Raw genomic sequence first — 144,179 nt, 5'->3', positions numbered from 1 at the left:
GCGTGGGGGAGGGGCACGCTGCAAAGTTAACCTCAGCAAAGTCGCACACATCAACTTTTGGACCAGAATTCAAAGGCCTACATTCTTATCCGTCTCGATTGCTTCACAACTTCATAGAGGTCAGTTACCTTCTGTCCGAACTGTCCTGTCCTGATTTCCAAAAAAGGATACAAAGAAAACGAAGGCCATTCTTTAATCTGGGACAAGAGTCTACAGAGAAATTTGATTCTGATATGTGTTTAGAAGAGCAAGTTCTTCATTTAAAAAAACGTATAGCAAAAATAACCCCCCCAAAAAAGGTATTTAAAAAATAGATGTATCACAATAGCCAAAATGTAGAAACCACACAAATGTTCACCAACCCATGAGGGGATAAACCAAATGTGGGGTATACCTATCACGGGACATTATTCTGTGCAAAAAGGAATGAAGCTCTGATCCATCCTACAACACAGATAGACCTTGAAAATACTGTGCTGAGTGAAAGACACCACACACAGAGGCCCATATTGTATGAATCCACTCATATGAAATTTCCAGAACAAGCAAATTAATTGAGACAAAATAAATTAGTGAGTGACAGGTGTGAGTGACTGCTGATGGGCACCATGTTTCATTCTGGAAAATGTTCTGGAACCGGGGAAGGGTGGTGTTTGCATTGCATTGAGAATGTACTAAAATCCACTAAATTGCATACTTTACAGTTGTTTAAAAAGTGACTTTTATATTTTGTGAATTTTACTTCAATTGAAAAAGAATGTTTTGGTGGCCCTCACTTGGGGAAGCCTGATGAAGTGAGCTCTCTCAAGTGACGGGGAAAGGGAATCGCCTTATATTCAGGATCTACTCACTCACCAACAACAAAGGCAAACAAGCAATAAACACATCAGTACACAGGTGTGTGTGGACGGTAAGTTAAATAGCTCGTGCCCCTGGGAGCTGGGCTGCACAGTTCTGAAGCAGGATCAATGAATGCATGTCATCAAACACAATCATTTCCTGGTCAGGAATATTAGCCAGGCATATTGTCCCGACATTACCATTTTTTATCTCTCCATGTAGCTTCTCACTGTGACTCAGTGAGACTTGAGTGTAATCATGGCCAGCACCAACATTCGGCACAGGTAACCACCTACCCACCAGGACTCTAAACCTCCCTCCACAAGATTATACCACTAGCACCAATGGGTTCCCCAGCTGGAGTTGATACCTAGATGGTCCTGAGGAAGAGAAAGAGCATGAGGTGTCACCTGCTAAGTCAGCATGACACGTAGCAAAGTGAGCAGCTCATTGAACAAGTTACCAGCAGTTGAGTTACCTAAGTCAGGTGTGCTTCCTTCCAAGGCCCAGGCCAAGCTGGGGAGCCCAGAGGCCTTATACAACCAGAAGACCACAAAGAAAGGCACAGCCATCTGTAAGGAAGGTGGAAATGGGCTGGGAGGTATTTCCAACAGGAGACGGCGGAGCTCCGAAGACCCACTCCATTGGCAGCATCCTCTGCACGCCCGCCTGCAGCTCTCTCCCCAGCAGCACACACAATCCTCCTCTGCCCTGTGCTAAGTCTGGCCCTGCCTACACACCAGTGTGGCCCCTTCTATTCTGATGCTGCCAGGAAGGGCAGACTTCAGGCTTCCAGAACGCTCCAGCTAGCTGCTTGCCAACCCCACAATCAAATTCACAGGGTCAGGGTAACTGCAGTGATGTGCAGTATGTCCCTCTTTGCAAAGGAGGACAGACAAGTCCAGGTAGTCAGACTCTGGACGCCATTTCTCCTGCTCATTGTTGTACTTTGACTGTGTGTGGATATGTCTTTGGCTTTCGGCAGAGAGGGTAATTTCTTCCTTGGTTTGAAGCAGGATGCAAAAATCACCATAGCCAACTCGCAACTATCCAACCATGAAGAAAAAAAATTCCATGTCAAGATAGTTTCAGATGTTCAAATGGGTTTTGGGTTAAATATTAAAACATAGCAGAAGGCTTTCCTTAAGGTGAAAAAAAAAAAACTACTAATAATATGTAAAGATCTAAATAACATAAACCTCTTCTTAACTTCTCGGGGGTGTGCCCCTGTGCTTCCCTGGAAACACGCACACAGGGGCCATGGAAGGGCGCATACTGCGCCTGGGCTACACAAAAGTGGTTTATTAATGCCTGGCCTTGGGTACTGGAGAAGACACAGTAAGGGGTCATTTGCATTACACACACCCCTGCTGTTTACACCAAATCAAAATCCCTCCTCTATGTCTTGTTACTTCCTCCTTAGGAACCTAAACTATTTTTAAGACTAAGATTAGGGCCGGCCCGTGGCTCACTCGGTAGAGTGCGGTGCTGATAGCGCCAAGGCCCCGGGTTCGGATCCCATATACGGATGGCCGGTTCGCTCACTGGCTGAGCGTGGTGCTGACAACACCAAGTCAAGGGTTAAGATCCCCTTACCGGTCATCTTTGAAAAAAAAAAAAAAAAAAGACTAAGATTAAACGTTCCATTCTTAACTGATGGAGGCAATGGTCAGTGCCCAGGAAGTTTGGTTACTTCCCACCAGGGCTTTCCCTGGGATTAGAGGGGAGGATAGAAAGCAGGCAGAGATGCCACCAATCCCAGGTGGCTCCTGGTCCGCAGGAATGTGGTCTAGGAGGGCTTTGGGGTGGGAGTGGGGTCCTGGCAAGACTTCTTTATACGTCTGGAAGACACACTCAGTGTGTGTGCATGGGTGTATTGTGCACATGCATGCACATTTATATGTGTGTGTGTGTGTGAGTGTGTGTATATACATATATATATATATATATATATATATATGTATATAAACACATGTAAAGGTGAATCTTCATGTAACATAGAGTGCCCTGTTTTTGTTTACTAGGACTGTGAGAACAAAGCACCACACCATACACTAGGTGGCTTGAACAACAGAAATCTATTGTTCCTAGGTTCTGGAGCCTAGAAGTCCAAGATCAAGGTGTTGGCAGGGTTGGTTCCTCCTGATGGCTGTAGTAGAAAATCTGCTCCAGGCCTCTCTCCTAGCTTCTGGTGGTTTGCTGGTGATCTTCAGTGTTCCTTGGCATGTGGAAATGAGACTTTTATATGTTCCTTCTAGTTCACATGGCATTCTCCCTGTGTGCATGGACCTTTGTCCAAATTTCCCATTTACAGGGACACAAGCCATATTGGAGTAGGGTCCACCCTACTCCATTACAACCTCATCTTAATAAATAAATCTGCAATAATCCTATTTCCAAATAACGCCACATTCTGAGATACTGGGTTTAGGACTTCAACATACGAATTTGGGGGAACACAATTCAATCTATAACACCTCTCCACTACAAAATGCATGCAAATGCATACCCATAACCAGACATATACCTTCTACATCCTGACTTCTTTTTTTCCAGAAGACAACCTTGACTGATGCAAGCCTCAGATCAAATTCCGTGCCTTTTGCATCACTGAGTCAATGTAGCACACAACGCTATTTACTATTTTGGTCCTGATATTACTATAAACAGAAGTCTCCTGAAGATTTCCTAAACAGCAGACCTAACCCTCCTTCAAAATGGAAGCATTTGAAAGGTGAATTTTTCCGTGATTTACAATGTGCTTTCAAAACCTCTCAGATGAGTAGCTTGTGAACAGGAGAGATTTGTCACTGTCACTACTGCTACTGAAAACAAGTCCGCGCCTCACATCGGAGAATCCAGCTGCAGAGACTAGAGTCAGACAAAATGGGACCATGAAGACCACTGGGAAAGTGGATCCCCCCAGAGCTGGGGTCACATGTCTTCTTTCCGCATGAACACTCATGGCCTTTCCAGGCAATTGCTCCCTGCTGCACAGCGGGCCCCAAGTTCCCTCCTCAGCCTCCTTTTGTCACAGAGAGCACAATGCATGCACATGAGCTCAATGTGAGGGGTGTACCGTCTTATTTTGTTCAAAAGGACCATCGGGAGACTAGGTTAGGAAAATTGGCAGAGCTGGATAAAACATGAAGTTAGATGTTTGCTGGTTTTCTCACACACAAAGAGTAAAATAACATCTTTCTTCTATTAATCTCTTCTTGTCTGACTCCAAAGATCAATAATAGCTGAACTATTGATAACTGAACTACAGGTAAATACTGAACAGCTGAACTGTAAGGTAAATATTTTTTATTATGGTTGTTCAAAAGCCATCAAATGGCCTTTATCTCAAGTTTGATAGCCTGATGGTGGCCCCTCTCCCTTCTTCACCCAAGAGTAGCTTTTTAAGAAGTGCCAGCAAAGATGAAGGGCTCATCCCATCTGTCTGGTCATTCCAGTGCCCCTTCCATCCCTGTCAATCATGTCCCCTGGGCAGCCTGTCTAGTTTTGCTGCACTTTCTGTTACTCAAAGTCAGGCATCCCCCAGCCCAGTGATGACAGCTGCTGCCCTGCCAGATGGAGGAAGCACTTAGCCCCAACCTCCTGCAACATTCAGTGAGAATTCAGCCCTAGAGAATTCAGGCTGAGTGTCTGAATGACAAATTGCCTTGAAGACAAAGACACTTGGAATCCTACTGAGGTTACTTTATGTTCTGAAGTCCAAGGAAGGACTTTCATGCAAGGCTGAAAGACGCCTCAACCCAAGGAAAAATTATTCTGTTCAATGTAAGACTTACGTGAGAGAGAGCCTTTTATTCTCAACTGCAAACACAAGGTTGGCTGGACACTAATAATGTCATTACCCATGTGCTGGAGTTCATATATGTTCACACAGTCATAAGGTAAAAGCACGTCAACTGATGTCAGCCATCCTCATGGACAATGCGCTACATCAGGGATCAGCAAACTACGGCCAGTGAACCCAAACTTTCCCACCTCCTGCTTTCGTAAATGAGGTTTTATTGGAACACAGCCACACTTATTCATTTACATCTTGTTTATATAAGGCTGCTTTTTCATGACAATGGCAGTGTTGAGTGATGGTGACAGACACTGTATGGCCCACAAAGCCCAAATGATGTACTGCCCGGCCCTTTACAAAATGAGTTCCCCAGCCCCTGTGACGGAGCGAAGACGGAAGAAGACCTTGTCCTTTCTTGCCTAAAATTCAGTGGGATGAGCTGCCGACGCTAGTTCTAAGAACCTGAGTAAATTCCCTAAATCATTTGAGCTTAACTTTTACAATTCCAAACCAGGTGTAGTAATACTTACTTCTCTGGGTTTTTAATGAAAATGACATGCAATCATCAGCACAGAGTGTGTGACCCAGACAGGGCATCTGAGAATGATCAGCTTTCCTCTCTATCCAGGGGCCTTTTCTCTCTTCTAAGAATTCCTTAAGTTCATGGGTAAGTGCTCACATGCTAATAATTCTTCCGTAGACGGCTATTTTCCCAATAGTGGTTTTAATGTATCAAAATTATAGTTAAACATCATGGCATAAATAGCAAATTGTGCTTTTCATCCCCCTGTGATTAAGTATTTAGGGCTAAGAGCTAAAATTCTAAATGCCATTTAATGTTACATCCTCAACCCACAGTGACACCACTGATTCAGAGCCACTCTGGTCTGCTCCACCAATCCCTGATCTTTCCCACGGTCTGAAGCAGGGGGAGCTGCAGTTCACAGTTTGGTCTGTCTGTGCTCCTGATGAGGCCCAAGGACCTTCCACAGTCCCCTCTCCCCCAGGCCTGCTCTGCAGTGGCCCTGCAGCTCCAGAGATCCAGCAAGCAGTTCTCCAAACTCTCGCACACAGCCCACAGACTACTTTGGAACTTCATAATAAAGTCTCCTCCAGGGATGCCTGGGGTTTAAGTCCCAAGCTGTAATTGGTCCTCCATTTTCTTATGTGTAAATGAAAGGGATTGTGCTAGAACCTAAGTTTTCTCTCCACTGAAAGTGTTCTTGATTTCATAAGTGCATAAATTTCTTCTATATTGCTTCAGAAATCATCATATTGTACCGTATACTTGCACATTATCCATAGAGTACCTTTGACCATTTTAAACTAATATTGGGTACTGGGATTTTGGAAAACCATTCTAGTGGTCAGTATTGGCTATTAGAACATTGCTTCTAGTAAAAAACATGTTCTGCTTATAGAACTTTTCCCCAGAACATGATCTGTATTAAATGTGAGTATGTCTACAAAGGCTTGGGATTAACTTAATGTGTATGTATATACATATATTAACTCAATGCATATGTGTGTGTATATTTATATAGGGTAGGCAATCTGGTTTACTTAAAGTCTTCTGATTTAATACTTTTTTATTAATATCATTTTTAATTGACAAATTACAATTGTATACATTTATGGGGTACGGTATGATTTTTGAAAATGTTTATAATATGGAATGATTAAATCAAGATAATTAACACACCCATCACCTCACTTATCATTTTTTCATGGTGACATTTGAAATTTTCTCTCTCAGCTATTGTGAAATATACAACATATTATTATTGACCATAATCACTCTTCTTTGCAGTAGATCTCAAAAACTGATTCCTCCTGTCTAACTGAAACTTTATACCCTTTGACCAACATCCCCCCTTCTGTGAGATAAACTTTTTTAGTTTCCACATGTAAGTGAGATCGTGCAGTATTCGTCTTTCTGTGCCGGGCTTATTTCACTCAACATAATGTTCTCCAGCTTCATCCGTGTTGTTGCAAATGACAGAACCTCCTTTCTAAAGGCTGAATGGTATCCCATTGTGTATATTAACTGTATTTTCTGTATTCATTCATCTGTCGGTGGATATTTAGGTTGACTCCCTATCTTGGTTATTGTGAACAGTGCTGCAATGAACACAGGAGTGCAGGTGTCTCTTCAACACGTCGATTTCCATTCCTTTGGATATACACCCGGAAGTGGGATTGCTGGATCACGTGGTTGTCCTAATGTAGTCTTCTGAAGAAGCTGTACACTGCTTTCCATGTCTGTGCTAACGTACATTCCCACCAGCAGTGTGCAAGGGTTTCCTTCTCTCCATGTCCTCACCAGCATTTACCTTTCTTCTTTTTGATAAGAGCCATTCTAACAAGAGTGAGGTGATATCTCAATATGATTTTTATTTGCATTTTTCTAATGATTAGTGATGTTGAGTGTTTTTCATGAACTAGTAGACCATTTGTATGTCTTTTTTGAGAAATGTCTGTTCAGTTCCTTTGCCCACATCTTAATCAGGTTATTTGTTTTCTTGCTATTGAATTGAGTTCCTTACATATTTTTGATATTAACCCCTTATCAGACGTATGGTTTGCAAATAATTTTCCCCACACTGTGCATTTTCTCTTTACCATTCTGTTGCCTTTGCTGTGCATAAGCTTTCTAGTTTGATGTAGCCCAATTAATTGATTTTTGCTTTTGTTTCCTGTGCTTTCGAAGACGGATCCAAGAAATCATTGCCCAGACCAGTGTTGTGGAGCTTTCCCCCCATGTTTTCTTCTAGTGGTTTTACAGTTTCAGGTCTACTGATCAAATGTTAATCACATCCAGAAACAGCTTCACAACCACTTCTAGATTCGCATTTGACCAAAACTGGGACCATGCCCTAGCCAAGTGTACACGTAAAATTACCCATCACATATACATACATATATAGAGGTTAAATTTATTCGGGCAGTTTGGACACATCCACCTTTAGACAAAAAGAAACCCAAAAACAAACAAACAAACAAAATATTTTTTAAAAAATCTATAAAATGTGCTACTCGCCTACCTCAGGTGATATATTTAGATATTCTCAGCTAAAATCCTATTACATAAAATCAAAGTAGATGGTGCTGGACATTCTTCATACATGGGGACGAATTCCTCTCTGTACCTAAGTTGTCTTTTTTGGAAACCAGGGAGATTCTCTTTGCACAATATATTTTAACGAAGCAGTGTAGTGCAAGGCTCAGAAGCACAGGTCTTGGAGTTAGCTAAACCTGAGTTCACACCTGGGGCTCCCTGTGTGAGCTTGGACAATCGGATTAATCTTCTTGGGCCTGTTTCCTAACCTGTAAAGTGAGCACAGAAACATGAAATTGCTAAATGAGTGAGGAAGAGTAATTGGGACCTATAAGGAAAGCACTTAATGGCAGTGTCAGGCACATGGTAATGTCCCAACAGGTGGTAGCTATCAACGTGAACTGCAAGGTTTCAAATCATCTGCTATGTATGCTGTGATGATGGTAGACTCAGATGACGGTTATGATGGTATATAAGCCATAACAAATCATCTTCAGGGAGCAACGTGGTGGGGTCAGGGCGGGGGGGTGGAGATGCCAGAACTGCAGAGTTTCTAAGGCAGGTGGGGGGCAGGGAGGAGCAGCCAGGTGGCACATCTCGGTGTCTAAGGAGGTGGCAGTCTCCATACTGACCTCAAAGGCAGTTGATAACAGAAAATGCAATCAAGTTGGCAGGGCATCCAGGTGCCATGATCATTTTGGAGTAAAACTATGACAGTACTGATGAGAGAGCTGTCCCTTTCACAATGGTCACAGCCACAGAGAAGGGTGTTGCTGAGGAAGACAGTCTTAGGACCTTAGCCACATGGGTGGGTTCAATTACTGTCCCATGCATTGAGTGCAAAATTCTCATGAAATAAATTTATCTAATATATGGCTAAGATATTCCTATATACAAACAAAAATTGACAGAATTTGTCAGCGTGAGAACCACACTAAAAGTATTGCTAAAGGGAATTAGTCAAGGGGAAGAAAAATGACTCCAGATAAAAACAAGAAAGAGTGAAAACTTTAAATGTATGAATAAATCTAAACAGAATTGTCTATATAAAATAATAATAATAATAAATAAAAATAAATAACACATAAGGTGGAAAAAGGCTAAATGGAGTTAGGGCATCCTAAATTTTTTACATTGAGTAGAAAGAAGTAAAAATACTTATTATGTTAGACTTTGTAAGTCAAGGACCCCATTACATTCTCTAGCATAATCACTGGTTTAAAAAGAATGTCTAACTATCAAGCTAACGGTGGGGGGAGGGGTGGACTGAATGTTTGAGTCCCACCAGAATTCATATGTTGAAGCCCTAACCCACAACGAGGTGGTATTAGGATGCCTTTGGGAGGTGATGAGGTCATGAGGAGAAGACTTCATGTTGGCATCAGTGCCCCTATAAGAAGATACATGAGAGCTCTCTCTCTCCCTCTCTCCCTCCCTCCCCCCCCACACGCACACACACACGCACACACACGCACACACACACGCACACACACACACACACGCACACGCACACACACACACACACGCACGCACACACACACACTCTGTCATGTGAGGACACAGCAAGCAAGCAGCCATCTGTAAAACAAGAGGAGAGCCCTCACCTGCCCATGTTGAGCTCAGACTTCCAGCCTCCAGAACTGTGAGAATTAAATGTTTTGCTCAAGCCACTCCACTTATGGTATTCTTGTAACGGCAGCTTGGACAGACTAAGGAATGAAATAATGTAAAAATACTTAACCAATCCAATTTTTAAAAATAAAAAAAAAAGGAAATTTTAAGGAGAAAAAGAAAAAGACCATCTCTTCCAAATATCAAGACTTATTATAACATAATCAAGATAGCCCAGTACTGATATAAACAAATTTGTAAAAAATGGAATAACCTCTTTGGAAGACTGTTCAGCGTTAGCAACTACATATGGTCATTTGCTGTATAACAAGGTGGCACTGAAGAGCAAGGGGAGAGGATGGTTTTTAATAAATTGAAACCTATATGCACGTAAATGAATCTTAACCCCTACTTCACACGGGACAATAAAATCAGTGCCAGGTGAATTACAGATCTAATTGAAATTCAAAATGGTAAGACTTCTAGAAAATAACATAGAAGATTATCTTCATGGCCTTGAAGTAGAAAAAGATATAAATAAAAAGAGCAACAAATAGAATTCTGCTATATTCAGGCAGGTATGCCCATCAAAAAAGACACAAAGGAGTACAAAGGCAAGCCAGAGTGACAAAAGACACTTACATCATGTATCACCTCCAAGGCCTAGCATCCAGAACCCTAGAAATCAGTGAGAAAGAGAGATAGCTCTATAGAAAAACTGGCAAGAGACACTGTGGGAAACCAGAATATGGTACCCCCAAGTATGAAGACTTATTGAGCTGAATGCAGTTAAGAAGAAGCAATTACAGAAAACCACTCTGTCCTTCCTCTACTAGCCTAAAAATAGGACACAGATTTACAAAGAAAAAAAATATCCCCCACCCCTTCTACTAGGGAGAGCAAAGGTTAACCACTGAAGACAACTGCAGGCCTCATCTGACTGCAATGGCAACAGAGGATATGTATTAAAAAGCTTCCTACCCTCTAGAGACTCAAAGTTGTTTTCCTTTGTCTTGTCACTTCTCTAAAAATTTACTGTTCTTTGTTGAAGATGCTACATAAGTAGGAATTCAAAGCCACCTCCTTGAGAACTGTTATTCCCTGCTGTCTCCTACATGTACATGAAATACACTTTTGTTTGTTTTCCTCTTGTAATTGTCTTTTGTTACAGGGGTTCATCCTAACTAAGAACCTGTAGAGATTATTTGTTCCCTACAGCTTGAATAAGAATTTCACAAAAGAGCACATCTAAGTGGTTAATAGACACATGAAAACGTGTTTAATCTTATTAGCCATCGAGGGAAATATATATTAATATCACAATAGAATACCGTGGCACACCTTCCAAAATGCATAAATTGAAATACTGACAGTAACAACCCTTAGCACAACTGCTTTGGACATTGTTTGGCATTACCTACTGAATTTGAATAAATGCCTATCATATGACCCAACAATTATACTCTTTGGTCCATATCCAGAGGAAGTGCATACACGAATCGCCAAGAGACATGCATGAGAATGTGTGTGGCAGTATTATTCGTAATATTCCCCAAACCAGAAACAGCTGTAATATTCATCAATAGTGGAACGTATAAGTAAATGGTAGAAATCTAGTACCATTAAATATCATGGAGCAACGAAAATGAACAAACCCCAGTTACAAACTGCAACGTCGCCGAATCTCACAATACAAGTGAATTTTAAAAAGACAGTAATAAGGAAATTCTAGTATACAATCCCACTTATGTAAATTCAAAAACAGGCAAAGCCGATCTAGGATGTTAGAAGTCACACGGTGATGACAGGGGGCATGATGAGCAAGACTTGTGGGTCCTGACAATGTGGTATACCTTGATCTAGGTATTGGTATCACAGGGATATTCAAGTGGTAACAATTCATTGGCTGTACATTTACGATTTGTACATTTTATGTACATGTGTTATATTTCACCAAAATAAAAGGAGGAAAAAAATACTTTCAAATTCAGATGTCAACCTTGAAAGCATAAGAACTTTAAAATTTGATAGGTGAAGTTGGAAATAAGTTCCTTGAGAACCTCTAACTTATCCTTTGGGCCAGATTTTGACATCTGTGGTTCAAAATAGATTCTGTTTATGATATCTGTGCTTGGTGCTATAAACGACATAAAAGTTTATGGAATAAATAAATGGAACTTTGAGCATAAAAAGGAATATTGCTATTCTCTGGAAGTAGAAAGGAAGAACCACTCTGAATAAAGAGACCCTTCTTAAAATTATTCAACAACAGCCTGACACACATTGATCATAGACCAGGTATGGTTTTTGGCCCAGAAATCAGCACCTGGCAAGAGAATCTCAGTTCAAAACACTGAACTCTCTCTTAACCTTCAATATGGGTCTTACACACACACACACAAACACACACACACACACACACACACACACACACATACACACACACACACAAAGGGAGCTTCCATGAAGTAGACAAAAAAATATGGAATTTGAAATCAAAAGACCTACAGTTTAAAGCCAGCACAATCATTAACTATGTTGTTTTACCAGGCATTTTAATCTGGAAGATAAAATACAAGCTATTTTATTATTCTTAAAAGCAAAAAATATTACAATTACAGGGCTTTATTCATATACATTTTAAATGAAATGTAGATGGTTGGCATGGTCAGAACTCTCATTGGGGATGGGAGTGAACGAACCACAGAAAAACAAGCATGTGATGAGGACTCTGGAGGCTCAAATTCTCCCTAATAAGTTATCCCAGATTAGGCATTTCTTAGATCTTGGGTGACTGAGGGTGTCTTCAGAGAGATAACATAAGGAAACCCAGGGTGTCTTACAGCTCTGGGCTTCTGAGAATAAGTAGGTAAGTCTGGTTCTGCTGAGGTAGTCTGGACAATTACCCTGCTTGTGGCTCTTTCTCCCTGGTCTGTCAGAAGAAGCTCTACCCAGTTCAGAAAACAGTGAAATTGTGATCAGCAAAAATATATCTGCATCAGTCCACATCTTCACCAGTAACTCTGAGAGAGCCCATCCTACTTTGGATGGGATAAGGCAGTGTAAGACTTCCATGAAGGCTGGGAATCACTCACCCCTAAATACTTTTGTCTTCAGTCTCAACCTCTGCACCTCATGGGGTCATATGACAGGCATGGTGTTCTGACTTCACCAGCACACATGTGGGGACAGGACCATGGAAAGGACCTTCTGAGAGGCGACATGATAGTTTTTCTAAAAGAATTGTCCCAGAAAAGAAGAGTAAGACTCCACTAAGGAGAGTTTCCAAACCTGTCAAATCAAGCTCATAATGGTAACTACATTCCAGGACTTGAGGCTTAAATTAGATTAAATTAGAGGTAAGCACCTGAAGCAGAGTAAGCTCTATAAATGGTAGTCATGACCATCATTATCATCACCATCACTGTCATCACCATCATCACCATCATCACTGCCATCAACATCATTATCTTCATCACCATCACCATCACCACCATTGCCATCATCACCATCATCACTGTCTTCATCATCATCACTGTCACCATCATCACTGCCATCAACATCATTATCTTCATCACCACCATTGCCATCATCACCATCATCACTGTCTTCATCATCACTGTCACCATCATCACTGCCATCAACATCATTATCTTCATCATCATCACCATCACTACCATCATCACCATTGTCACCATCATCATCATTGTCTTCATCATCATCACTGTCACCATCATCACCATCATCACTGCCATCGACATCATTATCTTCATCACCATCACCACCACCCTTATCATTGTTTTCATCATTATCACCATCACTGTTTGCATCTCCATCACCATCGTTATCACCTCCTCATCATCATTATCACCACCATCACTGTCACTATTGTCATCACCTTCAACACCATCATCACCACCACCACCATCATCAACATTATTCTGGAACTGGTAGATAGCTTCTACCTTCTTTTTCTTTTTTTCCTTTTTAACTCCCACACTCTCAGCGTTCCACCTGATACCTCCAGAACTAAATGTCCCTTACCATGCCTGTCACTGAGGCACTGGTAAAGTGGCATGTTCTCCCTCTCTGACCATATAAAATTGTCATGGATGCATGTCTATAGCCAACTGTGTGCTGCATAAGCCAGACACACCATGAACAAGCCTGGACACATGGCTGTAAGCACAATGGACACAGAGCAGGAGGGCCCCTAGTCCTAGGAGGAGATCTGACCAGATGGCTGAGAACAAAGATGTTAAGAAACTGATTGCCTGTGATCTTGAAAGCGCAACCTGCTCGCAACCCACAGGGAGCTTTTTCAAGACTCTTTTGCCTTGATGTTTCGAATGAAGCTCATTGTGATGCATGCCTGTTCCGCTTATTGATAGTGATGAGTGAGACGAAACCCAGGTGAGTTATTTGGCAGCAGGGAATGCTGCTGCTTTTAATCAAAGCAAATAAAAAGACAATCTCTTTATTGAAAAGATGTATCCTCAAGGCCTTTTACAGACTGCAGATGTAGGCACCTTAATCTTACATTCCTTTGAAAACAGAACACTCTTGAAAAGCAACCTATGTGCTCCTAATTTCACAATAAAATACTTGAATAGTCTGTCTTTCTGAATCAGTGAAGAGAAGAAAGGCAAGGACTAGGCATGCTGTGACACAGGAAGCGCCACAGTGACACAAGTCCCTGGAAGGTGATGTTGGGGGAGCGCTGAATCCAAGGCCACCAGGTTCCGAGGCTGCCAAGCAACAAATGTGGTTTTACAATATAAAATTGAGAAGTCAAGACAGTTACTAAAACGCAAAGACACAAAAGGTTGGAGAGAATAGGAAAACCCAATGTGTCTGAGGAGTTACAGCTGAGGTTCACCTTCTGTCAGAGAAGGCTTCAGACCCACACTGAAAGGCTCGGTCACACACACGTCGCATGTCCTGCACGACAACAGTGGATGTTAGAGGCAAGTGCATAGTGATGCTTAGGAAACAGTAAGGACCACGCCAACCTCTGTGACAGCTTTCAGGGAGCAACCTGAAAAGACAGGTGCCCACAGAGAAGCTCCGTTCCAGGCTGCTGCAGTCCGGAGCCAGCATGCTCTTCACACCAAGCAGGGGAGGGAGATTATGTGTTTGGTGATATTACTCAGGACAAATGCTCAATTATTAAAATATTCAGGTTTCATGACTTTACAGACTGTAGATAATATATAGAAAACACATATTGTCACTGGTTTTCTCACATGACAACGTGATTTCTGCAGCTGGAAAAAAAATAACCATATTTGCAAGTTACTGATTGCTCACATGTAACTCTATTTTTCCGAAACTGTTTTTTGTGAGTGCAGACATAACTTCGCCATCTCTTTAGTTGTTTTACAATTCTCAAATGACTCTTACTAATAATACCATTAATACCTAAGGCATTCTTAATTGCAAAATGAATAAATGGGTCCAGCATGATGAGCACAGTGGAGAGGCAGCAGGACTTAAAAGGTCTCTCCTGGGTTGAAGAGGTCTTCCCCAAATTCTTGTCCACTCTGAACCTCAGAGTGCAACTTTATTTGAAATTAGGGTTTTTGCAGATGTAAGTAGTTAAGATGAGGTCATACTGGATCAGACTGGGTTCTAATCCAACGACTGCTGTCCAACTAAAAAGAGAAAACAGAAATGCAGAAACACACAGAGAAAAACTCTGTGTGAGGACAGAGACAGGGACTGGAGTGATGTGTCTGCAAGCCGAGGAGCAACAGGAGCCACCAGCAGCCACCAGAAGCCGGAAGAGGCAAAGAGGGTGTATTAGTCCATTTTGTTTTGCTGTAACAGAAATACCTGAGACTGGGTAATTCATAAGGAAAAGAGGTGTATTTTGCTCGTGATTCTGGGACAGCTGCATCTGACACGGGCCTCAGGATCGTGATCTCACTCATTACTCCCCCTTCCCCCAGGGAGAGCATTAATCCATTCATGGGGAATCCGCCCCCATGACTCAATCAGTTTCCAACACTGCCACATTGGGGATCAAATTTCCACATGAGTTTTTGTGGGGACAACACACCCAAACTCCATCAGAGGGGTTCTCTCCCAGAGCCTTCAGAGGAAGCTAGGGTCTATTGACACATTGACAGAACCATGAGAGAATACATTTCTGTGGTTTTAAACCATCAAGTCTGTGGTACTTTGTTACAGCAGTCCTAGGAAACTGATACAACATCCCTTACTCATCTCGACTCCAGGAATTTGTAAAGTCTGAGCATCATGTGCCCTTTGAAGTCTGTGATGGAAGAGACTACTGGAGTAGATTAGACAACGTGTCGTTTGAGCGAGTCCACTGGAGCTCCGAGCTCCAACAGATGCTGTTTCCTTCCACCGTGTGCCACCAGGAGTCTGCCAACACTTCCTATGGATGCCTCCTTTTATTCTTGACAAGGCTTATGAAAAACTGTTTCTTTTTACTCCTCCAACCCTGCATTTAACAGGCCTGTGGCTTTCATTGACAGGAAATGGTTTCTAGCTGAGATGGTAGCCTATACGCCGCCCCATGTTTCAGGCCGCCCTGAATCTGCTCCTGCTTCTGTACTTATCCCTTCTGTCCCCAGAATCCCTGGCCCTTCCCACTCAGCTTCAGAAGTGCCAAAGTTTCTCCACTGTGAGCAAGGCTTCCCTGTCCCCCCACCGCCTCCCGCCCCTCATGCCTTTTCTTTGCCACTTCACTGCCAAGTGCATTTGTTTCCTGCGTTGGCTGGAACAAAGCACCACCAACTGGGGGCCTTAAAACGACAGAGATTTATTCTCTGCAGTTCTGGAGGCCAGAAGTCTAACATCGAGGTGTCAGCAGGGTCCCGAGAGGCTCTGGAGGAGAATCTTTGCCTCTTCCTAATTTTCCGTGGTTCCCAGCAGACCTTGGCATTCCCAGTCTTTGCCTCAGTCACTACATGGCGTTCTCTCTGTGCGTCCCATGCTGTCTTGTCTTCCCCTCCTTAAAAGGACATCAGTCATTAGATTAAGGCCCACCCTGATCCAGCATGACTTCTTTTTAACTTGATCACATCTGCAAAGGTCCTATTGTTAAACAAAGTCACACTCACAGGTGCTGGGGGTTAGGACCTTGACATATCATTCTGGGGGACCCAGTTCAATCGACAGCACCAAGCCTGTTGAGCAGTGGGCTGCCATGATGAGCAGGCCTTCCCTCTCTCCCCCTCCTGCTTGGGTTAAAGTCCTGCCTGATGAGTATCACCCCTGTTTCTGAACCTTGACTCCCCTTCCCACATTCTGGCCTCGACTGAGGACCCCAGGCCTCCCCTCTCCTGTCCCTTGTCTGTTCTCTGAAGTGCAGCCAGAGGGAGCTCTTGCAACAGAGTTCTGCCCACGTCCTCTCTGCTCAGGAGCCTTCACTGGCTCCTGAGCCTGTTCCCCCAACGCAGGCCCTTCCCACCTGCTCTCTCTCCTCATCTGGAGCAACTCCCAGAAGTCACACTAGTGATCTGGGACAGCGTGCAGGTGGTGGCCCAGAACAGCATGTTTCCTTGGTACATTTTTTTTTTTTTTACTCTTTTCTTTAGGGCAAGCGAGAGGCTAGAATTCTCTCTGCCGTCTTTCCATCTGCCACCCTTTAAGACTAAGTGCCAGGCTGACGCCTCTCATTGCTCCTACCCTGAGTCAGACCAGGCTGGTGGCTGCCTCTGGCCGCCCAGCACCCAGCACACCCTTCATCTGTGAGAGACGCAGTCAGGTCTGAATGTCTGTCTTCTGTCTGCTCCCCTCATCTATCGGCACCTCCAGAACTTCTGCACCTTGGCGCTCCCAGGTGTGCTGGCACAGAACCTCGCACTAATGGGCTCGGAGCACACAGGTGTGTCGAAATATGCTGTTACAGGGCCAGTGACAAAACACCTTCACAAGGGTGTCAATGTTTCCACCTTCAGAGGCTGAGAGTATCACAGAAAAGAAATCAACTAGTTCTGGTGGTGTCTTTTTTCTTTTTCTTTTTTTTTTTTTTTCCCAAAATGAGAATTTTTATTATCAGTTACTTCAGAGCAGTCAGGAAACCGCAGCCAGTCCTGGCCACACACTTACTTTTAGCCCCTCCTCCCCTCAGAAGACAAAGATGCCCACCTCCACGTGGGGTCCACTGTTCTCAGGAGGTCGGAGTTCACCAGAGCCCTCAGGCTTAAGGGAGAAGCAGTGGACGCAGGAGGAAGAGACCACACTACAGGCTAAACGGTCCCTGTCTTTAGCCTTCTGGGGAGGAGTGATTGCATATTCCCATAAAAGAGTCATCTAAAACACTGACCATAACCAGGACCCCCTCAATGAGTGCTGCTCCAGGGCGGGCCATGTCCTGCCCTGCCCTCTGGCTCCCCTGGCCCATGCCAGCCACAGACTGCACCTTGAGTATGTCTCATGGGAAGAGGCCCCTGCCCCTCAGAGCAATTCTGGAAGGCTTCCTCCACCAGCCAAGCCTCCCACCATCCTCTCCCCTTCAACCTCCTGAAAAATGGGTCTCCGGGCTCAGACAGAAGGCCACACACAAGGTTGCCCTCCAGGCGGCTGCAGGGCTCCAGCCCAAATTTTGCAAAGTGTTTGGAGGATCGTGCAACATGAGAAAAGGTCAAGGGATGATCTCTTTGCTTCTGCATGAATTAGGATGGCTGCTCACCTCTCTCTTTTCTCTTTTCCCCTGTGTCTATGCTTCTAAAGCATTTCCAGTGTGCAAAGAATTCCCTAAAGAAGCAGGACCCGACTGCCAAAGAGAAGCAGAGCTAGGCAGTGGTGAAAGGTGGTAAAGACAGATCTTGTTCAGTACTACTGCAACTGGGGAAAGGAGACATCAGTATAGAACTGACCTCAACTCCAAATATAGCAAGGTGGTGGGGATTTATAGCCAAAGAGCAGAGTGAGGGCATCAGTGGATGGAAATTACTAAAAGAGACATTGGGGTAGGGGTTTCCTTGCTGAGCCAACTTAACTGGATTCTTGCTGAAGGCAGACCAGGGTGATCAGGAATCAGGAGGTGGGTGGGGGGTGACTTAGCAGGATTTTTTAAGACTGGGTAGGCAGCCAGAGGACAGGGCCCAAGGACAAGGAAGAGCTTACTGAAAAGAAGGCTTGGAGGAGCCTGTCTAATGTTTGGTCAAGAAGAGAATTTTTGTCACCATGTAATATAAAAACTAAACATAGCTACCAATTATGAAGTGTTCATGACCACAGGGTGATGTCGTAATGGCCTGAGGTTGTTGAACCCTCACAACAGCCTGGAGGCGGGTCTGTCATCACCTTACAGAGGAGGAAACTGTATCTGAGAAAGGTGATGTGACCCCTCAGACACACTATGAGGTGGTCAATGGCAGAGCTGAGGTTTGTAGCCTGTGGTGTCTGATCCTGCAAAGTTCACCGAACACCTTCCATACCTGCATCATCCAGTAATGGCCAGTTTGGGATGTTCTGTGTCCACGTCTTTTCCAGCAGCCACGGTCCCCAGCTATCAAGAGACTCCTGTTTCAGCTGTAAACTCGTTCCTGTCCCTATGCATGGAGCGCATACCACCCAGCTCTCCCTGAGGTGGATGAGGCTGCAGCAGGAGCCGCTGCTGGTGAATGGGCTGGATCCAGCCCGAGCGGAGCTGCAGATGGAGGCTCAGGACTACAGCTGGGAGCTCCTGGCTCACTGGGCTTTCAGCTAATTGCTGACCCTGCTTCCAGTTCCAGTGTGATCTCAGCACTCCGGGCCGCCAAATACCTGCTAGTTCCGGTGGGGGTGGAGGTGGCGCTGGAGCTATCATCAGTGACCTCAGGAGTAGCAAACCACAAATGCTCACCTTGCATGTTCCTTGCCTGCTTTCTAGAAAGGTCAGGAGGAACACTCTATGGACACAGCCAAGGCAATGCGTCAACTGGACAACCAAGGGCAGGGGCTGCTCAGGCAATGAAGAGAAGCTTTCTGGATACTCATGGCCCTGGGCGAGTCACCATGATACCTTTCTGGGCCTCAGTTTCCTTGTATGTAAAATGAAGAGATTGGATTATGTTGAACTCAGGAAACTTGTGGCTCTGTTAGATTTTTAAATATAAAATTTCCATCCAGACCAAACAGGCTTTGCTTCTGACAGGGACAGAGACAACCCTTGTGCAGAGGTGATTGGGTCAGCTGCAGTCCCCGGCAGAGCATGGGGAGGGACCACCGGGCCTTCATCTTGACAGGAGCATCGATTCTCCCATGGAGGACACAGGCCGGTGCCCACAGCTTTACAGCAGGTGGCTCTGTTTCCCCTGACCACTCTAGCATTTCCAGAGGTAAGTCCCCGATGTTCCACTCCAGGTCGCCGCCTGAAGTGATGAGCACTCAAGTGCTGGGAATCAGGGACCCGGGTTCAATGGCCTGAGGGGAACATGTTTCGTTTCTCAGTTTGTGAATTTGACTATTAGAGTCCCAGCTCAGCCACTGAGTGGCTGCGTGCCAACATGCCCCGACCTCTGGGAGAGCCATTTCTGTCACGATGAAAGGCAGGACGCTGGTGCTTTCTGCACCTCTTCTTAGGGTCAGCAGGGGTTGAGCTCTAAGAATCGAGCACTCTGACCCACTTCTCTCACCTCCTGTGAAAATGCTGCAGAAGTAAGTGAGGGCCGAGTGGACAAAAATTCGTGGGGGCCTTCTAATTCCCAGCACTTTACAACCCCTCTTTATTCACTGAACAAGTACTCCCTGAGCACCTACTGTGTGCCAGACACTGGATTACTACTGCAGAGCCAGACCGGGGCCAACCCAATGTGACACCCACCCTGATGGACTTTCTATTCTAGTGGGAGAGAGAAGATAACAAACAGCACAAATAAAGACACGCATTGTGTACTGTACACTGCAAGTCAGACCCAGATGGAGAAGCAGAGGTCAGAGAAGAATCACAGGGGAGGGAGGGCTCAGGGAGATGGCAGGAGGGGACCTGAGTAGCAGGACATGTTGCCACTTGGGGAGGGCTCCCTGGGCAGACAGGACTGCATAGCAAAGAGGCACAAGCAGAGCCAGCAGGTTCTGGGACCAGCAGGGAGGCCCACACGGCTGGAGCAGAGTCAGGCAGGGGGAAGTCAAGGAGGGCGCGGGCGGATCCCGTAAGGCACTGAGGATCAATGGAAGAACGTTTGCTTCCATTCTAAATAAAACAAGAAACAAGGAACAATTTTGCATCACAGGAAGGGCATGATCTGTCTTGTGCTGAACAGACTCCCTCTGGCTACCGGGCTGGAAGTAGGTAGGAAGCCAGGGCGTGGAGGGGACCTGGCAGGCGGCCGCTGCACAAGCCCGTGAGAGACAGATGCTGGCTCCAGCAGGGAGCTGTGGGGGGTCCCGGGGGGAGTAGCTGGACTCGGGGCACATGCTAAGGGCCCAACTGTCGGCATTTGCAGAGGAACCAGGATGTGGAAGGTGAGAGAAGGCAGGGAGCAGTCACCCTATGGTGTTGAACCCAGGCAGCTGGAAGGATGGAGCTTCCATTTATTGCGACAAGAGCAGGAACAGGTTGCAAGGGCTGATCAGGAGTTTATTCTGGAAATACTATATTTCAGATGCCGGGAACTGGAGCCCGTTCTGAAACTGAATTTATAGTATTGCACAGAGACCCCAACATTGGTTATCAGTTCAGAGTCTATGCCCCAGGAGGTGGCTGACAAGAGTGGAGTCCTTGAGTCCCAGATAGGTCATTCCACATTAGTGTCTCATGAGTGGACGACTGGCTTTGAGGGGTACAGTTTGAGCAGCGGAAGAAATATAGCACTCCAGAATAATTCTGAATCCTCTGGTGTTCTCTACTGCAGCAGTCCAACTTTTATGTCTGTGGGCAGGCAATAACACTCAAAGTTGAAACTGTGGGACAGCCAGGCTGAAGAGACAGTATAGGAGTGCACGTAGAAAAAGACAGTGGACATGACTCCGCAGCGGGAGCAACCTGTGTGCATCAGCACAAGTCGTGCAGTTTTTGTAAATGGAAAAGAAATGACTAATCAGTTGCCTGCCATTAGTGCTGGATGCACTGTTACATTTGACATTGAAGCTGTTGAAGGTGGAAACTTCAAGCTTCAAGTAACTATTAGCTCAAATAACGGAGAAGTGGTGTTTGATGGGTTCTTGATGAATCTTGTGTTTCTCTTTACTTTGGATGTTCACTGTTCTATCCTGGATGGAAAGTGTTAGTATTTTAGATTTTTGGATGCTTGGGCTTGGTTTGCAGGATTTAACATAGCAATCCTCAGCCCAGCTTAGGTGTAATTGATACAAACAAACAAACAAACAAACAAACAAACAAATAAATATAAATAAATAAATAAATAAATAAATAAATAAATAAATAAATAAATAAATAAAATAAAAATGATTGAATTCATCTCTCAGTTCGGCCACTGGAAATGGAAAGTTTACTGGATTCATTTTGTAATCTTTTAGCAATAAGAGACTCTGATGTTTGTGGACAAAACCATGAGTCAGCCAATTTTATTTTTAGCATACTGTTAACTGAAATAGCACAAAGCCATGCAAAATTTTTAAATAAAACAATAGGAAAAGACCTGATAGAAGCCAGAGTTCTGTAATGTACATTCACTCATGTGCTCTCCACAAGTGTGGTGAATATGATCTCCACATTCAGGTATTTGTAAGCAGTGTTGACTTTTATCCCATGTTCAATAATCCTTAAGTCCCGAAGGCATTACAATTTTTTCATTTTTCAAAATGCCTGAGCAAATGTCTGTAATAGGCAAGTATTATCTTTTGTTCTTTCCTCACAATTTGATTCTAGATAGGCTAGAGGATTTTTACAGGGTAAAACTATTTCACATGGATGTGATGTGCACATGTGCATAGCCAGCCTCAGTGTTAAGTATATTACTGTATGGAGGGTATGAACTACAGTCCAGTTCGTCAGTTTGATAAATGGTCTTTTTGTGTACCAAAAAAATATAGGGTAAATACTTGACCTATTTTTTTGAAAACTTAAATTTGTGTAAAATATTTGTTTGAAGGACTTAATTATGTAAAAATAATGGTCTTAACTTGCTATACCAGCCTACAGATTATTTTTAATGTGAATTTTTTTTTCACTTTTACCAATACTAGGAAAGTAGAAAAACAAATTTGATATTTTTGTAAGATGATTTATTTGGGGATTCAAGTTCCCCATTAGATAATCATGACCTTTTCCCCTTACTTATATACAAGTAAGTGGCCTTTCAGTTGTTTAGTGATCGTTAAGAAAATATTCTAGACTGTAGACACCTGGGCCAGCTGTCTGAAATAAAATAAAAATACTAAAAGTTAAATAAATAAATTAATTAATTTCAGAGGCCTGCTAGACTTAGGACTGAAGACACCATACAAGAAGTTAGACACGGAAGTCTGCAGTTCAGGATAATGGCCATGGCTAGATATATACATTGGGAACCGACAGCAAACACGTGATTTTTAAAACCAAGAGATTTAAGTATAGTTAGAGAAGGAAAGAAGTCGAGGATAGAAGCTGAGGCATACCAAGGTTCAGAGACTAGGGAGAAGAAAGGAGTCCTGCAAAGGAGACTGATGGAAAGTCCAGGATGCAGGAGAAGAGGCAGCCGTGTGTTCTAGAAGCCGAGGGAAGGAGCGTCAGCTGTGGCCAGTGCTGTGGGAGGTAAGAGGCACGCTCTGAATCGACCCTTGGATATGGCCTTGGGGACCTCACCTGTGACCGTGACCAGAGACCAGTGCAGCAATAGGGACAAAAACCTGACTTGGGTCAAGAGAAAAACTAGGGCAGGAGGGAAAAGTAGAATAAAGGGAAAGTTATATTTTAACAGTGAAATAAATAATAGCACGTTCATTTGCTGGTGGAAATGACCCAATAGGGAGAAAGAAATTGATAAAGAAGGAGAGGGGGAGAATTACCCGAGCGATGTCCTTGAGAAGCCGAGGGGGAACGGGATCTATGCAAACGTCCATCCTGAGTAACAGGAGAGGGGACAGAGTGAATGGCACAGCTGGCAGCAGGTGGGCGGGTGAGGCGGGGGCGTTTGTGGAGATTCTTTTCGGACCACTCCTATTTTCTCCATGAAGCTAAAAAAGCAAAGACATCAGCTGACATAGGAATGGAGAAAGAGGGGATGCAGATTTCAAGAGAGAGGAGGAGGCGCGAGTGCGGTATGATGGCCAGGCAGCTTCCAGAGCCCACCTGAGGTCAGCGGTCGTAGACTTAACAAGCGAAAAGTCAGTGCAATTGTATGTTTTTGGCCAACCTCACTCTGCTGCACAGGGAAAGGGGTAGGATGGTCAAAGACCTGGGGCCTTGCCAAGCAACCGAGATGCAGAAAGAGAGGAGTAAGAGAGTTTAATTTATTGATTGTGAAATATTATTCTTTCTTTAAGATAAAATGAGTTAAGTGAATTTTCCAAGGTCACTGAGCTAGTGAGACACTGCCTTGGAATTTAAATCCAGGTCCAGCTGCCTTGAAAGCCATTGGTCTTTCCACTGCCCTATTCTCTCAGTATCTGATAGAGGATTGCATTTTGTATATAGCCATCATGTGGTGTATCTGCTTTACAGTCTCTATGCCATTATATCATTCCACTTTGAATTGCATTATTTTTATAATTCAGTATTAGCTTTCTCTTTTTCCAGAGTGTTTTACAGTTGTTGTATTTTTTAAATTATTGTATGGCCTACGTACAAAAAAAAAAAAAAAAAAAAAATTAGAGTTCAGAGGTGTACAGCTTGATGAATGCCACAAAGTGATAATTGTCAATGAGCTTTTTGTATCTGGGAATTGATTTCTTTTACTGGTTTTGTAAAATTCTCTTTTTCAAGATTGTCACTGAGTCACTCTCTGATTATTCACCCTTGGGGGCACCAATTCTGTGAATGTTAGACCATTCATTTTTGCCAATATGCTGCTTTATTCTTCGCCATACTTTTCATCATGTATTCTTCCTGTGATTCATTCTGGCTATTTTCTTTCACCTGTTCTCTAGATCTCTAGTGAAATTCTCCAACTTGACTTTTAATTCTTAAACATATCATTCTGTTATTTTAAAGTCTGTGTCTGATAATTTTGATATCTGAAGTTTTTTGCACTTCTGATCCTGTTGTCTGGTTTTTCTCTTTGTTTTCTGTCTATTCTTATCCATTTTTATCTCTGTCGTTTTCAACTGTATTTAAGACATTACAATGAAAAATTAGAGCTCATCTGAGGTATGGGTTCATACTGTCAATCTTCAGAAACGTCTTACTTCTGCTTCAGACAGGCAGTCAGGGTAGGGATGGATAACCTTGATCCAAAAGAGGACTGAGCTGATTCACGGCTGGGCTTCAGTCTTCGTGGGGATTGATGTATTTCTGGTTCACCCTTACTCTTAGATGTTACCCTATAATGTCCCCAACTAAAAGCCTAGGGCACTTTCCAGGACCTCTCCTTCACGGTCACATTGAGGTGTAGAAAACTGTTACCCCAAAATATGGTGCTTTCATATGTTGGAATAAAGAAGCAACCTCAAGGTCTCTCTGACTCCCCCGCCACCATGTCTCTCAAGTCTCTGTCACTCTCCAAAGCACAGAATGAAGCTGTTCCCTCATCTGCCTGAAGTCTGGACTCGCCAAAGAAGAGGACCATGATGGCTGGTCCTTTCTCTGAGTTTTCCTTAACTTAACTCATATCACAGGAAAGAAGACTGGAGTCTGCCAACACACCTGAACTAACTTTTGTCACAGACCGTTATCTTCTATTTTGGTCCCGTTCAGTATTTTAAAGAGATCATTTACCAGTTATTGTCTGCTTTGTGGACCAAGTAGACTTTGTCCCAGGTAATTGTATGGTCTCCAGGCCCATGGCAACCCCCTACATCCCCATCTCCTCTTTCCCTATAAAGGTGGGTATATAAGCCCTGTACCCCAATGGAAAATTGGGACATTATTCTCTTGTAATTCCTCCATGCTTTCTAATTCTCCCAGCATGCTAAATAATAAAATTTGTTATGCCCTTTCATATTGATTTAAATTTGTCAGTGATTCTTGCTAATGAAACTTCAGGGATGAGGAGGAAGTTTTCCTTGGCTTTGACAGTGGACTCCTGTGTCTGATTTTTGTCATCCTAGGCCTAAGAAACTGCTGAGGACTCTGTTCAGATTCTCAGACTTTTGGCTACTACAAATGCATTGGGGAAAAAGTGGCACCTAATGTCCCAGTTTCCTCAATGTGATCCCCTTTTTTCACAATCTTGGGCCTTGAGTCCTTGTTGTCTTGGTCCTGTGCAATAGCTTTAAACAGGTGTGGGGTTTTTTTTCAGGGTTTTTTGTTTGTTTTGTTTTGTTTTGCTTTTTGCTTTATATCACATCCAGTTTTCCTAATTGTTGTTGGTAGAAATGTTTGTCTGTAATATCTAGTCTTCCAGTAACCAAATTAGAAGTCTCTTCTTAATTACTTAAACCAATTGTATGTAGATTCTTTTATATGCTTTCATAGTCTATTAGCATGTGGCCAACACGTTGAAAGACCAGTGGCTTGGTGCAGTGTATTACTTTACTGTTTCAGGAATGTTGATCTTTCTAATATCCTTCACAAAGTTGTCGTTTTTGTTTTTGGTTTTTGCTGCCTCTTTTAAGTCAAAGAATGCCTAAAGAGTTAATTTTTTTCTTTTCAATTAAACTAGGGAATCTTTCTCAGGATTCATCACATCATGTTCTTAGAAAATTTCCACCTCTCATTAAAGCATGCCAGGTCCCTTGATTGTAAGTTTCCAAGTAGTGGTTGGAGCAGAATCACTGGTTTCAAGATGTACAGACTAACCTCGAACTTAATAAATGTGTTTTCAGGGAAATTTTTAAAAAGGAACTTTAATTAAGAAAGAAAAACGGCAGATCACAGATTTGTAATCAAGAAACTCAACCATACAGAGCCTTATTTATTATCCATTTCCCTTGAAATCCAGCTTGGAGAATGAGAGTGTATGATGAGGTTGAGTTGAAGCCTTGCTTGGAATCAACCTGTGCACACCCCTGACCCTAGGCACATCCACTCTCTGAACGTCATCAGTCAGCCTGAGTGTGAGGGTTGAAGGTCGGGGAGGGTAGAAAGGAGAAGAAGTGGGAGCTCACTCTAAAAAGTGGAGAACTGGGTTGGGTTAAATGCCTCCATATGAACAAAGAGACATGCTCACAAACTGTATGGGCAAGGACAGAAAAATGCTGGTGACCTCTCTGCATAATGATTATTTTAGCTCAATCACCTTGAACATCTCTTGTGTCATATAAGAAATCATAGTCCCTAAAACTAAGTTATCTCAATTAATCACTTGGCACTTGTGTTGAGGAAGCTTCTGAGGCTGAATCAAGGTCGACAAGAAAAGACACTGCGAGGGGTGGTAGCAACTACATGCTTGGGGTGGGTGAAGCAGAAGCACAGGGGTTGTGGATTTGTCACTTCTCTCATTAGAATACATGTGTAATTGTAATTATTCCACAAATTTCTGTGGCATGTCAAAACACATCATTACTCTTTAACTTTTTCCTAAGGCAATCTCACGATGTGCATAAACAGGTATTAAGAATTCCATTTTACAGTTAAGAAAATGTCAACAAAGAATGTAGCAAGATTTGACCACATTGTCCACAGCTCCTTACTGACTAGTGTTCCCACTCTTACCCAACTTTCCCACGGTTGTAAGAAAGACAAGTAGGTGCTTTATATAAAAGAAAAATGAACTTGGCAAAGACATTTATAGCATTGCTCTTGAAAAACATAATGAATGTTCAATATAGTAAATGACTGTGTCCACTCATGTTAAAAAAGTAAGACAAGTAATTTGGACTATTTTATAAAATGTAAGTAAAGGCTAAATTGTGAATGATCATGAATACAGACTTACTTAATGTTAGAAATGGAATAGCACAAGTAGTTAACGTTGCAAACATCTAAAGAAGTAAAAGATGCCTTCATGATTGCAAACTTTAGCTGCTGATCACTGTGCCTATTGAAAAACAAGGCAGGAAAAAAGCAGTTCAATTCAGTTAAACAAATATTTACCTAGGCCATAGGCTCAATGCTTAGAATATAATCTATGCATAGATATACTAGCATATAATGGGTTAGATAAGTGCACAAAAAACTATAATCTAAGGTAGGTAATCATGCTGTTGGAGAGACACAAAAAAATATCACGAGAGATAATTGAATCAGGAGAGTTGGAAATAACCATGCAGAATGCCAAAAGTAAGACGATATCTTTCAGTTACAACCCTAAATGTAAGTGGATTGAACTCCGCACTCAAAAGAGACAGAATGACAGATTGGGTTAAAAAGCTGGACTCAACTACATGCTATCTTCAAGAGGCTCACCTCATCTATAAAGATACACACAAACTAACAGTGAAGGGATGGAAAAAGATAGACCAAATGAATAGAAACCAAAAACAAGCAGGAGTAGCTCTTCCTATATCAGATAAAATAGACTTTAAAGCAAAAATTATGAAAAGAGACAAAGAAGACCACTATATAATGATAAAGGGATCTATCCAGCAAGAAGACATAACAATCTTATTTATGTGCACCAGGCAGCAGAACATCCAGATAAATAAAGCTAACACTATTAGGTCTAAAGAAACAGATAGATCTCAATACAATAATAGTAGAGGACCTGAATACCCCTTTCTCAGCACTGGACAGATCATCTAGGCAACAAATCAACAGATAAACGCAGGATTTAAATTACACTTTAGACCGATTGGACCTGGCAGATATCTACAGAACATTTCATCCAACAACTACAGAAAACACATTCTTCTCATCAGCACATGGAACATTCTCCAAGATAAACCACATGTTAAGTCACAAATCAGGTCTCAACAAATTAATAATAATAATAATAATAATAATAATAATAATTTCAAGTATCTTTTCAGAACACAGATTAAAACTAGAAATCAATAACAAGCAAAACTCTGGAAACTATACAAATACACAGAAATTAAACAACATTCTCCTGAAGAACTTATGCATCCAAGAAGAAACAAAATAGGAATGAAAAGATTTCTTGAAACTAATGAAAATAAAGACACATCATACCAAAACCTGTGGGATACCACAAAAGAAGTACTAAGAGCAAAGGTTATTGCAATAAATGTTTACATCAAAAGAATAGAAAGATTTCAAATAAACAACCTAATGATGCACCTCTAAGAACTGGAAAAACAAGAATAATGCAATCCCAAAATTAGTACATGGAAAGAAATGATTAAGATCAGACCAGAACTAAATGAAATAGAGACCCCGAAAATGATACAAAAGACCAATGAAACAAAAAGTTCGTTTGTTGAGAAGATAAACAAAATAGACAAGCCATTAGCTAGGATAACGAAAAACAGAGAGAAGACTGAAATAACCAAAATCAGAAATGAAAAATGAGACCTTACAACCAATACCACATAAATACAAAGAATCATTAGAGACTGTTATAAACAACCATATGTCAATAAATTTGAAAACCTGTAGGAAATGGATAAATTTTTGAACATATACGAACTACCAAGTTTGAACCAAGAAGAAATAGAAAACCTGTGTAGACCAATAACAAGCAACGAGACTGAAGCAGTAATCAGCAATCTCCCAACAAAGAAAAGCCCAGGACTGGATAACTTTACTGCTGAATTCCACCATACCTTTAAAGAAGAATAATACCAATTCTCCTCAAACTATTCCAAAAATATTGAAACAGAGGCCATTCTCTCAAACTCCTTCTATAAGGCCAGCATCACCCTGATACCAAAACCAGACATAGATACAACAAAAAAGAAAATTACAGGCCACTGTGATGAATACAGATGCAAAAATCCTCAACAAAATATTAGCAATCAGAATACAGCAACACATCAAAAAAATTATACACCATGAACAAGTGGGATTTATCCCAGGAATGCAAGGATGATACAACATATGCAAGTCAATAAATGTAATACAAACACATCAACAAAAAACATGATTATTTCAGCAGATGCAGAAAAAGCATTTGACAAAATTCAATATCCCTTCATGATAAAGACTTTCAGTAAATTAGGTATAGAAGGAAATTATCAACACAATAAAAGCCATATACAACAAACCAATCACCAATATCATCCTGAATGGGGAAAAGCTGAAAGCTTTTCATTTAAGAACAGAAACAAGGCGAGGATGCCCACTGTCACCATTATTTAACATAGCATTGGAGATATTATCCAGAGCAATCAGTCAAGAGAAAGAAATAAAGTATATACAGATTGGAAAAGGCAAACTCAAACTGTCTCTGTTTGCAGATGACATGATCCTATATTGAGAAAAACCTAAAGACTCTACAAAAACTCTTAGAGCAGATAAATGATTTCAATAAAGTTGCAGGACACAAAATCAACACACAAAAATCAGCAGCATTTTAATACTCCAATAACAAACTAGCAGAAAAAGAAACCAAGAAAGCAAGCCCATTTACAATAGTCACCAAAAAAATAAAATACCTGGGAATCAATTTAACCAAGGAGGTGAAAGATGTCTACGATGAGAACTACAAATCACTGCTGAAAGAAATTAAAGAGGACACAAAAAGATGGAAAGACATTCCATACTCTTGGATTGGAAGAATTAACATTGTGAAAATGTCCATACTACCCAAAGTGATCTACAGAGTCAATGCAATCCCCTTCAAAATACCAATGACTTTCTTCACAGAAATAGAAAAAAACAATTCTAACATTCATATACAACAACAAAAGATCCAAAATAGCCAAAGCAATCCTGAGCAAAAAACAAAATAAAGTTGGAGGCATTACACTACCTGATTTCAAATTATACTACCAAGCTTTAGTAACTAAAACAACATGGTACTGGCATAAAAATAGACACTCAGACCAATGGAACAGAATAGAGAACCCAGAAATTAACCAACATACTTACAGACAACTGATCTTTAACAAAAGCAACAGAAACATACATGGGGAAAAGACTGTCTCTTCAATAAATGGTGCTGTGAAACTTGGACATCTGTATGCATAAGAATTAAAATAGATCTGTACCTCACACCACACACCAAAATCAACTCAAAATGGATTAAGGATTTACGTATAAGTACCTGAAACTATAAAGTTATTAAAAGAAAACATAAGGGAAATACTTCAGGAGGTAGGACTGGACAAAGACTTTATGAATAAGACCCCAAAAGCACAGGCAACAAAAGAAAAAATAAACAAATGGGATTATGTAAAATTAAAAAGCTTCTGCACAGCAAAAGAAACAATTAACAGAGTGAAAGAAAACCTGCAGAATGGAAGAAAATATTCACAAACTATATATCTGACAAGAAATTAATATCCAGAATATATAAGGAACTCAAATGACTTAACAGTAACAAAACAAATAACCCAATTAAAAAATGGACAAAGGTGCTGAATAGGCATTTCTCAAAGGAAGGTATACAAATGTCCAACAGACACATGAAAAATGCTCAACATCACTCAGCATCAGGGAAATGCAAAGCAAAACCACACTGAGCTATCATCTCATGCAAGTTAGACTGGCCATTATCTGAAAAACAGAATAACAAATCCTGGCAAGGATGCAGAGAAAGGAGAGCCCTCCTACACTGTTGGTGGGACTGTAAATTGCTGCAGCCACTATGGAAAACAGTATGGAGTTTCCTCAAGCAACTACAGACAGACTATCTAGCAATATCACTGCTGGGTATTCACCCCAAGGAATGGTAATCATCCTGCAGAAGGGACACCTGCACTCCCATGTTTATCACAGCTCTATCTACAACAGCTAAGAGTTGTAACCAGCCTAAACGTCCATTGATGGATGACTGGATAAGGAAAATGTGGTATATGTACACAGTGGAATATTAGTCAGCCAGAAAAAGGAATGAAATTCTGCCACTCACATCAACATGGATGAACTTAGAGAAAATTATGTTAAGTGAAACAAGCGAGGTACAGAAAGAGAAATTCTGCAAGTCCTCACTCATAAGTAGGTGCTGAAAAAAAAAACCCACAAATATATAAAGAAAGAAAGATAGATACAGTGATCACCATAATCCCTTGAACTTTCAAAAGGAGAGAACAGAACTGAGGCCACCAGAGGTGGCAAAAGGGGAGAGGGAGAGGATGTTAAGCAGAAATTGGTAAAGGGCAACAAAAAAATGTTTACATTGTGTAATGATAAAATAATAATAAAAAAGGAATAATGACTGAATGAGCATGAATTTCATTTTTAAATATTTAAAATTTACTCACAAATTCAAGAAATTAAGGGACACAGAAAGAGAGAAGTATGTATTTCCATTTCTTGTCTTGATTTTGGTCCTGTGTAGTAGTTTTTCTCCCCTGGAATCCTCAGATAGGTATAAATAAGCCATGTCTGTAATGTCTTTGCATCCATTTCCTGGAACATTTATAACATTGTACATACCAAGCATTTGATAGTAAATTAATTCATCTCAGGACTCACGGCATGGACTTTAATTCCTGGTTCTAAATCCTGAAGATAAAGAGAAAATGGTTTCCGTAAATGAATCATAGAAACCAGGACTGTGTTGGAATTCCTTCCGCCTTTAAATAGAAGAGTTTTCAGACTGTCTGAGATGGACTATTGCCTATCTTTTTAAATAAAATTATTTATTTATTTTAATTGACACATTTATGGGCACAATTTAGTTTTTTGATACATATGTTGTATGAGGGTAGTTAAAAATTTCATGGTAAAATGGAATTCAAAGATAAAACAAATATTTCCATGAAGATTTTGAAGACCCCTGTGTAGTGATGGGGTCAGGGTAATTAGTGTATCTATCACCTTATGTATTTATCATTTTTGTGGTGAGAATATTCAAAGGCGTTTTTCTAGCCATAATGTAATATATAAAACTTAACTGCTAACTACAGTCATCCTACTGAAATTGAGATTCGAGAGCCCCTCTGCATCAAGTGTTGTGGCATTAAAAAGCCCCTTTGGGTTGTGAATTCTTCTCTAAAGGCTAAACACTTGGGCACCAGGCAGACGAAAAGAGACTTTAGTTGCTTTGTTGATTTTAAAGTTTGCTGATCCGTGGGCATTCCTAGAAGTGATGTTCTCCCATCCACTTATGCCTTGGTGTTTAGGTTTTGTAGGCAAAAGCAAAATTGAATGTTATCCCTTTCCCACTGTGGTTCTTCAAATAAAAAGATAACAACTTGTTTTAACATTCCTTCGTTCAAGAGATTGGGTCGGTGTCCCCTCCCCTTACATTGGAGCAGGCTAGTGACTGCTTCAGTCCAGCATATGGTGAAGGTGAAACTCTGTGATTTGGATCGAGGTCATAAACAGCCACGCACCTCCCACACAGCCTCTTGGAACAATCCCTTTTGAAATGCTGCTTCTCAGATCTCAGTGCCATGCAGTGAGAAAGCCAAGTCTCATGGAGAGGCTCTGTAGATGTCCTCAACCATCTCAGCAGAGCACAGCCTTCAAGCCATCCCAGCTCTGCACCAGACGTCTGAATGAAGAAGCTTCCAGATGGTCCCATGGCCCAGCCTCAGGTCACCCCAGCCATTTGAGTCTTTCTATATAAGACCCAAGACTTCCCTTCTGTGTTCTGTATGATATGTGGGTCCACAGATTATGTGGTATAGTAAAATGACTACTGTTTTACATCACTAAGGTTGGGGTCGTCTGTTATGCAGCACTTGATGGCCGCAGCACTCAGTGTTACTTTTGGCCACATCACTCAAACTTGTCCAGAGTCCCACCTCTAAGTCTGTTCCTATCCTGACCACGGTCAGTCCCTATGCAATGTTCCCATGTTAGTACTCACTCAATTTTACACTAATATTTTGGTATATTTACTTCCATTTTTAAAACCATTTTGCTAATATAGGACATTTTACTATTATGGGACTTTTAGATTCTGTTTGGGGCACTTATGTACAATGCTATCACAAATATCTTTGTCTGTAACTTTATGTTCGAGTTTGGGATTAGTTTTATAGGATCAATTTTCAGAAGTTCGATTATTGGGTTAAAGAGGGATTAATGTCTTAAGGCTCTCTCTTTTTTTTACATTTTGAAACAAATGAAAACTCAAGTGGTTATGCAGAATGAGAGAACTGAAGTACCTCAAGTTCTGTTTTCTGTCTTTATTATCAGTGTGCTATCATTGTTTACTTTGAATCTGCACTTTATTTTTTAAAATTAATTAAATTATCATTATTATTATTTACATTCTAAGATGTTGCAGAACAATTGGGGGGAGGGAACAGGGGAAGGGAAAGGGGAATAGAGTGGGGAGAAGTGGGGGCGTGGTCAAGGCCCATGGCACTCCCCTCCCTCTGGCACAGGAGCCCAGGGTGCTTCTGGCAGTGGCTCGATTGTGGCCTGGCTGGATGTGGACTTCAGGGGGACATGGCTGAGGCCCTTGGCCACCCCCAACCCAGGAGCCCAGGGTGCTTCTGGTGGCCGCTAGTGGTCGCTGGGCCGGATGTGGATGTTGGGGGGGCGTGGCTGAGGCCCAACCCCCCCGCCACCCGGGCTTAAGAGCCCAAGGGGCTTACAGGCCTTCTAGGTTTTATAGTTGTTCTTTGGTGGTATCAGATCTTTACTGGTTAATATCAGAACTTTGTCTCTGACCTGTGGCATTTTTATTTTTTCTTTCATTTCTGTGTTGGATTATTTGCTATTCACACCACTTAAACTCTGCACTGGAACTAATTTGTTGTTCTTTGCTTACTTCTAAAATGGGGGAACTTCCTGTAGGGACTAGCACATGGGACCTGTGGTTGAGCTAAATTGCTGCTTTGCTGCTGACTCCCTGGGGAATGCTTTTTGTGCGGCTCAGGTTTTAATGGTTGACTCTGTAGGTACTTTCAGGTCTCACACCTGGGTTGTGTGGAAACTCTGGTCTAGACTTGAGTCTTTCAGCAAACTGCTCCCCCTGTAGTTCTATATTCCTGACCAGTCTCCACTGAGTGGGCCTGTGCTGACTGGAGGGCAGATCAGCTGTCCTTGCTGTGACTCAATATTCCCCTGGTGGGCCGACTGTCTTTCGGCCACCCCCCACTGTCCAAACACTTCCCATGGGATGCACCATGTGCTGGTCCCTTGTGGTGACTCACCAGCCTCTGAGTGGCTCCTTGTTTCAGTTGTCTGTGGTCCTTCACTCCTGTGTGAGTCCATGGGAAACCTGTCAGTGGTCTTGCTGGCCTGGGGGTCACCAAGGACCTCTTCTCCCCTGCAGCGTACAACCAAATTCATACAAAGGGCACAGTTGCGGCTTTTGCCAGCTCCTGCTCCATGTGCTCACCAAGGCCAGGCTTGAAGCGGCTGGGGCTTGAAATGGTGGGAGAGGTCCTTTCTCTCTCATTGTGGCTTCTCCCACCTTCATGAACTCCGTAGGTCTCTCCTCCTCTTCCCCTGAGCTCTAGCAGCCCCAGACTGGCAGTTTGTTGCTTTTTAATAGTTGTGAATTGGTTGGTTGTGGAAGAGGGTGATGTTGGGCACCGTCTATTCTGCCATCTTGACTGAAAATCTGACTTAAGGCTCTTGAGGCTTATTGCCTAATTATTTTTAAGGAGTTATAACACTTCAGAGTGATTCCAATAATACATGAGCATGCCTGTATCACTGTACCCTCTCCGGCTAAATTAAATTTTATAATTAAGAAAAATATTAATTCAAAGCATAAAATTCATAGTTTGGTTTAACCCACAAACACACATAGATGTGAAAGGACAACAAAAGCCGCTAGACTAATGGGCACACTGTAGTATGAGATGCAAAAAGAGATGAATTACGGTTTCAAAGAAGAGAGAAATCCAGACAAATGATTGTTGGGCCTGGGGGAAAGTGAAAGAGTGAGATGGAGCATGAGAGATGGGGCAGGTAGTGAAAGGGGAACTTAGAGACCATGGCGAGGCCAAGATGCGTAAAGACGAAGAGAGACAAAACAGAGGACCGACTCCAAGCCATAGCGTGCCCCACGTTGTTGAGCAGGACTCTGAGGCTGAGGCAAAGCTCCTTGGGGGTTGGGTGTGGGAGATCGTCAGACGAGGCTCAAAGGGGATGGGGTTTTCGGGATAGCTGTTTGGAAATTAGACCACAGTACTGGAAAGACCAGACAAGGGTCATTAAAAGAACAAGAAAAACAACCATGACCATTATGATACAATTTCCACCTTATTCACCAACCATGGTTCTCTCAGAGGGCGGCTAGAAATTACAACACAAGCTGTAGATAAATAGAATTAGAAAAAAAAAATTACAAAAGAAAACATTTGGAGTGAGAGCGAATTTGGGTAAACAGGTTCAAATATCCTCACCATTGTTTTTCAAAATAACTAAAACTTCAGCTTCTTTTAGGGAAATGTAGCTCCTAGATGTAAGACATTTTGGGGGGAATATTTAAAACAGCATTTTAAAGAGTGTTTTTCTTGAGATTCCCACTGTTTAATGGCCAGCATGCTGCAATGTCCTATTTTTTTCCCAGATACCAAAGGCTTGCGATAAAAACATCTGGTTTATGTGGGCTTTGGTATTGGCAGTAGCACATTATGTAAATAAATATCTGCTTAAAAATGCATCCCACGCTTGAAACCGATATCATTAACTACCCAGTTTTGCCGAGAACAATATGGGATAAACCACCAATTAAGTCTTCTAAATAGAGGACATGAGAACAACAGATAAAATAATTGGTTTCGTTCAGTCTCTCCTCTGTGCTGGTATCAAGGACCTACATAATTCGGGGCTCTTGAAGGTACTGGACTTAGAGAAAGAAATATATTCTCCCCCCATCACACACATTCAAGTTCTTGGCACATATGTCTCACATGTACAAACTAATAAATTTTTTTTTTTCTGCTTAGGCAGGAAATAGACAAATAAAATATTCTAGCTTTTTGAATAACCAGTATTGATGCATTACGTGTGGATTGTTCCTTACCCAAGATCACTTATGTTTGTATACTGACCTAAGATGTGCGTGATGATTTCCTAGGTATTATCCTATCTCATTAGCACAATAATTCTGACGAAAAGCTATTAACATCTTCACTTTTCAAAACTCTGGCCCTGGCTAAATCCAACCGCTTGCCTACACGAGCATAGCTCAGTGCCAACAGGAGAAGTGATGACGCTATTTCAGTTGGTGTTTGTCAACACACGGGGATGGGAAGTGCGATTAGGTATGGAAGGGGGCAGTGTGAGCAAAGGACAGAGCAGCAAACCAGGGTTCCCTTCCAGGGCCCCCACTTGCAGCTGGGCTTCTTTGCCCTGGGCTCTGATTTCTGGGAGTGCAAGATGGTTTAACTACTCATCTCTAAATCACAGGTTCCTGAGGACAACTGAACTAAACATACAGAAGCTAACAGGCTGATAGAGTTTGGATGTGTTGTCCCCCAAAACTCACGTGGAGATCTGATCCCCAGCTTGGCAATGTTGGGAGTGGTTTGGGTCATGGGGGCAGATCCTTCATGAATGGATTAATGCTGGGGGATGTGGGATAGTGTGTGAGTTCTCACTCAATTAGTTCCCATGAGAGCTGGTTATTTAGAAGTCCCTGGCCCCTCCCCTCTCTCTTGCCTCCTCTCACCATGTGATCTGCTTGTACCCACCGGCTGCCTGCCACTTTTCTCCATGAGTAGAAGCCGCCTGAGGCCAGTGCCAGATGCAGCTGTCCCACAATCCTGAGCCAAATAAACCTCTGTTTTTTTTTTTTTTTATAAATTATCCAGTTTCAGGTATTCTATTATAGCAACACAAAACGGACTAATACACGTGCATTGGGCATTTACTGCACTCCTGATAATTGTGCTGAACTCTATTACATTCACCATCTCCACTTCTCAAACAACCTGTGAAGGCAGCTCTGTTGTCTTCCATCGTTTCACAGATGAGCAAGTCAGGTGGAGAGACGTGAAGAGAGCTGTCCGAGGTCAACTGCAGGTGAGGTCGGGGCTGCGCACCTCTCACACTCAGAAATCTAGTCCCAGGGCAGCCCTCGCTTACCTATGGCTTTGCACAGTCTGTACAGTAACGGGAACGGGGCTGGCACAAAAGAAGTGGTTAATAGATGATGGCTTCCCTTCCTCCATCTGTGTTTACAGTTATGATAGAACATTGGCTTTCTTTATTTTAACATAATTTTGGAACATGTGATAATCCCCAACTGCATGTTTCTGGCTATGGAGCAAACCATTCCCATGACATTTCCCATAAGAACTCTACCATGTTTGGAACTGAGGCTCAGAAACAACCAAATGAATAGGCTATAGAAAATGGGCTATGAAACTGTTCCATAAGATCCTTAAAAATGCATGTGTATCCACCCTGATAAATATTTATTCTTGGAAGCTGGTGGGGTTTCTGAAACTACTTGTGACATATTGATTTTATTATAGTACTGAAAAGTTTACTCAATTTTATTCTATTTGGTTCTTTTTGACTTAGCAATGTTCAAGCAACTTTCTGATCTCAGGAAAGCAGATAAAATGAACTCATCGTTAACTGCAGTAACTGAGTCACACTTTAGTTCCACATTCTTTCTCCATGTTATTCTCCCATAGCACAAGGGCCATGCATGTGTGGCCCCCCCCCCCAAACCCTCTCCTTCCAACCCTAGAGAAAATTATTATTGCTCACAGAAAATTAGCCATGGTGCACTATCTTCAGATAATCTGAATTGTTATTGGAGAAACTGGCATTAATGCTTTACATGGTTTGTGGACAGCCCACCAGCAGACAGCAGAGGCCAATGAAGGAAGCCCCTGCAGACTTTCGTGCAGAGGTGCAGGGCCAGGCAGGCACGGGGCCATGGTGGAGCAGGAGGCGACCTCCTGGGGAAGGCTGAGAGGAAAGCTGAGAAGAGGGTGGCCCTTAGGCTGTGCTGGGAAAGTTTAGTGCTTGTCCAAGAGAGTGAGGGGAAGGGAATCCTGACAATGGCATATCATGGGCAAAGTCCTGGAGAAGTTCACAATGCAGGCTGGGGGTGGGGCAGGAGAACATGAGGCTGGTCTGACAAGCAAATTATGGTGGCCTCCCCCATGGACCCTGCAGGACAGTCAGCCCAGAATCACAGGTTAAAACCAGGCTGGCAGTTTGTTTTGTAGGGAAGGTGAAATAAACACACCAGGAGAGGAGATTGGTCCAAGGCTAAACAGAGACTGGAGGCTTCCTGTGTTCCAGCACTGAGGGTGACGGGGGTCAGGAGGTGACCGGGTCCTCCTGGCCACCCAGGCCCCTCACTCTTCTGTGCCTTTGAAAAGGAAGAGGAGGGAAGAGGCGGGGACGGGAGCCAGGCTTGCACGTGCATGATGCAGGAAGGTGCTTCACCTCGGTCCCCAGCAGGGTCGTGGAAAGTCCCCAAGAGGAGTCCCAGAACCGCTGTCCTGGCCCGTCTTCCTCCTCAAGCCCCACCGATGCTGTCTGCGATGCCGAGAACAGCAGGCTGCCACTGGGACCCAGTGGGGGCTCTACTCGGCCAAGGCTGTCCCCGTGGGAGGGAGGACGGCGGGCCTGGGAAGAAGCCAGCTGTGACCTCTAGCGGGGCCTCCACGTGGGCACAGAGACCAGGGCCAAATCTCCCGGGGCAGCTGCAGCCGAGGAAGTTATCGAAAACAGCTGTGAGACCTGGCCTTCACCCACCTGCCGAGTTCCCACAAGGGTCGTCAACGACAAAGTTGCCCCAAGGAGAAAGAGGCACGCTGTGATTAGAAAGCCCACGAACCCCGAGGTACGGGGATTGCAGCTCAAAAATTTTCAGCCAACTACTGTTTTTCATCGAGGAGATAATGAACAGGTACATCATGAAGAATTATGTGATAAGCAATACAACACCCCCTTTTAGGGAATCTGGGTTCAGAAATATGAATGCTCCTGTGCCCAAATATGCCACCTGGAAAACACACTCAATGACTTCAGGAATGTTTCCTTCCAAATAAATGACCTTTCACACTGGGCCACCTGCTTCCTCTGAATCAGGATGCTGTGCTGGTGTGAGGGAAACGTAGCCAGTGTGTATTTGTCCTGGTGCTTCAGAGACAGATCAACAGGATATCTACTAGTCAGAGACAGGTGGGTCCGTGACTCTGGAGAACTGACTGATACAATATAGACGACAGGTGGGTGGGTGGATGTCTAGATGGAGGGATGAATAGACAGATAGATTCACCCAGCTGCCTGCCCCTTTCAAAAGCAAACCACTCGAAAGTCAAATTGTTGGTGAGAATGGAAGTCAGCTTTTATGCAGGCATACCTGTGAACCTGAGGAGAGATGTTAGACTAACCCACGTCTCTGGTAAACCTGATGAATGGTCAGGCTGAAGCCATTTCAAAGTTTCAAATTTACTGAAGGTTTTTTTAAAAGAGGGGGTTGAGGGAATGCAACGTAGGAAATGAAAAGCAAGAGGGAGGGGGAGGTGAGCTGTCGGGGCTCCGTGCAAGGAGCCAGGTACAAGTTCTCCTCAAGTCTCCTTTGGTTTCTGCTCCTGTCTTGCTATTTCCTCAGGGTCTGGATAGTACACGTCTTGTGGTGAGTTTGCAGCTTCAGGCCAGCTGTAAAACAACTTTACATTTATGTAAATAATGTCGTCTTGCTGTATAACCAAGGTTCAAAATATCAGATAACCATGGGAAAAGAGGAAACTCAGATAAATGCATGCCAAGAAAATAAAAATACTATGTCCTTTTAAAATCTTTTTGAGCCCAAGCAGTTTTAGGTCCCAGTATAGTTTCAGTCCTGCTCACTACAACAGATAGATGGGGGGAGAGAGAGAAAGAGAGAGAGAGAGAGAGAGAGAGGAGAGAGAAATTTTAAGGGATTGTCTTACACGATTGTGGAGGCTGGCAAGTCTGAAATCTGTAGAGCAAACCAGCAGAGCCTGGAAATTCAGGGAAGAGTTGATGATGTCAACTTGAGTCCAAATTCTACAGGGCAGCAGGCTGGAAATTCAGGCAGGGTTTCTGTGTTGCAGTCTTGAGGAAGAATTTCTTTGAGAAATTTCAGTCTTTGCTCTTAAGACCTTCAACTGATTGGATGCCACCCTTATCACCTTTAAAGTGAACTGATTATAAATGTTAATCACATCTAGAAAATACCTCAACAGCAATACGTAGACTGGCATCTGACTGAACAACTGGACACCAACGCCTAGGTAAGTTGACATTAATTAACCATCCCAGCTGCTACATATTTCCTTCTTTCTAGAACTTCCACAGGGTGAGCACGGTTTCCTTTCCCCAGAGAGCAGTGGGGCTGCTGGGTCCACGAACCAGAAGAGCTTCCAATGGTGGGAAATCACAGACGGAGAAGGGTCTGAGGGAGGGACAGACAGGGCTAGCTGTTCCAGTGGGGCTCTCAAATACAGCTCTTTTCCCCTAGAAATGTCCTTGTTAAGGCAACTTCAAGGATGACTGTAGTGTCAGGTCTGCTCTCTGCCTCGGGGTTGACAAAATTATGTACTTTCACACGGGAAAACTTTATTTTTCATGTAATTTACACATATTTAAGTGCTCAGATCTCAAGTGCGCTATTCCATGAGGCTCTAGCAGGGCCTGTGAAGACACGGAGCATTTCATCACCACTGAAAGCTGCCCAATATCTCTCCCCTCTCAGTCTTTCCCACTCCAAAGCCAGCCCTGATCTGATTCCCATCAACATCGGTCTCGTCTGTTCTACAAGTTTATATCTATTGGATTATATAGTATGTACTTTTTTGTGTTTGGCTCATTCCTCTCAGCCTTTTATTTCCGAGACATTCATATTGTGCAGCAGCAGTTCATTCTTTTCCATTGCTGAGTCATGCTCAAGTCTAACTTACCATTTTTCAGTCTATGAGCATACACTTTGTATCCTAAGAAATCTTTGCTTGCCCCAAGATCACAGATAGTCTTCTATGTTTTCTTCTAGAAGCTTGATGATTGTTTCAGCCGTTATCTTTATGTCCATGATCCCTCTCAAATTGATTTCCGATGGACTTGTGGAGTGTATTAGCGATCAAGGTTCTATTTTTTTTTAATGGATCTCACACAGAGCACATTTTAAAATCTGAATTACTAGGTATTAATTAATACAGGCAGCAATATACACTTTCCTCAATTTGGCTATTAGCACAGATTTTGAAAACTGGCTTTAGTACACCTGGGAGTGTTAGAGGAGCTCATGAAAGCTAACTGCTCTTCCTGCTTTTTCCGCTCTTCTGCAAGGGACCTCTCTAACTTACTGACTACATTCGTCATTGTCAGCCTCCTTGCTGTCAAGACTGCACTTTCTGTCCCTTGTATATGTGGTACAGCACATACACAGACATTCTCCAGATGGCATTGTCTCCCTTGATGTTTCCTCTTTCTATTTTTCTTAAGTTATACACAATTTACCCTTCACGGATATATATGCATAGTTTAAAGAGTAAACATACACCCACTCTCTCTCACTGTCATACATACACACGTTTATAAGGTCTTTTGTATTTATACAAATATGTACCTTTTTTGGTGCATTTCATTGCTTCCTACAAATTCAGGGTTGCATCTGGTATAATTCGTCTTCAGTCTGAGGAAATTCTTTTAGTATTTCTCGAAGAGAAAATCTGAGGAAGAGAAATTCTCTTGGCTTTTATCTTTTAAAAATGTATTTATTTTCCCTTCATTTTAAAAATTATTCTTGAGATAACAGTAGGTTCACATGCACTTAGAAAAAGTGCAGAGATGCCATATATTTTTTACTCAGTTTCCTCCAATGGTAACATCTTGCAATACTACAATATCATAACCAGGATATCGATATTGATACAGTCAAGATATAGAACAGTTCCATCAAGACAAGGAACTCTCATGCTGCCCTTTTATAGTTACACCTATCTCCTCCCTATAGCCATCCATGACCCCTGCTAAACACTTATCTGACTTTTCTTTCTATAAGTTTGTCATTTCAATAATAAAATTATACAGTATGTAACATTTCAAGATTGGCTTATTTTCATTTTTAGAGGCTATTTTTGCAGGATATGGAATTCTAGGTTGACAGTTATGTATAAGACTTTTAGCTTTGGTTTTTTTAGCAGTTAACTATGATGTGTCTAGGTGCTTGCATTTTTCCTGTTTTTTTCCGAGTGTTGTGAATACATGAGTTGACGTCTTTTGTCAATTTTAGACCATCATCACCAAATATCTCATTAAATAATTATTCTTTCTCAATCTCTCTTCTCCTTTCTGGACACCAATTATATATATTTTGGATCACTTGATATTGTCCTACAAGTGAAGACACTATCATCAATATTCTTTTTGTTTTATTTTGTTGTTTATTATTATTATTTTTTTTTGCTATTTTTTCTCTTGTATTTTAGTTTGGATACTTTCTATTAACATGTCCTCAAGTTCACTGATTATTTCCTCTGCTGTGTCACTTTATTATTAAACCAAATAGAATATTTATTTCTGATATTTCATTTCTCATTTCAATTTTTTTATACTTTTCATATCTCTGTTGAAATTTAACATCTCTTCATACATACTATACAGTTTTATCAATAGATTATTTAGCATATTTATAGTTATTTGAAATCCCCTGTCAAAGAATTTCAACATCTGGGGCAGGTGTGGGTCTAATTCTATTAACTATTTCTTTGCTTTATCACGAAACATCATGAGCTTTTTGGCAAGTTTAGTTTGCTTCAATTCACTATAGCTTCTAATATTTTGAAAGTGGGCTCAGGATTTTTTCATTCTGCGTGACTGGAGTCTGAGCGCTAGCAAGATTCCCAAAATTTCTTTATGTTACCCAAATTGCCAGTTTCCCAAACCATGAGAAATCTCACTGATTCACAACACAGTAATAGCTTTGTCCATTGTTGGAGAGACCTCCTTGCTTTGGATGCCTACAGAGATCTCGCTCTGTCTGGAATACCTTGGAAGGGTTTCTTTCCCTTCTCCTGCCCCACCTGCAGCTATTCAGTTCAAAGGGCAAGTATTTCAGGAAGAGGAGGATTCTTTCAGATTTCTTCCTTATGCCCAGCCTTGGGCAGCTGAAAATCCAGAGTGCCTCACACTGATTTATCTCAGTTCTCATGCTCTGCTTCTCTCCTTTAGTAGATGGTTGCATTGGACTTGGAGGAGGTGCCTTGAACTTCAGGGGGATCTTTTGGGTCTGTGTCATGCCCTCCAGACTTTGGCATACTGATCCCAAGTATGTGATGAGGGTCTGTGAAAAAGACTTGCTTCATTATTGGGGTTCTTCAGAATTCTGATCCATCAGCCATATGTGACATTATACGTTTGTTAAAATTTATGCTAATTTCTCCTTATCTCCATCTATGGCAGACTCCTTTTTCGCTTGCATTTAAACAAAGAATGAGAGTATCTATGGGTCTCTCCTCTCCTTGGAAAAACCTGCCGTTTTCTAGAGTTTAGCTCTTTTTTTTTTTTTTTTTTTTTTTTTAATCCATCTTCAGTTTTCTGATTACTTTAAAAAGACTATGGTTTTGTGGCTTATACATCTTGTTTGGATTATTAAGTTGAGAGCAACAGTGTCTTGTCATTTTCAACATTCTAAACAGAAGAAACATCTTTCATGCCTCTTACCTTCTATTTTCTATCATTTTGACGCTCTGAGTTGTTTTCTGGGTTTTTCAGAGCAATCTTAAGTAAATTTTCTCATCATCTGTAACTAATCTGCTTTTATCCTATTTCTTGGTTTTGTACTTTGAAATATACTTGTGTGTATCTTCGTTTTCATAAGTTCTACTTTGTTCTTGTTCAAATATGTCTTGTAATTTTTAGTAGTCTCTTATTCTTTTATCATACCTTTATATTCCTCTCTTTAAACAAATTAAATACACATATTTTATATATTCTGAACCTGATAAATAAGACATATAAATTCTGTAAATCTAATTCCAAGCGTAGTTTGTTGTTTCTGGAAATTTGCACTCATGGTGTTTTGTTTCACGTCTGTTTAGAAACTTTGTATGAGTATGAATTCATGATCTTTGGAACTTTGCAGACTTTTTTTAAGGACTGGATTTAAATGCTTTCCTCTGATGGGGATTTGCATTTACCTTTCCAGGCACTTGCTGGTACTACTAAACTGAGACCACTGTAACCTAATTTGGGGGGACTGAATCCCACAAGCAGTGTATGGTTCTGCCCCAAATTCAGGACAGCAGGCCTTTGGGTGGGACTTTGTATAGGAGATATCATTGTGGTTTTTTTCCCTCCTCCACCCATAGCTAGGATGGAAGTAGGTTAGTACTTCTTCTTCTGTGGAGTTTTTTTTTCGCTTGCCCCATAGTTTCCTATGTGAGTCCTGGGTTTATAGGATGCATTGTTGCTGCTGTGACACCCCCTTTCTCTGGCCCCAGACCTTTCTCTTTGCTCTTTCATATGGATGTCACCCTCCATCTGTGTGACACCCAAGACTGGTTTACTCCCTGCCCCCATTCCCCATCCATGGCAATAGCTTTAATGCTCCTTTCCCTTGTGGATTTAAGCCGTCTTATCCTTTCTCACGTTCAAGAGATTTCCTGGTTTTCTGCCAGTTAATCTGTGCATTAAAAATACTTTTAAAATATTTACTCAGCATTTTTAGTTGTGCTATTAACCTACAATTCTTCAGGAATTCCCTCTTTTACTTCTACTGGGCTCTACTGACAATGAGAGGGTGTGTTTGTGGTTTCCATATTTTAAAAGCACGCCTCAGGATTTGGGTAAGGGGGAGATGTTTGTCCTTCTTGGATAAGGTAGCCACACAGTCATCTTGATGTCCACCTTGCAGAGCTTTGGAAGGGGAAAGCCTGCTCCTTCCCTAGACCACTGGTCTACTGGAACTTTAAAGATCTTGTGTCAAAGTGATTTTTATATTAGCCTTTAGTTTGGTAACTGTTAATGCTGAAGTGAATGTAGATATGACTAAATTTAAAAGTAAGTGTATCACTCCTGCAAACTTCCTTTTACCCAAATTAAATTTCAAACAAGCCCTTATGATGTAAAAAAATGCTAAATAATTATTTCTAATTTTAAATGAATCACTCGGCAGGAATATATATTTTTACATGTTAACTAGATATTGTGTTAATTGTTCTTTGAGATTTTTGTGAGTAAATGTTTTGGTTGAATAGATCTGTGAAAGATTAACAATTTGGGAAGGACATGCATGATCAGATCTGGAATTAAGCAGAAAAGCTGTGAGATGTACTCTGATGTAAAATCTATTTAATAAAGTGGAAGTAATCTTGAAATTCTTAATATGCTTTCTGCTAGGAAAAAGAAAAACCCTCACATGTGGATACGTACACTGGGGTTGGTGAGAAGGTGGCATGGGCCTTAAAAAAAGGCAGGTTCTAGAGTGAAGTCAGAGACAGAGCTTGCATCCTCTCTGCCCTCACGGGTTCTCCCACCCCCAGAGCTCTTGCACCTTAGCTTGAGCACAGAGAAAACCCGCTGCAGCAGGGCTGCACAGAGGAGGTGCTTGGCTCCCAGTCTGCAGGCAGTCGGGGGCTGACACTCTTGCCTTCCCCGGGTGAACCGGCCTGGTGTGCTTAGTTCCTTGTCCAGCTCTCCTGGCTGGGGCAAACCAGCACCTTTCTTCTTCCAAGAGATGATGAAGTTGCTATCAACCATTTCTGATCTTCCTGTCCCCTTTCACCGTATCTATGCTCAGTCCAACACGGTGAAAATATAGGCTCTGGGATGCAGGAAACACAGTTTATCCTTGGCCATTGGATACTTGATGAGAATGTTAGAATCAGCAGGCAGGTTTAGATAATTCTACTCTATGCTTTTTACAAGTCCATATTTCCATTGATGTTAAGGTCCTTAGCCTGCCTGTGCCTCAGCATTAGAAGCAGGTATAGTGATGATAATACCTGATTTTCAAGCATATTATAAGACAGAGCTATAATATTCCTTGGTTAAAAAACCAAAAACCAAAAAACAAAAAACAACAACAACAACAACAAAAAACTAGCTTGTCCTGTAAAACTCTCTGTCAAGCAAAAACTTTTACAGGTAAATTAATTAAAATTAGTGGCATATAATTACTTCAAGAAATAAAGAGGTCAAGAGAGTTTGCATCCCCAGACTGGTCAACTGCAAAAAAAAAGCTAAAGAATATTATGATATCTCTATATGAATTGAACATTTAATGCAAATCCCTTCCCATCCCATTCCCTCAAAAAACAGAAACAACAAAAGATAAAGGCAAAAGAAAGCAATCAAAATCATGATGAAAGATTTCTAATTATCTAAACTAACAAACGACCAGGACCCTGCCAGAATAATGGTATGCAACATGGACTTTGTTGCATGTGTCTCCAAAGCTGAAATGTCTGGTAAAGTCAAATTCTTATCATCTGAATGAGTATTTCTCAGGGGCACTGACTGTATCATCTACAGAAAGTTTTAAGCCCTACCAAATTGTTTCGAGTAACTCTTACAATAGTTTATACTATACTTGTCTTGTTTCATCATTGCTACACCAAGACAAAAGACAAGTCCCAGGGATGCAAGGAGCCACGAGAAGCCACGAAAGGATACAGACATCCCCCACTCAACCTCAGTCTGACAGACATGCAAGTATTTCTAGTCCTAGACCTGTTTCAACCGCAACAATTCTGGGTAAATCGCATTGTGATTATTTTTAAAAGGAAGTGTCCAGTTCCTCAATGCTCTCTCTAAACTTCTATACTGGAAGTCCTTTCCCAAGCATTTTGGAAGTATTGCCACCACCAGCTGATGCAGCCTTTGCTTTTGTGGAAATTTCCCCCTTTAAAACATATACCGGAAATACATTTTTAAAAAGAAGGATATTGGGTTGATCTGAAGTACATCTTTTGTTTCTTTTCTTTCCTAAATCTGTTTGTGTCCTGGGCAGGAGGGCCTCAGTGTGGGAAGACTGTTCTGGGAGACTGAGCTCATGAGCAAAGTGCAGAGTGCCTCTTGCTGGTAAGGAGAGGTGCTGCAGGCCTCCTGCTAGGAGCTAAGCTAGGGATCTAAGTTGACATATTTTCCATTAAAAATACTTGTACAGGATTAATAATAATAATAATAAATATCAGTTTGGAGAGCAGGCACAATGCTTTTTGTTTTTTGGTTTTTTAAATTTTAAGATTTCTGTCTCCCTAGCTCCTTTCTCTCCATTCACTTGGCCACATTGTGGAATTGGAGTGAAAAGAAATGCCAGGTAAAGGACAAGATATAAATAAAAAATACCATTCAAAATAACACTGCTTTCTCTTAACTGCACTGAAAGATGCGGATGTGCAGCTACAGAATGCCAGAAAAAGGAAAGTAAGCTTACAGTTTCTGTAATTGTGTCCATGTTACTTTAGTTTTTCCAATGCAGATGTTCCTATTTAGAAATTAAAGTTATGCACTAAAAAATTGCATCAAAATCCAGAAAATTAACTTCCTCATCACTAAACCAATAGGCTTTATGAAAAGAAAGATGCATTTAAAATATTCTGGATGACTGTCAATGTGATAGGGGTTGAATTTCAGTCTCTTCAAAAATACAAAATAGAAAAAGTCAGGAATGAGTGCTTTAAAAATTCTATTTTCTGCTCTACTGCAGATTTAACAGATTTTCAATATGCAAATAAAGGATGGCCCTCAGTTATAGAAATTCAGAATTGAAGTTGTTTGGACACCTTGCTTAGACCATAAGTCACAATTTCCTTCTTTGATGAAGTGTAGTAGTCACGGTACTAATGGCATTCTGAAAAACTACCTGCAAGAGAGGCTCATCATGTTTTATAAAGCACTTTTTTGCACTTTAAGGTAGGGACAAGGGTCTTGCTTGGTTTTCTCAAGACGTTTCTCCCTCGGCGAACGTGCAAATCCCAGGCGAGAGTGGCAGGATTCTAGCGTATCGGCAGCTGCAATAATGGAACCCAAATCTGCTTTTACAGATGTTTTCACACTAACGAGACTGGGTTACGTTAACACCTACAATTGGCAGGTTCCACCTTGCACACTCTTTCCTCTTCTCTGAATATCCCAGGGGTGATGTGAAAGCAGAAGCTTGAGAGAGACTAGCAAACAGCCTCTGAATTAGTGGCAGGAGCTTCCCAAAGTGCTTGGGGAGGCTCCGGATCCCCTGCTTAGCAGGCTCAGGGCATGTGAGCCTTCCCCGCGGACCATCCTTATGCCTGGCTCAGGCGAGGCACCGACATAGAGTTCTGTTCCTGTAGGCTAAATACTTTTCTGTAAAGCACTCTATCATCTTTTTCCAGAAACATTTTTTCCCCGAAGTGGAAGTAATGGTCTAAACAGCACAGGAACACAGGCCAGGAGGGACCTTCCTCCCCATAGCAGCACACTGGCACTTAGGCAAACCTTCCAGTGAAGGAAGAGTGCAGAGTGCTGGTCTCTGGAGATCGGATCTGGGTTGTCCAAACATTTGCAAACATGACTGTTGTTTTCTATTCAAATAAAGCAAGCCCTTGATATCCACTAATGGTCACAGTCAGGTTTTCCCCACTGCATGTGGGAGCAGGTCCCTGGGTCAAGGGACATGTCGGGAGAGGTGCCCTGGGAAGGAAGGGCAGAGTGCCCGGCACACGTGCTTTTGACCTCTTACTGTCAAGACGTCACCAACCTCCGGTTCCCACCCATTTGTCGAGATGACCAAGAGGGCCTTAAATACAGCGTGGAGAAAGGCAGGGTGCAGAGTCAGGCTGCCTCAGAATGCGAGGTCACCTCATCACAGATGCGTTGCCTCTCAGCTCCAACCCCTCACACATTTCTGAGTGTTTTCTTCTTACAGAACTGTTACAAAGTGTAAATAAGATTATTAACTCAAAAATCAAAATGGTTACTTCATCTGAGGTTTTGCTGCACTTTTATCAAGGTTGGTTTTAAGAACCTAACTGGTATTGGCTTAGACTTCATGGAATTGTGAACGAGCACCGCCCAGAGCGTGGAGATCAAGTATAGGAGATGTCTTGGGGTAACGGCTGGGTGAGAGAACGGGCCTTGGATGTGACAACGTGCTGGCAGCTGGTCCCACCCCATAGAGCAGGCTAGTGCTCAGGAGCTCAGACTCCTGTCTCCTGTGAGGCCATCGCCCTGCTCCCTACTGGAAGGTCCCGAGGCCAGAGCAAAGCGACAGTGGCTAGTCTTACCTTCCCAGCACCTGCAGCTTTGGAGAACAGCTAACTTCCCCAAGGAAGCCCTGCAGACTTGCTTTCAGCCCCCCGCAGGGGAGCCCACGCTCTCCACCTGAGGGACAACTCACACATGGCTCTGCACGGGCAGCGGCCCAAGTGAGGCATGTCAGCATGTTTTCATCATCCTTTCCCATGACTGGGAGGAAGCAGCAAGTGGCGCAATGACACCCGTGCCCCTCAGGCCTCCCTAGGCCCTGGGACCTCAGGGACAGTCCCAGATCTGCCAGTGCTACCTTGGAACAGCAGGGCGACATTCCAGCGCACGCAGGCTTCAGTGTTTAATTTGCTACATGCTATAATAATGCAAAATTAACAAAAGATGAAAGAATACAAGTTAACATACAAAAGCAACACCCAAGAGGAGCAGTTTCTGAAGGTGTGGTGGGTCAGATGGTGCACTGCCAGCCCCTCAATGTCCCTTTAGAGTTTTGTCAGCTGTATACTCACGATTCAGGGTGAGGTTATCTCAGAGCACCAATTAATGACTATTACAAAGAAAATATTCTTAAAGATTATGAAAATAAAAACAAAACCCGTTAGTGACTGGATTCTGTTCAAGGTGTGGCAGAAAGTTAACATGCTTATTATCTTCTCTTCCACTGAAGTAGATCAAGAGGGGTAACAGGAAAGCCATCTAGAGACCAGAGATGTGAGCTTCCGAAAACAGGAAGCAGCAGGGGGCACAGGCCCGCAGGGCAGGTGCGGGCAGGACCGGCAGCAGACCAGGTGGCAGCAGCTGTGGGCACTGAAAGGGCAGTGGCTCCCTGACTGCTGGAGTACCATGTCACTGGGAGGCACACCCCAGAGTGTCAGAGTCAGCAGCTGTCTGGGGTGAGGCCCCAGAATCTGCATTTGCAAGCCATGCACGTGGAGAACCACAGCCGCAGGGGGGCCTCCCCTCTCGTCTCCCCAGCTGCACAGAGGCCCCAGGGGAGGGCTGGGCTCCTGGTGTAAACACTGGCACCAGGGATGGGCACACCTTGTCTGGGCTTCTTGGGAGGCAGGGACGGCCTGAGCCAGCCTGCCCAAGGGCCTACCATCTTCACAAAAATCACAAAGTCCTTCGCAAAAGCAGGTGAATGGTTTCATCTCATAAAACTGGATTGTACCACTTCTCCCTGGCTCTTCACTCACAGTCCACCTTTGCCTGCACAACTAGAGCTCAGGTCACTATGCTACACAACCTGACTGCAGGACATGAGGGACGCTCTTTAATTTATAAAATACCCCAGTGCATTAAGATGAAAAATCATGCTATGAAAATTCTCTTGGCAGGGCGGAAGGAACTTCTGGTTTGTTTCAGTCGTGCCCACTGAATTTATTTGAGAAAGTGGCAGAAGACAGAAGAAAGCAAGAGAGAGAATTGTCGTGAGTTAACAAGTCTGGCTTACCCAACCCTCTCCTCTAAGTTTCTAGACCATCCCCCATTGAAACCTTTGCTGTATCTTGAGTCTGGGGAGGCAGGTTTTTCAAATTCATGTTTCTGAGCTCTGTACACACTACGAGTTCCTCATGGTATGGATCCACACAGGAGAACATGTCAGGGATGTGATGTGAAAGGAGTGAGTATACTCGGCATGGACCGGACCATTTAATTAGCCACTTTCAGTGCCTGCTGGTCAGTCAGGGGAGAGTAACAGAACCTGCCCACCCACTGTCACTACCAATTACCCTCCAGCCCTTGTGCTTTAGGATCATGAAAAAACCAACAGAAATGAATTTGACCAAACAGGTAAAGCATTTGTTGCTGCTTTTTTCTTTTTTGAAATATGCTCTCAATAAACATTAATTTTACATGTTATCCTTTCCGTGTATAGTAGAACCAATACCCAGAGTGTGAGTGGAGATGCTCCTCTGACAGAAAGGCTCTCGGAGTGTGAGCTCCTGCACCCAGGCGACAGCTCCTGCACCCAGGCGACAGCTCCAGCTGAGTGTCCTTTCTGCTTGGGATGGTTTTTTTCGGGCGAGCCTACAGCGCCCTCTAACGGCCACAGAGCAATTTTCTTCACTCCCGAGCACACACTTGTTTCAGGTTCTTTTAACATTAAATTTACTGAGTTTCACTTCCTGCCACATCCTATCCTAGAAAACGAATTAAACAGTGTAACCACGTCCTCCCTGAGTGGACAATTACAGTCTCAAGTGTGTAATCAGCCCATCATAAACAGTCTGATACAGTGCACAGAACGGAAGTCAGGACCCCACAGACGTGGTCCTGCACAAAGGCTCGGAGGCACGGGCACGCACAGGTGGAGGCACAAGCACAGGCGGAGGAACAGGCACAGGCACGGGCGGAGGCACAAGTGCAGGCGGAGGCACAAGTGCAGGCGGAGGCACAGGACAGGCGGAGGTGGAGGCACAGGGCAGGCGGCGGTGGAGGCACAGGTGGAGGCAGACACAGGTGGAGGTGCAGGGGCAGGCCAGGAGGAGGCCCAAGCAGGCACGGGCGGAGGCACAAGCTCAGGCATGGGGTAGGGACAGGCGGAGGCAGACACAGGGGGATGCAGGCGGAGGCACAGGCGCAGGCAGAGGTGGAGGTACAGAAGCAGGCACAGAGGCAGGCATGCACAGGCGGAGGCACAGAGGCAGGCGCAGGGGCACAGGGGCAGGCGGGGGCACAGGGGTAGGGACAGGCAGAGGCAGACACAGGTGGAGGCGGAGGCACAGGGACAGGCCCAGGCACACTGGCAGGGTCCTCCCTGCTCGTCCTGCTCATGCCTTCCTCCGCCGCTGCACCGCAGCTGGCAGCCCCGGATCCCTGACCCTGCCACTGTACCTGGCCTGTCCAGCTCTGCACTGAAAGGCTTAGAAAGCTGCAGGGGACACAGCTGAAGCCAAGCACCATGTGGCTACGCAGACCCTGCCTCTAGCCTAAAGCCCCACCCAGCTCCGGTCAAGTGCTTGTTCATTCTTTTGTTCAAATGACAAAACCCTACAACAGTGTTCTACTTGGGAGCCAGAAATCAGTAACAGTTTCAGCGGTTTCAACCTCCGAGGTGATGGCACCACGGGCAACTTCAGGCCTATTTATTTATTCACTATCAGTTCATAGCATGGAGCGGATGCTGATGACTCGAAGCGCCGTGGTGATCATAAGTATCGCAACTGAGAGGTGGCACTGGTGCTGATACCTAGCAGAAAATGTCAGCGTGCCCGTTGTCCACTAAAAACACACACAGCCGATGAGACTGAAAGAACATCCGAACCACCTGACATACCCACCCACAAGGCAAAATTTCCTCAGACTGTGTCGGCGACTGCTCTCTGCTCTTGGTCCTTCCCATCCGCCACTAGCACCACTGCAAGCCCAACATCATGTGGAAGGTGTCCACCAAGGTCACCATCACCTACTGACACCCCCCCGACCTGGCAGCTGCACAGGTAGCCAAGTGCCTGGCAGGGAACAAATGCCAAGGTCACTACCACCCACCACTGCCCCACCTGGTTTCTTCATCCAACCTCTCCCAATACCACTTCCACTACAGGAAGTACTGAGGAAGTGATTTTTCTGTCGAGGTGTACACATGAAAACACACACACACACACACACACACACACACACCTTTAAATAATCTCCACGTACTACCAACTGCCAGACCTCTGCCCCATCCCTTCTACAGAATGTTGCCCCCCCCACACACCTTTAAATAATCTCCACGTACTACCAACTGCCAAACCTCTGTCCCATCCCTTCTACAGAATGTTGCCACACACACACACACACACACACACACACACACACACACACACACACCTACCTTTAAATAATCTCCACGTACTACCAACTGCCAATCCTCTGTCCCATCCCTTCTACAGAATGTTGCCACACACACACACACACACACACACACACACACACACACACACACACACACACACACACACACACACACACACACACACACACACACACACACACACACACACACACCTACCTTTAAATAATCTCCACGTACTACCAACTGCCAAACCTCTGCCCCTTCCCTTCTACAGAATGTTGCCTGTAATGGCTCCCTGCTACCTCCACTCGGATGTCTCTTGGTCCCATGTCCCAAATCGGAAGCTTGGGATTTGTGATTCCTGCCACCAAACCTGTGCACCTGTCTCCAACCCAAGGTCTCCCAACTCAGTAACCCAGGAATCTTCCTTAATTCCTCCCTGTCCCTCATGCCCACTTCACAGATGCAGTATTGATTCTACCTCCAAGATAAATTCTGACTGCACCTACGCTTTATCACCTGCACTGCCCCCACCAGAACCTCCCACCTCCACCTGCTGCAATGGTCTCCTCACAGCTCTGCTTCACCACTTGCTCTTGTCTCACCCCTTTACCTCAGAACAGTCCCAGTGAACTGTGGGCTCATGTGACACCTCAGCTCACATCTTCCCAGGAGCCTCAAGGTCCCCTCCCTGTGACTGTGCCCTCAGCTGTCCAGGTCCTGAGTGGCTGGCAGGTTCCTGTCTAGCCGAGCTCCCAGATCCTCCCCCCAGGCTCTGGCTGCAGCAGTCCCCTTCAGGGCATGTAACAGTCTGTCCCAGGCAGGGCCGCTCCTCCTCCCTGCTCTCACAAGGCTGGCTCCCTCATTCCAGGTCGCTGTCATGTTACCTCCTCAGAGACCCACCTTGACCAACACAGACAGAGGAGGAGACTCCCCTGCTGTTCTCTACTGCAAACCTCCACGTTCTCCTCGTTGCACTTACCCATATTTACAACTGTTGTACTTACTGAGCGATGACTTGAGGATTTTTCACCCCCCTCAGATCGCCACAACTGACAGCTCTTTGAGAACTTGACTCCTTGCCTTGCTGACAGCTCCTCCCAGAGAGGCACCTGGAGAGAACATGCCCATGGGTGCCGGCAGCAAGAATGACTGTACCAACAGAAAGCTTCCAAAAGGGCAACAGAGTTACTCACGAACGTCGCTGCGTTATAGTCACTGAAAAAAACACGAGGAAGGAGTGACAAAATTGCATCAAATGTAAATGTTAAAGGACTGAAATTGGAATTAAACAAAAAGTCCAAAAGTGAGAACTTACTGGTACTTAATTTACCTGGTATCCAGAATCAGCAAGGAGCATCTCAGTGAATACTCCAAACTGGTTAAATACAGGCAATGCAGTATGTTTCTGCCACCAAAAAGGTGAGTCTCCCCACAAATAACCACTCTCTTCCCTCTTTGGTTAGAGCAGTGTATGTTCCTCCCCTTTGGCAGAGCAGAAGGGACGCCAAGTGTCACTCTTTGCTAGTCAGAACAATAATGTACATGGCTTACTTTTATTTTTTATTATAAAAACACATACAAGAGTTTTAAGAAATGATGAATATAAGACAAATCAGACCACAGTGAGTTATTAAACCCATTTTCTATATACAAATACTAAAATTCCGAAGTGGAACATCATCAAATGTGAGACACATCATAGCACTGTCCATATGCACACCGCACACAGCTCTGCCGCGGCGTCCCCAAATCGCCCCCCCCCCCCCCGCCATCTGCTGACAGACAACTCTTCAGCTCTCTCTTCCTGACATATAGTTAAATATCTTTGAGGAATTTTAGAGATATGAAGACAATGAATTATAGTGAGTTTCCGCTAAGGGCTCTCTGTGTTTTGCTCTGATCAATTACGTACTACATCTTGAGAAAAACTTTCGTAGCCCATTTCTCGCTACGACAGCGGAAGACTGTTCTAGTTCTTCTTTTAGCCAATTTAGTCACTCATTTGAACACCAAGTCCAAAAATAGCTCAGGAATCAAATTACATCTTTATATTGTTAAGTTCATTATAAAATACCACTTAACATTAAAAAGCCACTAAAAGGACACTTTCTGCAGCAAAAAAAGGGCTAAGTTCAAGTTTTTGTTGTTTGACCAAGACACAATAATACAATCCATACGTCACATAATCACAACAGCCTTAAGTGAAATGTACGTGATTAGGGAAAAACAACTATGCAACTGCTTGTTTCTCCTGTCTCCTTGCCAGACAATGAGGAGAGACTCTTGTCATTTCATCTGCTCCATGTCTTTCTCTTTTAAACCTTGGACTGTCTTCTGAAAGCTGATTAATCTCTCTTTATTCAGAGTGTGTCAAGGCACTTCTCCAGCCACAGCAGTCGTCCTGTGTCAGCCAGGCCCCTCCGCACTCAGGGCACCGACTTCGTCCAGGCAGCTGGCGACTGCAGATGGGATGCTGTTGGAGGCCTCTCTCCGCCATGCTTCCAGGATCTTGGATATTTCCATTGGATTGCTGGGACTCAAGTCACAAAGAGCGTACACAGCTGCCAACTGTATACCCCATGGTATATCTGAAAAGAATTTTCAAATCAGTCATAATATAAGAAAATATTTGATATTCAAAATGTAATGTTATCTACTGAAATACTATTCAAATAAAGAATACTTTCTGCCAGCAACAGAAATGAAATACAAAAGCCTAACAGCGGTTGTCTGGAGTTTCCTGGTGTTGGCCTGTGTCCTGAGGCTGGCTGGTGTGGTAGAATAGACAGGGCCTCACAGCTCCCAGTCAACCATGAATGACACTGAGCTTTCCAAAGCAGTTCTACAAGGATCACATTCCAGTATTTAAATTTTAATAAAACATGGATCCCAAAACATTTGTCAAATACATAACTATTAAATACCCATCAAAAGTATTTATAAATGGACTTTGGAAATGGAAAACATAATGAAATGAGATAAAATGAAAACCATCCTTGTACCACACTCTCAAATACTAGTATATGATTCTAGATTATAGCTGTTATAAATTATAGTATATTATTACAGTTTTCTTTTACCACAAGTTTAGGAGTTATGTAACTAAAATTTAATTTATTTAAATAATTTAGGAATTATTTAGTTAGAACTTTTTATTCACTGTATATCTCAGTTTTCTGTTACTGACGCACTGCCCAACAGAGCACCTGGTACTATTTAAAATAAACACATGGCACACAAACTCACACACTGAAATGTCAATGGTGAAAATGTAGGCAGAACTGCCACTTCTAAAATTCTGCGCACCCCCCGGCCCCCTAATCTACAAGCACAGAGAGCAGCAGAGAGCAAGGCACATAGTAAGGCTATGACTTAAGAAAAGAAACATGTTTAACAGTAAGAGAATCTCAAGGATTAAAAAAAATTAATGAGTAAGAACATGTGGCACTGTTTAAAGAGCTGGGGTTCTGAAGTCCAACAGGCCTGGATGAACGGAGAGTGACAGCGCTTCCTGGCCCTACCTGAAGCAAACTCTTCTCTCCGGGCTTCACTTTCCTCAGGTATAAGATAAGATTGACACCATCTGCCTAGCCGTGGGCAGTGCTGAGCCCAGGTCTGAACTACGCAGCCCCACATCAGCTCCTCCTCCTTCCTCACAGTTATGCCCACTCCAGCAACAAGACAAGTCTGCCTCTATTGGCAAGACGACCCCAGCAACAAGACAAGTCTGCATCCACTGGCAAGACGACCCATTAGCCACTATTCTGGCTGCTATCTTCTATGTCAATATAGAGTCCAGACTGCAAAAGAGCACATTTTCACACAGGAGAAACGTGCATCACCTCCCGGCTATATCCTAAAGGCAAAGGACAGACTTCAGAGAAAGTACTTCAAATTATTCTCATTAAGCTCAACCTATCAAGTCACCCACTGAAAGCTGAAGACAACAAAGAGTCTACATGTTAAGATTATCTTGGGTTTCACACAGTATTTAAGATATCACTTTGTGCATTTCTGATGGGCAGTTGTTGAACTACGTTATTCCTTGACTGCACAATATTCAAAATAGAAACCAGACTCATCACTTAACTTCAGGTTAAACTTTTCCCACAAAAGAATAAGATAAAATTACATGCTATGCAATATGTAAATGATAGTAGAAATTCCCACCACGAAGACTTGCTCACAAGGTTTCCAGCTTTCCAAATTCTATCCTGAGGCCGAAGATTCACCTCACAGTGCCCCACTGCTCTCCACTTGTGATCTCACTTGCTCATTGTGATCCAGCTCCACCCAGGAGGCCTCACGGATAGCTGAGATTAAGTCACTTGTGGGATATCACATGGCACAGACAATTTCTTAAGACAGAAAATTAGCACCAGGGAGAGAAGAGAGTTCCTCTTCCTTAGAGAAGCACTGCCCAACAGGGAAAACTAGCATCATTTAAGCAAATACACCACCACAAAACCCACAGACACATTCAAACATTAATGCCGAGAATGTTTTGCTCATGTTCCCTCATCTACAAGGCAACAAGAGAAGCACAGGGCACAGTGCACAGCAAGGACTCGAGAAATGCAAGTGATTTAAAAGTAATGTTAATAAACAAGAGTTTTACCTTCATCCTGAGCATGTTGTATAAACATACCAATAACCGAACTAATATTTTTCACAGCAGATGGAAATCCTTCCTTCAAACCCAATTGGCCTAAACGACCTAGTAGAAACAGAAACAAAATAAAATGTAAACCGTCTTTGTTTAAATGTTGATTAATGTTTCATAAGAATTTAAAATTTATATTTTCTTTAATATATCATTAAGTTAAATAGGTTAAACAGTAAAGCATCAAGACTTAATAAAGCACCACTTGTCTTACAGAAGGTGGTCAAACTGCCTCGTCATCTACTGTTTCAGTCACACATACAGATGATATGCAGTGTGCCGCTTTCCAAGTAAGTTACAACACAGCAAAATTTAGAAGAAAGAATGATTTCAGCAGGGAAAACGTGAAATGGCTAACTTCTACTAGGTCACCAGATAAATATAAGACTGTGGTTCCATTAAAATACCATTTTTGGTTTAATGCTTTGACAACTGCTGTTATAACATGAGCAGCATTTCTCAAGTGTGGTCTGCAGATACCCTGGAGTCCTCAAAGTCAGAACTCCCTTGTAACAGCGCTAAAGAGTGATGTGCTGTCTTCCCAGGGCTAAGATGTGGCTGAGGTCATGAAAGCTGCAGCAGACTGCTGGACCTGGACCATGATCCCAGGCAGCAGCAGCTCACTGCATGGGAGGCATTCTGCATTGCCAGGTGCATGTAGCCACAAAGCCAATCTCACTTAAGAGTGTCCTTGATGAAGCAATCACAGTTCTCGTTAAATCTGGACCCAAGCACACAGCCCTGTTACACTCTGTAGACAGCATAGGAAGTGTACCCGAAGGCCCCTCTGCGCAGCCAAGTACACTGACTGTCATGGAGGAAAGCGCACGTGCTACTGTGTGAGCTGTGAGGGACCGGGCGCCATTCCCACAGTACACCACTTCTGACTGAAAGGATGGCTGACAAGCTATGGCTATTTGAATCACAGCAGACATTTTCTCAAAAATGAAAAGTGAGCCTGTAACGTCAAGAAAATTTATCATTGAGGTTAGTGATAAAATTTGAGCTTTTAAGCAAACAGAGTTTCGAAACAACTTCCATCAGCCATACTGAGCTTGACAGCTTTCCATGATAAGCTTGGTGATATTAAGTATGTTTTTTTTTGGTATTGACATTTGTAAAATCTGTGTGAATCAATTATTTTCCAAGTGAACAAGGCAGGTCACAAGACCATAAATGAGCAAAAGGATCCCTTCAACATGCAAGATGGATTTTTAGGGTAACAGAGTATGAAAGGCTCACTATTAAGGTTTCATACTGCAACTAACCTTTAAGAAATTACCACTTGTTAAGTTTTACTGTAGTATCAAAGAAAAATATTTACAGTTATTTGAAAACGCTACTAAAATATTCTTCCCTTTATCAACTACCTATCTGTATAAAACTGGATCGATTCTTTCCATGAACTTTTTGAAGTACCCTAGCATATTCAATGAAACAACATATTGCAAGAGACTGAGTACAGGGCAGATAATAAGAAACCAGCTGCCTTCTATCAAACCAGACAGTAAAGAGATTTGTAACAAGGCCATGCCATTCCCATTTTTTGTTTGCTTTGGAAATACTTATTTTTCATTAAAAATGCCATCTATGTTAATGGGTTTATCACTGTTAATTTTAAATGGATAACTAAATATTAAACATTTTCTCAGTTTTAATTTCTAATATAATAAAATATTAATAGATATAACCTGGAATAAGTTCTTTTGGGAGTTCTCAATAATGATTCAATATATAGGGGTCCTGAGACCAAAAGGTTTTAGAACCACTGATCTACATCATAGGGCTACCAGATTCCACTAAAGGCTAAAGCAAACACAATGACATCATGCATCTGGATCCTTTCTTTATTCCAACGGCTCCCCCCAGATGTGACTTTATTCCAAAGTGCAATCATGTTCCCTTGATCAAAGCAAGGCCCTCACCTTCTTTTTTTGAGAGGGGGGGGGGGGTTATGGCTTTATTTTTTAAAATTTGTTAAATTGACACATTGCAATTGTACATATTTATGCGGTAAATCTGATGTTTTCAATTACAGTTAAGAGGAATAAGTTCTGTTCTATTGTACAGTAGGGTTAACAGCCAAGTTTTGTATATTACATAACAGACTTGTGAATGTTTTTGTCACAAAGAAATGATGAACGCATGAGGTGATGGATACATTAACTGCCCTCATCTTCTTCTGACTCTTCTCTTATGTAACAGTGTTATATTGTAAGCTCATTGTTCTGTGTTCATGTTATCCCTCTATACGCACTACAAGCATCCCACAGTTCTATATGTAAATCTAGTACATGAACCTCATCTCTATTTTGAATGTAGAAACTGAGGCAGAGAGCACTTAAGTAACTTCTATTACTTTGTATCCCCCAAAGAACTAGTTTAGTGCTACGTACATGCACTCTGAATGTTGTGATATACAGTAGTCCCCCTCTTATCTGCAGTTTTGCTATCTAAGGTTTCGGTTACAAGCAGTCAGATGCACTCCAAAAATATACGAAATATTCCAGAAATAAACACTTCATAAGTTTTAACTGCATTCTGAGCAGCGTGATGAAATCTCATGTCGCCCTGCTCCATGTCGCCCGGGGTGTAAACCATCCCTTTGCCCAGTGGATTCATGCTGTCTATACTACCTGCCCCTTAGTCACTTAGTAACCCCCTCAGTTCTCAGATGGACTGTCTTTGTATTGCAGCACTTGTGTTCAGGTCACCCTTATTTTACTTAATAATGTCCCCAAAGCACAAGAGAAGTGATGCTGGCAATTCATATATGCCAAAGAGAAGCCATAAAGTGCTTCCTTTAAGAGAAAAGGTGAAAGTTCTAGACTTTTTAAGGATAGAAAAAAATAACTATATGCTGAGGTTACTAAGATCTATAGTAAGAAGGAATCTTCTATCCATGAAATTGTGAAGAAAAAAAAAATTTATGCAAGTTTTGCTGTCGCACCTCATACTGCAAAAGTTACATCCACAGTGCATGATTAGTGCTTAGTTAAGATTAAAAAGGCATTAAATTTGTGGGTGGAAGACATGAACAGAAACATTTCTGATTCGCATGATAAAAGTCAATACTATCTGAGATTTCAGGTATCACTGGGGCTCTTGGAACATATTCCCCATGGAGAAGGGGGACTACTAGACTACTATAGCAGATGTTCAGTAAATAATTACTGATCAAAGAATATCAGGATAATTCCTAATTTAGGATGACATTGTAACTATCTGGATAATTGCTAGGCAGCCTTTTGATGAGGATGAAAAACAATTTAATTCAGAGATGAGAAATTTCAGGTTACTGATCACTTTTAAATATCTCCTCGCAATTAGACTGCTAACTGCATGCCACCAGATCTGTTCTCTGACACAATATACCAGGTGCATTAAACGCGTAACTAATAGCAGAGTGACCTGTGCCTAATGCAGCCACATGATCCTTTGGCCATGTGATGTCCATGTGTTCTCAGATAATACAAGGGGTCTTCAAAAAGTTCATGGAAAATTTTGTATTATCTTTTAATTCTACTTTTCCACAATCTTTTAGGAGTACCCTTGTCTATGACAAAGTTATAATGGCTCCCTTTCTTTCTACTAAAAGTGCTTAACAAAATTGGGTTTTATAAGTTATTTAAGTTAATAAAGCTTTTGGGTAAAATAAGAGTAAATCATGAGTCTGAGATAAATGGCTTGGGGAAAAAGATTCAAATATATGATGACTTGACAAAGATGGACAAATTGGATAAACGGATGAGAAGAAAAGTCCCCCACAGGATGTGGGAGCTCAGGGCCATTCAGCCACATCAGGACACGTGGAGCTAATCTCAGTATCAAAGACAACGCACTCCACAGCACTGTCAGGGTGGCAGGTGCAGAGCTGATGGCCCGCTGGGAAGGTATGTCTACAGGGCGGAACAGAAGACCAATGATAAAGACACCAGGACTGTCACTCAAGATGCTAAGAAAAAGGTGAGTTGAGACAGTTCCAAAGAAAATTGTTGAAAAACTTGGCAAGGGAGTGGACAGAAATAAACAAATGGCTTCTTCAGTCTGACCTGCAGAAACCTGACCTGTGAGGCAGTGTTTTCCCAGCTTCTAGGTTCTAGTTAAGACTAGGTGGGCCATATTAGTCAGGACTTAGTAAGCTCTTTAAGGGCAGAAACATGAAATTATATATTTATTCTCTGCTGAATCCAGTGGTAGGCAAATTTCTGTCCTAGCTCTGCTATCTTCCCACTGAGTGACCTCAGACTTAACCTTTCTAGGCCTCAAATGTGCCAAGGAATGAGGGTGCTGAGATAAGTTTCCATTGCACCTCCATGTTTCTATAATCTAGAGCAATTCAAGCATTCCATAAAACAGACCAATCTTTAATACATTATTGTTAAGACAGGTTAGAGTAAACCACATTTAATAATCATATGTGACCATATGCTAAACAGCAATGTTCATACCTCAATCCAACGATAGATACCACTAAATCACTTTGACAGAAATTTTGCTTTATTTCACATGAAGTAAAAATATCATTAATTAGGAATTTGCAGATTTGGAATTAAGAATAAAGATGATTCCATAAATGACTAGTATGTGATTTCAGTTATTATTATTAAACCATGGCCTACCAACTTAATTATTCAAATTCTTTAGCAAGAGCAGCTTCAGAAATGGCAGGATAGTACAGTAGCACAATTTCTTCTTAAAAAAATTAAAACTCCCAATCCGGGTATGTGTGTGGGGCACATGTACACCCGACCTAAGGCCACTTCTCAGAACCACACCAGGTCTCACTTGCTCTCTCCCGTTGCCTCTCAGCCTTCCCACCCACATTATCACCCTTATCACCCAGCAACTGCTGTGCTATGTCGGGACTCAGCAGGTGACATCACAGCATCAGAAGGATAAGCGAGCACAGCTGTGCCCCCGCTCTCCAGCACTGGTGGACCAGGAGCCCTCTGGACACCTGTCTTTCTCATGACGCTAGCTCCAAAGCAGACCTAAGGAGGATTTACTCTTCCTGACTGTGCTCCTATGTTCAACATTATGCTTTCTAATGACCTGTCCCTTTACACTACACTTATATATTTATATATTATCATTCTATTACATGGTATTGTCAATTATATATTATTGTTAATTATACCTTACTCTCTATAACGTAATATATAATTGTATTATATATCTTTCAATTGTGTAAATATACATACATCACTCTAAATAATATATTAAATGTCAAAAATTATTTTATCTTTCAACAGCCAGAATTTTGAAGATTTCAAGAATGAACTAACCTCAATTTGAGAAAAATTACAAGTCAAGCTTTCTCCCTAATTATACATTCTTATTTTTAGATAAACTATTAACATATTCTTCTTAATTCACATTTGGGTTATTTTTTAAGCTACATATTGGAAAGTACTTATATAATCTCGTATAGTTTTGTTTGAAGAGTTTCGTGACATGTAAACCAAAGTGAAAACAGTCATGCACCACATAACAATGTTTCAGTCAATAACAAATGGCATATGCGAAGGTGGTCCCATGAGATTACCAAACAATTCCCATCGCTTAGTAATGCTGTACCTGTCATCACGTCATAGTGCAATGCACTAATCACGTAGGAGCAACAGGCTATACCACACAGGGTAGGTATGTAGTAGGCTATCCCATCTAGGTTTGTGTCAGTACACTCTATGTCGTTCACCTATTGACGAAATCACCTAACAACCACTTCGTTTTAAGTGACGCACAGCTACATATACTGTCTTATTTATGGCAATGGTTACTGTTTGCAGACCTGCTTTATCATCAGCATGCCTGCAGGGTTTTACAGACACAACTCTAAACTAAGATTATATGAACCTCGGAGGATGAAGCCTGACAATCTGTATTTTTTAAAAAAGCTTCTCAGGCCATTTGGAAGCACAGGCAAATTTGGTAACACCCGGTGATAAAAGCCCACTGGAAGAGGCACTGGGCAAGTCACTAAGAGGAAGCATATGTACAGAGACCCCTCTGTAAGTGCATAGAGGCTGCTCCCGCCGTGCTGTAAGGACATCAGCCTCCAGCAACATGACCTTCACTCATCGCCTCTTATCACAATAAATAAACACAGAAACATAACTACTGCAACAAAAACAGGAAAAATCACGTTTTAAAGCACGACTCTAAAAATGATCACATTCTTTTGAAAATTCCTGATACTTCCTCTAGGTCAACATATAAATATTTATAGACTTACAACACCTCTCCTATTTTTTAAATTCTCAAAAAGATTTCACAGTTTAGAATGAGTTACTCCAAAGTATGAACATTTTCTCCTGAATTCATAAGAGCAGCTGCTATTGAAATCAGAATCTCCAGACATACAGACATCACCTGACTGCTGGAAATGCTATCATCGGCCCTTCTGTGTTTCTTACTGTTTCCAGAAATTGCTCCTGAGAATATCTTGATGGGAGAAATTCAGCAAAACAGCTTTGAGACTGTGCCCCACTGAGCACAGTTTCATTTCCACTTCTGGGCCTCTGTTATCTTTCTATGTGTCTCTTCTAAATTGCTATATGATCATTTGGTTCTCACACTCTCGTTTGGTAACTTAACTCCAAGTGTACTTTAGGTTATTTCCAGTAAAATTAGGTATCTACCATGTAACCAGGTTTTTGTCCTGAACCATTTTGTGTATATATATATAATACATAGTTTACATATTTACTTAGCATAATGTCACTACACTTGCATGTAAAGTACACACAGAGGAGGAATGGCTATTTGCTTGATACAGTAACAAAATTAGAAGGGATATTATGTTTCTTACTGTAATCTACTTATGAGATTTAAATAAATAACTATTTCAAGTGCTGTTATCTTTACATTTTAAAAAACTAAAATCCAGAGATACTTAAAAAGATAAACCTTGTTTTGTGTTCCCTCGGTGCAATGAGGACCGGTTACAGATAGAGAAGTCAGTTCAAAATTAGGAGAGCCTTCTAATAATTAGACCTCATCACTGATAATTTTGTAGAGCCTTTTCAGAGATAAGGCAGTTTTTCAGAGATGAGGCAAAGAGGAAAAATAAAATAAAAGTTAAAAAAAAAGATTTCTTATTGGACAAGTATAAAAAAATTGGGGTGAGGGGTGTGAAGATATCCTTATTTTAGAAACCAAATGAGACTATAGTACAATTTATGTATCCTGGTGTGCATGTTTAAGTGTGTGCACCTGAGAAGCAAGAGTTCAATTACAAAAAAAAAAAATGTAGTAATGTGAAAAATCTTAATCTGGCAAAGACAGATTAAAACATTAATTTATAAGGAAAGAATAAGCAGGACAAACTAAGCACTAAAATATCTATGCTGATGGTTGTAAAATCAGTCATTATGGTGAAGTTCCAAAGTCAACATACATTATACATTTTATTCTCCCACCAAGATAACATCAACAGGAAAAAAATTAATGAAAAAGACAACTCACCAATCAGCCTCAGTATTGATGCTATGATAATATCAGGAGTATATGCGATGTTTGCATGTCCTTTTCTGTATTTTATCCACTTATCCATCACAGGCCACAGCTCCTTACTATAAAACAACAACATGAAAGAATGCATGCTCATCATGGCTCAAATAATAAAAACCATATAAGTGGTCTGCAGACAATTAGTGAAAAAGGGTAACTGCCGAGGAGCTGACACTTTTTTTTTTTTTTTTTTTTTTTTAAGTTAAAATGAAGACAGACATTTGAAAGCTCACACCTTCTCCAACTGTTCAGGATATCTGTGCCCAACCTGGCTAAGAAAAAGGCTACAAATACCCATGCTTTCATCTTTATTTTGTTTGAACTCTTTTTACTAGGCTTTGGACAGAGAAGCTGAACAGCATCCCCAAAGTCACAGTACTAGGAAATGGTTGAGTCTGGATTTTTACTTTGACCCTCAGGTACTAAAGCAGCCCCTGAGTTCCAGAAGTTATCTGGGAGGATCACAGATAAATAAAGCTACGTGTATAAAAAGAGCTAAACCAGAAGAAAACTATAATTTCGATAAACAAAGCATACTTTATAAAGATAAAAGAAACTTTCCACTGACTAAAAACAGTACCAATTCCTCTTTGCTTTCTCTTCTTTCAAAAATGTATTTAATTCTTACATGGCATTTTTAGTATTTAACTAGAAAAGTTAAATGCAGAATAAAAAAAAAGAAAAACAAAAATTAAAAGCACCACAAATAATCCAGTCTCAGATAACTATTACTATTTTAACTTGGCTTTTCTTCTATTTATGTAAACCACATGCTGAGATCCACCACGTGCAAAGGACGGAAGCAGGTCTGAAGCGCTCAGGCAGAAATGCTGATGCTCAACACTGTCCTCCCCATGCGTGGGGAGGTCATGGACAAAGCACCTCCAACAGGAACTAGCTCTGGTCTCCTCATCTATAACTGCCTCTCAGGCTCCCAGGAGTTCTTCCATCAGTGAGACGAGGCCTGTGGGAGGCCCGCACACATCACCAAAGACTGGCACTGTGCAGACTGATCTGTCACTTTCTTATTTAGGAACAGACTGTGAGATACTTCTTCAAGTCAATCTGTAAAATCCACTTACAGCTATGTATTATACTACACAGGCACACCTTGTTTTATTGCATTTCACTGTGCTTTGCAGATATTGCAGTTTTTACAAACTGAAGGTTTGAGGCAACCCTGTATCAAGCAAATCTATCAGTGCCTTTTTTCCAAAACAGCATGTGCTCACTCCATGTCTCTGTCACATTTTGGTAGTTCTCACAATATTTCAAACCTTTTCATTATTATTATATCTGTTATGGTGATCTGTAATCAGTGACCTTTGATGTTACTATTGTAATTGTTTTGGGGCACCAAGAACCATACCCATGTAAGACAGACAACTTAATCAATAAATGTTGTGTGTTGTGAAGGCTCCACCAACTGGCTATTCCACCGTTTCTCTCCCTTCTCCTCAAGCCTCCCTATTCCCTGAGACAGAACAATATTGAAATTAGGCCAATTAATAAGCCTACAGTGGCATCTAAGTGTTCAAGTGAAAGGAAGAGTCTCACATCTCTCACTTGAAATGAAAAGCTAGACATGATTCACCTTAATGAAGAAGGAATGTCAAAAGCTGATATCAGATGAAAGCTCGGCTTCTTGAGCCAAACAGTTAGCCAAGTTGTGAATACAAAGGAAAAGTTTTTGAAAGAAATTAAAATAAGAAAATGAACCAGCCTTACTGCTGATAGGGAGAATGTCTTGGTGGTCTAGATGAAAGCCCAATCCAGTCACAGTGTTCCCTTAAGCCGAAGCCTAACCCAGAGGTAGGCCCTCCTTTCAGTTCTGTGAAGGCTGAGAGAGGTGGGGAAGCTGCAGAAAACAAATCTGAAGCCAGCAGAGGCTGGTTCATGAGGTTTAAGAAAGGAAGCCATCTCCATGACATCAGAGTGCAGAGTGAGGCAGCAGGTGCTGACGTAGAGGCTGCAGCAGGTCACCCAGAAGAGCCAGCTGAGATCATGGATGAAGGTGGTGACACCAAACAACAGATTTTCAGTGTAGACAAAACGGCCTTTTATTGGAAGAAGATGCCATCTAGGACTTTCATAGTGAAAGAGAAGTCAGTGCCTGGCTTCAAAGCTTCAAAGGACAGGCTGACTCTCTTGTTAGGGGCTAATGTAGTGGCTGACTTTAACTTGAAGCCAGTGCTCATTTACCATTCCAAAAATCCTAGGGCCCTTAAGAATTAAATCTACCTTGCCTGTGCTCTGTAAATGGAATATCAAAGCCTGGATGACAGCACATCTGTTTACGGCATGGTTTACTTACTCATTGTTGAGACCTACTGCTCAGGAAAAAAGACTCCTTTCAAAATATTACTGCTGACAGTTGACCTGGTCACCCAAGTGCTCTGATGGAGATGTACATGGAGATTAACATTTTCATGCCTGATAACACAGCATCCATTCTGCAGCCCATGGATCAAGGGCTAATTTTGACTTCCAAGTCTTATTATTTAAGAAATAAATTTCATAAAGCTATAGCTGCCATTGATAGTGATTCCTCTGGGTTCTGGGCAAAGTATCTTGAAAATCTTCTGCAAAGGATTCACCATTCTAGATGCTATTAAGGACATTCATGATTTACTGGAGGAGGTCAGAATATCAAAATTAACAGGAGTTTGGAAGAAGTTGATATCAACCTTCAAGGGTGACTTTGAAAGGTTTAAGGCTTTGGTAGAGTTAAAACAACAATTAACTATTTAGAATATGACAAACTTAGTTGATAAAGCAGCAGCAGGGTTTGAGAGGATCAACTCCAATTTTGAAAGAAGTTCAACAATGGATAAAATGCTATCAAAGAGCATCACATGCTACAGAGAAATCTTTCGTGAAAGGAACAGTCAATTGATGCAGCAAGCTTCATCATTATCTTATTTTAAGAAATCGCCACCGCCACCCCAGCCTTCAGCAGCCAGCACCTTGATGACTCAGCAGCCATCAGCATCGTGGCAAGACCCTCCACCAGCAAGAAGATCAGGACTTGCTGAAGGCTCAGATGATAGTTGGCAGTTTTTAGCAATATTTTTTAATTAAGCTATGTACATTTCTTGATATAATGCTATGGCACACTCAATAGTACAGTGTAAACATAACTTTTATATGTACGGGGAAACAAAAAAATTTGTGTAACTCACTATTGTTTTTATGCGAACCACAGCATCTCCGAGGTATGCCTGTGGCTAAATGTCATTATACAGATGTACTGTGATTCAATTCTCTACTGTCTGATATTCAGATGCCTGATCTTTCCCTAGTGTTAAAGGGTAGAGAGACAGAACATCCTCGTACACAGATGGATCCTTGCACAAGGTAGTTTCCATAGAATATATTCTTCAAGTATCTCAAGGATATGGATTATTCACCCTGGTGAATCCTTTTTAATGTCATACTCTCCCTTACACCAACCTTTCTCAGTCAGGATTCCACAAGAAAATTAAGACCTACAGAAAAACTGAGTGGTAATTTTCTCTATTCTCCCAGAGATTGTATATAGCTACTAGTACCACAATTACAGATGAACCGAAAAAAGTTAATTCATTACATACAATGGATACCTGAGAGTATCAGGCTTAATTCTCTCCCAGTTGAGAAGAGCTGCTAACCTGTAATTTCAAATATTTCCTTTTTTTTGACCAGTAAGGGGATCGCAACCCTCGGTACAGTGTTATCTGTACCACTCTCAGCCAGTGAGTGCACCGGCCATCCCCATATAGGATCCGAACCCGCAGTCTCGAACCCGTGGCCTCAGCGCTACCAGCGCTGCACTCTCCCGAGGGAGCCACGGGGCCGGCCCTGTAATTTCAAATATTTCTGATCCTTTGTTTTCTCCCACAGTCTTAGCATATGAAGATAATGATCATTACATTTCATTCAACACATTTGCTGAGGGTCTCCCTTGCATGGGTACTGTTCTACACACTGGGGATTTGCCAGTGAAGCAAAAGAAGCCGGCCTTCCTGAGAGTCACTTCTCACAGAATAGAATGAAAAACAGTGAGAGATACTACGGAAAAACAGAGCAAGGGATTGTGATAGTGATAAAGGTATTTTAAGGTAGTTTTATTAACTCTTATCCCAATAGAAACTTTGTTATTTGTAAATGTTTCAGGGGCTATACAACAAAAATGATTCAAACAAACAACTCAGCATTCAAGAGATTACCTTACAATTCAAATAACCCATCTTTATTTTTAGTTAGCAAAACAGCTAACCTTATGATGTTATCATGTGTCCAAATCCATTTCTGATGACAGCAGAGAAGATCAATGGCAAATATGTATTCCCATGTGTTATCACTTAAGTCTTCACCAAATTTTTCATTGGACTGAAATTCTGTTTTTGGACATAACTGTATGGTCAACAGCAGCTTAGAAACCATGAAGCCAACATCTACAGGAGCATTCTAGCAAATAAAGAAAAACAAAATACAGTTTGGAGTCTCAGATATAACACATTTAATGTTAATAATCTCAAAGACTATAATTAATAAGCATCAGATGAATAATCATTTAATCCTAAAAAATAACTTTTTGAAACATTTGTATTTTGAATAAGAAACTGTTTATCTTGTCATAATACTTAGCATAAAATGAGTATAGAATTATAGTTGACTGCCCAGGTTAAAAAAAAAAAAAAAAAATCTACAAGCAGGTTGTAGAATCTAATCAGGTAGAAAAGAGTTTAGCTGCAATCTTGAAAGGAGTGCATATTTTCATCAACTCAAATCACAGGTTAAGTTATAAAGTTAGTTATAATAAAAAATAAATAAACCTTTAAAAAGTTCTTTAAATTCTGTTATCTTTCTGACACTGGAAATCAGTCTGCCTTTTCCAAAAATTCATAAAACTGAATCAGATAGTACTGGACTCATGTCTAGCTTCCTTCACACCTGTGTATAATGTTTTTTGACATTCATCCATATTGCTGCACGTGTCAGTAGTTTGAACATTCCTTTTTATTGCTGAGTAGTAAGCCATTATACAGATATACCACTGCTTGTTTATCACCTGTTGATAGACATCCGGGTTATTGCTAGCTTTTGGCTATTATTAGTAATGTTGATACAAACATTCATGTACAAGTCTTTGTGTGGACATAAATTTTACTTCTCTTGGGTAAATGCCTAGGAGTGAATTGTTGGACCCTTTGCTAAGAAGAGGTTTTTAAGAAGTGACCGAACTATTTTCCAAAGCGGTTGTACCATTTAGCATTTCCACCAGCACTGCATGAAAAGTTCCAGTATAAAAATTATATATATGTGATACAGGCTTACATACTCGGTAAAAGAAAAGACTTCAGTTTGGAAATTTGCTTCAGTATTTGAAGTGCTCAACATGTTAACCTGTGGCTTGGGCATAAATACCCCAAAAGGTTCTGACCTGAGTCTTAAGCTTTGTATCAGATAACGTGTAACCAAATCATGGTTAAAAATAATCTACCTGAAAACAGAAACTCAGCCAAAATAGTAAATATTCTCCCCTTAGGGAAGTCAGTGACTATGTAACCTGAGAAGATGCAGAAATAAATGAATACATGAAGCAAAACAAATCCATCTATTAACTCTTTTGAATTATATTTAACAACACACTTTACAGTTGATTGTTTACATGTGATAATCTGCATGTGTGTTATTCATGCTGTGTAACAGCACTGAAATTCTGCTATGTTTAAGTTGTGGTTATAGTATTAAGTATTTGATATTAATTAGAAATTTTAAGAGAACATAATTTTGTTAAGTGTTTGAATATTTAATACAACTCATATTCTACATCCTCATCTTGATTTTTTACATTCAAGTGTTGCTAAAATGCTTAGAAAGATTTTGCTTTTTAGATTTGAAGGTCTAGTTCAAAGTGTTTTTGAAGAATATATTTTAAGTTTACTTTAAAAGTTTAAGATAATTAAATTATTGAAATTTATAAATAAGACTGGTTATTCAGGAGATGTCAATCTGTTTAAATATACGGTTATCACAACATTAATCAATGGCAAAAGCAAAGACAATGTTACTTTTGTAACAATTATTTGACTTACAAATGAGACAAGATTTATGAATTTAAAGTCTTCTCAAATAAGATTTATAAATTTACAACTTAAAAACTGAATTGTAACTTAAAGAAATAAGTCACTTTTACATATAGAAGACCCTTAAGGATTTTATGAACTGCTTTTAGGACAGACGTGGAGGAGTCACCACTCTGAAGAGACAAACTCAGGACAACACTTCCCACCCCTCCATAGCCATAGTAAGAATCCCTAATTCCTGATTTTAAAAACTGAAATTTAGTAATTTGCATTGAAATGAAATACACTGCTGATTTCTTATTAAACTAGTAATATTATATTTAATAAGTTTCCTTCTACTTTCTATTCTAGAAATAAGCTCATCAGGTATCTTCTTTATTAACTGTATTGATTTCCTGATTCTGAATTCTCCTTGTTTTATTAGGATAGACACTGTTTTGTTATTCTTTGGATACATTACTAAAATCTACTATTTTATTTATACTTTTTACATCTCTGTGCCTCATTGAAAATTGGCTTATATATTTTTTTCTGTCTTGTGAGATTTTTAATTGGGTTTTATTATTAAAAATGAACATGGGGTTTTTAATCTTTTCTTATGACTGAGATAGTTTAGAATTACTTGGTCCTTTAAAGATCAGATAAAACTTAGGTGTAGCCTGAGTGCCTTTCTTGTACAGTAAGTTTTTAAACATCTTTTCAAACTTTTTTATGATAACTGATAACAACTGGTCTATTCACATGTTCTACTTCTAAAACCAATTTTAATAATTTTTGTTTTGCTAAGAAATCACCCCAGGTTTCCATATCTGTTGCTGTAGGGTTGGTTGCAGGTAGTATGCTTCTCACTCTTTACCCTGTATCTATAGTTATATCTTCTCAGTCCAAATATTCAATATTTTCGTTTTACTCTTTTTCCATTAATCTAAATGATGAATCTTGCTAGCATTTTCTTAAGGGCAGTGTTTTTATTTTATATGTGTTTTGTTCTCTACTTCATTACTATTGCCTTTTAAACTGTATTTTTTCCCTAGATTCTCATATTTTTAAGATGAGTATCAGCCAACTTCACTGTTCACTTAACAATGAAGACATTTGAAGTATCTTAATGAGCATACGTTTCCCAAAAATTCAAAAATATTTGGCATGTAGGGTTTTCTTTTTCAATGACTTTTAAAAGACTATGATTTTGCTTTTCATATTTTATTTGTTCTCAGATTGTCCAGGACTGAGTATCTCAATTTCCAAGTAAATATTTTGGGGAGATGAATTATTTGTCTGTTATTAAATTATTACCAGAGAATTTGGAATAAAGAATCTTTATTTTTACAAAATGAAGGTTTTCATATAGCCAAATTCATTACTGATTTTTATAAGTGTGTCATGAACGTATGAAAGAATACATTTTCTTTACTGAAGTTTACTTCTTATATTACTGAATTCTGCCACGTCTTTATTTATCTTTGCCTTCCAGATCCGTTTAATCCTGTGACAGCAATAGAAGAATTGTACTATAATGTTATTTTTTACCCAAGTATTTCTCACCTTACTTATAGTTTTGACTTTATATTTTTGTTTGATATAATACTTAGCAAGTGTATTTATTTAAATTACATGTTCTTCATTAGTAATGTCTTTTATCATCAAATCATCATATCCCGCTTAATTCTGAACAGGCAGGAGATGGGCTTTGGTGGGCAAGCATTAAAACAATACCTGTACAATGCCTATGAACTAACACAAAACCAAACAAGAACATTCATGTAAGATCCACAGGTACAATACCATATGAAATGAAAATAAAGCTCACCTTTTCCCAGTTGAGAAAAGCTCTCAAACAGTTTAGAACCTCTCCTTTAGCGCGCTGCCTGGCAACTAACTGCATTGCTTTATTAATCACGGACTGAGAGAGAAATATATCATGCCACATGTTTGCAATAAACAAAGTCAATTTCTCAGACTCTGGAAAATCTATGAGAAAGAAAATCATGCAATAAACCTTATGTCTGATCAAGTGAATAAATTACAAACTAGGAATAAATTTTATTAATTTCACTGGTGCCTTGCAAGGCATGTTGCAGCTGAAGAGATTATACCTGGGCAGCCTCTAGTCTCAGTTATTTCAACATCTCTTTTTTCCTTTTGGCAAGCTTTCTTTAGTTAAATTTTACTTATTTACTTATTTTTGGCGGCTGGCCAGTACAGGCCAACCCTTGACCTTGGTATCACATGACTGCATTCTAACAAACTGAGCAGGGTCCAAACTCTTGACCTGGTATCATAACACTGCATTCTAACCAACTGATTTAACCAGCCAGCCCTTTAGTTAAAATATAAACAAGATACAGAAATATACAGTACTGTATGAAAAAAAAAATATCTCCTAAACATAAAGAAAAGGCAAAAATCCTTTCTCTAAACTTCCTCAGGCCCAGAATTTTCCTATTTGATACATGTGATTACAGGCCATCTTTAAGCATTTACACAGGGATGTCTTACTTGTAGAGCACATAAAGCTTTTGATTTGAAGAGTTATGTTTTATAAATCATGGATGACAATCCTTTTGTCATAAATACTTTCTCCTGCACTCTGGCTTATCTCTCTTTTTAATGAACTTAATTGAAGTACAGTTTACATACAATGAAATATACTCCAAGTATACAGTTCGATAAATCTGACAAATGAATGAATCCATGTAACCACCATCACCACCACGATCAATATCCATTGTCCCTGAAAGTTCTCTCACTCTGACCCTTTGTAGTGACTCTCACACAGCCAGATTCACAGAACCCTCATTGGCCTACCGTCACTATGAATGTTTGCCTTTTCTCAGATATTTATGAATGGACTCGTGTAGTATGTACTCTGTTCTGACTGGCTCCCCTACTCAGCATATTTTGAGATTCATTCACGTCACTGCATGCACCAGATGTCTGTTCCTTCATATGGCTCAGTAGTATTTAATTGTTGGATCTGTCACACTTTTTTTTCATTAACAGATAAAACTGTATGTATTCACTGTGTACAGCATGATGTTCTGAAGTATGTATTCACTGCGGAATAGTTACCTTACATGGTTACTTCTGCAATGAGAATACAACCTCCATTCACAATTTGTTTTCCATTTATCTGCTAAAGGATATTTATTTCTATTATGAGCTATTATGAATCAAAATGTTATAAATATCTGTGTACTAGTCTATGTAAGAATATGTCTCTATTTCTGTTGGATAACTACCTAGGAGTGGAATTTCTGGTAAAGGTGATAAATGAATCTTTTGATTTTATAAGAAACTGTTAAAGAGTTTTCCACGTGGTATACCAGATAATGTGAAGAATTTTATACTGCTTGGTGTGAAGTCACATCATTCAGTTTTCTCTGTTCTACTTTATCATTTGTGTGTGTCTAAAGAGTGGGTAGCTCAAAATGTAAACTCGCTGCACTATTTTGATCTGTTAATTTCTAAATCCTGTGTTTGCCAGGTGGTGCTTCTTCCTGCCTCGGGACTTCTGCATGTGTTGCTCCCTCTGCCTGGGATTCTCCTCTCACTCTTCCCCCAAGCATGTTTTATGCATCTTCATATCTCAAGTTCAAGTCACTTTGACAAAGAAAGGTTTTTTGACCCCTCAGACTACTGCAAACCCACCTTCCAAAGTACAGTTCATTCATTCAACAGATAGTTAAGGACTGCCAACAATTCATTTCTCTGGGGTGGGGAAAGAAAAGGAATCAGACAAACAAATTCCTGTCCTTACACAGTATACAATCTAGTGGAGGAAAGACAACAAACACACAGACTTCGATAATGTAAGGAGCAGTAAGTGCCATGAAGATTAACAAAGGAGAATAAGGGAGACAGAGTAAGAGATATGTGCAGTAACGGAATGACCACAGCAAAGTTGAGGGAAACAGGAAAGAGACCTGAAAGCACAAAGCTTGAGGTGAGAAGGAGCTTGTGCTGTGGCTGAGAGAGAGCAGGATGCCCAGCGTGGTCTCATCTGGGCCCCCAATCCTCTCCTGTCTGCCACTGTACAGTCGAGGTGTGACAGTAAAAAGAGCTATCAGTCCCCTGGACAGTTGTACAGGGATCTGGTTTTGGTCACCCTAGAACTGCTAACACTTACCATGCACCCCATAATGATTTATTGAATAAAGGAGTGACTGAAAGTGTAAATAAGAAAACGAAATGGGCAACTGAGACAGTAGCTTCATTTATGACACTAAAAGTAGAGGATATTCTCAATTACCCTGATTAATAACCTCATAAACATAGTAATACAAGATTATAAATCTTTGCAATTGAGATAAGACTTTCTGATATAATATTAAGTTTCATTTGTATATCTTACAATTTAAAAATACTGATGAATTTTGTATTCATCAATCAAACAATGAAGAATGACTCCTAATCCGATTCATTAGCAGAAACTGAAGAAATAGAAGAGAAAAGATAATCCCAGGCCGACCCTCCTGTCACTGTCTCTTTTCAGCTCTCTCTGACCTACTTTTTTTCATGAACTTGGGCATCCACCTTAGAGCTGCTGCCCTTTCCAGCTAGTGGCACGGCAGTTTGGCTTGTCACTTACTTTAAAAGCATTCCTATATTTTATGACAATTATATCTGATTCTAAAGCAGCTGCAGAGGGAATAAAACAAACATGCATTAATGAGAGATACTCTATTTATATACAAGTGGAAATGTATGTGCTGTTCTAAGTAAATTTAATTTTCCTACTGAAAACCAGGTACAGCTAGGTACAGCTAAAGCTATTAGCGCCCTCTATTAAAATGCCCTGAATGTAACATTATTTAAAAAGATACACAGCAATCACTTAACTGAAAACATAGACCTGAGCATAACAAGGTAAAAAAGCAACAGTATAGTTTCAGTGCAAAAACGCTGCAATCTCAACATACCTTCCTTAAGTAGACTGTAGCAAAACAAGCGAGCTCTTTCTAAGTCTCCAAGTTGCCGACAAATACCCACATATACTCTACAGAGGGCATGAATATAATTGTGGTCCACAGACATCTTCTGAATTTTTAGTTCTGAGAGAATAGAGTGAAGCAAGCACTCTGCTAAATGCTGGATTGGAAAAAAAATAAAAAGGCAATGTACATTTGTATTTTTAGCCTACCTAAAATTAGCTAAAAATTACAAAATCAAGTATCTAATGGAAAAATAAAACTTGCACTGTATCAGAAGGCAGATCACAGTAATAACTGGTAAGGATTTACCTGGCATGGTAAGTCATGAGAACGGGGGGAGGGGAGGGAGGGTGTTAAAAAGTTCCCATACCTGCCTGTTTTCCATGGTTCCTAACGGTGCAGATGCCAGCTGGCAACTCTGAACATAGCTGGTTGCCTACTGTCACTACTACCACTCAACTGAAACATAATTTGGTTTTTGTTAAAATAATCTGTGTGTGTGTGTGTGTGTATTAAATTCAGTCTAATTATACTCCCATTCTTGTATTCTAAACTCATTTACATTATACACTGTTTATATTCTAAATTATTGGATACCATTTTCTTACTTGGGAAGAAGAGCATTAAATAATAATTTGATACATTCATTTAAAAAAAATCCTTTCCAAGTTATCAGTAGTGCTCTTTATGCTTCTAAAAGTAAGCAATCTAAAAAGTAAATAAAATATTTATCCCATAACGACTCCAAGCACATGCAGATAACTACTAAAGAATGATCCATGGAGCACTGGAAATCATCCACACAAGGTATTGATGGCTGTCTAGAAAACATAAAACTACGAAGTCTAATAAATTATGTCTGTAAATCCGCACAACCCCCTTTCCCCTCGCTGCCTTGAAACTAAGCACTTGCTCCTGTTTGTGATATTTGTGATTGAGAGTCTTTCTGAAAGACTTTCAAAACACTTAAATATGTATAACTGCTATTCAAGGAAAAGGAAGGATCTAATTGTGATTATTTGACACTTTAAAGAAAATAATTTTAAGCCTTTATACATGCCAGGATCAATTGGAAATACACAATTTTAGTTCTAACACCTTTTATTCTTTAGAATTTTAAGTTATTTGATGAATACAAATGATCAAACCTCCAGTATATTTCAAACTTATAAAATACTAGCTAGTAATAAAATGCCTGTCATAAGGTTTATATGGATAATTCTCAGTCTCTGAGATAAAACCGAAGCTCAGGATCATCTACATATTTTGCCAACGCCGAGCAGGCCCGAGGACACGCAACCCTAGTGCACTTAAAGAAACACAGCCACGTACCTTTTTTGTTGTGCTAAATTCATAAACAACTTCTTTCTCTTGATCTCTCATCACAGGCTTTTTGGAGATATTTCCCACGTATACATGACTACGAATGACAGGTAACAGATCAAAAGAAGACTCTGCAATTTTCTTCAGTGCATTAGCTATGGCTTTATCATGTGACTCCACAGTTTCTTGTGGGTTTAGGGGTAACTGTGAAACAGTATCTGCGGTGAGAACAGAACTTTCTTCCTCATCTGTTGTTATGACTTCAGCTTGAGGAAGGTTCCTTTGGAGGTTCTTATGCATTCCTTCTGCAGTAGTTCCCCTGGTTTCTGGTTCTGGGGACCCAATGTCCAGGCGCAGTCTTTTAGCACTCCTCAGTGTAGACGCTGACAATGTTCTTTTCCCACCTGAATCCTGCTGAGTCTCCAAATCTCTTGACTTCTCTTGGTTACTGTCACCACTAGAACTGCCTCCTGTTTTGACAAAAGCAGTTGATGTTGAAGTGATTGCTTTGAATCCTATTACAGCACTGACAGGCCCTGGTAAATTCTTACGGTCAGTGGATGGACCTCGGGTGAGCTGAATATTCCCTTTGAGGATGTTGAGGGTCCGGGCCCTGGCAGATAACTCTGGGTACATGGTGTCAAGGATTTTAACGGAATTCTCCTGAGGCCCTCCCACTGCAGCATGGCCAGAGGCACGCGGCGGGAGTCGGCCAGGCACAGGAAGTGCATGCTTTGGTGTGGCTGCACAGAACTGCAGAGGTGATGACACTATCCTCTCACCGGCTGATGCAGCAGATGGAGATGGAGAAGGACCTGGAGGAGAGGCACATCTGGGGTCTTCAGGCCATGGAGACATCAGAGGAGGCACAGGAATTTCACATGAGGGAGAAATCTGGCCAGCGAGAGAGGTGGGTGAGGAAGGACTAGAACTTGATATCAGAGGAGAAAGTGCCTGTGAAGTCCTTGGAGGTGTAGCTATCAGAGGTGCAAGCAGAGGAGGCAAAGGAGGTCCAACCTCTTGCCTGATTTTATTCAGAGTGTCAGGAGAACAGTCTGTAGGAGTAGATGTATCAGCATTAGCTAGAATGGTCTGAGTTTGATTTCTCTGAGTTTTTGTATTACCTCTTTCCCCTGAAAATGACTGAGAAACCTCACTCTGGTGAGTTTCAACCCTGCTTGATGCTAAAGTCTTTATTGGTTTGTTTGATTGATCTTTGTTTGAAATCTTTGATCGATTCTTATTTTTGCCAAATGGATCTAATTTTGAGTTATAATATGTGTGATCAGATGCAACAATCTGAGATTCAAATGTCTGATCATATATTTGAGAACTAATCCATATACTAGGCTTAACAGGTCTATTCCGCAAACGAGTTTTATCAAAGTTGGTACTCTGTCCACTGCTTGAAACATCCTCCTGGGTGCATGACAGATTACTGACACCAGGAGGGTCCTGAAATGGAGGGCCAGTGTGATCAGTCTCTGGAGACTTCTCCACAGAAGTCAGTGAAATGAAACCAGCTTCCAATCCTCCTTGATCCTGAGAAGGAGCAATGCCTCCAGGAGTGTCACCCAGCACAACCTGGTCCACCTCTGGCACAACAGCTACACCACTGATGATTGTCCAGTTGTCCCCCTTTTCAATGACTAAATTCTGATCCTTATTTATAAGTACGTTTATAATTTCTGAGGTCACTGTCGATATCTGACACTGAAATGCTGTTTCGGCCTCACAGCTGGAGCTCTGCTCTGTCATCGGTTCTCCTGCTGAGGCAGAGTGCAGGGCTGAGGGCTCCACAGGCTCTGAAAGGACCTCTTCCCCACCATCTGTTTGCCTGCTGGCACCAGAATCATCCTTGGGCCTGCTCTGAACATTTTCATTATCAGGTCTGTCACCAACAGGAGAGTTGCTTCTAGCATCCAAGTCGGCTATTAGTGGGAGTAGTTCTGAAGTATGTGAAGAGGAGCTAGTTGTTTCCTGAGATGGAACTTGTTCTTTTAAATTTTCAGTTGTAATGTTGTTAGGTAGATTTAAGAGCAATAAATTGCCTGTGTCTTTATCATTACAGTCCTCATAATTTGTCTGAAGTTCTTGCCCAATCTTGGTGAGAACCTCAGTCAGTGTTTCCAAAGAACAAGGAGTAAGCTGACTGGTATTTTTTAAAGAATAATCATCTTCTAATTCAATCCACTCTTCGGAGGTTCCAAGTATTTCTTCTTCACAGGATTGCTTTCTGTATTTTTCTCCTGATAGTTCACTTTGCTTTAATTCTTTGTTCATTTCTTTAATTAGGGTTCCTTTGCTAGAACATTCTGAAACAGAGTCCCCTGAACTATAATCCCTTAATTGACAACTTTCAAGAAACATAACCACCTCTGATGTAGAAAGTCTGTCTATCTCAGAAAAAGTACTTATGTTAAAATCTTGCAGAGCAGAGGTCAAGTAACCTACCTCTAAGGAAGGTCTTGTCTCAGCTGCATCAGCACCTGCACCTGCTAAACCTTTCTGGGAGTGGTCACTGGCACCCGGCTGTGTGTTCCCCACCTCAGCTTCCGTGTCATGTTCACCCTCACTGCAGCTAAATGCCTCGCTCTCCTCTATCTCAGTGTCCTCATCCCTTCCCTCCCGAAGGCCTGTGTAACAGCGTAAAGTATCAAGAGGGCTACTCTGGGAGATATCCCGTGTCTCCTCATCTTTTCTGCAAAACACTGATGAAAAAGCAGTGCCTGTGGTGACAAAACATTCAGGAAAAGAAACACTAGGAGTTTTAGATTCCAACTTAAAAAATTCACTAGCATTTTGTGTTCTAGGAGAATCACTTACAACAGCCAGGGCCTCACTACCAGAACTTCCAGTGTCCTCACAGGGTATTTCTTCAATAGCAAAACCTGCTGACACTGTCACTTCTGTGGCTGGAAGCAGCTCACTGCCACCTGTCCCACTGGAGTCCGGGTCCATGGCAGAAAGAAACTGCCTTTGCTCCTGTGCCTCTCCTGGCACTGCAGCTTCCCTTACAACGTCTTGGTTTTGGACAAGGATGTTTTCAGAAGAGAAAGGTAATTTACTATTAGTGGAACAATCAGAATTTTCTACTGGTAAAGAACCAGTTGCAGAATTAAAATCTAACTTTCTCTGAGAAGTAGAAACTTCTGGTGAAGTGCTTTTCATAGCAGCCACCTCTGTGATGTTCTGAGTTGTATTATCTCTTTCTCCACCATATTTTGCTGTGTATGACATACGACCGGTTTTGTTATCATTATTTTCCATTGCTAAGGTAGGCACATTCCCACATGGTCTCAAGTGTTCCAATTTAGCAGTTTGCATCTTTTCGGGTCTCGCCTGCTTTGTGATAACTGATACTTGATTAGACAGTAAGGATGCAGCAGCCTTCAATTCTACAGAGCTCTTATCTTCTCTAGGGAGTGCGAGCTTGGATGTCGACCCTTTATTTAGTAAGGACAGTGCTGCCTTTTGTAATGGGTAGTTAGTCTTTTGTCCCTGCTCCGATTTAGCTCTCAGACTTTCTTCATCACCTCCCCGTAATATATCACTTTGGTGCCACGAAGAGCTTTTAACAAAACCAAAACCACTCTTGATGGAGCCAGGCTGAGAATCTATGAATGTTGTGAAATCTGACTTATTCAGAGGGAGCTCCATTCCTGGATCCTGACTGTCACACTGTCCCTCTTTCGTGGCTCTCATAAACACTGACTGGGTGAGTGAGTATATTTTGGTTATGCCTTTTGTACATGCTACCTCACTGCTCTTCTGATCATTAAAATCAGATTCTCTCAATTCAGGGCTCAAAGTACGCAAGCTACTCTCCAGGTCATTTCCTCCTTTAGAACACTCTGGTGGCTCAGACTGCAGATGTAATGTGTTTAAAGTTTTACTTTGTAATTTTTGTTCCAAATGATGCAGTTCAGTGGGGGTATTCATATCATTAACATACCCTAACCCAGAAGACTGGGGATCACTGCAAACAGACAATGCAACTGAGGTAGAAGAGGAAGAAAATCTGGCTTCAACATCAAGCCCCGCTGCTGCCACTACACCACCTGCGCTTTCAACTTCTGCTTCAGGGGATTCTCCTGCAATGAACCCCTGTGTATGTTCTCTTTCCTTCCCCATTTCTGTATGTATTCTCTGAAAGTGGTCAGAAACTGCTACACAGTCTGATTCAGAAGGGACTTCATTAGTTAGTGTCCACTTAGTAAACCCGGATTTGGGTGATCCCATCATTTTGGACAACAGGGTTTTTCCTTCAGATTCAATGAATTCATTCAATGGCCTCTCACCAAGGGGCAAATGACCGGACTCCGACTTCCCAGTAGCAGCTTCCCTCTTTTGTGCCAGGCTGCCGGGCGACTTGTCAGCGCACAGGGTTCTGCTGGGTTTATGAAATGTCTCCTCAGTCTGCACTGACCTACCTATCTCCCTGACCTCTATCTGGCTTTTTGCCTCATCTGAAATGTCTCTTTTTCCATTGCTCATGACGTCAGATGACACTGTCCAGGGCCTTTCACAAGCTAAAGAGTATGTGGTTGAAGGTTCTCTCAGTGTTGCTGTTAAAGTCTCAAATCCAACAGTTGTCACTTTATTTACTGCCAATGGATTTAGAGCTTGGATACCTTCATGTGATTTGGGCCTTTCCTCCCATGTACTACTTCCTTTACTTTTTCTGGATGAACCAAAATGATTCTGTGATTCAGTTGTATCATCTTCTGAAACAGATTCAGAGGAATTTCCAAGCTGGGCCGAGTCATTATCACTTGAATCTGCATATTCTCCAAAGTAGGTTCCCTTAAAAAAATATGAATTACACTAGTTAAACACTAACTCGGCAGACTAAAAATGACTATCGACTAAATGCATTTTTTAAAAAAAGTACACGCTTTTTTAAGAATTCCAGAAATCACACCTGAGAAAGGGTAGTCTAGGTTCTGGAATCTGCTAGCGGGTGGGGAGTCTCAATCTCTGGTACAACACAGCTCTACCTGCTCCTTACAAAAGCCCAGCTCTGCCACCCAGAGGCCCCTCCCCCAATCACACTGCTTCTCCCATAACAGGCACCCTCCAAAGCCCCATGCCCCACTCCATACAGGGCCCAGGGTTATGTCTGTTCTCTCAGCTTCCACACATTCCTGCCCCCAAACTCTTACTTCCCCATCTTCTGGTAAAAAAGGCTCAACACAGAGGTTTATGGCCTCTGGCTACGGGGCTCTCTATCTTCCCTCCCCCTGTTGTCTGGTAGACACCTTCTACCACGCACCTCCCCAGCTGTTATCAGCCACACCTCTGCCTCCCTCACAACACAGCTCTCCTGGCCCCTGTTCTCCAGCCAGTCAGTGCCCAGCTCTGCTCCAGAAACCTCCATGACCTCCAACCATCACCTCTTGCCTTGTGTTAACTGCCTCGATCATGTGTCTTGCCTGGTGACATAAACTTGCTCTGACTGAAAACACTCTTTCCTCTCGAACACTAGAGTGCTGTTAGCTCCTGGCTTTCCTCTACTCTCCTGCCACCTGCTTCCAATCTCTTTCTTTGCTCTTCCTCTTCTATTGGTCACTTATGTACTGACAGTTCCCCAAGAAACTGACTGAGACCCCACCCTCTTCAACGCACTCTTATTGGATGACATCAGAGTCACACAGCTTCTACTGTACTTAAATGCTGACAGGCCCTAAACATCTGTATCCAACAATGGGTCCCCCTGCCAGCACCATGCCTGTGTATCTAAAATGTGTACTGTATACATCCACTTGGAAATCCTATACACACCTAGCATCTAACATTTTACACATTATTTTCCCACCTAAGCAGGGTCTCTTCTTATGTCTGCTATTTTTCAACATCCTTGACTGCCCATCTCCTCTAACAACCACATTGAAAATGTCACTAAATGCTGCTCATTTGACTTTGTAACATTTTCCAAACTAGTCCTCAACTCTTTAACTCCAATGTCACAACTTGGGTTCAGGCATCAAGAATCAAGTAAACTGTTTATTAAGTCACTGCCCTGGCGATGGGCTTGCCTGTTTCCTGACTATCCCTCACTCTACTCATTTGTACTGTTACTGAACTGAAACATTCAAATGTAAATCCATCATTAAGTGCATGTCCTTGGACTCATCAAGGATTTCCCATTGGCTTCAGGATAAAATGAAACTCACCGGGAGGACACCCGTGATGCTTCCTGATGTGGTCTGCATGAATGTGCACCAACACAGTGTTCACCTTCAATTCTGTGCTGACATATAAACAGCTCCTCCACCTAAAACACCCTCTCTCATTCTTTAAAACTCAGTGTGAAAATCCTATCTCCTGGAAACATCTTGCATCCCCCTGACCCTTGCTCCATTCTGGACTGAACAGAGTGTGTTTCCCAGCACTACGGGGCTCTTCCATAGCAGTGAAGTCATCTGTTTCTTTTCTGGTCCTTCCCCGACACAACAGACCCATCTGAACAGCCACCCATCCATTGTCATCTCTGCAGTCCCAGTGCCTAGCCCTGAACATAACAGACACATGTAATGTTTCCTGAAGGAAGAGACTCCAAGGAGCAACACATTTATCTGTTCCTGAAGCCAAAAACTACATAAATCTGTTTCATCAAGACTAACTTCCTTAGAGGCTACTATAAACCATTCTGCAAATACACAAAAACTTGATGAATTCATCAAGTAAAGGCAGGGAACTCAGCTGCATTAGGCTAATGGGCACGCGTGTTATATATGTGGACTCCCCTATAACTATGAACTACACACCTACAAATACACATTCGATCCACTGATTCCATATCCATGATGTGCCAAGCGCTAGAGATGAGAACAAACAAGACAGTCTTCCTACAGAAAACATACAATTTGGTTATGGATAAAGACAAATAAACGTGCAACTATAATATGATGTTGAAAAAATTCACACTGTATATGTTGATTCAAAGGGTCTGGCACACCTTTTGAAATTCTCATGTTGCCTCCTGATAAAATTGGCTAAAATGAATAGTTTTTGCCTGAACACCACCAATATCCTTTGAGTATTACTAACATATTAAGATAGACATGTACCTGCTGCCAACTCAAAATCAGAAAGCAGAACTCACAGGTGGGAGCGAAGAAGGTAATGAGCCCAGGTGTGGAGATGACATCGGAGGGGGTGAGGGCACTGGAGACAGAAGAGGAGGGGGAAGTTTGAAGAACTCAATTGCAGCTTGAAGATCTTCATCAAAAAAATGATCATGGTCAGAAAAATCAGTACTGTCACTGTCATTGTGACTTTGTATTAAAACCTCAGGATTCCCGTCCTCATTAAAAACATGGTCAGTACTATAATTTGCTCCACTGGGCCTCTCTTTGTCCACATTTTTACATGAAGAAAGGTCACCCTCTATCTCCATGGACAGTTCTGTGAGGCATGTCTGCACATCTGAGGTCCTGAGAGGACTGCCTTGTGTTGGAGGTAGTGTGCCATCTTCCCCAGATGGTCTGGATCCTATGTATTCTTTGGCAGGTTTTTCTGTTGGCGGGCGGGAGAAGATATCAAATACGATGTCATATTTACAATATCAAGAAAACTTAAAAAAACAACAAAAAAACCTTGATTCTAACAGTTCAAGGTGCTTGCACATTTAAGTCCAAGTAGAACACTTTACAAGGCAACCAATCACTTTATAAACATTATCCTGGAAGACCTGAATATGTTTCATATAAGTATGTTAACCTTATCATAAGAAAAGTGAGGTAGAGAGGTAAACAAGGCATAGCTGGAAATGCATCGGCACCAGTGGTAATGGGCCTTGCTAACTTGCTCATTCTCTCAGTGAATCTTTCCATATAACTAGCAGAATTTGACAAAGAAACAACATTGTGCATAGGTGAATAGTGACACTTTTTTCCCTGAGCAAAGAACGATCTGAAATCAACCAAGATCAAGCCTACCCATGGCCATGTCTGTACAGTGCTCTAATTGAGAAACCTAACTAGGCCATATGAATACTTCATATGATGATGTTACAGAAAAGTTACTATAGAAAGCCAGTCCTTTTTGGGTCTTGATGTTTGTAAACTTCAGTGGTACTAATTATTAGCAAAGACATATGGGTCCTAGGAAATCATTACAAATAACCATTTGTTATATTTGAAATCTGTGTAAATAAGTTTTACAGAGGATCTAGGGCTCCTGGGAGAGGGGCTGACTATAGAGCTTGGGAGGGAAAATACAAGTTGAGACTGAAACATCTTGTGGTGCCAGAAAATAAAGTACTCAAAACAACATAGGGTATGTCTAAGGAGCTCAGGAGCCAATCTGAAGAAGCTCCAATAACCAAAGCTGGAGCAATTGAGACAGTAAGTAATAATAATAAATTATAATGCATAGAATAAAATAAATGAGGATACGTCAGAAAGTTTGTGGGAAAATACAATTAAAAGATGATGCTAATCTTTCCATGAACTTTTTGAGGTAACCTCATATCTATGAAATTATACTAATAGAAACGAATATGAGAATGAATAAATAAATGGTGGAGAAGGTTCAGTTCTTCCTGACAGAATTCCAACGAACAAATGCAGAAGGAATGAGAGAAGTACAAAAATCAGTACTAGGCAAACAAGAAAGCAGTAACTGTAGCAGGAAAGCTCCATTAACATGCTATAATCAGTGAGTGACAATTTGAGAGAGAACATTTGCGTAATGTCAAAGAATCTTTCTCAAGTTAATTAATTAACTAGGAAAAAAGAGCCACCGCACAAGAGAAACCTGCAAACACCACATTAAACACGTGATCAAGGTTATCGTCCTGGTGATAATACAAATACACATCACCTATTCCCAGCACAGTGCCCTGAGCAGAGGGAAACCGAAACATTACCACTGAGCTGTTCTTGCCATAAATACACAGCCTCAATCTAACATGAGAAAATGTCAGACAAGCCAAAACAATAGGGTTTCTACAAAATAATACTTTTCCCCAAGTGTCAAAGATCTGAGAGATAAGGAAAGACCAAGGAACTGTCAGACTGGAAGAGATTAAAGGAAGATGGCTACTAGATGCAACACAGGGTTCTGGACCGGATCCTGGGATGAAAGGAGGACACCAGTGGGAAAACTGGTGAAAGTCAAATGAGGCCTATAGTTTTGTTCATAGGACTGCACCAAATAGTCTTGTTTTGATCACTGATAATGGAAAACATTAAAATGAGAGAAATCTGGGTATGAGGTTCAAGGGAATTCTCTGCACTGTTTTTTAACTGTTCTCTTATAAGCTTAAAAAAATATGTTTTATGGTATAATAAGATTTGAAGATGACATATTTCCCCTTCTACTTTGGAAAAGTTAACATAAATGATAAGACATATCCCTCAAAAGCATGTTTTTAAATAAAAACAACAGATTATTAAATAAAGGACAGTCCTTTTAATAACATCTTTAGCAACATAAAATCAAGTACTTAGAGTATTGACTGATATAGAAGACTGAAAAGGACATCCATGCTGCTTCTGCCTGAACAGATAAATAAATTCTAAAATGAAAAGACTAATTTAGGAGTTGCAGGCACCACCTGCTTACTATCAACGTTATTATATGATAGGTGAACTGAGAGAAAAGTATATTTAAAAGAACTCCATCAAACATGCTTTTCTCTGTACACCTGGCAAGTTCTAAATCCAGCATAAATAAGAATCACTAACTTGTCCATTAATACTTTTTTGAGGGTACTTCATCTTCAGAAGCCTGAGACAAAAATTAGGTGAACATTTTCTATAGATTTAGATCCTCCATGATCTGAATTCATAGCAACTAATCATAAGAAATGACAAAATGTTAAATAATAAGCACTTTAATCTTCTGCAAGACAGCTAGTTACGCAGGATGGCTAATGTTTATTTCCAAATCTTGAACCCTGAATGGACTATAACTATGAATGAGAAAAAAGTATCTTTACTTAAATAAAGATACTCAACCAAAGGAACTGGTAAATTACATAAAAAACAAATTAGACTAAATTGCTGGTGGTTTGATCGAACTCATGAAACTATTTTAAAAAGCTGTGCATCCTCGAGTCTTCCACACACAACTGCCTGATGTGCCTCCACTGTTTGTCCTTCCAGCTTCTTGGAATGTTCTCTGATAAAAGTGCTATTAAAAAATTAAAAGTTCAATGCATTTACTGAGACTAGAAGTCACACTGAAGGGAAAGGAGTTTTACATAATTAAAAGCATCCATTCTGAGTTTACTCTGTTCTTTTAACGTTAGATTCAGGAAATATTAAAAACCAAAGGCTGCAAGGCCTATGGTAAACATGTCCACTTTCAAATATAAATTGGACTTCCATAAGCTTCTCTCTCACCTGGGATGCATCGGCTGCCTTCACCAGGTAGTCTGTGTGTTGTGTTTACACAGAGCCAGAGTTCCTTCAGAAGCAGTTTTACTTTTCCTGTGAAAAAAATTAAGCATTAAAATCATGTTATTTGGTTCAACCTACACAAGGCCAAACATACTCCTGTGAACCCAGAGTTTACTAGGGACAGAGAAAACTAGGTAACTTAAATATCTTCCCCAAACTCAACCACTGTGCCCTATTCAGTCAGTTAGTGACAGAAAGGAATGCAATGCTTTAGCTAAAAATTGAAGGCTAAATATAGGTTTTGTTTGCTTTTTTATTTGAGGGTGGGCAGTGGACTCAAACAACCAAATCTACTTGTTAAAGGATTCTATCACCTTCATGTATGCATGAGACAAATGAATCTTTGGCCCATACATTTTCTCCAGAGTGCAATGAGATGAGCAAAGGAAACACAGTTAGTGACTGATATGCTACAAGGGATCTGAGCTCAATGTATTCTACGAAGATCAGTAGAGATGCATCCCTCAGTTATATGGGGTTATCAGAACAGTCATCACAGTTGATCACCCTGTAACTAACCTAGGGGGTTTCATGGATTGTAGAAAATCTATTCATGGACTTGAGAGGAAATAGGATGGGAGACAAAATGTGTGTGTATAAATATATGGATATGGACAGATAATCACACACACGAGCAGACAGAGAGAAGAATATGTTTCGATAAGAAAAGTAAAACCTTTGGAATTTTTACAAATATTCAAAAGAGTCTGGGTTCTTATCAGCACCGCACTCTACCGAGTGAGACACGGGCCGGCCCAAGAGTCTGGGTTCTTAAAATGATTAAGAAGCACTGACTCAAGCTGAAAGGCCAAGGGAGTTGTAAGTTAAGACAGCCCTAATGAAATCAACATAACATTAAGAATATTATACTATGGTTTTAAAGTTTTTTAAACACTGTTAAGTACACAAATTCAAAAACAAAACCTTCCAAAGCAAAATAAAAATTCATGAAAATGTAAATATACATAGCTTGTGGTGAAATGTACATAAAAAGGCAACGCACACTAATATGCAACTAAAAGGAGTTTTAAGTATTAGGTAATTTCAGGCCACCTCAAAGTTCTGTCATAGTTTCCTTGAACTTATTTATATTAGCCGTTAGTATTTATTGAAATTAGTGAAATCTTTAATCTAGTTTAAGAGAGGCTGAAAAGACTAAGTTTTAAATCAAAATATCTCCAGGGAATTAGATTTTGAAATAGGTGAGATCTATTTAAGCTGGCAAACTGCATCACTCCAAAAAAATGAGGTCCATAGAAAGGGGACCAGGACAAATGTGACGGACATAGTCACAAATAAGTTTGAAAATGTGGACACTGCCAACCTTTCCTGAGCCAAACCAACCTTCTGATTATCATTGTGTATGCGGCACATCCATTTTTGAATTCCAAAATTCTGTGATTGAGTAGCTTATCTACATTGTGATTTAACCTACCCCAAAGCCTGCTTCCAAATACTGTAATCCCCTTTGCTTAAATGACCTGACCAGGATCCCTGCTTATTACGTATACCCAAAGCAGCAAACAAGGAACCTTAAAAAAAAAGAAAAAAAGTTACTTTTCCATTCCTATGGAGGCTATTAACCAGAGCCATGCCTATTCTAATTGAGCATTCACTACTACTAATCTGACCAAAGGAAAAAAAAAAGCTATCCGTTCCCACAAAGCAGAAGACAATCTTCAGTGTGGCTTCATTACTTAGTTATGAAGATAAAGCCTCATTAAACTGAACCACACACCCTTCCCCAATCCTTTAAAATATGTCCTTTACCAAAATCTAAGGCAATTATGAGTACTTCTGAACTTTTCTACTGCATTGCTTTGTCAATCTCTGTTATCAATACCACACTTCATGACAGATTCAAAATTCCCTTTTAATATCTAATCTTTGCTCAATATTTTCCTTTTTAAAAGTTTTATTATTATTCTGAACATCTGTTCTTCCTGATAAACCTTCACCATCTGCTTGTCTTTTAGAAAACCTCAATGGGATTTTAAGTGAAATTGTATATTTGCAAATACATTTGGGGAAAATATCTATCTTCATACTTTCAGTCTTCTCACCCAGGAGCACAATGCTTATGTGTTGAGGTCTTTAACGATCTTCAGGAGAGTTTTACAATTTTCCTCATAAAGGCACTGCACGTTGCTTTTAGACCTCTTTCTGGACACACAATGGCTCAGTTTCCATCTGCAAATGGCTTGTTCTTATTCCACTCCTTTTCTGACAGGTTAACAGAGGTACACTGTGTGTGGTCACTGCACATGCCACCACTTTACTAAGCTCTTAATTCTAATTCTGTTCCCAGCTGAGTCTTCTGGCTTCTCTATGTAGACAGTCATATCATCTGAAATAATCACAATCTTGACTCTTCCTTATTAGTATTTACAGCTCCTTCTCTTTTGTGTTTTTATTTTGCTGCATTGGTTAGGGCCTCCAGTATATAAATAATGGAAGTAACAAAAAGCACACTTGCCTTGTTTCTGACAGTAATGACTCTGTAACGTTTCACCTTTTGCAAGTTAAAATTGTTTTTTTCTATTATTAGCTCAACAAATATATATATATATATTTTTTTTTAAAACCAGGATGGATACTGAATTGAGATGATCATAGCATTCTCCAAGTCAGTTACAGTAAACCTTAAATCATAATTTTCCTGAATTCTAAATTACTCATGAATTTGATTTCTTAAAACTTTACTTAGCATTTCTGCAGCTAGATTAACAAATGATAGAGTTCTGAGTCATGGGGATGTGTGCACATGTTATTTTTATTTGGTTTTAGTACAGGGTTATGCTAGCCTAAGACAATGAAAAGGAAATATTCCATATTTTTCTAAGTTCTGAAACAAATTAATAAAGACACCAGTTTTTCACTGAAGGCTCTACAGCTCACCCATAAACCATCTAGATCTGTTATGGCGTTAGGTCTTTACTTTTTAAATTTCTTCTAGGTTATTTTCTGTTCACATTTGCAACAAGTATTCTGAGTCAATATGTGCAAGTTTACTTAGAAAACAGTCCAGTTCATTTAAATTTTCACATCTGACCTGAAAATGAGAATTAAGAAATTTCTCAAATGTAGTTTTATAGTTTTCTCAGTCCTGATGTTACTGAGATTGTTTTCCTTCTTTTTTGATCACGCTTGCCAAAGAGTTGTTAGTTTTAGTAGCATTGCAAACACCCAGCTATCAGTTTTAATGATCCCAAATCGACTGCTTTGTTTTCTGTTTCATTAGCTTGTTTGCATCTTCATCAATTCCTTCCTTCTATTTTTTTTTTAGGTTTTCTGTTGTACTTTCCTCTCTTATTAGTTGAACACTTCATTTTCTGTATTCCTTGTTTTCTAAAATATTCCCTTAAGGACATAAAACATACCTTTGAATATGAAAGGAATTGGCTATACCTCAAATGTTTTAATAAATACTGCCTCACAGTCTATTTCCAAAACAGTTTGGCATTTCAGTTTTTATTTTCTCTGTTACCCAAAAGAGTTTGTTTGTGTTTGTGCATAGTTAGTTACCAGGTGAGTTTTGTACGCTTTTGTTTTTGTGGCTGGGGGAAATGGGGTATTTTTATTAAAACCTCATATTAAACTGTAAATTCTTTGTTGTCTATTTATTAACCAACTTTTATGTTTGAGAAGTATTTTTAAAAACTCTAGATATGTAGTTTACAAAGAGCTGTATGCAAACTATTAGTCTTGCAATTGTGATTCCAATTCCATCTCATCTACTTTAACTCTCTATTTTGGGGAAACATATATAAGTCTCCTGTGATGAAAACAGATTTGGCTATTTCCCCCTAGAATTTCAAAGAGTTCTGTCTGAAAGTTTCATGACCTTAGTATCTTCTTGGTCAAATGTACCTTTATTCAACCTAAATATTCCCTTTTAATCTATGTAAATTCATTTCTAGGCTTGAGTTACTTTTTACTTTATATTATGACTTTCGTGTTAGCATTGCTTGGGAGATCTTTATTCATCCCTCTATATACAATCTTTCTGCTTCATTTGATTTTAGGTATATTTCCTATGAACATATCAGAGACAGAGACTGTACACAAAAACCATGCTCAACACTTGGCAGGCCCTTCAAATACGAATTTTGCATGTATTTTCTGCTCGGGGAAGTTTCCTTCTATTACTTCTTCATTACTTCTCTCCTATAGTTTTGTTTTCCCCTCCGCAAAGTCATGATGATGGAATCCAGCTTTATCTTCCGAATTCTTATATTTTCTCTAAAACCTTTTATTTGTCCCTTGCCCCATTCTCAGAGATGCCTAGGATTTAATCCCTAGGATTTAATAGAAGATTCACTAAATAAATCTTCTATTTGTCTATCCAACAATTCAGCCTTTCTAGTGGATTTATTTCTGCAATTGTATTTTCAATTTTCAAGATCCCGAACTGGTTCAATTTCATAGCTGCAGCTTATGGATATGTTCTTAGACATCTTCCAAGGATACTTACTCAATTTTTAACACTTTCTTCTCATTCATAACTTAATACTGTTTCCTCAGTCTTCTTGCATCTGGTGCCTTTCTTTCTTATCACTGTCTCTCTCAAAGTTTTAGATTAGATTTTAGGCATCCCTATACTTTGGTATGCTTTGGTAGCCGAAGTATACTTCCTCAGCCTACATTTTTAATCCTATTCCTTTGGCAATAAAAATATATTCTCCTTTCATGAACCTATAGACCCACTTTGGGGAGAGGGGGTGATGATGGTGGCAAATGAATACAGTTGAGAGAATTTACATGGAGCATACAAAACATCTTATTTGCTGGGAACAAGAGTGGCTATCCCTGAAAACAGCCATAATTACCCGACTTTCTGATATACACATCCACTCTTGCTACCTCCTACGTCACAGGTAACTCTTTAGAAAACTAAATGGTCTACAATACATGGGCAAAGGCCAAAAACAGATTTTCAAAGCAGAAGGCTGGCACATTTTTCACACTTTAATCAATCACCTGGCAAAATGCTAAGGTCCTGCTGGTTCTCCCATTCCCTACAACCTCTGATAGAAGGAAACTCCAGCCTTCTGCAAGGAAAACTTGCTTTTTGAGAGCTATTTTCTGTACAGTTATGGATTTCATCACCAATTAATACCATCTGCTTTGCATCTTCCTCACTAGTTTCCTTTAATGATGGTAAACATTTTAACCTTCTAAGAGAGCCTTTCTGTTTTTTTTTTTTTTGGTCATTTTTATGGGAATATGAAAGGAAGAAAACACAAAACAGCACTCAGGCAGCCTTTTTTTAAAAAAAGTGAAGTCAACTCAACATTCTTTAGTGCTTAACTTGCAAATCTCTTCCAGAAGTCAAGTATTAACAAGGAAAAGTGTTTCTGATACACTTAAGAATTAGGAATTAAACACATCAAGGTCCACAGCTAAATAATCAACAGATTCCTAAAGACCTCATTTATTTATTTGGAATAAGTATACATACATCAGATAATATCCCTGACCTCACTGCGATGGTAGATAAAAACAAAACATAAAGCAATTTTACTTGAGATAGTAATAAGTTCTCTGGAGGGCGGGGAACAACAAAAAAACCAAAAAACTAAATGTAGGAATAGAATAGAGAGTAACCGCAGGGATGAAATATAAGGCCTCTGCTTTGAATAGTAAGGCCTAGGAACAACTCATCCTCACAGATGTTAGTCCAAAGGAGAAGACGATTACATTCAAGAGCTATAGCAAGAAAGGCTGTCATGTTCTGTTTCTCTCAGGAATACCAATTACTCAAAAAGCTCCACTTTTCCACACACAAGAATAGGAAGAGTATAGTGAAAAAAGCATGGAATTATGTATTAGCAATAGTGATAAATGAACAAATCAGTGCCCAGGCAGCTGAAAGGTGTGAACTGTTAAAGCTTTAAGCCAGGAAAATATGAACTTGTGTTCTGAATTTAAAAAAAAAATAAAGAAAAAAAAGTAAAGGTGATTTCTCAACAGACACTATATACTTGCACACAATTTAAGTGTTTTTAATCATTTCCACTTGGAGAAAAACCCATTAATGAGATAAAAATATCATTATTTACTTATCAAACATTTTAAATTTATCCCCACAAAAAACTTGTGAGATAAGCAGAAATTCAAACTCATACTGTTTCTAAAGTGAAGAACAAAAACAAACAAAAAGGAAAGCAAATGGCCAAGGGTCACATAATAAATATAAGTATTAAAGTGAAAACTCTAACTGCCACCTTCTAGGCTTCTACCTTCTCATCTATAAGATAAGGCATTCAGAAATAAAATGTGCACATACACATTTATATATACCCTTGTTCCAAGACTATCACGTTACTTTTATTTTTAACTTTGGGTCTTTCCCAAATTCTTCTGTCTTCCAAAAATAATATAGGGATTTTACTCTGCAGTTTTCCTGCATGACTTAAACATTTTTTATATATTTGGAACCTAGGAAATTTAATAGATTAATTTGATAAATTGTAATCTAGCAAGAAAATCTATACTTATTGAAAAGAACAGAAATTCTTTATCTGACTAGTTTTCCTTTCCCTAACATTATTGCCTTTTGACTCTTTCATTCACAATATTATTTTATGAGACAGTAAGCCCATTACATATATATGGATCTAATGAAAACACAAAATAATGTATGGCTTCTTCTAACATGAAACGTCTACTAAGCCCTTGCATTTTCACAATTACACCAAACAGCAACACACAACTTCCCAAATCACTAAAAGTACTAAACAAAATCAAAACAAAGTTGCAACATACTCACTTTTATCTATGCTCCCATATGAATCACTTGAAATTTGTGTTCCAATATGTCTCAACTCTAAAAATGTGAAGAAACAATAGTTTAAAAAAAGACACTGCACATCAAAACAGAATTTTTAAATAAGCAATAACTGAATACTCACCCTTTTCATTTTTCTGCTTAGAAAATTCATCAAGCCTTTCCTGTGAAAATAAAACACTGATAGTGTTTAAGCTGGGTAAGACTGGCAGCCACTCTGGGCCAAATGTGAAAGAGGTGAAACCTGACAGGCAACTGTAACTGTTTCCGCCAGGTGGCCTCACGCCTGACTCCTACATTAGTTACAACACAGAGACACCATAGGAGCCCTGAAGCCAGGAATTAAAAGTGGGTGTGCATTGTTTTTATCTAGTACCTGTGTCTTCTTAAATTCCTTTTCAAGTATTTTCTTTTCATTTCTCAGTTGCTTGAAGTCTTGAGTTTGCTTGACGGCAGCCTCTTTATTTAAAAAGTGCAACGAAGAAATGGAGAGAGAAAAATAATTTACTAACTTTACTACTATGGTTAATGAAATATTCAAAATCTATTACAAGCTTTTCTCATTTCTTAAAACTTTCAAACAAATTTTGTAAGAAGTTTCTGCTTCTTCAGTATTTTATCAGTCAGGGTTGAATGCGGAAGCACTTTCTTTTTTTTAAAAAACTATCATTTATAAAACCAAAGAATGGGCATAGGCCTTAAGAATCCTTTCCAAACCAGGCACAGCAATCCCAAACCCTTCTAGTTAGGCAAGAATCCAATACATAAAAGGGAAATACCATGGTCTCCCTTGCTCTTCCCATCTCAATAATAGGCAACTCTTAAAGCCTTAAGAGATTTCAGAACTGCGATTTTATTTCAGAATATAATTAAGACCATTCTCCTTATTTGGTGGTGGGGGTGGAGAGACACCCTTCTTAATGCTCACCCTTTCCTGGAACTCAGTTCAACAAGTTAACTAGTCCTAATTTCTAATACCTTTATTAGAGATCTACTTTTAAGGTATTTTCATAGTTCTCTGGACCTTCATTCTGGCTTTTGGTTCGAAAGCACCAAATGATCCAGACACACTATTAAGAATCTGACCAGTATGGACACTTTATATGAATATGCTCAAACAGAGCTGCTAAGAAAAGTTAAATTCCATAAAACACCACAGTTAACAATCCTCTCTTGACTCCTCTACGAAGCCTGAGTATTTCTTTACTCAGTAATCTTTATCATGCCATATCACTTACTAGGGAAAACTATTTCTGTTACACGAAAAATAAAGGCTATGCTTTTGCTTTACATAAAGTCTGTTCTAAAAGCTGCATATATAGTCTTATGGGCATTTCAGGTCACTTAAAAACATTTCCTGAAACAGACGCTTACCTCCACAAACTAGCACGAGAAAGCAATATTTAGAACATAGTAATGTTGTACTTACTGCCATATGGTCAATGTTTGTGTAACAATCAAATCAGAAGAAAAACTGTTACCAAAATATTTATAGAGTTTATGTCTAAAAAATGTGGCTCAAACTTTTTAAATAGTGACTATAAATAATTGCAGAAACTATTATTCTATATGTCTTGATGCCACTAAATTTAAATTCTTTAAATCCTAAATGAGAATAAGCCATCTCTGATGCAGATCACTCTCAGTACGATGGGGGGATCGGAAACACACAGTAGAAATGGAGACCACGTGCAGGGATGGGTCTGGTAGAGCCTGTTCACCTCTCCTGTAGTGCGTCCAGGTCCCAATCACAGAGTGAAGGGAGAAAAAAGCAAATGAAAAGGTCTTGCGTTTGATTTCTACCAATTCGTGAGAGGGAGATTAGGTGAGATGTGAGCACTTCATAGAGTCTTATAGGGCACCTTTGAACTCTGCCTATTCTGTAGACTAAGAAGCCTCGAACGAGAGGGTGGTGTGTGAGGGAGGATCAGATACAAATTGAACAATCCTAATGTAGGGAATTTCATAGAAATCTCTCTATGGGTGTGTCATATCTATCTCACTACATCAGTTTCTTGATACTAAAAGTAGTGACCTTTTCTATTAACCACTTATTTCACAGGGAAAAACATGAGAAAGCACCATGAAATTTAACTTTCAAAATTAACTCCTTCCATTAATTGCTGCTTTTTATGCAAAAGTGTGGACTGCTGTTATTTTAAGTGCAATGCTATTTCAGGGGCTTGCCGCATTCCATCTCCATGTTCTGTCTGGTAGCGGAGAGGAGTGTAATAATATTCACATTTCTTCCTAACAGACCGCTACATGCAGTCATCCAGGAAGGTATCACCAAAAACCACAACTCAACTATCTAATCAAGTACTTCAACCTCATACAGTTTCCAACAATTTCTGTAATGATCAATGACTTCCATTAGTCAGGTAACAACAATGGCAATTACCTTCCAGCTTCTTCACCTTAGCTTCTAGTTTCTTCTTCCTAATAATAAAATTTTACAAGTTAAATGGCAAAAAAGAGTGTAACAGAGAAAAATGATACCACAGTCTGTGGTACATATTTTTTTTTAATTACTTAGATTTGTATAGCAAAGAAATTACCAGTCATAACTAGTATCACATGCAAACAACTGAAATTACCAGCAATTATTCTGATGGCAGAATAAACATAAGAATAGTATATTGTTTAGTATGTAATATTTCTCAAATGGTTTAAAGAAATCTGTTCCTTCCATTTGAAACATACTCTGTGGATCTGTCCAGGCTCCACCACAAGCACATCTGGGACCTTCCCTGAACCACACCTATGAGCTAAGCCAATGTGTCCACATGGTCTCCAAGAGGGAGCCCAGAGTCTCATTAGTCAAGATTACTTTTCAGGAGCATGCAGGGTGTTAGCACTTACAATGCCACTGTACGGGAGGCAGTGGCTGAAGAACCGCACTCACCTTGCAACAGATTTCTGAGAGTCTGAGAAGGTAAATAATTCTCTCAGAAAGAGTCTCTAAGTCACTGCTACATCACACCTACACTAAACTACTACATGTACAGCTGACACATTTGTTTTGTGAATAATGCAAATATATCAAACCTCAAAATAATGAACAGGATGCTTTTGAATAGCCTTTTTATTAATAACGATAAGGACAACAATTCCATATAATATCTGCTAAAGTACTGGTACAAATAAATGAGTCAAAATAAGTATGTTTTTATACACACAGACACACCTGCATGCATTGCATATATATGGACATAAAACCTTTTATGGAGTTCTTTCTTTGTGTAGCCCTTTAATATATGATGACTTATTTAATCCCCCGTATAATCCTTCAAAGGAGGTGTTAATTCCCATTTTACAGATTTGGAAACAAAAGTTGAGAGAATGACCAGTTCAATATCATATAGCTAATTATGGTCAACAAATCCAAAGACAAAGAAAAAGAGAAACACTATTGATTTATGGATTATCTATTTCCAAAGATGAAAATGCTATTTCTACAGTAATTTTAAAACCACTTACTGAGCGTCACTTTTCAAGCATTCTTCTTTCACACGGGCATATTCCTGATGAGTATCCTGATACAACTTTAGAGAACTCTGAAAAAGAAACAGATAAACACTGTCAAATTGCAAGTCATGAACCATCAGTCATAACTTGTTTGACCTTGATAAGTTAAATTACCACCCTTTAATAGTATGAGATTACCCAAATGAATAGATATATTAGGTAGAAAGCCAAAATACAATTCACTAAACATTTTAAGCATGTAACCAGATTCTTAATAGATGTACTATGATTAAAGAGTATAGCCAAACAAAAACTATAAAACTTAAAATAATATACTAATTTTGAGGCAATTCCAAATCTTCATAATAATTGGTTTAAATATCAAATAGCTAATATTTTGGAAATCTGAGAGCTTAATAAATATTAGCTATTGTTATTACTATGAAAAAATATTTAAAAAATCGTTATACTTAATGATAACCTGGAAAAATGTATCATAACTGATATATACACCCTGAAGGTCCCTATAAAATGGGAAAGAGTTATTGAGGGTTATATCATAGAATAAAGATCGTGAATCCCAAATCAGCAATGCTCCAAAATCCAAAACTTTTTGAGTGCTTAAATGACACTCAGAGGAAACGCTCACTGAAGCATTTCAGATTTCAGATTTTCAGATTTGGGATACTCAACCAGTAAGTATAATGCAAATATTCCAAAATCCCCCAAAAATTGGAAATCCAAAATTCTTCTGGTTCCAAGCATTTTGAATAAGGGATACTAGATCTATAATATGTATCTGATATCTCTTTAATCTCAACACCTCTGAGAGATGGGCTTTATTATCCTTTTTTTGTTTGTTTTTTTTAAACACATGAGGAGTCTGAGGGTTTGACAGAATGACTTAATCTTCCAAAGTTACAGTGACTAATTGGGGTTTAACATTAAAGTATGACTCCAATGTTCATGTTTCTTCTCAGATATGGCTGAAGAGATAACATAACCAGAGGTAGACATAATTGAACATTGTTATTGCTTCTGTTTAACTTTCACTGCATAAACATAACAAAGGATTTCCTAGAAATAGGAAAATAAATACGTACTGTTAAAGTATATAAGGCCTCAGATAACTACATGCCATTACAACAATTACACAATTTGAGGAAGACCAAGAGGCACAAATACTATCATGCAAAGAGCCTAGAGAACAGGTCGAGAAGCGAGAAGCATTCCAGGGTGGCTACAACTTGTCTCGTGCAAACCACCTAACAACTTTATGGACTTCAGATGTTTTTATCTGTAAAAGTCATGAATTCTCTTCTAAGATTCCTGTAAAGAATAAACCAAAATTTATATAGAAAAGCAACTTTACAACATTTTTAACAAACTGTTTTACTGCAACTTGATGTTGAAAAGACTGACAGACTCCTTTAAAGGACAAATTTATCACATTTTCATATCTGAAGTGGGTGTCTTCTCCCAATGTTCCATCTCAGCCTAGAAGTATCACCCAAAAAGATCAGACACATCACCCCCCTCCACACACATCCAACGTACCCAGTAAAGGAAATAACCTCTAATTTGCACACTTATAAGATGTTGAAACACTCTTATTTTGGGTACCTCTCACAAACTATGAGATTCCACAAGGGACCAAACATGATTACCAAAGAAAAAAGATAGATTAAAAAAAAAGGATCAAACAAAGCTGAAAGTTATGGAGGTAAAGTATACATATATCACTTAAAACTTTTACTAGTTCATGAATTACAAGAGCAGACTCTTTAAATGACATCTTAATTCATAACAAAACAGAAGCTCTGAGAGCTTCATTCACCACTGAGCTCGCTAGAGCTAGACCAGAGCCAGAAGAAATCACTTTCTCTCCTGTCCTCTCTCTGTCACATGCAATGATTCCTCTACCTTAATTTCAATTTTTTTTGCATGTTATTTTAGTTTAAAAAAAAGGTGAAAAAGCAATTAATTGCAGGACACATAAAACCATAAAAATTCACAGTAGACACTTCCTCTACTGATCCCCCAAAAGCATAAGCAACTAACAGGGTACTGCAGAGCTAACAATCATTATACAGACTAAGCTATTCGTTAACTAGTTCAGTGTTCTCTAAGGTTAATAGTACACTTAAAGAGTATTGATTAGCATTATTTTCCTTTGTTAAAATATAATAAGTCCCCCGTCTCAATTATTTTCCTTTGTTAAAATATAAAAAGTCCCCCTGTCCCAATCTTATTGATAAAAAACTTCTGTAGAAAAATTACTTAGGTACCTTTTTCTCTTCTAGCTCTGCTTTTAAAGATCCCAGTTCTTCCTGACATTTCTGTAGAGGAGAAATTTTTTGAAGCATCTGTTCCACCTGGTGATGTAGAGTACTATTCTCTCTAAAAAAGGAACAATGCATTAATGTTATTAAACAGAAATATCCATAGTGAATTACTAAACATACATACACTACTAATGACAATAGATTTTTATTTCTAACTTGGAACAAAAAAAAAAAATTAAAAAATATTTTTAAATTCATTCCCTTTATTTATACCAATATGATCTTCATATTGCTTTTTATTCTTTAAGCACAGTGGTTTATTTTTGATGAAGTATACCAAAAATTAACTTGAGAAATAAGTACAATAGATTCTAAATGTGCTGGAGAATACATTAGAGGACAATTTGCCAAACAACTTGGCTCTTCCAATCTTGAACTCAGCCTCATTTATTCAAATTAAGTAATAGGCAATTTGGTAACTCAGTTTATAGCGATGTTTTGCCTTCTTCTAAGTGATAAATGTAACCAGGATATGAAACATTGCTAAAATTTTAAGTAGGACTATTTTAAACTGTTCAGAATAACACAAGATAAACAACTACATTAAATAATACAATTTATGAGGACAATACTAATTTGAGAGTAATAAGCTTTATCTCAGTAGCAACGTAATCAGCACAAGTCACTGAAAAGTGAAACGGCAGGCTGTAAGACCTTAGAAATAAATTCATTTGAACAACTTAATAGAAAAATGCAAGACTTTTTATTATGAGCATCAAAGCAACATTCTATCTTATGGGTCAATGCTAGGTACATTTTCTTCAAATTTGTTTAAAAATTTGGTCTGATAAATGACTATCCCAAATCAACTACTTGCAAACAGATGGTATTATCAACTATGACAACAGGCTGGCTCACCTTCTTGCAAACTGCAGCTGTAAAACCTGTTAAAGAAAACTCTGAGAATTTTTTCTTCTGATACTTGTCTGGGGACAAAACTCACTTTACAGTTATCTTTAATAATCTGTGTTCAATGCACGTACAGGTAAGATCATAAATCCTAAAAAACAATACTCAGAGTCCCATCCAGGACAAAGTGATGCCTTTTTACTTAGTATTCCCATTTATCAAAACATGTATCAAAAGTTGAAATATCTATTTCTCTAAATAAAAACATAGGACTTTAAATAAATATATGACTGATTATAATTAAACTACAAGAATAAAGACAAAGCAATACGCAATAGAAAACACCTTGATTTGTACATATATCAAAATCCCCAAAGAACCTGTCCTTCAATTCTCAAATAGTCCAGAGAATAATTATAGTGAACAAGACACATGTACTTACAAAAACTACATGTAACCAACTAGTAATTAGAAAATACAAAGACAATAAAATTTACATAAGCCCTCATTTTTACAATTTATACAATTTGATAACCTTATTTTCTCATCTCACATTGCCAGTAAAATATTCTAATATAGCAAAAAATTCTAAGTTTTATTTCCTATGAATTCCTGTATTTATATCACAATATAGCATATGCATGTTTGCAAAACATATGTCTGCATTCTCCTTTATTAGAATGTAACCTTCTCAAGGTGAAGAACTATATTTTATTCATCCTAAATTACAGTAGTCTTTGCAGAATAGAAAATTTCAAAAAATATCTGATGAAATAAAATATACCCCCCCGCCCTTCAGAAAGAGGTGATAATAAACAATGAAAGTCAGAATTACACAGATAAGAGCTGAAATAGTACTGAATTATCCTAGTGCAGTTATTAAGAAACAACTTTCTCATCTTGAAAAAAATGAGAAAGTCTATTGCTAATTTATTAGCAAAAGAAACCAAATTATATAAAAAAGGCATATTAAACCAGTGACACTGGCATTTCAAGTTGTAGAGCAAACTACTGCATACTTGAGGTATAACAAATACATATTTGGGGAAAATGCTCAATGTATTTTTAAAAAATCAGTATTTATCATGTCACAGAACAAACTTCTGGAATTCAAGAATAATCCAAAGTTGTATCCATTTAGAAAAAATATTTTGGTAATTTTTATTTTAAAATTTTTGTGCCAAATTTTAGAAGAGTAAAATAGCAATTTCCCAGTTAGGTTACACACGTAATTACCTCAAAAAGCTTATACCATTTCTCCAAAAACGATATAATGAACACATACTATCCTAATATTGGAATGAACTGCCCATCTATTTCCCTATTTAGCTATCTAAAAGTAGTTGTAATAATTGTTTCTACACAGCTTTAGCAACAAAATAAAGATATTTATACTCTTGCAATAGCATGCATTTATAGTTAAAAGGACTGATAATTTCAATAAAGCACGAGAAAATTTTCAATGGCCTCTTTTTTTGAATGTAAAAATTCAGATACTAAAAATAAATCTAAATAATATGTCTTGATTTTAGTACTCTAATCACACAAATTAGTTATGATGGTACCAGCACAAATAAATAATTGGTGATCACATACAATTTCAGGTATGCCATAAATAATATTGAAGCAGGCCTCAGGTTGAACAGCAGAGTCTGTCTCAATACTGAAGATGAACCTGAACCTCAGTGAATCCCTAAAGGTACACTTGTATGTAAGTTTATTTTTATGGGAGAAACAATATTTTTATGGGTGAGATTTAAATCAAGGCAACTGTTATCACAAGATATGGAAGGATCAATTACATACATTTTCCCCCCTTGCTGAGAAAATATTTAACCAGAGGCTAACTACATTACAGGTGCTCAATAACATTTTTTGAACAAATGGTAACTATAAGAACCGCTTTGTGAATATAAAACTACACTGTTTCTATGATTTTAGATATACAAATCAATTCTCTACAAATCACAAAAATTAAAAAAAGTTGATTTCCCAACATTTTGAATGTTCTAAATGTGTACTTTTTGCAGATTCAAAAATAACATTCAAATAGTATTGCTGACCTAAAAAAAACTGAGGATGAACATACAAAGCATAGCATTAAGCCAATATGACAATTGCAAGGAGGTAAACACACAGGTCGAGGTGCCCTGAGAAATGCGCTCTGAAGAGGGCCAGCAGAGCTTAGCATTTTATAATTACAAGAAGGAGGAAGAATCAGAGGAGGGAGGGGGAGAAAAAGGGGGAGAGAGAGAGAGAGGACAGCCCCTGATCAGGTATTCTATTGGTTGTACATGATGTATACTTTTGGGATGGTTGCTAGGTTACATCCTACTACATGCAGGAATCTAGGGTAAGGGTTACAAGAAGCATTCCAGGTTATTTTATGGCTTTCTGGTGCCATCATGTCTGTTTCCAAGGAAACTTATGATAAGGTTCTCCAGGACAGGTGGACCTTACTACTGACATATCCCAGATCTCCGAAGGTACTATAATTTAGCTGATCTGGTCAGAGCAGATTTTTTTGTTATCAGTATCATATTCAGTTTCACATTATTCCTAATCCTAAAGAGCATATGCCACACATCCTCAGTATGAATGAGAAGAACCTACCGATTTAAAAGCTTGAGACCTTGACAAAATCAGAATCAGTAACAAAAACAAAGCCTGCTAGATCTCCTCATTTAAAAACTTTTCATTAAATTATGCATTAAGAATAAAAGAAATAGCTGTTTACTGTGCATGGGAGAAGCACTCCCTACTTGAGTCCATAAATACTACCTTCCAAAAGATATCTATGAAAAATGATTCTCACATCTCCTTCAGGATTATACACAATTCCAAAATTCGAAAGAAAAAGCCAATAAAAGGATATCATCACATTTCTTCTGATATTCTGTTAACAAATTACTGCAACAAAGAAAAGAATTAGGTTACATTTTATCTGTAAAATATACTATGTTAAAATCATGTTTCAAACTATGCAAGGCAACCTCTTCCTAAGTTTCCTGAAACAAATTTATGCTAAATTATTTAATTAACAAGCTATACCACCTTAAATTCCTCAAAAGCATTGCATCGATACACAAGCTTTTAATTTAAAATCCCTTTAAGTACTATCTTGGTCTATAAATTCATGAGATTATTACAGACATTTTTAAAAAACATATCTTGTATCTCATACCATGGCTATAAAATATTGTGAGGAAATCTGAAGTTCAGCCCTAAAACTAAGAAGGTTTAAGATAGAAAACAGCTTCAAAAAAAAAAAAAAAAAAAGTTCCAGTTTAATAAAAACAACTTCCTACTAACCCAAAGGCCTGTGAACCACTAACAAGAGGTTAAAGTTCTGATGGGACTCACAAGAAGTTATATTATAATCAGAACCATGTAGGCCTCAAATGAGAAACACAAGTTCTCATTTCAGCTCAAGGGGCCTAAAACCACCACCTGCTTCAGCCAGTTTGTCAGGTTTACCAGGTTCTGCCAAACACATGCAAATATACTTACTCTGTATTGATAATTTTTTGTTTCAAGGTAATTAATGCTTCAACATATTCATTTAAATTCTGAAAGAAAAAAGGCTACAGTCAGCTATTTATGTATTTATTATATATAATTACCGTAAATGTAATTATTTCCTAAAATTTATATTATAACATATAGACATATTACTTAACATGTTAATAAACACATAAATATTCTTTGTGATCTCCAGCCCATAATCTCCCTGAACCTCTTTCTTCATCTGCATGACAGCACTCCTTTAACAGCAAGGTAGTTGTGAAGATACTTTACTGTGGGGCTTAATCACAGAGCTCAATAAATATTAACTATTTCAGTTCACTGATGAACTATTAATCATCAGTCTTCAGTATGCATTGTTTCTAAAAGGATTTAAGACTACACAAAAAGACTACACATAAATTATAAGAAATGACAAAGAAAATAGCACGGGGGAGAAACAAACAGGAATATTAAGATGGGACAAAGATTAAGAAAAAAAATCATTTTATAAAGATCTATATTATACTTTAGGGACCAACCACAAATTTGGCTCTAAATTATTGCTATCAACTTGAAAGGGAAAACATCATTAGTTACACTATTCAAATATTCCTAAAATTTAAAAACAAACTGATTTTTTTAATTGACTTCTTTCCTTTAATGTCTCCTTTCTTCATCAGCAAATACTTCAGAAATAAGAACTTATTTAAACATGACAACAATAGCCTTTTCATACCCAAGGAATAATTCAATAACATCATCCAGACTGTGCTCAATTTTCACTAATTATCCCAAAAGTCTTTTTTTAGATAATCCAAATGACTTTGACAGTTACAGTAGCTTTTCCCTTGATGGTAATATCTGCATTTTCTTTACAGTTACACATGTAACATATCTGTTAACACAAAAAATTCACACATTAAAATATTTAAAGTAAAAAAGTACAGGTTTTCTTGTAACCCCATGACCTGTCAAAATTACTCTTAATTTTTCTGTTACCTTTCAGAACTATTACTTCATATGAGGGAACTTCAAAAAGTTCATGAAAAGATTCACATTGTCTTTCAATTCTATTTTCCTATGAACTTTCTGAAGTGCCCTCTTATGTAAATGCATTTGGTGGATGTTCTCAATTTACCAATCCTCTATTGAAGGACATTTAGGCCCTTTTCAGTCGTTACCAACAACATACAATGAATTGCCTTGCCTATTCCTTTGTAAAACACTTATATTTTTCCATAGCATAAAGTCCAAATCGTGGTACTGCTGGGCCAAGATAAGTACTGATGTGTTTACTGCTGACACTGAACAAACAGCATGCCACCCTCCAGAGTTCACCCACCCTGACACACAGAGTGGGGGAGTTCCAGCTTCCAGCAACCTCTCCAGCTCTCTACGCTGGAGACAGTTGTGATCTTTGATAATTTCACAGATACTTTTTATTAACATTTATTAGTAATACTGAGAGTTCTTCCTTATCACTTCTGGACATTCATATCTTTTCTTTTTTTATTAGTAGCCTATTTATACTGTTGTTCACTGGTGCGGTTGCAGTTTTCTTCTGAACTGTAATATTTGAGGGACAGTAACCTCTCATCGAATGTCACAAATATATACACACTTTTATAAATCGATCACTGAAATATACTCACACATGCATACAGAAGTTTTAAATATTCATCCACTTTAATGTGTCTTTTTTAAACCTTTGTTTCCTGGTATCATATTTAGAAGATTCTATCCTACTGCAAAATGATAAAATAAAAGGATTCTGTATATGTTATTCTAGCACTTTAATGCTTTTTTGGTATGTAAACCATAACTATTCTGAAATTTATTCTTATGTGAAGTATATGTAGAGACTCTGAAAACACTATAAATTAAAAAGGCAACAAATAGACTATTCAACAGCAATAGTGTATTTGGCTTTCCACATTTAAAAGTTATCTTTTATTATATACAAAATAAATTCCACATAGACGACAGTGATAAAATTTTAATACCATCAGGCAAAATACAAGATAATACCTTCACAATTTCAAGGTAGACAAGGATTTCTCAGATGTTACACCAATACACAAGTTTGTTGACATATTTAACTAGTGCAAAATTTTAAACTTCTACATGGCACTGGACACCATAAAGTCCGTAACAAAAATATGATAGTCTTAAAGGAATGTATTTATAAAATATAAAAGAGACAATCTATAATGTATTAATAACTCTTAGAAATCAATTATAGGAAGGCGAGTATATCAGTAGAGGAAAAACTGACACAAACTATCAATTCACAGATGAAGAATCTGGAATGGACAATAAACATAAAAGGTACTCTACCTTTTTAGCATCAGGAAAATGCAAATTAAAATGACAAAAATCTACTTTTCATCCACTAGACTAGGTTGAGATTAAAGTATTGGTAAGAATACAAGGAAAAGAAAATTCATACTATAGGTGGTAGTATTTGAAGAGCCATTTGGTAGCATATAATAAAATCAAAATACATATAAAGATAATTTTGTCTATTTCCAATCCTTATGCTCCTAACTCACTCTATGCAAGTTTTCTATGTCCTTGGTTAGATTTTCTTCCAGGGTAACTTTTGTTTCTATCACTATCAGGAATGCTATCCTTACATTGTTATTGTTCTTTCTATTACATTTCCTAATTAGTTCTTATGGCTGTGCAGGAATATTACTAATTTTTGTTGATTACAGTAGACACGCTCATTTTATAACAATGTTGCTTATGAACACTATGCAAAAGAGTTCAATAAAATACATCATGTGCTGCATAATAACATTTCTGTCAAAAAGGACTGCATATACATTGGTGGTCCCGTAAGACTATAACGACTACACCATACGGTCTATGTGTGCAGGTTATACCACCTAGGTTTGTGTAAGTATGCTCTATGATGCCCACATAAAGACAAAATCACCTAATGATGTATTCTCAGATTGTATCTGTCTTTGAATGATGCATAACTATATTTGCAAAGTAAATCCAGCAATGTTAAATAATGTATGTGCAGATGCTTTTGGATGTTCATATAAATAGTTATAACGCCCACTGATAATGATAGTTTTATCCCCTCTTTACTCATATTTACACTTCATTCTTTACCCTGGTCTTCCTGAATTTACTAAGGCTTCAGTACAATGTTGAATGGGAGGGGTGATAACAGGTGACCTTGTCTTAAATTGGAATTAAGTTTGCTCTGCCTCAAGTTTTTAGTTGATATCATTTAATCAGGTTATGAAATTCCTACACATAGTTTTCTAAAAGATTTTTTTCATGTATGAATATTAAACTTTACCAATAAGTTTCTGATCTATTTAGTTTGTGTATTTTCCTCCTTTGATTTATTAATTGCAGTGGATTACAACAAATGTTGAAGCAGCCTTGCATTCCTGTGATTAAAAATAATCACATAGTATGTTAACTCTATTTAAACTGCTGGATTCAGTTCCCCAATATCCTACTTAGGTTGTTTTATTTTTTCACCTATGTTCATAAGTGTTATGTCTACACTGTTTTTGCACTATGTCCAATATTTCTAACAGTGTTATACATGGCTTATAAAACTAGATACCTTTTCCTTGTTCAAAAAGTATAAGGAGGAGGTAAACCATGAATAAATACCTCTATGCAAGAATAATAGTTTTTTGGATGCAGAATTGCTGGGTCACTATCTGTTATGGGTTGAATCATCCCCACCCAAAGGCAAACTGAAGTCCTAATCCCCAGCCCTTCAGAACAACCTTATTTGGAAACAAGGTTTTTGCAGATATGTTAGGTTAAGATAAGGTCATACTAGATCAGAGTGGGCCCTAATCCAGATTTCTGGGCAAAGAGTATAGATACGTGCATCTGCTTTAATTCCCTTCCTAAAACTAGCTAAAGCTACAGTTTAAAGGGTTTTTGTTTGTTTGTTTGTTTGTTTCCCAAAGGGCAAAATCAGAATGAGAACAAGATAAAAACATTGGAAAGCAGATTCCAGTGCGCTGATGTAGCATCCAAGAAAGCCAGCAGTGGGGGAAGGTGAAAACCAACTCAATTTACACTGCAAAATTTCAACAAGCTTAAGAACCAGTGACATGGCTTCTTCTGAGAGAAAGGCGTAGAGGGGATGGATCTAAAATAAGCACTAGCCTAACATAAGCACTAGTTGCAAGGTTTCTGATAAGCATTTAATTTAAATCCCCAGCTCTCCACCAGGCCTGGGGGAAATTGCTCCTCCTCCATCCAGCAGAAAGATGTTAGCTTTTAAAAGAAAGTCTCTGACAGGGACACCATGAACACTTGAGGCACGTATACTGTACCAAAAGCAGAAGGATTAAGTAAACCTCAGTACAATGGCCTGAGACTTGCTGCCTGTTCTCCCCATTAAGCTCCCAAATGGTGGCAACCAGTCCTTTTGTCCACTAAGCAGGAGAATAAAAGCTGAGAAAATCTACCCAGCCTACAGATAATATCTAAAGGTATTGACACCAGATATTCTTCAGTCAATAAATGGCCCACCCCGACTATCCTGTAGTGAAGTACAGAGTCCAGAATCCCCACACACTGAGAATTTGTAGGCCGCATATTACCCAACACATGTGAAAAGTCAAGGATTTCTGAACACAAGACGTAAACCTGCAATGTCAAAAAGGGAGACCAAAACAAGCAAAAGCAGCTTGAAGTAAACAAAAACTTAGAAAAAAACTAAAAAAATATTTATTAATATGATCTGAGATAAATGATGTTACATTCATAAAACAAGAAGCCATTTTTAAAAGGAATATTCAGAGCTCTTAGAAATTGGAAAAAAAAAAAAAAAACTTAAAATTAAAAACATGAATACCCAGTAGGACAGCTAAAATTAAAAAGTCAGACAATAACAAGTGCTGACAAGGATGTGGAAAAATTGGAACCTTCACATATTGCTGGTGGGAGTGGAAAAGGTACAGTTACTGGGGAAAACAGTTTGGCAGTCCATGTTAAACATAATCACCATATGACTCAGCAGTCCCACTCCTAGGTATATAACCAAGAGAATCAAAAACATATGTCCATGCTGAACTTGTACACTAATATTTATAGCAGCATTATTCACACAAGCCAAAAAGTGGACATAAACTAAATGTCCATCAAAGGAAGAATGGATAAACAAAATGTCATACAGCCATACAATGGGATATAACTTAACAATAAAAAGTGAATGATATATGCTACAACATGGATGAACCTTGAAAACATTATGCTAAGTGAAAGAAGCCAGACACAAAAGGACACTATTCTATGATTCCATTCATATGAATTGTCCATAATAGGCAAATCCATAGACAGAAAGCAGAATAGTGATTGCCAGGGACTGGAGGAAGGGACAGAGAATGATTGCTAATTAGTAAGGAGTTTCTTTGAGAGGGGGGGATGAAAATGTTTTACAATTAGTGGTGATGGCTGCACAACTCTGTGAATATACTTAAAACCACTGAACTGTACACATTAAAAGGATGAATTTTATATATGTGAATTATATTTCAATAATGCTGTTACAGCTAAATTAAAACCAGGAGAGCAGAAATAAAAGACTCAAAATTTGACCATAAAGTTGGAAAAAAGGTCTCAGAAAATACAGCAAAAACAGACATGAGAAAGAAAAATAAAAATAATTAGAGTGTCAGTGCAAGAGGTCCCACACATCCAACAATAAGAATGCCAGAGACAGAATAAGGAAAAGAATCAAAGAAATACTGATATTCAGGAAAAATTCCCAGAACTGTAGCCGAGTTTCCAAATCGAAAGGGCTCAGTATATGAATTCAAATATGATCAAACCATACAACATCAGCACAATATTTCAGAACATCAAGAGACAAAACAAAGATCTTAGAAGGATCTCAAGGGAAAAATAAAAGGAAACAAGTCATATACAAAGAATCTGAAATCAACATGACTTCAGACTTCAACAGCAACATTGAAGACCTAGAAAGCAAGCCATCAAAATTTTGAAGGAAATCTAATTCCAAGGTAAAATTCTGTACAATAAATATTTTCAACTGTGCAGTCTCCTCAAACTTACTTTCCAGACATCCTTTCTCAGGGAGGCACTGAGATTTGTTAACACACTCCACCAAAACAATGGAGGAAAGCAAGAGGGAGGACCATGTGGGGCAGGACACACGGGTGAGGGAGCCCTAGGACGGCAGCTGCACACTGGTTAGAGCAGGTCCCAAGGCTCAGGAGGGACTTTTTCCCTTGAGAAAAAAATGATAAAACTGTCTGGTGGGAATGAAAGCATTAAAGGGTATTTACACCTCACTGGCAGAGAACTGCAAGTGAATGTAGCTGTTTTTTGTCATGCATTTATTTTTTTATTGTTTTACTTTTATGGCTTTATTGAAACCATCGAGTATACATATTTGTGGGTACAGAGTTGACTATCAGTATTTGTGTACAATATGTGATGATCAAATCAGGATAGCTGGCATAATCGTCATTATAAAATGTGCTCATTCTTTGTGTCCACTGACCAATTTCTCCCTAACTTCCCCTCCTCCTTCGCCTCCTCTAATTATCACATTTCTGTTCTCTCCTTCTCAAAGTTCAAGATATTATCGTGTTTGTTGTTTCTTTTTTGTTTCTTTCCTTCTCTTAAATTATTACTTTTTAAATAGAAGTGACTCTTCCTGTTTTTTTCCCATTCTCTTTCCAGTTCTTTGCTACTCTATCCCATCTTCCCTACTTTGCTTCCAGATGCCATTCTGTAATGTCAAGTACTAGGCCAGAGACATTAATGAACCCTCAGGCTCTAGAGTCATACATATCTGAATTTGAATTCCAACACCATTTTATGACTGAGTGATCCTGGGCAAATTTACTTAAGCTCTGTCTGCCTCAGTACTATTTCCAGTATTACAAATGGGAAAACTGAAACAAAGAGCAGGTAAACATCTGGCATGCTAGCCAGATAAAACAGGATGGGCCATATAAAGTGTTCAATATAGTCCTGACATACAGTAAGCATTCATTAACATTTTCAGGATGAAAAGCTGAATTAAGGATATAATCATTAATCAGGCAAAACAAAAATCCATGGAGGAGAGGAAAAGTAATAATTTAAACCAGAGCTTAGCTCTCAATAACATAAAGTCATAATAATGTCACTACAAATATTGATCTAACTGAAATCACAACTACACTGAGAGGATGGGGAGAGGAGGGAGATGCTCAGGTACAGTGGAGGACAGGGCAGGAAGAGCCCACTCCTCCCCTTCCAAAGTCAGAAATCGTCCAATAATACCTAAAACTGGAAAAGCAGGAAGTAGCAATACAAGTCTATTATTTAACAATTATAAAGTTCATTATAAAATACACTCTGCAAGCAGCTAAACATGACTGTCTCTTGGAAAGGGGGGAATGGGTGGGCTGAAAGCTGCTGGTTGTCTTAACCACTCTCGTATATCGAGCTGTCTTTTTAAACTATGTTCATGTATAACTCTGAGAAAAGTAAAAACTTAAACTCACAAAACATAGCATTAAAGAAGGAAGGATAAAAAAGAGTCATTGATTCCACAGCACTGCAGTCCCCGCCTAACATTATTTCCTAAGGCTGGGTTGCATGTCAGCTTGACTCTGATCAGATACTGCAATATCCTAATAAAACATTCTTTTTTTCCCATCTCTGGTGGCCATCACACCTTATTCTTCCTTCATCACCTACAGCCCCCAGCAGTTCCCAGGCCAGCCTGCCATGATGCAACTCTTGGCTCACTACCCTTCTCAGTTGGTGTCTGCCCCATGCTTCAAAGCAACCTGTGCACGCTGACATCAGGGAGCCGTCGCCAGGCTGCATGTCAGCTTCCACCCTCCTTTGGTGCCTTTCTAAGGAGCAGCCCATTCCCAGCCCGTTCACCATTCACCAGTCCCACCCATACCACACCACACCACACAGCTCCATGACCACCAGCCGCAGCCACAGCCACCCACAACACCTACCAGGAGCCTGCTGCACTTCTTTTCAGCTTCAGGTGGGGGGGAGGGGGGAGCCCCACACCTGCGCAGACAGCCAGCACAGAACCTGTTCCACCCAAGTGCCCCGACAGGCATGCTGTCACCAGGACCTTCTGCCCAATCCCCTCAGAGCAGCTTCCCCTAACCAGCCACTGTGTGTGCCCCCCATGCCCACCAGCAGCTGCCCCATGGCTTCACCAACATGGCCCATATTACCCAGGACCATGTCCAAACTGGAATCACAGCAGCCCCGCCCCCTCACACTGGGGCTCCAAACCCAACCCAAGTGCTGCTACTGCACCCACCCCAAAGCCATGGGGGGCCCCAGAGTAGGATGTCTTCACTCGCAGATTCCACACCCTCACCCTACCCCTACATCAGACACCCCCAAGAGGAGCAGCCTGACCAGATGCCTGCATTTACAGAAGCCCATGACTGGATTCTCCAATCTCATTCCTCCCAGCAGGTCCCCCCACCATTCCCCAGAGAACTGAAGATTCTCCTGGCCCTGACCTGAGACCTCCATGAGTGGAGAAGTGATCTTTGTTTCTTCCCCAGCAGTTCAGACCAGTCCCAGAACCTAAGCCCTCTTTTCCTCTAGGGGGAGCTGAGGAATTCCTGGCAAGCACCTTGAATGGGAGGGGTTTCAAAGTGGGCAAGGCCAGGGTCTGGGGTGGGGGTAGAGGTTCCTGTTCTACCCCTGCCCATTCCCACCCAATCCTGCCCTCCCATCCTCTCATCTGTTCCCCCGCTGGAGAAGGGGGATCTTTTATTTTCTATTATTTATGACCTCAGACTTGGGCCCCCTGTTCTTTCTTTCCCATTAACTTAAGTGACCTGAGACACACAGATGACCCACAAGGAAGGTTGGACAAGGACCTTCACTTTTTATTACATAAAAATATTTTAAAAACCAGTCAGGTTCAAATACTATTTATGTGGTTGAAACCAAGGTCTCTAAACAACGAACCTTAGAACTGTGAAAGTTCTGCAGGCGTGCCTGGGTGGGGGGGGGGTCACTTAGGGTCCCTTTCTGAGCCACATTCATTCATGCACGTACAGGTTCTAAAGGAAGTGAGACTCAAGCGTTTCCTCTCCAGGAAATGCTACCATGCTGTGTCTTTGTTATTGCTTTTCTTCCAGCAATCCTGCTCTCCTCTTCTGGAACTTCTATTATATTGTCTCTTAAAAAGCTGAGATTTATTCTCAATTCTCTCTTTTCATTCCTAATTACAATATTTTGTTTTTCTATGCCCTCTGGGTGATTTCCTCAAGCTATTTCCTCAATTCCCAAAGCAGCCCATTCTCTTACTCAAGACTTTTTGTTACTCCTTTTCTATAGCAGACTATTTTAGTTTTATCCATACACTATCCTCCTGAATGTCACTGTGAATACTACTGCACATGTCCCTTTCCTTTCCTGAGCAAGGAGAATCAACACAATGGCTGAGTACACAGGGTGAGGAGGGGGCAGCAGAACAGTCTTGGCAAGGAGCAAGTCAGTAGGACTTGGGGCTGAAAGGAGGTGGACTGAAGAGGCCAGTGCAGTTGGGAAAATGGCTGTATTAAGCAAACAAGTAAAATATATAGATAATATAGCAAGTAAGTAAATATGTGGATGATAATGGGATAAGTAGATTGCATAAAAAGTAAATAAATATATAGAGGAGAGAGGAGAGTTTCTCAGCCTCAGCACTAGACATTAGTGCTGGAAGACAGGATGTTTGGTGGCATCCCTGGCCTCTACTAGCTGGCACAGCTCTCGCCCTGCCCCCCAAGAAGTGCATGCAGCAAAGAGGTAACACAGCAGGCCTGAGAACACTCTCCTTAGAAAGGTCAGCTCCCAAGGCAGGCCCCTGGCTGGCATTTGGTGACTCGGATTTCTGGAGGTTTCCTTCCTAGCATTCCCCAAACTGATGAGTGGCTCACTGTGCCTAAACTGCGCAATGTGGTTTATGCTAAAACCTGCTTTCCTTTTGGGAATCACGTCCTGGGTGACTCCACTGAAAGAGACTCTTGGAAGCTCCTGCTTGGTTTCCTCTGGACTTCACCTGATGTGTCTTTTCCCTTTGCTGATTTTGCTCTGTATTCTTTCACTGTAATAATTCACACCCATGAGTATATACCCTGAGTCCTATGAGTAATCCTAGCAAATCACTGAAACTGGGTGTGGTTTTGGGATTCACAACAGTGTGACCACCAAAAATATCTCCAGACCTTGCCAAATGTTCCCTGGGGAATGCAAAGGTCTACTGTTTAAATTTTCACAAATGCAAAAGACAAAGACTAAATGAAGGAGGCAAAGAGACATGACAATGAAATATAGCACATATTCCTGACAGGACCTAGAACCAGAAAAGAAAAGGTACTACTGGGCCAGCAAGCAGAATCTGAATAGGTCTTTGGATTGGACAGAACTGCCACACTGATGTTAATATCTTGGTATGGAGGGCTGTAGGCCAATTATGTTGCCAATTGTTCATATTTCTAGGAAATATACCCTAGAACATGTAGGGGAGATATAGTGCATGTGTGTGCATATCAAGAATTTGGGAATACCAGAACTCTTTGTATTATTCTGACAACTTTCTTGTAAATTTGAAATTACTTCAAAATAAATTATTTTTAAAAATCACACTGATCACATTTATTCCTTTCCTTGGGGTGATTTGGCTAATCATTCAGCTTGACTCCTCTCTGATAAACCAAATTTCCTACCCTTGTTTGCTAACTTTTTATTAACTGCTCTTATTTTAAAAAAACAAAGTCCACAGTTGATCTTTATTTGAGATGAGTGTGTCTCCTCGGCTATTAGGATCCCTCTGATTTCCTCTGGCGTAGTGTGGACTGGAACATGGCAGCAAGGGGGCAAAACAAGCTGAGTGGCTCTGGGTCTTGGAAGGCAAAGTCCAGCCCTACAGCCTCAACTTCAGTGGCCCTACTTTTTCCTTTGTGCTTCATCTATCATAAACTGCTTTCTCCCCTCCAAGCCTTGGCACAAGCTGTTCCCTCTGCTTGCAACACTCTCCCACCATCTCTTCCCTATTAGTTAACGGCAAATCATCCTTCAGACCTCAATTTAGATTCACTTTTTCTATGAAGACTTCATAGAGGTCACACAAGTCCTGTACAGTTGTCCCTCTTACGCACTCCCAGAGTACCCTGTATACCCCCCACCATAATTCTTCTTACATTATACTTACACTGTGATTTCCTTTTCACTCATCTGTAGAATGAGCTCCATGCCTCTTCTGTTCATGACTGTACTCCAAAACACAGCATGGCATCATGTATACATCGGTACTCAATAAATGTGTTTGGTAAGTGAATGAATTACATTTCTGTGAGCATTCCTTGTAACAGAAACCTTTATAAATCAATGTGTCTAGGGGAAAATATGTTTCAAGTTCCAAACAACCAAGTTCAAATCACTGGCAATCATAAGTAAGAATCCAGTACAAGTTTATGTAAATAATAGGCTCAAATCTGTCCCAAGGAAGCCAAACACCAAACTGACTGAATCTAATCTAGTTACATGAGTGAACAGTATAACCATGTGTTTCAAACTATCATCTGGATTCCCAAGAGAGTCCAGTTGTTTTGTTCTGCTGTGAAGCTGGGCAAAAGAACCTATTCCTTCACCAGAGTAAAGTTACTTAATTCAGTCTGATTAGCTTGACTTAAAACTACACAACTTAAGACTTGCTGAATTGCACACAATATCACCAGAGTAAGGACCCACATTGGTTTACGTGACTACCAAAATTCTATAACCCACATGGACATTGTTGGGCTATATAGGTCAGGGAGAAGGGAGAAATCACTGTAATCAATTAGGGTGAGAAAACAGATGATATGATTTGTGAGACAAAAAAAAAAAAAAAATGCATAAAATGCAGTCAATCTAGACACTTCTGAATCAAGCAATCTTAGCAAAGGCGATCTCTTCAACCACTAAAGAAAAAAAAGAAAAGGGTAGGGAGAAGAAAGACACGAAAGGAAGACTTCGGTACAAACAACTGTTCAATTCAGGAAAGAGGCTAAATAGCCTAACACTATCATTCAGCTGCCACCATCAGGTATAGATTACCCAAAGGTTATCGTAAGTTGTACAAAGTGATCCTCATTCACTTCTTACAATGTCCCTGGAATTTATGACACAAAGAGCAATGTATAGCCAATTAGTAGCTTATGTTCCTTTAATGAATCAATGTAAATTCTTGGTCAATGTTTCTGAAACGGCCTCTCCATTTCTCCCTTTCTTCCTTTAAAAATCCGTTTGTAACTGCTACCGAACAAAACACATATTCAGGGCAACCTAAGTCTGTCTCTCCCAAGCTGCAGTTCGAAAATTTGAACTAAATAAACTCTTTGTTTTATATTTTTGCCTTTTTATTCTTTTAGGTCAACATAACTCACAACTGACCACCCTTTTCCCCTAAAAAAGCATTCCAATTCCAAGCCACAGAAAACACAAATGCAATGGCATGTCCTCACGTGGAGAAGAACTGCGCACTAAGGCCCTCCTCCTATCTAAGGCTACTTTTACACTACAACGGCACAGCTGAATAGTTGTGAACAAGTCCCCAAAGCCTAAATATGATCTCGCCCCTTACAGAACAAGTTTGCAGAGCTTGGATCTACGGATATAGTAGGATTACTCCTAGTGCTGTTTTGAGAACAGTGGGAATGTGGCAAGAGTGAAAGGAAGGAGACTCTCTGGGAAGCTAATACAATAATCCCTAGGCCATAGATTAGAGTAGTTTACACCATGGTGGAAGCAGTGGAGATGGTGGAAAGTGGGTGAATAAAATAAAGGTAAAGCCAACAGAATCAGCTGATGGGTTGAAGACAGGTTGTGAGAGAAAAGAGAGGCATCACAGATGACACCTAGTTTCTGGCCTAAGCAATCAGAAAGATAACAGTTGCTACTTTTAACTAAAATTGGGATGACATCTAGTTTCTGGCCTAAGCAACCAGAAGGATACAGTTGCTACTTTTAACTAAGATGGGGACTACTATGTGCAGACTAGGTTTTTATAGGAAGATCAGATCAATGACTGAAAAGCACAATTCTCTCTTTCTCCTGTACAAATCTCCAATGACTCCCTATTTCATTCAGACAAGCCCAAACCCTTACAATGATCTATACGGCCCCCACAATCAGGCCTTCCTCTTACCTTTCTGATCATATCAGACTCCCTGCACTCACTCCACTCTAGCCTCACTGGTCTTCCTACTTCAGGCCACCACACCTGACGTTTCTATTGCCTGGAATGCTTTTCTCCCAAGATATCAAGAGCTCATTCTCTCATCCCCCTTGCCCAAATATAAACTTCTCAAGACTCCCTATTTAGATTCCAACAGCCACTGGCCCCTTCTTCACCCATTCATTTCCTGGGTCCCCATCTCTGCTCAATTTATCACCAATGTATTTATTACCTTCTAACGTAACTTATTTATTTGTCCCCCATCCCCAAGAATGGAAGCTGCAGGAGGTCAAGAATTGTCTTTTTCTCCCACTGCTGTAATTGCAGTGACTAAAACACAGCAGGTAACCAATAGATATCTGTTGAATGAACAAACCGGCTCAAAAAAATAAATACAATTTATTAAAGATTCAGGAGAATTCTACTCACGTTCCTGGGGGTTTGAGAGAGGGGAAAAGCACATCATAAGATACCCACACAACGCAGATCAACCAAGACAAGGATTTCACAATTAGTTCTCCTACCCAGAATGCCAGCACATTTCCTCCCTCCCCTGCCCCCAACACTTAAAGTGTTTAGAATCAGTTCATAGACACTGCACTTAAAATAAAAAAATAAGCTTCTCTTTGTGGCCTAACTAGACTGCATTCCTTTCTGGTGTCACCCGATCAACCATCTCCCCTCAGCACTATGCTCCTGCCAACCAGACCATGTTCTGCTCATTAAAGACCCCTGCTCCTGCCCACCACAGGCACCTCTGCACCTGTTAATCCTTCTATCCAGAAAGTTCTTCCCACACCTTTCGAACAGTCCGCTCCTTCTCATGATTCAAACCTCTGAATGTCACCACCTCAAAAGCACCCTACCTGCCCCCCCCCAGCCAAGAGACAAAACCACCATTCCAACATCCTACTTTATTTTCTTCCTAACACTTAAAACCCTCTAAAGTTTTATTTGCACACGTACATCTTACTTATCAGGGCAGGGCTCGCCTATTTTGTTCACCACAACGTCCGTAGTGCCTAACACTAAGTAGAGTAAATGATAACTACATGAGGTACTACTGCGGTGGTGAGTTCCATTTCATCGTTGAAGGCAGCCTTCATAAGTTAAATGACCCTCCCGACATCAAGACAGCTAGGCCAGTGGCTGGAAATGCGTACTTGATACTATTTCCGCTACACCATAATACCTGGAACCAAAAAACAGTCCAACGCCGCTACTTCCAGTCTCTGCATGCCTTTAATTACTTTAATCGAAATGAAGTTACTTGACTTAATCAATTACTTGGTTTGCTTGAACAATTAGCCTAAGGATGGTACATCAAATACGAGTTGAAATGCCTCCTCAAAGCCGTGGAGCTTAATGACCCAGACAACCGACATGTCACAGAAGGTCCTACCTCCAAGTAACAGATTATTTAGGATGGGCCAGACGGTCAAACACCTTATCCCCAGAGAGTTTAACTACTCTCAGCATTTCACCTATCCCTCGTCAGCTTTCAAAGTCAGCCCTGGGGAGCCCCGAGGTTGGACAGGGAAGGAGAGGGGCCCCCAGAACTCACTCACTTCTCCCCCCGCCACCATCGCATCCCGGTAAATAAATGCTGGTGTCCAAGCCGACATAAAGCAAAGGAAGCCGTCCCCAAACAACTGTAGAACAGGGTGCGGGAAGCCAGGCTAGCGGGAGCTCCCGCCGGGAGGCAGGAGCAGAGCGCTGAAGTGCAGCCCGCGCGGCCCCGGCCGGCCGGGCCAAGCCACATCCCCGACCCCTCGGCCCCAGGAAGGTGCCGCACCTGCTGCAGAGAGGCGCAGCCCTGACAGCGTGAGAGGTCCGCCGCCGTCCCGGGCGCCGCCGAGTGGGTCTCGCCCGGCATCATGGTGCCGCCGCCGGGCCCGGAGGTCACGCGCGCCTCAGGGACCCGCGGTTTCGGCCCTGTCCTGCCTCTGCTGATGCCGCCGGGGCCGCCGCCTGCCAGGCCGCTTCCCGCCGGGTCCCGGCGGGTCCATCCGTGCACAGCAGTCCCCGTGGAGCTGGCAAAGAGCTCTCCGAGAAAGAGCTGCCTTGGGCACTGGACAGAAACGCTAGCCGGTGCGGCCTCCGAGCGCGACGCAGCCCAACTAGGACCCCGCCCCGCCCTGGCTTGCCCCGCCCCTCACCGCGGCGCGGGGCTGCCTGAGGTGCCGCCTGAACAAAATAGGGAGTGAAGACGCGCGAAGCGGTCAGCGAGACGACCACAGAGGAAAGTCTAAGGAAAGCAGAGGCACTGAAGGTGCATGGTTTCCACTGTTACGGCCCATTCCTTTATTATCAGCATGCTTTGCAACAGGCTTTCCGTAGACACCTAAAACTTGGGCCCTGGGAGAGATGGCCTGCTGATGACGTAAGTTCCAGGCGCCTGCTGCAGTGGAAGGACCTCGAGTGGGGGACGTGAAAGTACGTGATTTATAATCAGAGTGCTCCGTACTGTCCCCGAGGTCTGGAGCAGGAGAGGGGAGGACTGTGGTTCCCGACGTGCCGGGCGGTAGGCGGGAGACCGAGCCGTTCTGTGGCTGAGACGTGTGCCTCAGCGCGTGCTACGAGGCCTGCGCTGCTGGTGGTGGCTCCTGCCTCCGGCCGCCCTCGTCTGCCTGCTGTCGCCCACTTGTCTGAGGGCGTCTGGCTCCTCGGCCGTGTTTCCACTGCCCTCGCCGCGGCGGCCCCTGAAGCCCGACCGGCGATCTCCCAGGCCCCGGCTGTGGTGGCCTCCAGCCACCAGGGGCCAAGCGCAGCGCCGGGCCCGATCCTTGGTGACCCGCTCAACCCTCCTGTTCATTATACAACCACCACCAAGTTCTGTTTTTGAGAACTCTTGGGAGCGAGGAAAAAGAAAGAAAAAAAAGAATCCTTGCTCTGGCCTCAGTTACTGGGTAAATTCAGGTCCTGATCCTCTCGCTTGAACCGATGTTTTTCCCATCTCCAATAATCGTATCCACCGCTTTTTAATAATCACAGTTTGTTGCCAGCAGTGCCCGGCTTAGAAGCCTCCCGCGGCTTCCCATCTGGTTACAAAATCCAAATTTCTTAGCATTTCAACACGAGCATTGCACGTGTTAAGTAAACGTCCAGACCTTTTCAGTCTCTTTGAACTCCTTAGTGTGGGAATTGCAACAGAAAACACCCCTTCCAAAAAAACAGTCTGGATTTTTCTATGGGTTTTCTTCTACAAATTTCGCACCCCTGGCTTACACACTCTGGTCACCATTTACTGTGTAGTGGAGGGACCAGATGTCCAAGGACAGCTGGATTTCCTGTCGTTGACAGCCAAGCAAGACAGACCTGTACCTAACTAAGGAAGTGCCCAAGTCCCGGCTCTCCTTAGAAACAGATGAGCAGAAAACAAGACTGGGATTAAAAGAGAAAGGAGACGTTAGCAGATGCTCAGGCAGCTACATCTTGGAAGACAGGCCATGTGACCCATTACAGAAGAGGGAGACCGCTATGGATTTTGGTGGCTTTCCAGTTCTGGCTCCTAATTCCAAACAAATTTATCATCACAATAACCTTCCTTTCATTTCAGGTTTCCCAAATGAGTGTTTTTCCCAAAGTACCTTAGTGGAGTAGGCACCAGCTTTCTCTGCCACACTGTCCACCCACAGCCATAACATACTTTCCGTTTGGGAACTGGGAATTCTCACTGCTGCCTTCCTGCCTTTGCACCCTTGCTAGTCTTGTCCCTTCGCCTGGAACACCTTTCTTTCCAGCTCTACATGTGGAAATTCTACCTGTCCTTCCAGGTTCCACACTTTACCTCTACAACCCCAAGTAACGCCCACCTCCCTTTTTGCCCCTTAGCTTTGAGTAAGTTTTATAATACCGCATTTTGATTTGGATGACAGTGATTTTTATGACTTAGCGGTGTCTTCCTTTTAAACGCTGCGAAGTACTGCACAATAGTATGTGCTAAATGAACATCAGAATGGATCGAATTTGTGGTACCTAATTGAAAAGTAGAAAAGAATAAGTATTTCCCTCCAAAAGTGCAAGAGCATTTATCCCCACATTTCTCTAAGCCAGTTCTCAAGACATTTAAAGAAAAACAAAAATCTTGATTGTATTGCAGGGGTCAGCAAACTCACTGTAAAGGGCCACATCGTAAATAGTTTAGGCTTTTCAGGTCACACAGGTCTGTGCCTCCTATTTGTCTTTGTCATTTTCTGTTTTCTTAAGAAACTTTTAAGAATGTTAAAATCATTCTTAGTGTGCAGGCTGTACCAAAAACAGGTGTGATTATAGTTCATAATGGAAATTGGTGTAGGCCACTCATTGAGGAATACTCAAAATTACCCTTTTCCTCTTTTCCACATGATGGCCTACACCTGTCTTGTCGTTGCAATGGAAACAAATTAATGTCTACACTGCAGAAAGTGGTGAGCTGTTTTTGGAACCACACACCTGTCTTTAAATGTTCAAGCAAGTGACCTCTTTGAGCTGGTATTTCTTTAAAGAGGACTAGCTAAAATTTAAGTAAAAAGTGACAAAGACAAGTCCATAGGATTTACTATGCAGAGAGGGTAGTTATTAATCAGTTATTGATGTCATCATCCATTTTGGAACATAGATAAATATATCTTCAGTCTACGCAAAGAGGTGTTTTTGTTGTTGTTCATTCGTTTGTTTTGGTTTTTTAAAGCATTTTCTTGTCAAACTTCCAAGAGAAACTTTGTGTTTCTCTGTTAGTGCATCCTAAGACCTGGAGGAATGTCTGCATTCCAGCTGCTGGTCTTGGGGATTCCCTGTGCCTGTTGAGTTCAGTCAGCTGTTTAGAAGGTCCAACTAAAAAAGTCTTGGTTCTCACCACACTCCCTCATTACCACCCATGTACTTGGTAACTTCCTGAAACTAAAGCTTTGGGATATAACATAATTAAGAGTTGACTGATTAATTTGTTAACTGATGCTTCCACTGAAATGGCTAATAGATTTGGTCTAGAAACCAAAGAGAATTCATAATGGAAAGCTATTTGTTCTCTGGAAGTTCTTATATTTTTGCTTTATGAAAAGAGCTATTCTTTCATTTGATTCATTTACCTGTAAGAAAAAATGAACTATATTGTTTTAGTTTTGTGTTGCTATAACAGAACTACCTGAGACAGGGTAATTTATAAAGGAAAGAGGTTTATTTGGCATATGAGTCTGGGACAGCTGCATCTGGCACAAGCCTCAGGCTGCTTTTCTCATGGCGGAAAGCGGCAGGCAGGCAGCCGGTACAAGCAGATCACATGGTGAGAGGAAGCAAGAGAGAGAGAAGGTGCCAGGGTATTTTTAAGCAACGAGCTCTCACGGGAACTAATTGAGCGAGAACTCACTCACATATATTCTTAATTTTAAAAGCCTGAGGGTGTTTTATGGATTAGTTTGCAACTCTAACAATATACAGTTCAGTGATACTATGTAATTAAGTTGTATTTATTTCCAGACTTGTGATGTAATGCTACCATGTGCCCACAAGATGTCCATCTTTCCCTGTCTGTGTTTTAGACGTAAATGGAATTTCAACCGTGTATATGATATATCAGACCCTTTCTAGGGAAGGGGAAATGCTGTCCTCTGGGGCATTCCAGGGTGGAAAACATCGCCTTGATGTCTGCCCATTCATGGGCCACCAAGCTTGGTCCTAAGCTCCCTCCACTCGTTTTTCTTAATCCCCTAGTTTGTGGTAGTGGCGTTTTGATCTGTCCCCCAGGGATCAGCAGTTACAGCTCCAGATCTTACCCTCCGCGTGATGTGAAGCCAGAGGGTAAACATGTTGCTTCTTCCTGGAACACTGATTTTACTCAGAAACCAGAGGGGGAATAAAACATTTTTTTTTTTTAAAGCAATCATAGTTTGGAATAGAATGCAAAACTGACCTGATTGTTAAAGATAAAGCAAAATTGTAAAGGACCCTTATGTGCAGTAGCTCTCTGCAAGGGAAGACCGGCCCACTCTGCCTTGCAAGGTGTGTAGCGAACATCTGGCAGCTGTAACAGCTTGTCACAGGAGAGGCTCCAAGATTGGGAAAGGAAGATGAGAGGTAGGTGCTCAAGGGTGACAAGAGCTGAGGTGGAGGTGGGCTGAGGAAGGGATTCTTTGAAGGGGAGTTGGTATGCCAGGGCATGTCCCACCTGCCCCCGAGAAGAGGGTAAGAGAGGAGGAGTGTTTTCCCTCAGCTGAGGTCAGCGAGCAGCCACGAATCAGCACACTCAGAGCTGGATGTGGGCCCGGGTTGTTCCAAGGGGACTGTGGGAGGGCTGTGGGAGATGGGTGGGAGCAGCTGAGTGTGGGAGTGATGCACACAGGGACTGAGCCTCACTTTAACCAGTGCTGGCAAAAAGTGGGGGATGGAGGGAGTCTGTGTACTAGATATGGTGGGCCTCTCAGAGGAAGCTGTCTAGGGACCCAAAAGGATAGCCAAGAGAGGAAAGGAGGCTAGCAGGGGTTCTGCTGGACACCCAGGGCTGAGGCAGAATGGAAGTGGGCAGCCAGAAATAACACTTTGCTTTTCCATCCACCATGCAAACAACCACAGCTGGAAAGGGCCGCGTTAGCCTTCTCCTGTATCCACAGGGCACCAGCGGCAGACATTGTCAGCTGCTCACCAAGCCTGTGTCCATGTTTCCTAGGCTTGCAAGAGCTTCCCAGCCTCCTTGCAACCAACACATTAAGTTCTACTAGTGAGCGTCAACAGAAAGGGCACGGCCCACTGGGCCTTCCCATGCTCTTTGTCACATCCTGCTGACTGGAAGAGAGATGAAGTCTAGGGCACCAAGCAGTGGTTAAGGTCCTGTCTCTCAGCCCCAAACCTTGCCTTTATCATCAGCCTGTGATATGTGACTAGGCAGCCATATGTCTGCCTTGCGTGCCACCTGCCAGAGTCTTGCCTGGCTGTGCCAACAGATGTACCACAAGGCAGCCAGAAGATGAGAGGTGGGATAAGCGACCTGCACCTTCCGTTCTGTCCTGCTTGGTTTCCAGTCCTTCCAGTGTCACCCCATCCTTGCCTTTGTCCCTGGCAGCGGCAGTGCATCCACGTAGCATTTGAACCTGGTCTGCAGTTTCTCTGTCATTGCCTGAATCGCCTCATGTGTCTCCTTTGAGACGCAAGCAACGCTGGGCTTCCCAGCTCCACAGGCCCCTGCCTCTGCATGCAGAGACCCCTCATCAGCCCAGCAAGACCTCAGATGAAGGAGTTTGAGCTCTGGGGGCATCTCCTCCCAGTGCTCAGTTTTGCTCATTCCTTTCTCTTCGTTTGTTCCCTCCAGCCCTAATGTGGCAGCTGCTGCTTGTAGCTACTCCCACTGAGATATCTTGATATTCTTTTCTGGTCTTTTCTCTCTTAAAACACGAGTGTGATTTGGGTCTCCTGGCTGAACCCTGCCCGATGCTGCAACAGTGAGTCATGTGTTGAAGATGGTGATGCTTCCATAGGAGCTCCCTGCAGTGCTGCAGGTTGAGGCTCACGTCACCAGCCTGCTTTGTGACCTTGGACTATGACGTGAGCACTTTGTGAATCCAAGTCACAACTGAAGGAGCCATGAAAGGCTGACTTTTTCTCCTAATCCCTCTTCTCCCAGCCCAATCTTGAAGGGATCACAAACTAGCTGGTGAATAAGAAAAATGTTGGAACAGAGGAAAAGCCTGCTCCCACCACACCCCACCCCTCCCCGCTGGTGTTTGAGAACAGATCGCAGCTGTGCCGTGGGGAGAAGCTCTCAGATGAAGGCAGAGGATAAGTGACCAGCAACTGCAGACTGTGTGCTGTCTGAGAGAGATGCTAAAGGCTGCGGCTCGTGCCCAAGCTTGCATCTAGGATAGGAGAGCCCCGAGAACAAGCCCCACGGAGAATGGTGATTAAAACACTGATAAATGGAGGAAGTGGCTTTATGATCACACCCCGTGCAGCGCCATCCTCCTGAGTAACAGTACATGCCATGTCCATCCACCACTCCTTCCTCCTGCCCCTCATGGTGCACCCTTGGTGGTGCCAGCCTTCGGGCATGCCCAGTTCCCCAGTTTGCCATCTTTCTCAGTGAACCACTGCAGACAGCCACTCAGGCACTGGCATGCAGGTGACACCCCAGGACACTCCAGGTACCAAGTCTGACCAGTTCTCCAAGGTCCATTCAAGTCCAATCCCTGTGGAAAATCTCCTTGGTATTGTTCTGCATCTCCAGTTGTATTGTTTTGTTTCTGTGTCACTCTTGATCCCTCTCTTTTTGCCCCACACCCCTCCCCACATCTAAGCATCACTGAGTCCTGTTGGCACTGTCTCTGCAACTGTCTGCCTCTCCCTCCACAGCCGCCACCATCACTGCCATCCCAGGACCTCAAGCTCTCTCCTAGGTCACCACGAGAAGCGGAGCAGCACCTCCCTGCAGTTCACTCCCTGCTCGTGTCCCCTCCCCTCCCGCTGCCGGGCCTCGTCTCCACTCCCACACCCCAGGCAGCATATCAGGGGAGTGGGGCAGCCATCGTCAAAGCACATGCAGCTCCCCCCACTTCTCATCACCTACGTCATCCTCTCGCACACTTGTGCCCCAATGTCTGTGCCATAGATTAAAACCAGTGATGTTTTCAAACATAAGTCAGATCAGAATACTCTTTGGACCAAGAAAATAAAATCAAAACCCTGGAAAACCCACACCTCTCTGTTCTCCCTCCTACTTCTCGCCACTACTCACCCAGACAAGCCCCTGCGTCTCCACTGGCTTCTTGGCAGGCATCCTCCTACCTGGAGGTCTTGGCATCGCTCTTTCTTCACTCAGACGTCTCTTCTCCCTGAGATCTGTGGCCTCTCTCCCTGCCCTCATTCACATGACTGCTGCAGTTCCATCCTATCAGAGGGGCCTGCTTGACAAGCCCAAGCCCATCAACAGCAGCAGTGTTTGTCAGTCTCTGTCCCTCTCCCTGCGTCCTTGTCCTCTTGGGCTTCCCACTACTTTACATTATCTGTCTGTTGACTGCCTCCCTGCACTAGAGTAGGGGGAAGAGAAAACAGCTTTTGTTCACTGCCATGTCCCCAGTACCTAGGTCATGCCTCACATGTGGCAGTTATTCAAGAAATGGTTGTTCAAAGAATCAATGAACTGAGCAAATAAATGAGTGAATGTTTATCCAGCTGATAGCTGGGTAAAAGTGTAAGCCAGTGAAATTAAAAACCAAGAGCTCCAATAGTCGTGCTTCTTGGCATCTATCCAAATGAGTTGAAAACTTATGTCCACACAAAAACCTATACAAGTGTGTATAGCGAGTTTATTCATACCTGCCAAAACCTGGAAGCAACCAAGATGTCCTTCAGTAGACGAATGGATAAAGAAACTGGTGTGTCCAGACAGTGGAATATTATTTAGTGCTAAAAATAATTTAGTTATCAAGATATGAAAAGAACTTTAAATGCATATTGTTAAGTGAAAGAAGCCAGTCTAAAAAGGCTATATACTGTATGATTCCAACTATATGACATTCTGAAAAAGGCGAAACCTTGGAAACAGTAAAAGTATCAGTGGTTGCCAGGGGTTGGGGTGAAGGGAGGGATGAATATGCACAGCACAGGGGATTTTTAAGGAAGTGAAACTACTCTGTATGTTACCATAATGGTGAATATATGTCATTACACATTTGTTAAAACCTGCAGAATGTACAACACCAAGAGTGAACCCTATTGTAAACTCTGGATTTTGGGTAATGATGATGTGTTAATGTACGTTCATCAGTTTGTAACAAATGCACCACTGTGGTGCAGGATGTTGATAGTGGGGGAGGCTGTGCATGTGTGGGGGCAGGGGTATATGGGATCTCCTTGTACTGTCTGCTTGATTTTGCTTTGAACATATAGCTGCTCATAGAGTTTATTAAAAGGGAAAAAAAGAGAAAGCTATTGCAGGCAGTGAGAAAAACAAGAGAAAGTCTCCAAGTCAGGAGTAAATTTGACATATCAAAGCACCAGAAATCAGCTCCAGGTCTCTGGAGCACAGTGAGTGAGGGGCCACTTGGTGTGGCTGAACTGAGACAAGGGAGCTGTGCACAGGCCAGATGGTACGGGGTCTTGTAAGCTGGGGTGGAAATGTTTTAGCTCTTTGTAGGGTTTTAAGAAATGAGATGGCATTTTCTGATTTACATTAAAAATGTTTCATGCTGGCTGTCATAGGGACACAGACTAGGAAGAAGCAGTGGAGGAGGTGGAGGAACAAGGGTGGAGATGATCGGGCAACAGAGGGTCAGGGCGTGGCTCCATCCCGTCAGTGGATCTGGAAGGAAGTAAATGAAAGAGGATAAATGTAGTTAGCACTGGCAGACCGGTTGCATCTACCACACATAGGATTAAGTGAAAGGAATTACGGACGCTCCTGGAGTTCTGGCTGGAGCCACGAGGAGGGATGCATGCAGAGGGGTGGGAGTGTGTCATTTTCCTGAGCTGGGAATGAGGAGTTAGCTTTGGGCAGGAAATCAAGGATGTGTTGCTTCGAAGATGTATGCACATAAAAAAGATGGTTTACTTTCTTTCTAGATTTATGAGGAATGATCACATAAGAAAATTATCTGGACCCCAGAATGAAAATTTTTGAAAAGTAGTAAGTTTTGAGTTTCTTACTGGCCTTAAGAAATCATTAATATGGATTGTGTTCCCCAAGTTTATGTGTTAGTAGCTTGATCTCTACTGTGACTGTTAAGAAGGTGGGGAATCCTATTATGGTAATTGAAAGGTGGGGCCTTGAAGAGGTGATTAGATTGTAGAACCATGCCATAGAGAATGGATTAATAATGGGGGTTATGGGCTTGATTCTGAGGGCTTTAAAAGAAGAGCACATGAGAGGTTAGTCTCTCTCTGCTTCACCATTTTCTGCCATGTGAGACCTCTGGGTCACTGTCATCACCACCAAGGCCTTCTCCAAATGTATTCTCTGGACTTTGGATTTCCCAGCCCCCAAAGCTGTAAGCAATAAATTTCATTTTCTTTAAAGTCACCCAGTTCCAGGTATTTTGTTGTAAGTAACAGAAACAGACTAAGAGTGAAAATTGGTACCAGAGAAGTGGGGTGTTGCTTATAACAAATACTTGAAAATATGGAAATGGCTTTGAAATGGGTGTTGAGGAGAGGCTGGAGGAATTTAGAGGAACAGGCTAGGAAAATCCTAGATGCTGGTGAAAGTTTAGAAGATGAGAATACCAGGAAAAGTTTGGAGTGTCTTAGAGACTGGTTAAGTGGTGGCAAGCAGAATGCTGATAGAAATAGGGACAGTAAAGGCCATACTGAGGAGATCTCAGATGTAAATGAGAAGGAACTTATTGGAAACTGAGGCAAAGATTGCCCTCATTGTGAACTGACAAGGAATTTGGCTGCATTCTCTTCATTGCCCAAAGTATTATGGAATGTGAAACTTAAAGATGTTGACCCAAAGTATATGGCAGAAGAAATTTCTAAGCAGCAAAGCACTCAGGAAGCAACATAGCTACTTGTAACAACAGCCTACACTGAGTTATGGCAGCAAAGGCATGTCATAAAGCCAGAATTTAAAAGAGAGGCAGAGAGAAAAGATTTGGAAAATTTGCAGCCTGCCCATGTGGTAGAGAAGCAGAGAGCATTTTTGGAAGAAAAATGCAATGGTGCTAAGAAGATTAGTATAAAAGGAAGGGATTGACAAGAGAAGGGAGAAAAGGCCCTGAAGACATTGCAGAAGCCTCTGGGGACAACCCTTCCATTTCAGGCCCGAAGACCTAGGGAGACAAAATTGTCTGGGGAACAGTCCTGAGGAGCCATCCACGGGCTTCCTGTCCAGGGCCACCTCAGGAAGCTGCTTCCAGCACCAGTACCCCTACAGCTTTGGCTGCTCCAGCCATGGCTAAATTGGCCCTAGGTGTGGCTGGACCCGCAGCTTCGAAAGATACAAGCTGGAAGCCTGGTCGGCATCCACATGGTGATAGGTCTGCAGGCTCACAGAATGCCAGAGCTGTGGAGTCTTGGGAGCATCCACCCTGATTTAGAAGGATATATGGAAAATCGTGGGGGCCCAGGAAGAGATCTGTTGCAGAGGCAGAGTCACCACAGACAGTCTGCACTAGAGCAATGCCAAGCAGAAGCATGGGATCAGAGTTGCAGCAGAGAAACCCCACCAGTGTCATACCTTGTGAAACTGTGAGAATGGGACCACCATGAAGACCCCAGACTTGTGGTGCGACCAGTATGGAATGCCATTTTGGGAGAGCTGAAATGTGGCCCAAGACCAGGAAAGCCACAGGAGTGGAGCTTCCCATGAACTTGGTGACCCAACCTTGACACCAGAGTGCAGAGGACATCAAATATGGAGTCAAGGTACATGATTTGCCAGCTTTGAGACTTCATGCCTGCCCTGCTACGTTTTGGACTTGTTTGAGACCTGTTGTCCCTTTCTTTTGGTCTATTTTTTCCATTTTTAAACAGGAATATGTACCCTATGTTTGTCCCACCTCTGTATCTTGGAAGTAGATAACTTGTTTTGATTTCAAGGATGGGACTTTGAACTTTGGACTTTTGAATTGAAACAAGTTAAGACTTTGAGGGTAGAATGAATGTATTTACCTATGAGAAGGACATAAACTTTGGAAGTCAGTGGTGGAAAAATATGGATTGTGTCCCCCAAGTTTTGTGTATTAGTAGCTGATCCCACTGTGACTGTTAAGAGGGTGGGAAATTCTATGACAGTAATTTGAATGTGGGGGTTTGAAGAGGTGATTAGATTGTAGGACCATGGCACAGTGAATGGATTAATAATGGTGGTCAGGTGTGTGGTTCTGAAGGCTTTAAAAGAAGAGCACATGAGAGGTTAGTCTCTCCTTGCTCCACCATTCTCGCCATGTGACACTCTGCATTGCTGTAGAGTCACCTCACCAGATGTGTTCCCTGGACTGTGGATTTCCCAGTCTCCAAAACTGTAAGCAATAAATTTTGTTTTCTTATAAATCACCCAGTTCTGTGTATTTTGTTAAAAGTAATGGAAATGTACTAATACAATTATGATTCTTAAAATGTCCTTATTACTGAAATGGATGGTTCAGGTTGTGGGATGGTTTTATTCTAAGACTATGAGAACGTAGCACATTTTGTAATTTCTCCAGGCAGGAAATTATGGCAAAAAAGTCTTTCATTTAGAAGAAGTGTCTAGTAATTGTTTAAATTTTAGATAAAATAATACCAAACATCTTTGGCCTGAAGTTTTCTTGTAGCCTCATTTTCATGTCCTGACATAAAAAAAAAAGAAAGAAAAAAAAAAGTTCTAAACTTTAACAATACATGCCACATCTGTAGTGGAAGTCTCAAGACTTTTAGACAATTATTCAACATATACCAGACTGAAAAACATTTCTTAGCTTAATGTTCTTCATTGCAAAGAGAAAGAAAGAAAAAAATGGGAATGTTAGGTACCTGAGTGTTTTCTGGATGTATCCTATTGAATTGGTTGTTATATTCTAAATTTGTATTAATTAAAAGATGAGCTTTCCTATCTAGTAAGAGACTTTATGGGTGTTGAGAAAAAATTTAAATATGTTTAAGTACAAGTAGAAATCTCTTTGAAAATTCAGAAGTAAGACCTGAGAAGGACTTTTGTGAAGACCCATCATATCCCAGTCAGGCTTTCAAAGTGCACCTTGCATTTTGCCTGGTCCACCCCTGCTTTGAGGCAATAGCTAAGAAAATCAAAGGGTGTGTGGAAGAGAAGAGAAAAGGGGAAATGATGATGGCGTTTCCTTTTTCTTTTCAACAGTATGAACAATCACAGGAACTATTGATCAGGCAAGGTTATTTAAGCTTTTGATGAAGCGAGGTAGTTTGATCACTTAGAAACACTTCAGTTTTAAGAAACACAAAATCCAACCTCATTTTATTTTAAAGGTATTTATTGACTCATGTACCTTGTTGGATATAGGGCTTGGTGGATCCTTTGAATTCTGTTTCAATGACCAGACAGGCCCCTCTTCATAGTCACACAATAGATTATAGCTGCCACTTGAACTGTATTCCTCCAGGTTCTCATCTGCTAGGACAGACAGCGTCTGCTTCTGCTGCTCGCACACAGAATCCTGCAGTTCATTTATTTGGCTCACTTAGGTCAGGTGCTCATACCTGACTTCATTCCAACCCCTGCAGCTGGGAGAAGCTTAGGTCAGGGTCACATGCCCTGCCCATCATCAGGAGCACAGTCAGCTCCCCTGCCCCATGGGCTGCATGGATAGACAAAGGTTAGACACCTAAATGGAGTCAGGGCTTCTACAGAAAGGTGGAAGACTGGGTGCTAGCCATCCCTCTCATGCAGGGGCTGTTACAGGGGACTCTGTCAGTGAACGTACTACCCAGGTTAAGGTCCCACTTTGTAGGAAGAGCAGGAGTGCATCCCTATGTGTGGTCAATGGCTCCCTTTATTCTCAAAGTGATTGATTGCAGTAGAGATTTAAAAGTGGAAGGAAACCAGATATGGGAGGATAACTATGAAGGCAGACTTCTTTAACGTGTTCATTCATTGAACATGTTTTATGGAGCTGCTCCTCTGTTCCATCCCAGGCCCTGTGCTGTGTGCTGGGATGGGGAGGTGGACAAAGTCAGTGCACCTTCTCCCAAGGAGTTCACATCCTGGTCAGGACTTAGAGGTGAGCCATAGCTAAGCCACGAAGGCTCGGACCCTTCTGAGTTAAATAACTGACAGCTAGGAGCAAAGAGTGTCACTGAAGCCACAAAAGAGGAAAAAGGAAGCCCTAAAAAACTAATGGTAAAATATCATTGGGAAAATTATTGCATTATACCTGTATATTTATTTAAAGAGTTTTATGTGAATATTACATAAAAAGTAAATGGTTTAGCCTTATGCAAATAATTATTTCAAAGAAATGAACAAAAACGCTTGCTTAGTTCTCATTTAGCTAACTACCTTGCTGAAGATTGATTAGTTCTTCAGATTAAGTTGCTATAACCAGAAACCAAAATTTAAGTAAATGGCAATTAAATCAAATCATAGACAAAACATCAGAGAAAAAAACCCAACAAACTTATCCAGGGAACAACACTGAATAATAATAATACTGAATTTGCAAAACCTCATCTATATTTGAAAGAAAAATGACAGGATAAATAAATTCAAATCACATCCAAGGAAACTGCATTACATTAAAGTAGATGTAATCTCTGTTGTTTAAACATGGCTTAATGTAGAAAAAAGTGACCAGCAACGGCACCCTTAACCCTCCCTCTGGTGTGTCTTTTGTGGATGGGAGGGTCTGGACAGCTGACACTATACCTTTGTGGTTAGAGTTGCAGATGCACATTAGATTCTGCCAACTAAGTGCACTTAGAAAAGTTCTGGAAAGAAGAAACAAAAGGAGGACATGCTTTTGTTGCTTTGACTATGTCGGAACCACTCCCACCCCCCAACACACACACGGTGTTCGTGATGCTGTTAACAGGTTTTTAGATGTCAAGAGCCCTTCACAGCAGTGATGGCTGGAACTTCTTGACCAGCTGGGAGAGGCGGCTCCTGAAGACAGCGGGTGGACACCGTCCTCCTGACTCCAGGCGTGCCTTCCACACGTGCCAGAGGCTGCGGCCCTCCATCCGCTTTGGCCTGCGCTATTCTTGTGCTCTTTCTGGAAGCCCAGTCTGAAGCCACTTTCCAACCCAGGGTCTAGCCATTCTGTGGACACTCCATTTAAAACCCTTTTCTACTTAAAATGGTTAGAAATTAATAAATCAATTAACTTAAATTTTTTTAATCGATAATAATTGTGTGTATTCATGGGGTATGAGGTGATGTTTTAATCTACGTATATAATACATAAAGATTAAATAAAGCTAGTGACTATATCTATCACCTCACCAACTTGCATTTTTTGCGTGTGGAGGGAATGTTAAAAATCTATTCTTTTAGCAATGTTGAAATATACAATACGTTATTACTAGCTGTGGTCACCATGCAGTGCAATAGACACCAACACTTATTGCTCCAGTCTAACTGATGCTTTGTGCCCTTTTGTCAACACCTCCCCTTTCCCCACCCCCAACTTTTCTACTTTCTGTTTCTATGAGATCGGCTTTTTTAGATTCCACATATAAGTGAGATCATACAGTATTTGCCTTTCAGGGCCTGTTTTTATTTCTTGCAATTTAATGCTTAGTAATATGGAATTTGGTAACAAAAGTAGTTGTAGGCAACAGTCCTTCAAGGGCAAGAAGGACCATGAAACTGTTAATCTGTTTTGGTTGGATGTGAGGACAATAAGGATCTAATTACCACTAGAAAATGCGAAATTGGGCGCATATGGCACACAGTAGGAAACAGCTACTTCATGTGTCACCCAAACTCACCGGGAATAAACAGCCCACTGAAGGCAAGACAATGGGGGCTGGTGGTGCAGCAGCACACGGCAAGAATGAGGAGCCTAAGGAAGGAGGGTGGTGTGCTGGCTGCCTGTGAGCAGACTGAAGAGTTCTGAGAAAGAACATGGCGGGCTGGAGGATTCGTACTCTACAATGGCAACTCAAGCACATCAGATGACAAGCTTTGACATCTCAGAAGCACCACTTGTCTCTTGTAGCTGCAGGCCTCATGTAGCCAAAAATCCCGAACAAGAGTCCATTCATGCACACTGCTGAATTACGTTGTAAGTAGAATTCAAAGCTTCACCAGGTCTTCTGTATGAAAGACAGGGAATTGTTTGATTAAAAGTGGGAATAGGAGAATTGGAATTGGGAGATTCCCTTACTGACAGAAGTTCCTCCTTCCCTGTCTGATGAGGCCTATTCTACCATCACCTTACATATTACCTTGAAAGATTTGCCCCTTTTCCTCCTGCCAATTCCTACCTCCCCCATTGCCTCTAGATCTATAATTAGAATCAGATCCCCACATGCCTTAGAGGCACAGTATAGACCCAGGAAGAAAAGATTTACTCATCAAAATAATTATAATACGTTTATATTTAATTATATTAATTCATATTTGTTTATATTTAATTACGGAAGATGCCTGGATAATATGCCTTGAAATGGATTACAAAAATGCTAAACCAGGGAAAAAGAAACATTACTTTGGGCTAAATGTATAGGATATTATGGACTCCTTTACTTTTCATAGACATTATTTTCATTCTCTGTCATGATTTAGCCATAGGGAAATTGATTATGTTACCATTCCACATTGGTTCAATTTACTGTTGGCATCACGCTTATTATTGAACTCGGAAGCCAGAAAGATACCATCATATGCATAGCAGAGCAGGGGAGATAAACCTTATGAAAATTTGCAAGGGCCACCACCCCAACACCTCAATGATGTTCCTGCAGGTCCAGAGGTATTCCAACACGGAGGGGTGAAAGCAACAATTTGTTGCTTTTTGAGACACTACCACTAAAAAAGAAGATCAATGCTTGGTCATCCTTGTTACTGTTGTTGTTGTTGCGGTGGTGGTGGTGGTTTCTCCCTTGCACTTGGAAGCAGAGTATACCACACTTGGGTGTGCTGATCTGACTCAAATATCGAGTAACTCAGAAGACTACCAACTTTGAGGGGAGCATTAAACAGAAAAGGCAAGGAACTCAGCTGTCTGGTCTCCCAGTGGATGTAGCTAGACGGATCAAGCGTAGTAATGCCCATTTTGCCATTTTGGTAAATAACTATAATTTTTTTCCCCCTGAAATGCGTCTTGGTTGCTCCCGGGCCCTGGCAGAGATTGAATGCCTAACCATGAGACATCAAGTGACTACATGCTCTAACTCATTCAGTCATAGAGTTTGACTTTCATAACAACAGCAGGTGGGCTGAAGGTGGTGTAAGTGAGATTGAGCATCAGCCCGACAGGAGGCTCCTCCTTCATGGGGGCACCAGTGCTGCCTTGCCATCTCTCTCCTAACCAGCCCACAGCTATGGCCACAGGGCACGTCGTAGGTCCAGTTGTCAGAGGGAGGAAATCGTTAAGCCTGGTTTACAGGGGTTTTGCAGGAAGTGCTGGTAAGAGCCAAGATAGACTTCTGCAGTTATGGCTTCTCTCAGATTTGTCCCTGTAGAAGGGCAGTGAGAAAAATTGCTCCTAAAGGTAGAAATCGAGCAGTACATACAAGTGGTCTTCAAAAAGTTCACGAAAAGTTTCATATTATTTTCTAATTCAATTTTTCCAGACACTTTTTGAAGTACCCTCACATAATGTCTCATTTTTATTGGAAGGAGATATGGGTAGAAGTTTAGATCTTAAATGATTGCTAGGCAGCTGATGGCAGTTTGGACGCTAGGGGACTCGGAAGGAGTAAGGTTGGAAAATTGTTGACAAGGAGGTCCAGGGAAGAGGTACAGTGTAAATACAGAATATAGAGGTATGTAGAGAATACAGAGATATTTGTGTCCTGTACAAATGTTCACTGAAGAGCACCATTTTCAGAGAAGTTTCTCAGGAACCAAGTGGGCGAGATGACTAGCCTTCTCCCATGTCACCTCATGCTTTCCTGTGGGCTCAGAAACAGATGGCTGTGGTGTCACAGATGAAGATTAAAGACAGGCTCAGCAACATAGACCTTCCCTCATTAAGGCTGATCTGCCCCATCTCTGCTGTGTGCTCAGCCTGCCATGAGTAGACAACACTGAGTGTCAGATATGGGTCATTCTATCAGGGGTCAGACAGACACCCAGAGGAAGGAGATCACATCAGACCTCTCCGCTGTGGAGGGAACAGCGGTTTGTCCTCTCTGGAACAGACACTTACTTTAGGTATGAAATGCTTGAGCCAATACTACCATCAAAGGAATGTATGATTTATTATCCTGATATACATAGCCCTTGCTTCTGACCCAGTAACTCACTTTTATAGCAATAAAAGCAAGGCAATGGACTTATGCCCATGGCATTCTGGGGTCTTCCCATCGACCTCAGCACTCAGATGCAGCTGGTCTTAAAAAATGGTAGAATGACCTATTGAATACACAGATAAGATGTGTACCAGTGATGTTGGAGGTAAGGTCTGGGGGCCCAATAGTTGGCCTCAACCCACCCCATCCTCTTACCACATTCTTGAATTTGCCACAGGAAAGAATTCAAGAGCAGAGTCACAGTAGAATGTGAGAAGAGGTTTAATAAAATGAGCAAGAGATGCAGATTTCACAGAGAAAGTGCAGCATGCTCCAGAAACTGAGTAAGGCCCACACCAAGTCTAACACAAAAGTCAGTTCAGTACAGACACCAAGTCTAACACAAAAGCAAGAAACACATGAAGTTCAGTACAGAGTGCAGGCTGGCTTAGGAGAATGAGCAGCCACTTGATGAAAGTAAGTTAAATAGAAAATAAAGAATACACGCCTCAGCCAGGGAAGTGTGGGATGCCTCCAGGAAAGTGAGCAACAACGCTGTATTCTCTGTCTAATGAATATTCCATTAAGGGGGAGGTTCCCAGCTACATAACATTAGTCTTGTCCATGCTCAGTTGGTCCCTTCCTGGAGCATGTTCATTGGTCAAATCATGTCACATAGACCAGGCATATTCAAGAATAATCTGTGCTCTCTGGCACCTCTACTGGAAGGTCATTGAGAGGATAAATTCGCTTTACTGAGCATGCCGGTCCATCAGTGTTACATAACCCCTCTCTACTGAGCATGCCCAGCCATTGGATTTGCATAAGCCAGCCTCTTGTGGTCTCATTTTCCCCACTGGTACTGAAAATAGGTCTAACTGGCAACAGTAGCTTTCTTCTAGGGGAGAGCCAACAGGAGGGACCTGAACCTGGGGGAATTGCTTGTAACCCAGAGACACATCCCATAACCCAAACCCAGGGAAACTGAGCACCTCCTATATCACCAGGAGACATCATGTGGCATCAGATGATATCCTATACAATGTAGTACATGCTTTGAGATGGGGACCAATACTTGGTGATATCCCCCCAATGGGCCCCAGACCCCTGGAAGTGAAAATGGGTGTCTCCTTTTGTTATTTTGCTTAATGACTCACTCATAAAAGTTTGCTTTCTGTCCTCCTAACCTTGGACTTTTCTTGTTTAAAGGCATTAGTTCCCAGGTCAGACATTATCATCAAGGACATCTCTCAGTACTGACATACCAGTGACAAAAGTTAATTGAAGACTGCAACAGTCCAGTATAGACAAGACCCTAAAAGACTCATGTCCATCAAGATTTGGTTTACCAGGTAAATAACTGAAGCATATTCTGAGTGGGGAAATAAAGGAAGTAGATTTTAAATAAGTGTAATTACTATTATATAAATAATAAATAATAGCTATGGCTTTGTGACCACCTGTAGAAATGAGGACTATAGTAACTACTTACAGTTTCTTTTTCTGTGAAAGGTATACTAGCCAAGTTCCCTTTTCCTTAGTTTTCTTTTTTTTTTTACATAGGGGTGTTATCTGTGGTTAACGTCTCAATGTAGTCATTAGGTTGCAGAAGGTATGATTGTAACCAGGAAGAGCATCTCCAGTGATGGAGGTGCTGACCAACAAGACTTTGGATTTTCATGTATATGAAGAATGAGTCCATTATGTTGGGCAGCAGTGTTTATTGTTTCAATGTGAGTGCAGATACCGAGTCACCAGAATGGGTTCCTATGGCACTTTTGGCGGTTGCATGTACATGTCTATCCCAACCTCTTCCTAAGGTGACTTCCCGGAGGTCTGTGGTTGGCACGGCACCCCGCATATTCCACTGCAGCCGGGTGTGGATGCAGATGGACTTCTGAGAAGGAGATCTATCAGGGGAGAGTTGCCAGCAGCCGGGAGGCAAGGCTCAGCGTCCTGCTGCGGGGGCCACGTCAGCCGGCACGTGGGCCCCATGTACTGGGCTCCATTGCCCAGGCCCTCCCTCCCTGCATCCTCGGTCACTTCATCCACTGGGCTCCATCATCCAGGCCCTCCGTCTCCATCTTGAGAGGCAGTCTTTTGGTGCCCTGGATGCAGTGGAGGCCGTGCCTTCCTAAGGTCACTAGTTCTAGTGGTGGACTCATGTCCCCTGCCTTGCTCTGCAGCGGCCGCGTAGCCCCTCAGAAGGGCCTTTCAGATCTAGCCTGCAGCCCATGCACAGACACTGCTCCAGCCCTCTAACCCCACTGGAAGCAGCTGGTTGTCCACCTTAAGTCCCTTTCTGTTTAAGATAGCTAATTATTCCTGCTTCTTGCTCATTATCCTCAGAACGCTTTGGTCTGCTTTCTCCCATTGCTTTGGAAGGAGAAATGCAAACTTCATCTGAACATGTGATCTCCTCCAAGCTGGTTCCCAGCTTCTGTTCCTTCTTTCTGATGATCAGAGCTCAGCCTCCCTGTCAACTCTCAGTTCACTGCTCTCTCTAGTCCCTCTGACTTCTATTCCTCCTTCTCATGCACGCTGCCTCCCTCCCAGCTCAGGTGGCCACCAGCACCCGTGTTCATGGGGAAGCCTTCCTCATCTCACTGCAGCATGTTAGAGCACTGACACGTGTGCTCTCTTAAAGCTGTTTAAAAAAACAACCAAAAAACCCCGAGTTATTCGCTTGCGCTCAAGACCCTGTCACTAAGGTAACCTACAAGGCAAAGCCTCAACTCAATAGACTTGTGGTAACGTGCTTGCCCCTCGTTTCTCACACATCTTTGAAGCTTTGTTACTGATTAGAACATTAAATCAGCTCTCAGTCCCCAGCCATGCCCTGGTCATCTCAGCCCTGATTGCAAACACCTTCCTCGCGGAGTGTGCTGACTGCTGACCTTCATCTATCCAAATCCTGCCGCCTTTGCCTTCCTGCCCAAGGCCAACTTTTCCATGATTTATCCCTAATTTATCTAGCTCGGTCTGGGGCAATCGCTCTGTCCTGTTGACTCCCAGAGGACTCAGAACACACCTGAGTCTTGCGCTGGCTCTCACTGCCTCTTGCTACCTCTTGGGTCTGTTGTTGTTTTATCTCATAAGCTGTTCTTCACTCTTAAACATGTGGCTCGTAAATCCTAAAACCACATGTTACCCCTGTGTCCTCCACAATACATATTACAAATCACTCATAAATCAGAGCTTAATCCATAATCATTTAATTGAAGTGAACACTTGGGAATAATGCATAGGGAAATATAGCTCATGCAATCAACCCTGGAGGTTGGTGTTAAATACTTTATGTTCTAATATCAGCTTGGTTATGCATGTTTTGTGTGCATAAAAGATTTTTTTTTTTACTTGTATTTCAGATTTTCTGTGGGACAGAAATAAAGCAAACAGGATGCGATGATGATTTACGTCAGCACATATATTTACATGTACATATTGTACAAACCAAGCCCAGTACAATAATAAATGAAACAGCAGCTAAGGGATCTGCTGTCTGGAAATACCAGGAGGCAGTGTGCTATTATGTAAAGACCTGGGGCTCAGCACAAAGCCACTTACTGTGTGGCCTCAGCCAAATACCCTCTGGAGAGGGCCTTTATTTACACATCTGTGAAGTGGGGGCAGGAGGACTTCCTGCTATGTCAAGTTTGCACATATAACATACCTGGCTGATAGGTAGGAGCTCAGCAAATGAAAAGTGGTAAAATACAAAGACATGTCATGTTCAAAAGTTCAGTGCTTGTTTATTTCTCTCTACTCTGCCACAGGCTGAGCACTCAACAAAAGCAGGCGCACATGGTTGACAAAGTGCTCTCCTTGCTTTTTCAAATAAAAAAAAAAAAAGTTTCCCATTTTGCCCTCTTTTGGAATTCATGTGTCATTCAGCAGATGGCACGATCTCTCCTGTGCTGTGGAAATGCGTTCCCAAGTGGCTAGCTGGTGTGAGGAGCAGGGCTGATCACTTGAAGCACATGCAGTTGTCCCATAAGGAATTCTTATCCCTTCTGCATTTCTGCATTTTCTGTCCTTTGGACATACCCTAGGAAGTCATTCGGTTGTGGGTTTTGGAAAACATGTGGAAAATGTCCTCCTTCGACAGCTGCCTTCACTGTAGACTACTCAGGCTGCCCCAACTGCTTCATGACTGCTCTGACTCAGTTTCTCAAGGTGACTTCTGTGTTTTCTACAAAGTGGAGGCTTTCCAGAGGCAAAAGGCTCACACTTCAGCATGTCCCATTTTCATCTGATTCATTTAGGAAATTTTGGTGGGCTGAGATTTGAGACTAAAATGTCTATACCTACATTAACTCACTGTTTACATACACATCGATTTACTTTTCTGCTCTATTAACCAACCTGACTTTACTACTCCAGATAACTCTTGCCCAGAAAGATTAAACTTGCAAATAATGTTATTGCTAATTTTAATTACTTCCCCAAAACTAATTTAAATGGACATTAGGCTACTTAATATACAACAGATAACGCAGGATATGCTCTCAGGACAAGCTGAGTCTACCTCTCCTGAACTATTGTCTCATGAACCTTCGCCAATCCTAATCAAGTCCCACACCCTCCTGAAAGACCTGACTTAAAATGGTCACCAAAAACATTAATATCTCACTTTTGTCCCTCCCCCTCTAAGACAAATCTAAGACAGTCCAGGTAGTGCTCGTCTGTACTGCGGCAAACAACACACTCAGTTTTTCTTTAGCCACCGCCTGCCCTGGTGGGATTTTCAGAGAGCATGAACGCCACACTGCCCAAGTCATTTCAGTGACCTCACTGTCTGTTGCACGCTCAGCGCTGAATGTGCATCTCTCTGAGGACCATCAGAGGCCACGTACAAGGTAGTTAAAAGTGTCAGCCGTGGGCCCAGACTCCAACACTTACCAGCACGGGCATCCGGGCCACGCCCCAGCCTCTCTGTGTCTCAGAGGGGTGGGCTGAACAATGGTTCCTGGAGTTATCCCCTCCTGACCCCTGTTACCTTGTGTGGCAAGAGACTTAGCAAGTGTGATAAGGCTAAGGATCTTGGGATGGAGAGATGATCCCTGATCGTCCAGGAGGGCCCTAAATATAATCACGGTTGTCATTCTAAGAGAGGGTAGAAGGAGGTTTGATAGAGGAGAGGGGACAGAAGAAGCAGAGGGTGGAGTGACACTTTCTGAAGGTGGAGGAAAGGGCAGCAGGCCAAGGACAGAAGCTGGGAAAGGCAAGGACACAGAGTCTCCACTAGAGCCTCCAGAAGGAACCCTCCTGTACAAACCTTGACTTCAGCCCAGTGAGACTGATTTCGGATTTCCCACCTCCAGAACCATAGGTCATGCTAAGAAAATAAATTTGTGTTGCTTCAACCACCAAGTTTGTGGCAATTTATTACAGCGGCAATTGAAAAGTAATAAACCCATTTTCCTCATCTTTAAAGTGCATGTGGAAACAGGAGTATCTCCTGGGATTTTTACAAAAACTAAATGAGTTAATTCATATAAAGCACTTAGATTAGTGTTGGACATACAAGGGCACTTCAAAAAGTTCGTGGAAAGATAGAATGGAAAGATAGTGTGAATCTTTCCATGAACTGTTTGAAGTACCTATATAGTAAGCAGTCGATAAATACTGAGTATCATTATTCTATGCGTGTCTAATATTGGGTCCTGTATTACATCCACCAGGCTGCATATGGGCAGGCTGGGTGCCTGTCTCAACTCTGGACACAGTGGCCAGCATCATGCCTAGTACGAAGCAGAACGTCCGTAGTTTTTTGCTGACTACCAGGTCAGTGGATGATAGCTTTCTCTATCGTGCAAGAGATTCGGCCCTCAAAATGCTTTGTTAGTGAAAGAAAGAGATTGAACAAATGATTCTAAACAGTAAAAAGCCCCAAAGTTACTTCTTTTTGGTGTTGAAATGAATTACATAATATTAGTGGCAGTAGAATTATCTTCCTCATGGTGAGTATGTCTTAGTCTTACAGTATTTATTTTCATTCAACGAGCAACCCAGAGATAGAAGAAGCGGCCTAGGTTTGTACTGCATGGAAGGCATGAGAGGAAGGGAGGAAGGGAATGAGGCACACACGGGCACTAGCTGAGGATGATGGAGAAGTGTGAGTACTCGCCTGTTCTATCTTCTGTCCTGAAGCGACTCACAGGCCCTATAGTGTTCAGGGCTCTGTATCTACCTACTTACCTATCATCTATTTCCTACTGGTTCCAGAAAAACAAAGCCAATAGGGATAGATGATAGATACCTACTTACATATGTATGTACATACATACTGTGGATACAGAGAAATAGGCGAGATTTGCTCATTCATTCATGCATTCATTTGTAGGAATTGGCTCGTGGACTGTGGGGCTGGCAAGCCCTAAATTGCAGTGCAGGCTGGAAGTCTGGGAATTTACTTAAGCACCGATGTTTCAGTCCTGAATCTGAATTCAGAGAATCAGGCTGGCAACTTGGGCAGGGTTTCTATTTTGCAGTCTTCAGGCAGAATAGCTTCATCTTTGGGAAACCTCAGTCTTTGATCTTAAGGCCATCAGCTGGTTGGTTGAGGCCCATGACATTATGGAGGGTTTGTACTTTACTTAGAGTTGACTGATTGTAAATATTAATCGCACCTAAAAAATATCATCACAGCAACATTTCTTTTTCTTTTTTCGTTTTTTCTTTTTACTTAAATCTTTATTCACATCTCTGATTGTTTTCTTTTTCTTATTGGTTATGAATACTCATGAGATACAAAGCTGACTTTCATCCCTCGTGCCCATGATGTGGGGGCCAGATTCATACTGGCAGCATGCCCGTTACCACAAATTGCATTTGTACCCTGTTTCCCCCACCCAATTATCCTCAACCTTCCTCCCCCTCCCCCTTGCCCCCCACTCCACTTCGTAGCCCAAGGAATGTTCTCTCCCTCTGCAAGTCCAACGCACTACTGTGGTCTTTCTTTCCTTCCTTCTCTCTCTCTTAGCTCCCACATATGAGTGAGTACATGTGGTATTTATCCCTCTGTGCTTTGCTTATTTCACTCAACATTAGTTTCTCCAGGCTCATCCATGTTGTTG

General features: G+C 41.0%; 1 protein-coding gene across 1 annotated transcript; it reads right to left on the bottom strand.

Annotated features, from left to right (window-relative positions):
- Positions 1 to 54,966: 54,966 nt before the first annotated feature.
- ICE1 (interactor of little elongation complex ELL subunit 1) lies at positions 54,967 to 120,375 on the bottom strand. Its single transcript, XM_063086276.1, has 19 exons — positions 120,080 to 120,375; positions 105,078 to 105,136; positions 104,443 to 104,477; positions 101,577 to 101,595; positions 100,662 to 100,773; positions 98,386 to 98,462; positions 97,307 to 97,344; positions 95,282 to 95,364; positions 95,030 to 95,069; positions 94,888 to 94,944; positions 88,059 to 88,145; positions 84,812 to 85,224; positions 77,713 to 82,509; positions 76,369 to 76,537; positions 73,257 to 73,417; positions 69,634 to 69,824; positions 65,331 to 65,437; positions 57,816 to 57,914; positions 54,967 to 55,785 (listed from the first exon to the last, which is right to left on the bottom strand). Exons 1-19 carry the CDS (start codon positions 120,161 to 120,163, stop codon positions 55,604 to 55,606), a joined length of 6,810 nt encoding a protein of 2,269 aa, XP_062942346.1. The 5' UTR covers positions 120,164 to 120,375; the 3' UTR covers positions 54,967 to 55,603.
- Between the last annotated feature and the right edge of the window lie 23,804 nt (positions 120,376 to 144,179).

This window comes from Cynocephalus volans, chromosome 2 (genome assembly GCF_027409185.1).
Source record: "Cynocephalus volans isolate mCynVol1 chromosome 2, mCynVol1.pri, whole genome shotgun sequence".
In the NCBI taxonomy this organism is placed as follows: Eukaryota; Metazoa; Chordata; class Mammalia; order Dermoptera; family Cynocephalidae; genus Cynocephalus; species Cynocephalus volans.
The sequence above is the reverse complement of the archived record's forward strand: the minus strand, read 5'-3'. Positions and strand labels throughout refer to the sequence as shown.

What these genes read in the sequence shown, in the direction of transcription:
- ICE1 (XM_063086276.1), bottom strand. Translation starts at nt 120,163, where the DNA reads ATGATGCCGGGCGAGACCCACTCGGCGGCGCCCGGGACGGCGGCGGAC. An exon ending in TAAGCAGAAAAATGAAAAGG is followed by an intron (nt 94,945 to 95,029) that starts GTGAGTATTCAG and finishes TCACATTTTTAG; the next exon opens with AGTTGAGACATATTGGAACA. An exon ending in TACCTTCTTCGCTCCCACCT is followed by an intron (nt 82,510 to 84,811) that starts GTGAGTTCTGCT and finishes TATTTTTTTAAG; the next exon opens with GGAACCTACTTTGGAGAATA.